The 144,179-nt window shown below is 34.2% G+C and overlaps 4 protein-coding genes, 1 long non-coding RNA gene and 7 pseudogenes across 5 annotated transcripts; 8 read left to right on the top strand and 4 right to left on the bottom strand.

The window, feature by feature from the left end:
- Positions 1 to 26,911: 26,911 nt before the first annotated feature.
- LOC120179688 (hexokinase-1-like) lies at positions 26,912 to 28,393 on the top strand. Its single transcript, XM_039185221.1, has 4 exons — positions 26,912 to 26,917; positions 27,003 to 27,133; positions 27,554 to 27,635; positions 27,710 to 28,393. The coding sequence occupies exons 2-4, from the start codon at positions 27,027 to 27,029 to the stop codon at positions 27,896 to 27,898; spliced, it is 378 nt and encodes a 125-aa protein (XP_039041152.1). The 5' UTR covers positions 26,912 to 26,917; positions 27,003 to 27,026; the 3' UTR covers positions 27,899 to 28,393.
- Positions 28,394 to 47,854: 19,461 nt separating this feature from the next.
- Positions 47,855 to 48,429, top strand: LOC120179701 (annotated as a pseudogene).
- A 476-nt stretch (positions 48,430 to 48,905) lies between these two features.
- Positions 48,906 to 49,556, bottom strand: LOC120179648. The gene has a single exon (XM_039185189.1). It carries the CDS (start codon positions 49,554 to 49,556, stop codon positions 48,906 to 48,908), a length of 651 nt encoding a protein of 216 aa, XP_039041120.1.
- A 162-nt stretch (positions 49,557 to 49,718) lies between these two features.
- Positions 49,719 to 50,619, bottom strand: LOC120179647. The gene is made up of 2 exons (XM_039185188.1): positions 50,616 to 50,619; positions 49,719 to 50,560 (listed from the first exon to the last, which is right to left on the bottom strand). Exons 1-2 carry the CDS (start codon positions 50,617 to 50,619, stop codon positions 49,719 to 49,721), a joined length of 846 nt encoding a protein of 281 aa, XP_039041119.1.
- A 96-nt stretch (positions 50,620 to 50,715) lies between these two features.
- On the top strand, positions 50,716 to 56,889 carry LOC120179702 (annotated as a pseudogene).
- A 17,274-nt stretch (positions 56,890 to 74,163) lies between these two features.
- LOC120179646 lies at positions 74,164 to 89,710 on the top strand (annotated as a pseudogene).
- A 114-nt stretch (positions 89,711 to 89,824) lies between these two features.
- Positions 89,825 to 91,224, top strand: LOC120179645 (annotated as a pseudogene).
- Positions 91,225 to 92,398: 1,174 nt separating this feature from the next.
- LOC120179644 (nuclear transcription factor Y subunit A-3-like) lies at positions 92,399 to 93,895 on the bottom strand. The gene is made up of 5 exons (XM_039185187.1): positions 93,600 to 93,895; positions 93,397 to 93,509; positions 93,236 to 93,307; positions 92,831 to 92,998; positions 92,399 to 92,713 (listed from the first exon to the last, which is right to left on the bottom strand). The coding sequence occupies exons 1-5, from the start codon at positions 93,892 to 93,894 to the stop codon at positions 92,399 to 92,401; spliced, it is 963 nt and encodes a 320-aa protein (XP_039041118.1). The 5' UTR covers position 93,895.
- Positions 93,896 to 100,474: 6,579 nt separating this feature from the next.
- On the bottom strand, positions 100,475 to 102,646 carry LOC120179673 (annotated as a pseudogene).
- A 1,543-nt stretch (positions 102,647 to 104,189) lies between these two features.
- Positions 104,190 to 110,959, top strand: LOC120179690. The gene is made up of 5 exons (XR_005521635.1): positions 104,190 to 104,589; positions 104,713 to 104,788; positions 108,701 to 108,895; positions 109,681 to 109,782; positions 110,665 to 110,959. It is a non-coding gene; the product is annotated as an uncharacterized LOC120179690 (long non-coding RNA).
- A 19,960-nt stretch (positions 110,960 to 130,919) lies between these two features.
- Positions 130,920 to 136,381, top strand: LOC120179716 (annotated as a pseudogene).
- Positions 136,382 to 137,817: 1,436 nt separating this feature from the next.
- On the top strand, positions 137,818 to 138,999 carry LOC120179643 (annotated as a pseudogene).
- Positions 139,000 to 144,179: the final 5,180 nt, after the last annotated feature.

Raw genomic sequence — 144,179 nt, 5'->3', positions numbered from 1 at the left:
AAGCGAATTTATTTTAAATCCATTAATGACGTATCAACTAGTAGAGTATTATAATTGATCCATATAGATCTTTTTGGGCCAACTAGGACTACTAGCTTGGGTGGAAAACAATATGCATTTGTCTTAGTAGATGACTATTCTAGATATACTTGGGTTCTATTCTTAAGTACTAAAGATGAAGCATTAGAAAAATTCATCACATTTTTAAAAATAATCCAAAACGAAAAAGGTTACTCTATCACTATTGTTAGAAGTGATTATGGCACTGAATTTGAAAATATTGGATTTAATGAGTTTTGTAATTCTAATGGTATTAGCCATAATTTTTCAGCACCTAAAACCCCTCAACAAAATGGAGTTGTTGAGAGGAAAAATCGAACTTTAGAAGAAATGGCTAGAACCATGCTTTGTGAAAATAATTTACCAAAATATTTTTCGGTGGAAGCCATAAATACCGCTTGTTATGTTGTAAATCGAGTAATGATTAGGCCAATTTTAAAGAAAACTCCATATGAAATTTTCAAAAATAAAAAGCCTAACATTAGCTATTTTCATCCTTTTGGATGTAAATGTTTTGTTTTAAACAACGGTAAAGAAAACCTTGGCAAATTTGATGCTAAAAGTGATGAAGGAATTTTTCTGGGTTATTCATTAAATTCTAAAGCTTATCGAGTATTTAATAAAAGAACTTTAGTTGTAGAAAAGTTTATACATGTTTTTTTCGATGATAATCTCCTTCCGATGAAGGATTCTTGTGTTAATGATGATGTAGGTATTGTACAAGCAAATGACGTTAGACATGACGTTGGAGAATCATCATCAAAGGAAGAGACGAAAGATGAGGAAACTCATGATCCTCTCAAGAATCCAACCATTGAAGAAAGGGAAGTATCTTATCTAAGAGAGTACAACTATGTCAAGGATGGTGAGATTATATGTGATCCATCAAAAGGAGTAACAACTAGATCCTCTCTTAGAAATATTTGTAATTATGTTGCATTTATTTCGTGCATAAATACTAAGAACATCAAAGAAGCATTAAAAGATGAACATTGGATTATGGCTATGCAAGAAGAATTAAATCAATTTGAGAGAAGTAAAGTATGGACATTAGTTGAAAGGCCTAGTAATAAATCTACTATAGGTACTAGATGAGTATTTAGTAATAAGCTTGATGAAAGTGGTAATATTGTGAGAAACAAGGCTAGACTTGTTGCTCAAGGGTATACTCAAGAAGAGGGCATAGACTATGATGAAACATACACTCCCGTAACTAGGATGGAAGCAATTAGAATGTTATTAGCATTTGCATGTTTTCATGAATTTAAATTATAGCAAATGGATGTTAAAAGTACATTTTTAAATGGTTTTATAAAAGAAGAAGTGTATGTGGAACAACCTCTAGGTTTTGAAGATTTAAAATTTCCGGATCATGTTCTTAAATTGACAAAAGCACTTTATGGTTTAAAACAAGCTCCTAGAGCTTGGTATGAAAGTTTGTCAAACTCTTTAATTGAAAAAGGTTTTTCAAAAGGGAAGGTTGACACTACATTGTTTTTAAAGCATAAAGGTAAAGATTTATTAGTAGTTCAAATTTATGTTGATGATATAATATTTGGTTCTACTAATGATGTTCTTTGCTAAGAATTTTCTAAGCTAATGCAAAGCGAATTCGAAATGAGCATGATAAAGGAGCTCTCATTTTTCTTGGGACTCCAAATCAAGCAAAGAAAAGATGGCATCTTTATCAATCAAGCTAAGTACGTCAAAGATATGCTCAAAAAGTTTGGACTGGAAAATGGCAAGCCTCATGACACTCCAATGAGCTCTTCAACAAAGCTTGACTTAGATGAAGGAGGTAAATGTGTAGATGTTAAATTATATAGGTCAATGATTAGATCTTTACTTTATCTAACTGCAAGCAGACCTGACATTATGTTTAGTGTTTGCTTATGTGCTAGATTTCAATCATGCCCTAAAGAATCACATTTACTAGCTGTTAGGAGAATTTTTAGATACCTTAAGGACACACCTAGTTTAGGACTTTGGTATCCTAGAGACTCTAGCTTTAGCTTGCATGCCTTTTCTGATGCGGATTATGGAAGATGCAAATTAGATAGGAAAAACACCTCCGGTACTTGCCAATTCCTTGGACATATGTTGATTTCTTGGTTTTCAAAGAAACAAAATTGTGTTGCATTATCTACCATTGAAGCCGAATACATTTCAGCTGGTAGTTGTTGTGCACAAGTTTTATGGATGAAACAACAACTTTTTGATTATGGAATTGAATTAGGTACCATTCCTATCAAGTGTGACAATACTAGTGCTATTTGTCTTACTAAAAATCCCATCCAACACTCTAGAACTAAGAATATTGAAATAAGACATCATTTCATTAGAGACCATGTCACTAATAAAGATGTAATTCTAGGATTCGTTGATACTTTGCATCAATTAGCGGATATTTTTACAAAGCCTTTAGACAAGGAAAGATTTTAGACACTTAGGAGAGAATTAGGTTTAACCAACCTATCTTCACTTAGTGCTTAAAATAATTTTAGCACTTTTAAGAATAAATGAGAAATGTTTATAATAATAATTTTTGATTGCATTCTATGCTATTAGTTAGGGGGAGTTTATGTTATTTGGTGAAATTAATTTTATGTTCAAATGTTGTTTAAAGATTAATTTGATTGATTGAACATGATTAATTTTCAATATATGAGTTGTCAATACCACTAGAGCTAATTAATTTAGCATTTTGAGTGTTTAAAACAGATTTTTGACATTTTTGTGCTTCATGCATCGATACACCTAACAGTGCATCGATGCATCCTTGAATGTGCATCGATACACCATGAAGGTGCACCGATGCACGCCTTGAATGTGCATCGATGCACAAGGCCATGCATCGATGCATCCATTGGGTTTTTGGATAAAAACCCTATTTCTTCCTCATTTTCTCAAAACTCTCTTAAAACTCTCTTTTGGCCGCCGCTCCTCTTTCTCTCTTCACTATCAAAATTTCTCCAAATCCTTGGTTTTTTATCAGAATCTTCAAGATTTTTAATTCCTTATCTTGCTTCTATCATCAATTCGTGCAAAACAACATCTCATTCTCATCAATCCGAAATTTTTAAGGTAATATTTCAAAAACCTCTATTTCATTGATTTTTGATCTTAGGACTAGTTTAGGTTAGTTCTAGGTTGAACATTATATCGGGCATCGATTGTTTGATGATTATAAACTAGATTTTACAACAAATTTCATCAAAACTCACAAATTTTCAATAAATTTTTGAATTTTCGAAATTGAAAAAAAAAATCGAAAATCTGAATTTAGATTTTAAATTTGATGTTTTTGATTTAATTATGTTGTCTTCATGAAAAACTATACATATTATAATTTTCAAACGTTGTTTTCTAAATAGTTTTTCAAAAACTATGCCCATTAGAATTTTGTTTAGAGAACCTTGAATTATTGCGGACTCAATTGAGTTTTGGGATTAATTAAATTACATACATATGTTTCAATTTGCAGGATATATTTCTTATTTCGATTCCTAAACCATGTCTAATCCCAAACGCCCTAGAACTTCGTCGAGTCGTTCTCGTTCAAACCAACCTCCTAATCCCGTTCCTCCTCGACCTATATCTCTATTAGGATATTGTTTTAACATGCTGAGCTTCGTAGAGACGAATTGTACTCTAGGTACAGAAATTCTTTTCAAACTTATAGAATCTGGGAAGAGCGTATTCCTTCTCTTCAAGCTATGATAGATATTAACTTTGAATACCTTTCGATTCTTAAAGCTTGGAAGTTTGATAAATTGTTTAAGCTCAAACCTATCGTCTATCAACAATTAGTCCGCATTTTTTATTCCAATGCGGTATGTATTCAAAATGAAACTCAATGTGGAACTATAGCCATTAGATCTTATCTTTTAGGCCAATATATTAATATTGACCCCGAGACTATAGCTTTCAATTTTGGGTTAGATGATGATGGGATATATAATGAGAATGAAATTGTAGATTATCCCTATGTTCCAAACGCTAGTGTTAGTACTCTACGATCTCATCACGACTTCATCTGATGATATCTTGGTGGTTTAGACCATCCGGAGGAAGGTAGTCCACTCTTCGTATTAGGGATTTGTGGTGGATGCACTGTCTCAAGAATAAAATCAAAATCAATCTACCCCACATTATCTTCAGTCAACTAGTTGATGTCATAAACATTGTTCCTTCAAACATGTCGAAACATTAGTTTATAGATATCTTCTTAGTAACCTCTTTATCAAACTTAGTCTAGACGTCTATCTCGACAATCCTATCCCACTCCAAAACCAAATAAATTTTACATCCTTGAAGAAAGCAGATTGGAAACAAGATGAGGTAACTGGTCAATGGGTTTTTAGACCCGGTAAGCAAACTCCGGGAGCTAGTTCCTCACGAGCTGCTCATAGCTCCTTTCGTGCTCCTCCTCCGTCTCCGGCTACTGACGATGATCTTGAATTTCAACAGCTTATGCAAGACATCGATAATCACGTACCCGATGACGAGCATGCACCGAAACTAGCTCCACAAGAAGATCAAATGCCTCCATATTTTCGTTCATTTTTAGAGACATTTGATTTACGGTATGCTTCCATCGAATCCCACTTGACTGCTACTCACGAAGCAGTAAATCAACGCTTAGACACTTTGGAAGCTCGTCAGATGGAGTTTCAAAGGGAGATGCTTGCACGCATGGATGCTCTCTCTCTTGAGATGCAAACCCGATTTCCTCCTCCGCCTCCCGATCATTCTATGGATGACTAGACTTATTTTATTTTGATTGTATTTGGGATTAAAACTTAAAACTTGGATTGTTAAAACATTTTGAATTGTTTAACTATTGTTGGATATTTGAACTGTTTGGTGTGATCTTTATGAGCTTCATGTTTATTAATTTTTGCATTATTGACATCTTAGTTGCATTATGACCAATTTACCATTTCACATTTGATTTGAATATTGATTATGAACACTAATGGCTAACCTCTCTTTTGTTCTTTGATCTTAGAAGCTTAAGCTATATTCAATTAAAATGTTTAATGAATTGGCTATGTTTTTCAAAGCCTTCAGTTTTTGAGTCTTTTTGATTTAACAAAAAGGGGGAGAAATGTTAAGTGTTAAAAGTTTTAAAGGGCAGAAGTGTTATAGTAAGGGGGAGTAATTTAGAGTAATTTCAAAATTGATTTCAAAACTTATTTTCAAAGAAAATATTAAAATTACTCAAGAGTTTTGTTATATCAAAAAGGGAGAGATTGTTGAAAACATTTTGATGTTTCGATATAACAAATTAAGTTAAATTAATTTTAAGATTTTACAAATGATTTTCTAAAAGTATATTCAATTTAATTACTCGAATATCAAGCTATTACTCCAAGTCTTTCAAGATCAATTTTAAACCTTACTAAATGTGTAAATTTGTGTTTTATACTTAAACTATTTTTAAACAAATTTTCACAAAGTATTTTGAACCAAAATCAAGCCTAAAATCAATTTTTCAAAGTGATGCATCGATGCACCAATCCATGCATCGATGCACCATGGAATTAATTGAACATCGAATGCATTTTATGCATCGATGCACATACCATGCATTGATGCACTTAGTGCATTTGATGCATCGATGCACAAGACCATGCATCGATGCACTTAGGCTATTTCAAAATATCGAATGCATTTCATGCATCGATGCACTCTTAGTGCACCGATGCACTAAGGGTCCAACGGTCAAAATATTTGAATTTTATACGGATGCACCGATGCACCATGGGTATGCATCGATGCACTGACGCTCCCAACTGATTTTATTAATTGTTTTCACACTTAAACATCTATATTGACTCCACTAAGCATCCCTAACGTTCAGAATCATTTGAAGGTGTATTTAAACAAGCTTAGAAGCCATTGATCAACAACAAGAAACATCAAGCAACTAGAATCAAGAGAGAATCAAATAGAAAGCATCAAACCTCAAGTTTGAGCATTTCAAGCATATTTTTCATTCAATATTCATTTTGCTTTCAAGAACACTACTTGTACTCAATTTTATGTATTCTTGAGTGTTCTTTTCTTTGTTCTAGAATTGTGCAAACAATCTATCTTGTGAGGATTTCCTTGTAAGTTTGCAAATTTGTATTGTTCTTTTGGGAGAGAGTGTTCTCAAGAATTTGGGGTATAATTCTTGAGGGTTTGTAAGGTTACTCTTTGTCCTCAAAAGAAAGACAAATTAGTGAATTTATGGAAAATCCTTAGTGTGGATAGCTAAGGTAGTGGACGTAGACTTTGGTTGAGAAAGTCGAACCACTCTAAATCGCTGTGCAATCACTTTCAATTTTCTGCAAAAACTTCCACCAAATTTTTAATTGCCAAGTCACCCCCCTCTTGGCCGATTCCGTTAATCGATTAACTCAACATTCCAAATACCCATCTAGTACCTACAGTAGATTTATTACTAGGCATTTCAACTAATGTCCATACTCTACTTCTCTCAAATTGATTTAACTCTTCTTACAAGCCATATTCCAATGTTCATCATTTAATGCTTATTTGATATTCTTAAGCTCTATGCATGAAATAAATGCAACATAATTACATATTTCTAAGAGAAGATCGAGTTGTTACCCCTTTGGATAGATCACCTATTATTTCACCATCCTTGACATAGTTGTATTCCCTTGGGTAAGAGACTTCCCTCTCTTCAATGGTTGAATTCTCGAGAGGATCTTGATTTTCTTCATCTTTTGTTTCTTCCTTTGATGATGGTTCTCCAACGTTATATCCAACGTCATTTATGTTTATAATACCTACATCATCATCTGCACAAGAATCCTTCCTTGGAAAGGGATTATGATCGAAAACATATATAGATTCTTCTACAACTAAAGTTCTTTTATTAAATACTCGATAAGCTTTATAATTTAAGGAATAACCCCAAAAAAATTCCTTCATCACTTTTAGCATCAAATTTGCCAAGATTGTCTTTACCGTTGTTTAAAACAAAACATTTACATCCAAAATGATGAAAATAGCTAATGTTACGCTTTTTATTTTTAAAAAGTTCATATGGAGTTTTCTTCAAAATAGGCCTAATCATTACTCGATTAATAACATAGCAAGCGGTATTTGTGGCTTTCGCCCAACAATATTTTGGCAAATTGTTTTCACAAAGCATGGTTCTAGCCATTTCTTCTAAAGTTTGATTTTTCCTCTCAATAACTCCATTTTGTTGAGGGGTTCTAGGTGCTGAAAAATTATGGCTAATACCATTAGAATTACAAAATTCAGTAAATACAAGATTTTCAAATTCAGTTCCATGATCACTCCTAACATTAGTTATAGAGTAACCTTTTTCATTTTGGATTACTTTTGAAAACGTGATGAATTTTTCTAATGCTTCATCTTTAGTACTTAAGAATAGAACCCAAGTATATCTAGAATAGTCATATACCAATTCAAATGCATATTGTTTTCCACCCAAGCTAGTAGTCCTAGATGGCCCAAAAAGATCTAAATGGATAAATTGTAATACTCTACTAGTGGATACATCATTAATGGATTTAAAATAAATTCGCTTTTGTTTTCCTTTAGCACAAGCATCACAGATTTTATCATTATCAAATTTTAGTTTAGGCAACCCTCAAACTAAATCTCCTTGAATTAATCATTGCAAAACACTCATACTAGCATGTCCTAGTCTCCTATGCCATAACCAACTATCATGCTCATCCTTAGCAACTAGGCATATATTAGTCATATATATAGAATCTAAATGCACCATGTATATGTTTCCTATTCTATGACCAACAAGCATAATCCGATTAGATGCAATGTCAATAACTTTACAACCATTAGTTTCAAACATGACATTGAATCCCTTATTGCATAATTGACTAATACTCAATAAATTATGCTTTAATCCATTCACATATAAAACATTTTTAATTTGTATGGAATAGGTATTACCTATTGTGCTTATACCTTCAATGTGACCTTTTGAATTATCACCAAAAGTCACCTCTCCTCCATTTTTGGCGCTAAGGTCTATGAACTGGGTACCATGAGTTTGAATTTGTTTCCCGTGCCTTGTAGCAATGCTCCTTTCCCTACAAACATAGATTAATTTTTGATTTTTGGTACCCAAATTCTTTTGGGTCCATATTCATTAGTTTCCAAAATCCTAGTCCCCTTAGGTATCCATTTGTGTAGGATATCATTATTTTTAGTAGTAATGAGTTCTTTAGGAACCCATATACTTCTAACGATTTTTCCATTAGAGGTTCTCGGGGACCTCTATGATTGTAGTTTTTAAAACCTTTTCTAACAAAGTTGGATTTTGAACTTTCTCCATTTCCAAAACGTTTTGTTCCAACTTTATCAAAAGAAGCTTTAAGATCATCAATTTTCTTTTGATGATCATCATTGACCTTTGAAAGTAAATTATGCAAATAAGAATTTTTCTTTTCAAACTCTTCTAGTTTGATTTGCAAATCTTTAATTTTACTTTCAAGATCATTGTTGGTCTTGGATATGAGATTATTTTCATTTTTCAATTTTGAAATATCATTTTTATATTTTAAAAATAATTTCTCATAATCCGAAGCCAACCCAATATATTCCTCTAATAGCTCATCAAACGAATAATCTTCAAAATTAAATGAGCTAGAGGTTACATGAGAATCCTCCCCGAATACCATCAAACATCATTTCATGCGTGAGGAGAGAGCCAATAAGCTCATCGAGGGTCAATGATTTTAAGTTCTTAGCCTCGATGATTGCCGTCTTCTTTGATTGCCAAGCTTTTGGAAGAGAGTAAACTAACTTCCCTACAAGCTTCTCATTTGGAATGATTTCTCCATATGATTTGAGACTATTGACAATTGTGGAGAATCTATCTGTCATAGCTTTGACATCTTCATCCGGTTTCATCCTGAAATTTTCATAACTATGAGTTAGAAGACTAATTTTAGATTATTTTACCTCGTTTGTGCCTTCATGAGTGACTTGTAGTTTGTCTCATATCTCCTTGGCGGTTGTACAAGATGAAACTCTCTCGTATTCATCCGGTCCAAGAGCACAAAAGATAATATGGATGGCTTTGGAGTTGAGCTGGAACATTCTTGTCTCTCCTTCACTCCACAATCTTAGATGAGTGGAAGGTTTGATGTATCCATCTTCTATAATATTCCATGCTCCCATGTCACTTGCTTGAATGAAATACATCATCCTATTCTTCAAATAAGCATAATTAGATCCATTGAAGAAAGGAGGCTTGTTGACGGGCAATGAATCAAGATCAAGTCGGAGTTTGAAGTGGAGGCCATTGATGACTTGATTATCGATGTAACTCTTCCCAGATCTACTCAAGAGGCTATTAAACCTTCAAATGAGTCAAGCTCTGATACCAATTGTTGAGTTAATCGATCGACAGAATAGGCCAAGAGGGGGTGAATTGGCAAAAAAAAATTTTGGTGGAAGCTTTTGCAAAAAATTGAAAATATTTATACAACGGTTTAGAGTGGTTTGACATTCTCAACCAAAGTCTACGTCCACTACCTTAGCTATCTACACTAAGGATTTTCCACAAATTCACTAATTTGTCTTTCTTTTGAGGATAAAGAGTAACCTTACAACTCCCTCAAGAATTATACCCCAAATTCTTGAGAACACTCTCTCCCAAAGAGAACAATACAAATTTTGCAAACTTACAAGGAAAGATATTTGCACAATTCTAGAACAAGAAAAGAACACTCAAGAATAAATACAATTGAGTACAAATTGTGTTCTTGAAAGCAAAGATGAATATTGAATGAAATAGGCTTGAAAATGCTCAAACTTGAGGTTTGATGCTTTCTCTTTGATTCTCTCTTTTTGTTTCTTGTTGTTGATCAATGGCTCCAAAGCTTGTTTAAATACTTCTTCAATTGATTCTAAACGTTGGGGATGATTAGTGGAGTCAATAGAGTCGTTTAAGTGTGAAAACAATTAATAAAACTGCTTGGAGCATGGGGGGAATTGATACCTCCTCATAGGGATCGATTCCTGCAGTGTACAATTCAAATATTTCGACCGTTATGAGATGGGGGGAATCGATACCCCCTGGGAGGGAATCGGTACCCTCCAAGTAATCTGTTATTTCTCGGAGCCAAAACCATTCAGGGGGAATCGGTTCCCTCCTTGGGGGGAATCAGTACCCTCTGAGTAAACTGTAATTTTCAGTTTAAGGTTTATTATAAAATTATTTTTGGCTCGATCAAGGCTCGAAATACTTTGCAAAAATTGTATAAATATTAAATCACATTTTTACACTTAAGTAAGGATTGAAATTGACATTTGAAAAACTTGGAGTAATAATTTTGATATTCGAATAATTTAATCAAATATATAATTAAAATTCAATATAAAATCTTAAAATTCATTAACACTTAATTTGTTATATCGAAACATCAAAATGTTTTCAACAAGACTAAATGTTGAGGGATCATATTGCAAACAGACTAAATGTTGGGTGATTATATTGTAAGTTTTAAAAGTTGAGGGACCTAAATGAAAGATTTAGAAAAGTTCAGTGATCATTACTATATTTTACCCTAAATAAAATTCAATTAATAAAGTAAAATACCAAAATACCCTTCTCTCTTCCACATCTCCTTAACCGTAACATCACCCCTTTCCCTAACCCCCAACACAACTCTGTTTCCATTTCTCCATTGAAGGAAACCTTGAACCTCCCACGACTAAATGATGCTCAAATTCCAATCTCTACCAATCACCTCCAAAAGGGAAGTCTCTTATCTCCGACGACTTCCGCAATACCAAAAATTTTTAAGATCTTGAACAACCCCACAACACCAAACTCTTCTTCTTCCAATGAATTAGCTGACCCTATTCCATATGTAATGGGATAAGAGGGAGGTAGGGTAGTAGTCTGCCCCCAACGCCAGGTTGAGAGTAACTTTTATGGAAAACCTCCGTTATGAATTGTCCTCAGTGGGACTCGATCCCACGACCACAAAGTTAAGAACCTTGCACTTTACCAACTGAGCTAGATGGACAATTTCTATACAGTAACCAAAAGTGAAACTTTCCTTTCTCCTTCATATACCATTTGCAGCGGAGGAAGGAAACGGCGGCGGCGCTTTGCTTTTGAAGATGACTGTGATCGAAGTGAAAGGGGTGAAGGAGGGGAAGTCGGTGGGGATCAAATTTGACGCTGACAGCAAGCAATTGCTGACATGGGCGTTCGCAAGGTGTCTCAGCCCGGTGATTTTTACAGTTATTATTATTTTTTTTTTGTATAAATTGAGTGTTGGAAATTGGTAGGGAAAATGATTTCAGGTTGATTTGAAGCTGAAAGTGCGTAGAGGGTCATTGCTGAAGAAGAGTCTGGTAAGGGAAGCCAAGTCTTTCGAAGCAGCTAAGCTAATTCTGGAACTACCAAAACCCATAACCCGATACAGTCGTCTACCTCTGTTGCTAAACTTTGCGCAAAACAATTACCTAAATGTTTCTCGGTTTACGCTGTTCAGAATGGCAAACTTATGTTCCAAAGGGAAGCAATTGAGAAATACGAATAGATCCCAAGGTCGTGCTTCTTCTTTCCTTTTTTTAGTTCTAATTTGTACCTATATCTAATTGTTCGAAATTTGTTGTTTCTCGTACCGATTTCTGCTTTTTCATTTATATATTTGTTTGGTTGAATGGACAATGATTCACCGGATAAGAGCCTTGGTGTCATTGTCGAATAGTGTAAGAACAAATGGAAAACAGAGCTGTGTCTGTGTTGGGGTTAGGGAAAGGATGGTGTGACGGTGAACGAGAGGTTGAGGGAAGAGAGAAGGGGTGATTTTGGTATTTTATTTATTTTACTTTATTAATTATTTTTATTTATTTAGATAAAGAAAGTAAAAATTAAGGAGTGAATAAAACATCTCAAAAAATATTTTATGAGATAATTCAATAGAAATGATATAATTCAAGGGTAATGATGCATTTAAGATTTTAATTAATTAATTAAAAGTCGTGTCTACATCAATATTTACTTAAATAAACGTTTATAAATAACTTTAAAATATTATTTAATTATTGTTATCAATTTTAAGTCTGCAATTAGCAATTATCGAATCAAATATATTTTCTAACATAATTGAAAACATAGTGTATTTTGGTTTTTCTGGATTGACAATTGAAACCACTGGATTACAAGATGACAGGTGTCCTAATAAGTATTTTATATACTTAAGAAACTACAAAAAAAATAGATAATAAACATAGAGTATGAATTAAAAAAAGGGTAAAGTATAGTAATGGTCACCGAATTTTTCTAAAGTTTTCATTTAGGTCCCTTAACTTTTAAAACTTATAATATAATACCCCAACATTTAGTCTGTTTGCAATATGGTCCCTCAAAATTTAGTTTGTTTGAAATATGGTCATTGACGTAATTGTTGGGGGACTATATTGCAAACAAACTAAATATTGGGGGACTGTATTACAAGTTTTAAAAGTTGGGAGACTTAAATGAAAGCTTTAGAAAAGTTCAGTGATCATTATTATACTTTACCTATAAATTAATTATATACATCAACTTTGCTTTTAATGTCCATCTTAAATCTAAACTCTTTCACATTATTGTGCACCAAACTCGTTCCTTCTATTTTATGCCTCCATCTGTATATCAATCAAAATAAAATTCGTTTATTATTTTTCTTATAAAAATTTCGTTAATTAATTTAAGATCAAATATTTTAAATCAAAAAACTGTTTGCATGAATTTCTTATCAATATACAATAATGGCACATGATAAGGTTTTCCTATGGGTGCACGTTAGCAAGGCTAATGAATCCTAAAAACTCGATCGTGTCTCCGGCGTACAATCTTCTAGTCTCGGAGTTTTCTTTCAGTTTCCCCTCAGCTATGTTCGATTTTCTGGTTTCTTCTTTCCTTGGCGACCTTCGATGGATTGGAGAAAGCTTTTTGGTTGCTTTGAGGGTCTCAACTTGGAATTCCATCCGTCTAGGGTTAGCGAAGGGATTACTTCTGTTCATCCTCCTCCTGAAGTTCTTGAAGTTGGGATTAAAGAGTGGAAGCTGTCACTCGTTGGCTAATTCCTCGGCGATGCCCCTAACTTTGCTGCAATGCAACGCATCGTCAATAATCTCTGGAGGAAGGCTCTTGGTGGCAGTAAAGTCCAGGTAAGCTTCGCTGGGGATAACCTTTATGTTTTTTTCCTTTAAGTCTGAATCTATTAGGGATTAGATTCTTGAAAATGGCCCCTGACATATACTGAATAAGCCCCTAATTCTCAAAAGATAGGAACCAAACTTGAATAGATTACAATTTGATTTTCCTGCATCCCCGTCTGGGTTCACCTTTTCAACGTTCCCTTAGAACTCTTCTCTCGATCTGGTCTGAGTTACATTGCTAGTGACATAGGCTCTCCCCTTACTATGGACTCTTTAACTGCTGCTAAATATCATCTGGAATTCACGAAAGTCTGTATCAAGATTGGGGTTAAAGATGTTATTCCCCAATACGTGGAAGTGGTCCTTCAAGATGGTAAAACCACCTCTGTAGTTGTTGAGATACCTTGGCTTCCCTCAAGCTGTAAAAAATATTGTGTATTTGGTCATAACGATAAGAACTGTAATGTTCAGAAAATTCAAGCTCCTACTAAACAACAAATCTGGAAAAAGAAAGAATCTCTTAATCTTTCCCAAATTACAGAACCAGTAGTAGGAGATATTGAATTTTTGTAAGAGTCTGAGCCTACTATTCCTATCTTAGAAGAAGACTCCTCTAAAGCTCCTATTATCTCTGTGTCTGAGCCTACTGTATCGAATATAGAGGTTTCGATTGTCAATACTAACAATTCTGATGTTGTTAGTAATGTTCCTAAAGATGAAATAAATATGTTACAATCTGAATCTATTGTTGCTCCTGCTATGAGTTTAACTTCATCTCAGCCTAAAAAAAGGAGGGGTAGACCAGTCAAAAACAAATCTAAATTATCCCTATTTGTATCAAACAATAGATTTGAGGTTCTAAGTGTAGAGGAAGATTCTTCAATTATTCCTGATAGTCATCAAAGGAAAACTAAGCCAGCTTCTTTAGGAGTTGCAAGAATTGTTAATGAATTGAAGATGAAAAAGAAAGATTCTTTTGTTAAAGCAAAAAATACTGAGGTAAGAGATAGTGGAGGTGCCCTTGATTCCTCCTCTCAATTATTTGTGCCTTCTGGAATATCAGAGGATTGAATTGTCATAAAAAATAATCTTCTATCATCAGAAGAGCTAATTTAAATAAATTTGATGTTCTCTGTCTTCTTGAAACAAGAGTGAAATCTGCCAAATCTCTGACTATTCTCAACAGCAAATTTTCTAATTGGAATACATTTACCAATTATGATTTTGCTCATAATGGACGAATCTGAATCTTAAGTAGAAAATGAATTCACTTCATCTTCTGTCATGCTTCTAAACACTGTTTATCCATTAAAGGTTTTCATTCTGGTTTTCCTTTTATTATTACTACTATATATGGTAGTAATGATGGTAGAGAAAGAAGGCTTCTTTGGCAGCAATTAAGGGATTTAGATAGAAATCTTGGCCATTTATCTTGGGTCATAAGAGGTGATTTTAACATCATCCTGAACTCTAATGAATCTTCTGACTTTGATCTAATGGGTCCTTCTTCTTCCTCTGATATGAATGATTTTCAGGAAACTCTTTCTGACCTTGAACTTTTTGACCATCCCTATTTTGGCCCATCTTTTACATGGAGTAATAAACAAAACAATGCTTTCCTTGCAAGAAAATTGGATAGGGTCCTTGTTAACCAAACTTGGATCAGTTCTTTTCAATCATCCCATGTTGAGTTTCTGACACCTGGCATTTCAGACCAATGCCTTGCTCTTCTCTGGACTCATAAAGAGATGCAAGCCAATAGACCTAATCCCTTTAAGTTTTTTAACTTTTGGACTCTTCACCCAAACTTCCTAACTCTGGTTGAAATATCTTGGCTTTCACCTGTCAAGGGCAATCCTATGTAGATTCTTTTCTCCAAGCTTAAGCGACTCAAAACTCACCTTAAAGCTCTCAATAATTCTTTCTTTAGTGAGCTATCTTCTCGGGTTATTTCTAAAAAAGTTGAACTAAAGCAACAACAACTTAAAACTCTTAAAGGAGAAGCCTGTTATGACTTATAAATACCTTTACATAAGGATCTTATTTTTCCGGAGAATGCTGAAACTATGTTCTTGAAGCAAAAAGCTAAAATTCAGTGGATAAAAAAAGGGGACAAATGTTCTAAATTTTTTCACTCTGTAGTTGCCTTAAAAAATAAAAGAGACACACTGTTGATTGATGACAAAGGGAACAGGCTGGAATCTTTCGATGCCATGTCATATGAGATTATTAATTTTTTCTCTAATCTGCTGGGTCTGACCCAATGGTTAAAAGTATTGATCCAAACTTGCTCAGTGACCTGCTCTATACTTCTATCCCTACTGATCTTGCTGCTGATCTTATCAAAGATATTACCATGAATGAAATTAAAGATGGATTTTTCTCTCAAGGTAATGATAAAGCCCCTGGCCCCGATGGCTAATCCCCTCTCTTTTTTAAACAATCTTGGGCTATCATTGGTGATGAGACCTCTGCTGCCATTAAACATTTTTTCAGGAATCTTTCATCCTTCCAGCTTTCAATGCTACTACTATAGCTTTGATCCCCAAGATTCCTAATCCTAGTAAGCTCAAAGATTTTAGACCAATCTCTTGTTGTACTATTGTTTATAAAGTAATTTCCAAAATTCTGGTCAATAGACTCTCCAAATTAATTCCAAATCTCATCACACTCAATCAAACAACTTTTGTTAAGGGGCAATCCATTATTGATAACACCCTGCTGGCCCAGGAATTAGTGAGAGGGTACAACAGAAAACATTTATCTCCTCGTTCTGCTATGAAAATTGATCTACATAAAGCCTTTGATTCTATTAATTGGGGATTTATCTCTGTTGTTTTAAAGGATATCGGTCTTCTCCTATTTTTATTTCATGGATTGAAACATGCTTCATGACTACTAGCTTTTCAATTTCTTTAAATGGAAGTCTGATTGGGTATTTTAGAGGAGCAAGGGGTGTAAGGCAAGGGAATCCTCTTTCCCCATTCTTATTTCTTCTCTCTATGAATGTTCTTTCAAATCTCTTGAACTTGGCAGCAACAAAAGGTCTGTTTAGTTATCATCCCAAATGTAAGCGCATTGGCCTTACTCATCTCTCATTTGATGATGATTTACTAATCTTCTGCAAGGGCACTGTGGACTCTATCATTGGGGTTAAATCTGTTCTTGATGCTTTTTATGAAATTTCTAGACTGAAATTAAATGCTTTGAAATGTGATCTTTTTCTGCTGGTATTCCTATTTCAACTATTGAGGAACTTAGTCTGATTACTAGATTCAAAATCGACAGGCTGCCAATAAGGTATTTGAGCATTTCTCTGGTTACTAGGAAAATATCTGAAAATGATTGTTCTACCCTTATTTATGCCATCAAATCTCGGTTGCATCTTTGGTCTGGTAAGACCCTGAGTTATAATGGAAGTTTAGAGCTAGTTCGAGCTGTTTTATTTAGTATTACTAATTATTGGTGTATGTAACTTTTCCTCACATTCTCTGTCTTGAAAAAAATTGATCAGTTATGTTCTAGGTTCTTTTGGAAAGGGGCTGATAAACCAGCTGTTGGTGCAAGAGTGAGTTGGAAACAAATCTGTCGGCCCAAAACAGAGGGTGGTCTGAGACTCAAAGATTTGAAAATATGGAACAAAGCTTGCATGATAAGCCTAATCAAGAATATCCTTGCTGGTGAAGGATCTCTGTGGGTTGCATGGTTAAGGAGCTATATGTTCTGTTCCAACGATTTCCGGTATGTTCCTGTTAAATCTAATATGAGCTGGACCTTAAAGAAAATTCTAAAGCTCATGCCTGAAGCTTCCTCTGCTATGCCTTTGGTTTCCAAGAAAGTTAAAGATTTATGGAATGATATTAGGGTGAAGAATCCTAAAATCCATTGGCATTCCCTGCTCTGGTTTCCTCTTCTTATTCCCAAGCATAGTCTCATTGCGTGGATGGCCCTACTTGACAGGCTCCCTACCAAAGAGAGACTACACCAAATGGGGATCGCTAAAGACTGCAAATGCTTATTTTGTGATGTTGGTATAGAAACTAGAAATCATCTATTTTTGGAATATTCAGTTGCCAAGGCACTATGGACTATAATCTTCTCCCTCAATGGTCTTCGGTTTAGACACTCCAATTGGGATGATCTAATCGAATGGGCAGCTGCTACCTGGAAGGGTAAATCCCTCCTTACTTTTATCATGAAAATTTCTTCTGTTGCTTTGATTTACATTATCTGGAAAGAAAGAAATAGAAGGTTTTTCAATCTCATGCTACTACTGTTGAAGCCATGTTTAGTGAGATCAAAGAAATTGTTGGGTTCTAACTTAGGGGCAGGTTTATACATAGATTAGATAATGTTAATATTACTCTTTGTAACCAATGGGGTATAGTCTAATTTTGTGTTGATTGCCTTTTGTTTTATGGGCGATTCTTGTATTTCTGAACATTGATTGTTTTTTGTAGCAATTCTCTGCTCTTTGGGTAATAAAAAATCAAATTATCCAAAAAAATATTTTAAATCAAAATATTACCTTCCAGCAAGAGGAAAGTTATCTGCAGTTCGGCTAATCGGTATTAACCATGGGAGTCTATGACAGTCCCACGATTGTAATAACATCATACATCCACCAATTTCCATCGTACATATATTATTTACAAGTAATGACGCCTTGCACATCTCGCGATACAAGAACACCAATATTACCAATCCCCAACTATACTGACTGGTATTCAAAAAATTACCCAAAAATGGAAGATATTGTATATGAACAAGATTACCGAATTTATCCGGCATTAAGACTCCCCCGATCAACCATAATATATATGCTCAAGTTGCATATATAATGTCTTGCTCAGTACTATAACTACCGAACTTAAACTCATTCGCCAACCATGATAACCTCAAACATGACCCTTATGTAAATGTTTTTTCTGACACTTTCCCAAGGTACGCCCTGCAAATTTAAACACGTCCTGGTCATTTTTTCCCACCACTGTCATTCCATTTATACGGACCTCGACTTGTAAAGTCACATCCTCCAAAGTGATCGTACATTCACCACACAGAAGATGAAATGTATGAGTTTCTGGTCTCCACCGTTCAATTAATGCACTGATCAAACCGAGGACCAACTTATATTATCTTACAAATGTTACTTCGTAAAAGTCAACAATTTGCAAATTATGGACAATAAATTCATTTGGCTTATCACAAATGTTCACTCGACTACGAAGGACTCGTTGTTCGTCATCCTACAATTTATTAATACATGTAATTAGAATTAATTCATCGTTCTCAAATAAAATATATTATTCGATCATAATACTAGTGCTCCCAAATGACTAGAAATGTGTCGATCATCTAATCTCAAAAGAACATTTTGTTATATCATTCTTCAACAAATCTATAAAAAATCAAATATTTTAATTTATAATATTAATCAAAATTAAATAAAATTTAAATAAAAAATATGTTAAATCAAAATAAATAGTCCAATAATTTATATTACTCAATAAAAAAATAATTTAAACTAAACTTATCAAAATACTCAAATACGACTTAATATGTAAAATCAAAATAAATATTATAATAATTCTAATTTAAATTAAAAACATAAATTATACTAAAAATTACACGAAAAATTAAATTTAACTTACCAACTCGAATAAAATTTAATCTGTAAAATCATAATAAATAATCTAATTAATATATATTTACAATAAAAACAAAAAATAAAACAATAAAGTTTAAACTAAACTTACCAAACCACTTAAATACGATTTAATTTGTAAAATAAAAATAATTACTCTAATAATTTATATTACTCAATAAAAATTAATCTAATAATTTAAACTACACTTATCAAGTTTTACTCAAATACAACTTAATATGTAAAATCAAAATAAATAGTCTAATAATTATAATTAAAAACAAAATTACACTAAAATTTAAATTAAACTTACCAAATCACTCGAATACAATTTAATGTGTAAAATCAAAATAAATAATCTAATTAATTTATATTTCAAATAAAAATTAAAAATGAAACAATAAAATTTACATTAAATTTATCAAATCGCTTACCAGACCACTCGAATTCTTTCTTCCTTCGATCGAACTCCTCAGCAAATGCTCTCTTTCTCTCAGCTTTACTCAAATTTCACTCAAATACTCTCCCTCATATTTCACTCATAATCCAACTCCCCCTATTTTATAACATTTCCCGGTGCTCCATTATTGGTCTAATAATGACACCATTATTAGACCCGCTCCCCCGCTCCATGCATGTGCATTCTGCTGATTTCCATGCCATGTAACAACTTTGGTTCAGAGTCAGGGCTGCAGTCGAAATAAAGCTGAAGACGTCGCGTATTCCCGAAGTCTTCTACATGAACTGAAGATGCCAAGTAAGCTTGGAGTCTTCCTATTTTGCCTGAAGACGTCAGGTAAGCATGGAGACTTCGTGGTTGGCTTGAAGACACCAAGTAAGCTTGGACTCTTTGGCTCGGTACTATAGATTTCACCCAGATGGGGAAATAATCTCGAACATGTATTATTTTGGGAATTAAATATTCCAAAATTGATTATTTTAACCATTTTGCCCAATATATAGAGATCTAAACTTTTATTCCTGCAATGACAAGTTATCAAATTATATAAGATAATGAGTAAACTATTCATTTAATATCTAAACTATCAATTTTGGTATGTTTCAGTACCTAAACATTCAATTTTTTAGAATCATACATAATGTTTAGTTTTCATTTCATTTTAGTATCCGCTGTTAAAAAATTAATGTGTTAACTACCTAAGCTATCAATTTTTGTCTGTTTTAGTATCTAATTTTTCAATAAGATCAAATCTTTACTTTAAATTTTGAACATGGTACTAAAATGAAACAAAAGCTAAAGTTTTTAATAGTAGAATTCTAAAATAAACAAAAAATAAACTTTATTATGTTTTTAAAAAATTTAAAGTCTAAGTATTAAAACATATCAAAATTAATAATTTAGGTACTAAATGCATAACTTACTTTAAAATTATTTGTGAAATAATGTATATATGTTTTTAGCAACCCGTAAATAATCCATAATAATATAGAAACTTAATATGTGTCCTCTAAACTTATTTGGTTACATTTATAATACTGAGGTTAGGGTTATAAATTAGATGAGATAAATTGTGAGTTACAAGATTTTAATTTAGTCAAAGCTTGATAAGAATTTGAATTAAATAAATTTAACTCAAATTTTTAACAAATCGAAACAATCTGCTTGATATCTGTCTCAAAAAACTCAAGAGCAACTTGAAAAAAAAATATTATTTTTAAAATTTTTAGATTAAATTATTAATATAGTAACATTTATATGTTGTTTTCTAAATATAATATAAGATTTTTATGTACTTAAGATTTATGTTTGAGTTTGAACTTCAATTAAGTTTAGTCTGAAAGTATTTTGTGTTCAAGTTTTTTCAAACTCGAATTGAACTTTATTTTTTGATTTCGATTTCGATTCAAGTTTTAAAATTTTAAACTCACAAGTTTGTGTATCAAGTCAAGCTTCAATCTTTTATTTCGACTCCAAGTCAAAATTAATAGTTTTGTAGGGACTAAATCCATTATTAGACCCAAATTTTTGCCCACCATTGATCTTGTTGGTCTTGAACCCTAAACGGCTAAACCTCTTCATCTCAAATCACTTTTCACTCTTTGATGTCTGATGCAGAAGAAAAAATGTCGAAGTCTGAAAACCTCACAAGTAGGGGTGTAAACGAGCCGAGTCAAGCTCGAGTAGTGTTGAGCTCGACTCGAAAACTATGAAATGAAGCTCGACTCGAAAACTCGCGAGCTTAAAATTTTCAAGCTCGACTCAAACTCGAAATCCTAAACTGAAGCTCGTGAGCATCTCGAAAAGCTCGAAATGAAGAAAAAAGTTCTTAAACTTAACTCGATTGAAGCCTCAAACTCGAACTCGAACCTGAACCTTAAATACATAAAACTCTTACTGTATTTTTAAAAGAAAATCAATACATAAATGTTAATATTATTAATAATTTATTTTTTAAAAATAAAATCTTAATATATTATGTTTTCGAGCTGCTCACGAGCTTTTCTAGTCGAATATCAAGTAGCTCGTTTTGACTCATTAAGAACTTAAGTCGAGCTCGAGCTCAAGTCCATTCGATCCGAGTATTTATCGAGCCTTGATCGAGTCGATCTCGAGTAGCTCACGATCTGTCTCGTCTCATTTACAGCCCTACTCACAAGACGTTGAGCTCATGAAATCCGATATAGCATCATTTGCTTCCTCTCTCGGCTTGGCTGCAAATTCTTCTCACCCTTATTCGGGCTTCAACGATGTCGATTTTCACAAAGTCGATTCCTGAAGCCTCCAAAAAACCAAAAACTAGAGTTCACAACTTGAAAAGAGAACTATCAATACCCAAACTCTCAAAACTGATAAAAACACGAAAAATAACCAAAGAGCAAAGCTGAGGCCTCAAGTTTTGTCCCTTGAAGACAACAATCAGAGTATCAGGTTTTCTAAAGAGCCTGATAAGTTCAAGAATTTACCAACTCTGTCTTTCGTGAAAGCGAGTTCTTTGAGTGTGTGGTACGAGGATGAATCAGAGTTAGAGAAGAAAATGTTTGGAGATGAGGGGAAGGGGAAAACAGTTGTGGATGTGAGAAACATGGAAGAGTTGAAGAGATTGGTGGAGAAGAAGAGAGAGCTTGGGGAAAGATTGATTTAGCAATATACGAAATATTATGAGTTATCCAAAGGGAAGTTTGGGGATATGAAGATGGTGTTGGCTAGTCAGAGGTCAGAGACAACTGCTTATAAAGTTTTTTCCTTTTCATTTGTGGTTGCAGATGATCCTGTTGCTAAATTTGAAGTCACTTAATGGGATTTTGGGTATGATTTGTTTTCCCTTTTTCTGATGTTAAGTTTTAAGTTTTAGGAGTTGGGAAAGTTGTAATTGATGAACTTATGGTTTTAATGCATTTCATTATAATTGTGGCGTGTTTGACCTATTGGTCATTACTGACTTTATGCTCATTTGATGAACTCTTGGTTGCGTTTACTTGCAAAACTATTACTTTTAAAAACTATTTTTTAATGAGTATGTAGGCTAGCTATATGATTTCATTAAATTTGATTTGTGGCATGGGTTTAGTTTTATATGTTGAATATTGTTTGTTCATAAATATTTTCATGAGTTTCTTTGAGTAATGTACTAATGCTAAAATGTGTTGATATACACAAATATTATTACACGCGTGTTATTTAATTTTCCCTGGATATTACTCCTATTTGCTGATCTGCGATATGTGTTTACTAGATTTGAAGCTAGGAGTGTTCATGTAACATCCCAAATTATGGGTTAGTGACCAATTTGTAAAGTTTCAGAATTTGATGACTAAAGTAGAAGAATGAAATAGTTCAATGATTATTGGATATATATATGATGAAGGTTATTTAGTAATTATTAAAGGAAATAAAGGGTAAAATGGTCATTTGATTATTTAAGGAATTAAAAATGGAATTATATACACGTAGAAAGGGAGAGAATTCTCCAGAGTTCTCTTCTCCTTTCTTCTTCTTCTTCACGTGGAAGCCAAGAGCCAAAGGTAAGTTTCTTTGTTTATAAATGAATTGTTGATTTTAAGGTTGGGTTTTGATTATTAGATGATAACTAAGCTTAAGGAAAGCTTAAATCATCTTAAAAACAAAGGATGGTGGAATTAGGAGAGATTAAAGATTTTGAGTTTTTGAATGAAATCTTGAAATAAAGTTGATAAGTTGAATTTTAAGTTGAATTTGACTTGTCAATAGTTAAATTAAGAGATTTGGAGTAATAGAATTGGATTTGAAACATATTGCAGAATTGATGTAATTATTGAATTACATATGGCAGATAGGATTTTGAGGTTTAAGATGAAATAAATGAATATAGATTGGTTTAAGTAGGTGTACTAGAGTTAAGAATGAAAAAGGGGATGATATATGGAGTGTTTGAGAGGAAATGAAGTAATTTTCGTGCGGAAAAATGATTTCTGGGTTAGGGGGAATCGGTACCCATTTAAAGGGGTACCGATACCCTCTCAAACGACAGAATTCCAGAATGTCCAGGAGGAACCGATACCCCCACAGGAGGGAACCGATTCCCCCTAAAGGAAAATTGTAAATATTGGTTTAATAAGTTCGTTTAAGTTTCTAGTAACAAATTACAAGGTATAGGTATCTAATAATTGTCTTAAAATGTATAATTATGTAGATTCAGAGCCTAAACGAGTTCCAGAATCATTGACAAGTAATATCGATAAAAAGGGAATATAAGAGATTGGAATGGACTAGTGAGGCCAGGTGAGTGCAATTTCATTGTACTTATGTTATCGAATAAGCATTGGCTTGCAATGAGCCAGTGACGGAGTTACTATGGTAATAAGTAACTCTTAAAATGTTATTTGATTTGTGAATTTTATGTATGCATGAGTATATGTGACATGATTTATATGATTCATATGATATGTGATACTGAACTACATGAATATATGAGAATATTATATCAGTTGTGTGACATGTTTGACATGTTATATTATGTGATACATGTTTACATGATCACAAGACATGAGTTATATGAAAGAGAAAGTATATGTGATATATGAAAGTGAATCCTATGTTTATATGAATATGAACTCATATGAGAATGGATATGAACTACTTGATTACATGTATATGTGAAGGAAACCATGAGCTTATATGAATATATGATATGGTTACATGAATATGTAAAAGGATATAAAAGATAATGCCCATATTATGTGTCATGAGAGCTAGGGGTATAGTTGGCATGCCAAGAGTCGAGGGTCTATGTGGTCATTCGGGACATATATGTTTTCTTTGGAACATGTGTGAAGTCTGGTGAGACACATACTTGATCCTTGGCATATGTATATGATTCTTAAGGAATGATATGTGGTCCTTCGGGACATATATGTATTCTTTGGAATATGTGTGAAGTCTGGTGAGACACATACTTGATCCCTAGTATATGTATATGATTCTTAAGGAATGATATGTGGTCCTTATGGACATTATTATATGGCACTACGGTGCAATTCTATGCGGCACTCCGGTGCAATTATATGTGGCACTTCGGTGCAATTATTATATGAGCTGTGGTGACAGCATTAGTGCACAACCTCTATGTACTCGCATATCTTTAGTTCTCACATGAGTATCATGGGCTATTAAATAAATAATATTAATAAAATGATATGATAATATGTTTGTTTCCTTGTGGAATTTCATGGGTGATATTGATTGTACAAATGGTAACTTATAAGACCATATGATGAAAGGAATCAATGATAGTGGTAAAATAAGAAAGAAATGAATATGATAATATAATTGCTTGGGTGTACGTGTTTTATGATAGTATATATATATAGTGTACACGACATGATATGTATATGTGCAATTGGTTATGGTATATGTTATATGATATGGACATAAGAAATCATAGGAACATGAGATAAGAGATATGAATGATAACGACATATATGTATGCATATATTTTATTACATGTAAAAGTATGAGTGGTATATGAAATGATAGTAGTAATTGTTTAGGTATGATTATTAGTTATCATTTACCTTATATGTTTATATGCCTCACTAAGTCTTTGACTTAGCGTGTAAGTGATTTACACATAGGTTACGAGAAGAGTAAAGAGCAATGTGGAGCAAGACAGGTCAGTTCTCCTTACTAAATGTCAGATCAGAAAAGATGTGAATAATATGTATTTTAGTATATAAAGTTCTAGTTGGCATGTTTTCAAAATAATATATTGTTTAAGCTATGAACAGTTTTATAAATGTTTCGAATAGTTATATGTAAATAAATAAGTGAAATATACACGCTCTGATTGGTTTTGTAATAATGAAAATGTCTTTTATGTAAATTAGTCATTTATATGTCATAAAAGTTTTAAATTACTCACTATTTTATAGAAGTACATGTTTTAAAAGGTCAATGTGACACCTTGGATTCGTATCCGGGTCGGATATGGGTTGGGGTGTTACAGTTCATTTTTTAGTTTTAACCGAATTAACTTATCGAACCGAATTAGTTCGGTCTGGGAACGGTTAACATTTTTTCAATATTCGGTTAACCGTTAACTCGGTTCGAAATCGGTTAATTAACTGAAATTATTAAATATGAAATATATTATATATATTAAATACATATTTTAAGCTCAAACTCATTAAGAATTAAGACTCAATTATTTTTTAACCACACTAAACTCATTAAATTATCAATACCTAATTAAAATTTTAACCCAAAAAATGTTATTATATTCATATTAATCTAATTAAATAAAGGGTAAAGTATAGTAATAGTCATTAAACTTTTCTAAAGCTTTCATTTAGGTCCCCAATTTTTAAAACTTGCAATATAGTCCCCCAACATTTAGTCTGTTTGTAATATAATCCCCCAATAGTTACGTCGGGGACCATATTGCAAACAGACTAAATGTTGAGGGACCATATTGTAAACAGACAAAATGTTGGGGATTATATTACAAGTTTTAAAAGTTGAGGGACCTAAATGAAAGCTTTAGAAAAGTTCAGTGACCATTATTATACTTTACCCTTAAATTAATTTATAAAATGTTAAATTATAAAGTACTAAATGTATAATTATAAATTAGTTAAAAATCTAAATGTATTTAATTAAACTACAATATTTATAAAACATTAGTTTTTAGGGTAAATTATATCATTGACTGCCTAACTATTTACCCTTTTTACTTTAACCACCAATTTTTTAATTTTGCCAATCAAGTCACCTAACTATTTAAATCTTGTCAATCAAGCCACTTATTGTTAAATATTAACGGAGGAGATGACACAATAATTAATAAAATTTGTATAATTATACTTATAATCCTCATTACTTACTGATTCTATTAATTTGGTCTTAACTTTTAATTAATTCAATAAATTTAATCCTCAACTAGATGGTGACATGTGTCACTATGTGATTGGATTTTTTTCTTCATATTTTTATTTAATTTAATAAATTTTCCATCCAATCAAATGGTACCACTTGTCACCAATTGAATGAATTGAAAATAAATTAAATCAATTACTACTACTGGTGGGGTTTGAACCCAACACGTGAGGAGAGTAAGCAAACACCCCAACCACTAGGCTACACCATTCAAATGACAAATATATCACGACATAATATATATAGTTAATGGCAATAAAAAAAAGGGAAAATGTCCTAATAAGAACTCCAACATGGAATAATTGAATAATACGAGAGCTTCGTTAAAGGCTTCGTTGAAAAAATATTATAACTAATTAATATGTGAATGTATTTTATTTATATTTTAAATCATTTTAATGAAAAAATAAAAATAAAAATAAATTTTAATAAATTATAATTGAAATATAACGTAGAGCTTCATTGACTTAGAATTTTTCTAATAGTTAAAGGCTTATAGTAGTAAGCATTTTAATTTATGCATTGACTTGTTTATATCCCAATTAGAGTAAAAGTTTTATTTTTTATTATTTACCCATTATATATTTGAAGAAAATTTTAAGTGAAACTTGATTTTATTGAACAAGTCTATTTTAAGCCAATGACATGGAGAACAGGTCACTTTCTTCGGCCAAAGTTTCTATTTCCGACTTGATAATTTTTTTATACTCTAGCTATAATTTTATTCACTACTGTTCACAGATTTTCGAAAAAATTATTTCTGGTATGTATTTGGGAGAGATTGTACGTAGAATTCTGTGCAAGATGGCTGAAGAAGCTGCATTTTTTGGTGATACTGTTCCGGCAAAACTAAAAATTCCATTTATACTAAGGTATGTCGTTGCTACGTTCACCAGTTAGAATTCACTAGGTGCGTAGAAGTACTGCAATTTTTCTATATGTCGTATTTTGCAATGGAGCTTAGATTCATGTAGCTACTAACTATCTCATCCATCCTCAAATGCAAACATGTCATTGGCTGACCGGTAGGCCCTCGTACTTGGGATAATAATAACATGCAGAGCCTTAACCAAACCTAATCTTAATCTGATCTAAATCCGATTTGGTTTAATGATATGTTTGGTTAGTGATTTTTAGGCAGCTTGTATGTATTGGACCACGGTTCTTGTTTATGTGTGTTCAATTTGAATCCATACGATAATCGTTTTTGCAATATTTAGTTTAGCAGTCTTCGACTTTTGGATGAGATGAGAACTCGGAGAATGGTTTATGTTAATCTGTTAATTCTGCAGAACTCCTCACATGTCTGCAATGCATCATGACACATCTCCGGATCTCAAAATTGTTGCGACGAAACTAAAGGATATCTTAGAGGTAAATCATTTTGGTCGCTTTGCTTCACGTTTTTCCGAGCATTTTTGTTATCTTTTGCTTTATTTTAATTTCAGATATCAAACACCTCCCTGAAAATGAGAAAAGTAATTGTTGAGCTGTGCGACATCTTTGCTTCTTGCGGTGCTCGCCTATCCGCTGCCGGAATCGTTGGTATCCTCAAGAAAATTGGGAGAGACACTGTGAAAGACGGCGAAAAGCAGAAGTCGGTGGTAGCTCTAAATGGTGGATTGTATGAACACTAGACTAAATTCCGGACCTGCATGGAGGACACCCTCGTGGAGTTGCTAGGAGAAGAAGTCTCTAGCAATATCGTCATCGAACATTTCAACGATGGCTCCGGCATCGAAGCAGCCATCCTATCAGCGTCTCACTCGCAATACACTGAGGCCGATGAATCTTAAAGATGGCCGAACTTAAGGTATATCAAGGAATCAAACTATTTTGATTTCGTATATGTTCAGCTTTTGCGAGCTACAAGCTCTTTGCATCTTCCATCCCAAGGGTTCGAGCTGCCAAACCCTTAAGTTACGGTCATTCGGAGTGTGTATAATCGGGTAATGGATCGAATTTAATGAGTGCCTGCTTGTAGCCGGAAGCTTCGTCGCTCAGCTCGATCCATTCATGGTGTTGGAGGACCAACACCACGACACCGATGTATAAATTACTCGTCTGCGGTTTGGAGTTTTTGATCTTTGCGCATCGAGAATAAGAAGTAATCTTAAAGATTATGTGACCAATCCTTTGCTTGAATTGTTTGATGAAATGGTGATGAACGTTTAGAATTCGCTGGCCCTCTAAGCTTCATTTTATTTTGTTTTAATGAACTATAAATAAGACGATAGATCTCAGTATCTCACATGACTCAAAATCTGCGCGTTACTAAAAGTGCTTAAGTTGGATTTAGAAATCCAAGTTCGTAATTCACAAAATTGATCGTAATTTAAAAAAGATTTTTTAACTATAGTTTATCCAAAATTCTGAAAGAAAAACTATAGTTTTTTTTATCCCAGTTTCGAAGACATCTGGTTTTGGTGGGTGAGTCTCTCAACGAAGATTTTCTAAGTACACAAATATTCGAATTTAAGATCTTGTTTAAACGATATTAAATTACTTACTACGTGAGCCAACCATGTATTAAATAATCAATCTTTTTTGTATTTTATATTAATGGTTGAATTTGATTTCTTTTATTTTTAATTTTCGGTAAATTACACATTTAATACCTAAGTTATTAGTTTTAGTACCTAAACTTTTAATTTTTTTTAAATCATACTTAACGTTTAGTTTTTAGGGTAAAGCATAGTATTGGTCACTGAACTTTTCTAAAGCTTTCATTTAGGTCTCTTAACTTTTAAAACTTGCAATACAATCACCCAACATTTAGTCTGTTTGCAATATGATCCCCCAACAGTTACGTCGGGGACCATATTGCAAATGGACTAAATGTTGAGGACCATATTGTAAACGGACTAAATTTTGGGGGATTATATTGCAAGTTTTAAATGTTGGGGGACCTAAATTAAAGTTTTAGAAAAGTTCAGTGACCATTACTATACTTTACCCTTAAATAAATTATAAAAAAATTTCGGTTAACTCAGTTAACCATCCGAAATAACCGAACTTTGTTCGGTTCGGTTAATATTTTCAAAAAAAAAGTTCGGTTCGGTTAACGGTTAAAAAAAATTCAATTAATTCGATTAATGGAAATTCGGTTCAGTCGGTGGCTGAATTAATCGTTTGAACACCCCTAATTGAAGCTTTAAAAGAACTTTTTATTTCAAAGTGAGTATTTTCTCTCTTCCCTTCCACCCTTGCATGACTAATCCTCTTTCTTTCTTCTTGAGTTTCTTTTCAATCTCGTACGTTCATGTAGTTCACGTACTACATTAGGATAGAGTGAAAGTTATCAGTAAATATTGGCTAAGGTAGGAGGTTTAAGAGCTTTAAGTGCTAAGATGTGCCCAAGTTTGTTAACTTCCATCTATAGTAGCTGTCCTTTATTAGGCAAGATGATGATTACATTACAGACATGAATCCTTGCTATGCACTTCTAGAAGATATCTAGATTTAGTTAGTTTGTAGATTTTCCAAAAATCTAAGGTGGGAAGTGTATGTTGACATAGTTTGATGGTTTTTGTCAATTGTTACACGCATCGTTTTTTTACAGGTTATTGCCTGATCGAAAGCTGAAAACACTTTTACAACGTCCAGTTAATGATCTTCTAGAGACAAAAGATGGCTTTTCCCTTCTGCTTTTCTTGTATTGGGAAGACTGCGTGAAGCAAAGGTATGTTTGATTTTTTTCTCTTACAACTTGTGGTAGTTGTGTGACATTCAAAAGCTTCCTAAGATGGTTGCTTTGTCAAATTTTAATTAGGATGGTCCTTGGAACTAATTTAGGCATGGCTCCCAATAATTTGACTGACCATGCAAGCAGTAGTTGATTAAGCTTCATTTTTGCTTGTGTGGTTTACCTGTACTTGTTAAAACTGAATATGTAAGGGGGGAAAACTTAACTGCACTTTCAGTCCAGAGCCATCAAAACTAACCCGAACCCAGATAACCCACTGAATTTATCTTAAGTTGAAAACTTATCTAAACCCAATTTGATCCACAATTGAGAACTTGAACCCTACCTACTGAAATCAAGATTTACCTGAATCCCGATTAACAAATTGCATTTTCAAACCATACCATCTTAAGTCTAGCTCAAAACTGAACTAATTTCATTTTCAAAGTCAACAAATTGCAGCAGTGGCTGTAACAAACCTGAATAACTCAAGTGTCAAACTTGAAATGATTTGAAAAAGTAACCCAAAGGTAAAATAACTTGAGTTTTCTTCAAAATTTTCAGGTATGAGCGTTTTATCAATGCAGTCGATGAGGCTTCAAGAGATATGTTGCCTGCTCTGAAAGATAAGACACTAAAGGTTAGTCTTATCTGCTAATCTATGGCACTGCTTGTGATCGTTAGCAGATCTCACTTTTTGCGGAAGATTGAATAAAATGTGTCTTCTGTGTAAATTGTGTAATCATCAAAGTTTTTTTACTTTTCCGTTTAATGCTTTTGTTGGAATTCCTATTTTACATGGTAGCTTAAGCTGACTGGATGCATCTAAATTTAGTTGAACTGGAAATAGATCATAGATCAGTCTAGAGCATCTTGATCTGAATTTTGCGAGGTCAATTTTTTTCAGGGGATGGAATCTCATATCCTAATATGAGTAATTAGAAATGTTTATTCCACTTGCATTCTTGTTTCCATCAGGTTATATTACATGTCTTAACTTTTTTATATCTTGCAGACCATGTATATACTGCTAAAGAGCAAACTAGAGCAAGAGCGTAAGCTGCTATCTTCTCTAGTAAACAAAGTAAGTTGATAATTTTGTCTATACACTGTAACAACTTTTTAAGCTGTGATAATTACTTCTAATCATATTCTGGTTATTACATGTAACACCCATAACACATATACGTCTCGAAATACGAGTTAAGATGCTACATCAACATTACAGACACTCATTGATCATAAACGCTTAAAATTTATTTCATTTTAAAACATTTCTTTATCAACTTTAAAAAAAAACCATTTCATTAATTGTGTATAATCATAAAATAATATTTGAACGTTCAAAACAAATAAATTTTTAAGCAGGAATTAGGCAGTTAGGTGTTGTTTCATAAATTATATAAATATGCCTAAACATTTCTTAATTAGGAAAATCAGTTCTCCCATAATTATATATAAACTATTCATTCATAAATACGAACATAACTATACTAACCAAAAAAAATTATCCTAGTATACTATTACAGACCATTTAAAAACAAATCCGATAAAGCAACGTAATGATATAATATACATGTTACTAATAAGTCAAAGATAAGACATCTTACTGATATTGATATTAGGTATGAATTTTTAAGAAGATGCTCATGAGGCTTCTCACTTCACATTTCTTTCTCTGTCTGAACCTATGCATGAAAATCATCACGCGTTAAGTAAAAACTTGTGAGACAATATCATAGCTAAAGTGATATATAATATAAATTTCATAAAATATTATAACATAAAACTGTAATTTAAAATTAAAACATTAAAACTTTCAAACCGAGCTATTCAAGTTGTTTTCTTCTTGAAAATTGGAAAATCATTATCTCATGATTTTATTGCAGGTTCATTCCAATAACTTTAATGTAGGAGTTCAAGCACTAATGCATCTTGATAAAATATCATCTAAGAATCAGGTTGTCAGTGACCGATTTTAACGGGCCTTGTACTCAAAACTATTACTTCCTGCTGCTATGAATTCGTCCAAGGCAAGTGAAGCTGAGTTTGGTTAATTTTTTCTTCCAATGCAATATGTTTGTGATCTAATGCTGCTGGGGTTTTATAATTGTGGGGGAACACGTTACTTTATGTAAGAAATTTTGGAAATAAATGTATTCCACAAAGCTTCTTCAAAAGGGTTCCTTCGTATACTGTTGGACATTCGGGAATATTGATTGATTTTGTAATTGTGTGGAACAAGATTGTAAAGTTTGTTTGTGATTGTTGCTTCTTCCAACAGTATCGCAATTCAATAGGATTCTATTACTTCTATCCCCCCCCCGAAAAACAAATCTCACATGGCCTGTCTTTTCAGGCAGAATGTTTATCGGACTTCTTCTGAGAGCCATGAAAAGCGACGTCAACTTGAAACGTGTAGCTGCCTTTTCAAAAACGTATATTGCAGATAAGCATTGCACTGCGTTCTCTTTAGCTTTAAGTAGGTGTATATCTACAAACGTTAACTATTTGAATATCTGTTGGTTCTAAAAATGAACCGGGTGTTTTCTGATTTCTGTACTATCTTCAAAATTTAACAATTCAAACATCTGCCAGGTTGCACTTCAACAACCTCCCCAATATGCCTGTGGCTTCCTTTTTCTTATATCAGAAGTTCTCAAAGCAAGGCCACAATTATGGTAATTAACACTGGTTTCATTTAAAAGTGCCATGCACTGAATTTGGTCATATTTACAAGTTTTTTCTCTTGTTCAGGAATACAATGCTCCAGGATGAGTCAGTTGATGATGATCTTGAACATTTTGAAGATGTAATAGAGGAAACTGTCACTGAACCTAGCTTGGCATCAAAGAAAGAAAAAAATAATGCTGATATCCATGGCAGTGAAGCTACCAAGTCTGATAGTGATTCTTCAGAAGATGAAGGTGTTTTGCCATCTTCTTATTCTGATGACAGTATTTCTGAAGATGGGAATGAGTTGATTATTAGAGAGATTCCAAAGGATCTCCGTCTTCAGGAACCCAGAACAAAGTCTGATAAAAATGCATCGAAACCTCCAAAATCCACCAAGTCTTTCTTGCCTAGAGGATATAATCCCAGGCACAGGGAACCTTCTTATAGGTATCCTTCCTGCCATCTTTGTTCAGCTTGTGGTGTTCCATACAGTTACACTGCTTATATCAGAATACGCATGACTGATAAAGTTGTCTTCGTATAAATCGACATCATTATCATTCTGCTTGTTAACAAAGCAAGAGTTTTTCTACGAGTCAAGAGAGGAACTCAAAAACGCAATTTCTTGGTCTATGGACTTTTTTCTTACTAATTCTCATTATACCAATTGCACCGGAATTTTATCTTTGATTTCATTCTTGGTCGGCTTTCAATGATGATTTTGTTCCATGACTGTATGACTATCTCAACAGCAACGCTGATCGTGCGAGCTGGTGGGAGCTGATGGTACTTTCAATGCGTGTTCACCCCCATCATGGCTTCAACCCTTCTCTCTGGGTTCAATATTGTTTATAATGGAAACCCATTGAATGACCTATCGCTTACCACTTTTCTGGACAGGTTCATGGAAAAGAAACCGAAAGCAAGCTCATGGCATGGCGGATCCCAAATTGAGCCTGCTAAAAAGGTTAGCTTTATCTTATCATTCAAAGTCCTTTTTTGCTTTGTGGTTTCTGTCATTAGCTGAAACAGATGTTCCTCCGGAAGATCTAGTATTTCACAAATTTTATATGAACAAAATGAATTCCTTGAAGAAACCAAAGAAGAAGAAGAAAGCTGCAGAGGAAGAAGCTGCTGAAGAATTGTTTGATGTTGGTGGCAATGAAATGGATGACGATTATGTGGATGGTGGTGATGAAAGTGACAACGAAGAGATTGAGAATTTATTGGACTCGACCAATCCTTCCTTAGATGCCAATGGGGACTATGACTATGACGATCTAGACCATGTTGCTGACGAAGATGATGATTTGATAGGTGATGCCAGTGATGTAGAGATGGACTTACCCTTGGATGATGCTGATGGAGAGGATTTTGATGTTGATGCTGGCAGTGATATGATTGATGATGATGGTGATTACCACATCGCTCTTGGGATTCAGACGATCTTAGTGATGATGATGGCGAGTTTCATCAACGAAAAAGGAAACGGAAGTCTGGTAAAAAGACTTCAGCTTCTCCCTTTGCTAGTCTTGAAGACTATGAGCATTTGCTAAACGAGGATAGTCCCTCCGAGAAAGAATTCATAAAAACAAAAAGGACCAAAACCTGGGAAAAAGAAGTCTGAGAAAGAATGCACAAGCCTGAGAAAAAGAAGTCCGAGAAAGAATCCATAAGAACTAAAAAAATCCAAACCTGGGAAAAAGAAGTCAGCCAAGTGACTGCTGCCTGACCCCGCTTATTCCGAATCTCATGGTATAACATTGTGAATGTTTGTTCAATTGCGTGCCGGAGGATTGATCCCTTGGAACTCATACCTTCCTCGTCCATGACATACCTTACACCGAACAGACTAATGAACAACATTCCAACATCCTTTGAGCATCAGAAGTGAAGCCAAAGCCGGTAAATGATTCCAGGTTCCGGTATGCGCTACATCTTCTGGAACAAAGGCAACAGTGAATTGAGGGATAGGTTTACAAAATTTTGTTTTTCCCCTTTACATGCTATAAATTATGTAGTTGTTATCATACGTAAACATGTCTTGAAGGAATTTTTTGGTGTCAAGTGTGCTTTTGTGATTGACGATTGAAATTTTCTTAAAATGCACAGCAAAATGATATTTATCATTTTTTGTCTTTTTACTTTTTTTATTAATTTGAATTTCCAATCTTAATCCCAATGGTAAATGGACAGTAAAATATGTTACTTGCAAAATACAAGGATTAATAGTGAAATTTGACATAATAAATTTACCTACTATTGTTTGGGCGAAATTTTAAATTTTGAAAAGTATATAAGTAATAAGTGACAAAATTATACTGCAAGTATAAAATCTATAATCCATACATAATAAAAGGGCGGAAAAAAATCTGACCCATGTGTTCATGTAAGCGTGACTTATAATCAGTCTTCGAAATCTATTTTGTGTTTTATATCATAATGTTCGGTGGTCACGCACTCTTATCGGATTAAAAACTGGATTGAGTCGAATAATTAAATGAGAGTAGATTTTAATAATGTTTTTTATTCATTAAATTTATTATCATTCAGTGTATCTACTAATTTAAATATGTTATGACAAGTAACTATACTTAATAATAAGAAATGTAATTAATCAATGATTAGTAGTGGCTTGGCACATGACATAAATTCCGTTAAAAATCTACAACGAGACCCTAAATGTTTCTTCCAAACCACATGATCCGAATGTTGAGATGTTGGATGTTAGCCTAGAGAGATTTCTTAGCTACCCGACTGCCTGCCTATACATTACAATCATACCCAACCCTCTATAAATATCATTTCTATTGAATTGCATCATACATCCTCAAACTATGCTTCTCATTTTAATTGGTCCCTAAACTTTTAAATATTCTAATTTCATTCTTAAACTATGACTATCGTTCTAAATTAGTCCTCAGACTTTTGAACATTTTAGTTTCATACCTACACTATATCCTTCATTCTAAATTGGTCCCCAAACATTTCCGGCATTTCAATTTAATCCCATATTATATGTATATACTAATCACATTCCATGTTAATAAAATTGGTAGGTCAAGTTATATTATTATATGTTTGAAAAAAAAGTGCAAGTTAAATTATGGTTTAATTTAATTATATATTTGAATGAATTTGATGATGAAATCGAAAGATTTAAAAGTTTAGGGTCAAATTTTGAATAAGAGTAATTGTTTGAGGATGAGATTGAAATGTTCAAAAGTTTAAGAACAAATTTTGAATGAAGATCATAGTTTGAGGATGAAATTAGAATATTTAAAAGTTTAGGGATCAATTTATAATGATTGTGATAGTTTGGGGACATGTGATGTAATTAACTTTTTTATTTAACGATTAATATATGATTTTTTGATCCACTAGTACCGATCAAGTATTATGGAGATGACTCTCTTAACCCAATTTATTTCATTTTCAAAGTCAATTCGAATCATTAACATTACTTAAAGACCTAGTATTTCTTATCACTAGATTGACTCTCCTAATCTAACTTCTTTCGATTAGATCAATCAATTGTTGGTGGCTAAATAATATCATTAATCCTACATTGTACCATAAATATGTAACACATAAACATAATTTTTTTTAATTAATTTTGTCAAAAACATACAAGTGGACCACATGTGGTTGGTCCGTCTCTAGTTTTGCCAATGCACCCTTTAAAGGGGCCATTCAAACTAAGTCACTTGACTCAAAGAAACTATACCCATTATTATTTCTACAATTTTGTGGGACCAAATTTCCCCTTTCTTTTTATCTACCAAAAAATCTTATAATTGATTCTATTAATGATGAAGACTTCAAACCCTAAGCACAATTATCAAATCTTAAGCAAAAAGATTAAGGGAAGTATTTGACAACCAAAGTTACTAAATGAGAGAGGAAGGCAGCTTTTATTTTGTGGAGGGCTCCATCCACTTTATAGTTTTGGGCATAGTGATATAAAACAATGGGCTAAATTATACTTATAGTTCCTAACTTTTTAGGTAATTGTTTAAAGTTTTAAAACTTTCATTACAGTCACTGAACTTTTAGTTGAAGTTTAAACTATGTTCTAGTATAATTTATAATTTATGTAATAATATATATATATTATTTCAAATTAATAACGGTATATTAAAATTTAAAAAAGCATATAGATCAAAATTAATCGAATTGTAACACATAAATTAATTCTGTAATTTATACGTGATACAAGAGCTAACACATGAAAGGTCCTTATACTTTTTGTAACATCTCAAACTATGGGTTAGTGACTAAATTGTAAAATTTTAGAATTTGGTGATTAAAGAGGAAAAATTGAAAAGTTCAATGATTTATTTGAAAATAATATCTGAATGGTTATTGGTAATTATTAAAAGAATTAAAGGGCAAAATGGTCATTTGACTTGAAAATGATATATAGGCATGTGGGGATAAGGATAAGGATGAGGAGATATTTTCTCCACTTCATCTTATTCTTCTTCTTCATGTACGAGAGAAAAGAGAGAGCCAAGCTTGCAAAGGTAAGTTTTCGAATTAATTGATTATTTTTTTATTTAAAGGTTGTGTTTTGATCATTAGATGATAGCTAAGCTTAAGGAAATCTTAAGTTATCTTAAAATCAAAAGATGAAGTTATGAAAGATTAAAGAAAATAAGTTTTTAAGTGAATTTTTGGAAAATAGTTGATAAGTTGAATTTGAAACTAAATTTGACTTGTCATCAACTTAATTAAGAGACAAGAAGTGATAAAATTGGATTTAGAGCATCTTGAAAATTTGGTATGATTATTGATTTTCATATGAAAGATGAAATTTTAAGGTTAAAGATGTATTGAATGAGTAGAAATTAGTTTAAGTATATGTACTTGAGTTAAGAATAGAAAGGGGAATGAAACATGAAGAATTTTAATGAAAAGTTATGGAATTTTCATATTAAAATCAGTTTATAATTGACAGATGCATCGATACACTATGAATGTGTACCGATGCACTAAGACAAATTTTGAAGGTGCATCCATACATTAAGGAGTGCATCGATGCATGGGAATTTCAAAGTTATTTTGTGTACTGATGCACCCATAGTGCATCGATACACCCCTAAAGGAAAAAAATGGAATTTTGGTTCATTAAACTAGCTTAAGTTATTAACATCAAGTTATAAGGTTTAGGCTTCTGATATTTATCTCGAAAATTATGTTTATGTAGATATTGAGCCTAAACAAGTTCTGGAACAATCAAAGAATTAGGATCGAATCAAAGCAAGGCTAAGGTGAGTGCAATTTAATTGTACTTATGTTATTAATCAAACATTGGCTTGCGATGAGCCAGTGACGGAGTTACAATGGTAAGAAGTAACTCCTAAAAGGTTATATGATCGATGTGATTTTTATGAGTGTATATGTTAAATGATACATGTGAGTACATGATTATGTGATAGTGAACTATGTGAAAGAACCATGAGATACATGAGCTTATATGAATAAGTTTATATATTATTCTTATGTGACATGACCTACATGATTATATGTTATATGCATCATTATACATGAGTTATGTCTGACATGTTATTCTACGAGCTATGTGACATAGGAACATGAAATCATATCAAAAGTGACATGAATTACATGAAAGTAAACTACGTGATTATATGCACATGTGATATGTGACAGAAGAAAAGAACTATGTGATCATAAGAGCAATGATATGAGTATGGGTACGGGTTGGGGTGTTACATTTAATGGTATCAGAGCTACGGTTTAGCCGATTCTAGGCTAAAAATGGAGTCAAAAATGTTTTAAAAAGTATGCATGCCAACACAAATTGAAAAATTTTCTGATCTGATAGTGTAAGTAGTGTACTGTCTTGTAGATAGAGTTAAATTGTTACATTATATTAAAGGTATGATCATGAGAGCTTCCAAAGTGAAGCACAAGGCAATAGACTGAAGGTAATAGCATTCACCTGCCCTGGCCAGGCAGAGAGAAGAGCGAAAACCTCAGGGAGTACCTGTATAAGATTAGAGAATGCTTCATGATGTTGAATGATATTCTGATGTGTTTTCAATTTTATATTTCTTTAACTCATAGAATGAATTTATTGAAATAGTTAAAAGAGTTCAGAGCACCTGAGTTCAAGGGTGAATTTGAGGAAGGTTCTGTTGTTACAGACCTTTGGGATAAATGATATGAAGAAAATGTTAGAAGGTTTTCATTTCTCTAAAGTGGAAAAGTTAAATTGAGTAGTTTCGTTACTACTTGGACAAGTTAGAATACGGTGGAAAAATGTCACCATAGGAATATTAAAAGATCAAGTGATGTGGTTATTATTTGTAAAAGTGTTCAAGAATAAGTACATCGATGACCAGTTTATAAGACAAATGAAGCTAGAATATACGAGCTTGAAGTAAGGGAATTACATGTGCATGTGTATGAATGTAAGTTTAATAAATTTGTTGCTGAGTTGATTTTGATTAAGAATGATACATGTGATTGGTTGTTTAGGGCTTGTGCCTTAAATTAAAAGAGTGTTACGGGTTTTGAATTTTTTCTCATTTCAAGAAATGGTTAATCGCGTTAAAGCTCTAGAGAAATCTCAGAATGAAAGGATTGGAGAATGAAAATCTCAGATGATTAAGAAAATTAGTGCTTCATAGAATTAAGCACCATCAAAGAAATGTAGAGATTCTGGTTTTCAAATTTAAACCAGACATGGATTAGTTGTATTCTCCGCCAGAGAATAAAACCAATCAGTTCAGACGGATTGGAAATTATAGTATTAAAGGAACTTTATCGTTCTGAAATATAATAGTTTGTTTACAGCATGGACAAGATAAAGTGGAGAAGATTGATGTTAATTGGATAATATTAAAAGACCAAGGAATGGTTTAAGAATATGTATATCAACAATAAATTATAAGACAAAGGTAAATGGAATGGTTGAATTCGAACCAAAGGAATTGCTTAAGGATGAGTGAGAGTGAAGGTTTGATAAGTGAAGGAAATAGAGGATGAATTATTTTGACTGGAAAGAATATATATATATATATATGGATAGTTTGATGAAGGTTTACGTTTTGATTGAAAGAAATAAGTTGACTAATAAAGTAGTGTGATAGTGAATGTATTAAAGTTAAAAGATTTGTATGTTTGACGGAAACAAATGATTGATAGAAAAGTTAAAAGGATAAAGAGGGATAAGTATAAATGATATGAAAGGAATGTAAAAAGATAGGGGAAAAAGGAAATGAAAGAATTAAAGTAATGAAGTGAAGTTTATGATATCACGAAAGATTTGTTGAAGAGGTGATATGTGAAAAGGAATAATAGACGTGTAGATAGTATTGTGTATAAGAAAGAGTATGAATATGATAAGATTTTATACTCTAGAAGGAAAAAGTTAACGTTGGCTAACGAGATTAAGAGATAAAAAAATGTATTGGAAGTATAAGACTCTAAGATATTGTCAGGTTAAGATAACCAATTATGAAGTGGATTTGAATACAGTTGTATATTTTGATCATAGTAATGTGATATAGTGAATGAAGTGAGAATTTGTATGGTTGAGTAAAGCTAAGGATTGATAAGAAAAGTTTAAGAATGGATACATCAGTGATTAGTTTATAAGACAAAGAAAGTTATAACGTTTGATTTTGAAACAGAGGAATAATATTGTATTTGAGTAAAAGTATGAGTTTGAAAAATTGAGTAAGATATCGTTGAGGAAAATTTCGATGGAAAAGAAAGTATATGATTTGGGTTGATAAGGGTTGTACCATAATTTTTTAAAAAAAGTTAAGGATTGTGTTCAGAAAATTGAATGTGCATCAGAACAATGTTAAAGGATCTCCACTATTCTAAAGTAGAGAATTTAGATGAAGTAATTTAGTTGTTATGCGGATGAGTTAAAGTATGGTAAACAAATATTATAATGGGAATAATAGAAGATTCATTGAGGTGAATATTGTTTCGGAAGAGTTTAAAGAAATGATACATTAGTGATTATTTTATAAGATAGAAGACGTTGAAATGTTGAGTGTGAACAAAGAAAATTTCATGGTGCATGAGAATGAACGTGGATTTGATAAGTTAAGTAAACTATTGTTGAGATAATTCTGATTGGAAAATGGGTATATGATTAATTAATTAATTAATTAGGGCTTGTGTCCTAGATTGAATAGTTGTTATCGACTAGCCGTAAGTGTAAAGGTGATAGAGTTATAAGATTGAAAAAAAAAATAAAGTGAGTTAATTAAGTTTGATATGGATTTGAATATGGTTATGTATTTAGATCATATAGATATGATGAAGGCAAAGAGAAGAGTATTTACAAGTTTTAAAGGGAGATTTGAGGAAGAAAAATACAAGTATAAAAGATGGTGAAGAATAAGTTTTTGTATAAGTAAAGCTGATTATCAAAGTTATAAAGATGTGATAAAGATCAGTAATGAGTATGTGAACATGAATTAAAAGATATGACCTATGTATAAGGAGATTTGGATTTGTGATGGAATGAAGGACTAAGGAAATTAAATGATGGAGTTTAAAAGCTTAAGTATGACAAGGATTATGATGAGGTATAAAGTATGAGTTAGTATAGAAGTAAAAAAAATGTTCGTAAGACTATATGCAAAATTGTTGGATTTTGGCAAAGGGTATGTATTAATCATCTGTAATGAGGATTTAAGGTTATGTTTCTTGGTCAAGTGGATGTGGACAAAGAGATAAAGAATGATTCATACGTATTAAGGAATTTAAGATGTAGTTGAATACTAATATAATGAAAGTTTGGTAATTAGAGACTTATGAGGAAAGTGAATGATTTGAGATTTTGAGTAATAAGAATTGATGTTACTATCTATATGATAAGGGATATGATATAGATGTATAAAAGAAAAGGTAATGGAATGATTGAAGTAAGTTAGCACCTTTTGTTATAAAAAGGTGATTATTCCTTAGACAAGTATGTGAGATTATATGAATTTTTTTTTGTGTATTGTAGTACATACAAGAATTAAGGAATGGTGTAAAGCGATTAAAAATGATGAAGGAAATCAATTGATTCATAATATTGAGTAGTAAGGATTGGAGTTTTGTCTATATAATGAATGACATTATATGGATTTATAAAAGTAGGATGTATATGAAGAATTTAGTAAGAGAAAAATATAAGTCTGTTAGCAATGAACAGGAAAGATTAAGTAAAGGAAGTAACATGAGAATATTAGAAGATATGTTCTTATCAATGTGGGCAATGAAAATTCGAGGACGAATTTTCTTAAAAGGATGGGAGATTTGTAACATCCCAAACTATAGGCTAGTGACTAAATTGTAAAATTTTAGAATTTGGTGATTAAAGTGGAAAATTGAAAAGTTCAATGATTTATTTGAAAATGATATTTGAATGGTTATTGGTAATTATTAAAAGAATTAAAGGGCAAAATGGTCATTTGACTTGAAAATGATATATAGGCATGTGGGGATAAGGATAAGGATGAGGAGATATTTTCTCCACTTCATCTTCATCTTCTTCTTCTTCATGTACGAGAGAAAGAAAGAGCCAAGCTTACAAAGGTAAGTTTTCGAATTAGTTGATTATTTGTTGATTTAAAGGTTGGGTTTTGATCATTAGATGATAACTAAGCTTAAGGAAAGCTTAAGTTATCTTAAAATCAAAATATGAAGAAGTTATGAAAGATTAAAGAAAATGTGTTTTTGGAAAAGGGTTGATAAGTTGAATTTGAAACTAAATTTGACTTGTCATCAACTTAATTAAGAGATATGAAGTGATAAAATTGAATTTAGAGCATCTTGAAAATTTGGTATGATTATTGATTTCCATATGAAAGATGGAATTTTAAGGTTAAAGATGTATTGAATGAGTAGAAATTAGTTTAAGTATATATACTTGAGTTAAGAATAGAAAAGGGAATGAAACATGAAGAATTTTAATGAAAAGTTATGGAATTTTTGGATTAAATCATTTTATAATTGACAGATGCATCGATACACTATGAATGTGTACCGATGCACTAAGACAAATTTTGAAGGTGCATCGATACATTAAGGAGTGCATCGATGCATGGGAATTTCGAAGCTATTTTGTGTACCGATGCACCCATAGTGCATCGATACACCCCTAAAGGAAAAATAGAATTTTGGTTCATTAAACTAGCTTAAGTTATTAACATCAAGTTATAAGATTTAGGCTTATGATATTCATCTCGAAAATTATGTTTATGTAGATATTAAGCCTAAACAAGTTTCGAAACAATCAAAGAATTAGGATCGAATCAAAGCAAGGCTAAGGTGAGTGCAATTTAATTGTACTTATGTTATTAATCAAACATTGGCTTGCGATGAGCCAGTGACGGAGTTACAATGGTAAGAAGTAACTCCTAAAAGGTTATATGATCGATGTGATTTTTATGAGTGTATATGTTAAATGATACATGTGAGTACATGATTATGTGATAGTGAACTATGTGAAAGAACCATGAGATACATGAGCTTATATGAATAAGTTTATATATTATTCTTATGTGACATGACCTACATGATTATATGTTATATGCATCATTATACATGAGTTATGTCTGACATGTTATTCTACGAGCTATGTGACATAGGAACATGAAATCATATCAAAAGTGACATGAATTACATGAAAGTAAACTACGTGATTATATGCACATGTGATATGTGACAGAAGAAAAGAAATATGTGAACATAAGAGCAATAATATGAATACATGAATTTATGAAGCATTAGAAAAATGCCCATGTTATATGATACGAGAGCTATAGGTATAGTTGGCATGCCAAGATTAGAGGGTCTACGCGGTCCTTCGGGGACAAATTCTACGTGGTCCTTCGGGACGTATATGTATTCTTTGGAGCATGTATGAGGTCTTTTGAGACACCTACTTGATCCTTGGTATATGTATATGATTCTTAAGGAATTCATATGTGGTCCTTATGGATAATCTTATATGGCACTACGGTGCATTTCTATGCGGCACTTCGGTGCAAATTCTACGTGGCACTTCGATGCAATTTATACGAGCTGTGGTGACAACATTTGTGCACAACCTCAATGTACTCGAATACCTTAAGTTCTCAAAAATGTACATGGGCTAATAAAGAGACAATAACAAATACAATACATATGATGTATATGTTTTGGAAATATGAAATATGTTACATGAATTATATGATGTTATGTGTGTTTATGATATACAGAAATGATAAGTATAAAAATCATATGATAAATAGAGATAAGATTATGATGATGATGGTATATGTATATGTATGCATTTATTATATGAAATGTTCTATTTTTTTATATGTTTTATATGCCTCACTAAGTCTATGACTTAGCGTGTGATCGTTTCACACATAGGTTTCGAGAAGAAAAAGATTGATAAAAGTTATGCAAGACAGGTCAGCTCCTCCATTCCAAAGATCAGATAAGAAAAGAATTAAGTAGTATGTATTTTGTAATAATAATAGTGGTTGGCATGTAAATAAAGATTTGAATACGATATGCTCTAATTGGTTTTGTAAAATTATATGATTGAGTTTTGTAATGTTTTAAACGTGTATATGTAAATGGTAATTTTATACGGATGGAAGCTTAAGTTTTTATGAATTTATACGTATTTTTACGAAAGTTACTGTAGCAGTGCATCAATACATTGTAGTAGTGCATCGATACACAATTTATATTCAAAAATTTTCAATGTTCACGGTACTATTCATACCGTATTTTGCTGTTCATAAATACGTTTTTGTCTCAAAATTTTATAACGAGCGTAATTCAACAATATATGATCGTATTTTCTTAATATCAATTCAAATGATTTGATATTTTATACGAATATTGTTTTAAAAAGTCAATGTGACATCTCGAACTCGTATCCGGGTCGGGTCGGGTTGGGGTGTTACACTTTTGAAAAAAAAAATAAGGCGGTCTTTGTATTATTTTTCCTTTAATGTGGCCCTTCAACTCAAAAAATAAACTTAATGTGATCCTTTGACAAACTTTTTTTATCGTTTATCGTTACGGTGCTGACGTGACAGTCTAGGGAGACAGATTGACATGACAGATGGGCTACTTGGTAACTCTAACATGGAAGACAGACTGTCACATCAGTATAATGAACTAGCACACCAATACTGTAACGGTCAACGATGAAAAACATTAGTAAAATGATCACATTAAGTTTATTTTCTGAGTTGAAGAGGATCACATTAAAAGAAAAAAATAATACAAGAATCACATTGATTTTCTTTTCAAAAGGTACAGAGACATCCTATGCATTTTTTCCATAAACAACAAGTATTGATATACCAAGATTGATTTATGTATTTTTTTTATGACAACAGGTACTCATAAAAAGTTGATTTGGTAACGCATATAATTATAAAATACAGAAAAAAACGGAAATTTTGTACAAATTATGACACATAAAGGGAAAGACGAGGTGCTACCAGCTCGAAGCTTTGTTTTATACTACAAATTTTGAAACAGAAAATCCAAATAAATCATAATTAATAAAAAGAAAATTGGGTAATTTGTGTTTGGACATGGAGACTGCTTACCAACCAACAGCTAGGTTTTGTTGCTTTTGATCATGCATGAAACCACTATTTTCCCTACTTTTTTATATTATAAACCTTGCATTATTTTTTTTTCAAATTTTTCTTATTCATTCTCGTTTTAGTATAAATTTTGACATCAAATATGTTGTTTGATAATAATTTTTTATATATGATGTGAGAATTCAAGTTTTTTTAATGTTAAAATATAATAAATTTACTATGACAAAAAGATTAACGTTTCTTAAATAATATTTGATATTTAAATTCTTATAAGTAAAAAATAAATTGAGAAAGTTTATTATTATTTAAAAGATCGATTTAACTCTACTTAATATATAATATATAGTCAATGTGATATTAGAAAAGTGAGGTTTAAGTTTAAGCCAAGTACTAGTTGTTAAAGTATTTGTAATAATATCATGGAAACGTATTGACCAACACAAGTAAAGTTGGCATATATATAAATATTGTAACTATCTGTTCGACATCTAAACTATTAATTTTAGTCCGTTTTAATATTTAAATTTTTAATTTTTTTCAAAATCAGGTCTAACATTTAGTTTTTATTTCATTTTAATACATCGTTAAAAACTTAGCATTAATTTTTTTTTTAAAAGTAAAAGTTTAGGTACTAAAACGGATCAAAATTGATAGTTTAGGTACTAAATGCATTAAATTTTTAACGGCGGAATACTAAAATGAAATCAAAACTAATATTATGTATAGTTTGACAAAAATGAAAATTTAGGTACAAAAACATACTAAAACTGATAATTTAAGTACTAAATACATAATTTACCCGTATAAATAATACCTATCCTTACTATAACATGTTTTAATATATTTATGAGAAAAATAATTATATTAGAAAATTAAATTAATAATATGTATATAAATTCTAGTAATTCAATTATTTTTATATTTTTAATTTATTTTATCTTTTTAATTATTTTTGTGTGTTTTTAATCACATTTGATATAGAATTGAAAAATAAACAAATAATTTATATTTCTCAAACAAAGATGTCTCCACAAAATGGTCAAACAGGGAGCACTATTTCTTTGCATCCCAAATATCTCATTCTTAGCTGGTATATAAAACAGTGGGCCTTAAGCTCATATTTCCAGTGCAATATTATTTCGGTCGAATACCTTAAAAGATCCCTCCACTACATATTTTCCCAGGTTTAATCCCTATTCTTTTAATTTTAACCATTCCTAGTTTACTAGTTTATGAATATGTAGTTTCATTACAGTTGGACAACGATTTTACAGAAAACGTCAAGATGTAGATGTCATATCTTCAACACGTTTCAAAAAAATATAGGATTAATATAAAGATAGATGTCAAAATTATATCTCGAAATATAATTTGGTGTTTAAAGAATTTTTCGCTAAAATAAGTATTTAATATTTTTAACGTTACACTTATAGATGTTTGGATTGTAACAACCGTCAACTTTGATCGTTATTTGACACTTGTCACACGTATAAAATTTTAAAAATTATTTTATTTTAAAAAATTAATATTATAATTAAAAACCAAAAAATTCCTAAATTTTACATTTTTTGTTGTCGGTTGGACACCGTCGATTTGTAACTGTCACCATTGACAACATCAGAACTGTCTCGTCATTGCAATTAAAATTCAATTCTCCATCCACGTGAAACTATACCGTTCGTCATGAAAAACACCACGAAGGATCGTCGAATTTTTAAGTTTTTCGTTTAAATTTTCTGGTGATTTCGACGCCTACAACCATCCATATATTACACAGCCATCACCATTGCGTTTCTTTTCATGTTTCGAATAAAACCCAATCAATGATGATTGTTCGTTGTCGGAGGTGGGGCGATGAGAGGGAGAGGGACAACGATGGGAAGGGGTTGATATTTTTTGAAGAAAAAATATTTTTATTACTAATAAAATTAAATATTTAAAATATAACAATAGACACCTAAATGTGCGTGAGAGAAAATATTAGCCACATAATTTTAACAAAAAATTCTTTAAAAATCAAATCGTATAGTTTAGACACTTATTTTTATATTAAATAAAAAATATATCACACCAAATGATCTAATAGAATTAATGAAAAAAATTATCATAGATTTATAAGTTTTCGTTTACGAATAAAAGTTACTCTAAAAATAATAGATTGGTCATTTTCAAGTGCTTACAATTTACATCAACAAAATAGTGTAGCACATCGATGTTGACTTTGCATCACTTGAGACTGTAATATTTTCTAAAGTTTGAGTTGATCACTCATTAAAGTGGTACATAAAACTTTAAAAATAATAACAATTCTTTTACTATTTGTGCTCGGTTAGATATGTGAACATTAGAGCATTGATATGACCTTTCTCTAGTACGAGAGTTTTGGAAAGGACAATATATATTTAGAAACAAACAAATAATCGAGGGACCTTTATAGAGTTTGACGTATTATTTATCTCTATGAATGCCTGTCAGTCTGCCAATGGCCCCTCTCCATTCTTTATATACGAAGCTTCCTCCATTTTTCCCTGCACTTCAACTCAAACACAAAGCCCCTTTCTCTTCTTCAACAATCTCCTCTTTCTCTCTCTACATTTAAAACATTTTGAATTTTAGAGTTCAGTATATACATGGCGAAAGTTGGGAAACTAACAAAGCTCAAGTCTGCAATAAAAAAGATGGCCGTCTCTAACCAAACTGACCCGCACCAGCAGCGCCATAGCGGCGTCGGATTCCGAAGAGAAATCGAATTTCCCACCCAGTTTATGTCGGCAAGTCGCGGCGGAGATACCTGGTAAGGTCGGAGATCATCTGCCACCCTCTGTTCCAAGAGCTGGTCGATAGGTCCAGCGGCAATGGCGGCGGTGATGACGACAGTGAAGTCGTGGTGTCTTGCGAGGTTGTTTTGTTCGAGCACTTTCTTTGGATGCTCGAGAACGACGGAGCTCAGTTGAGTTCCATGGAAGAGCTGGTCGAGTTCTACACTTGCTAACAAAAAGAATGAAAATAGATGATGCATATTGAATTTGTAAAAAGATGAAGGGCACGAATGCAAAATAATGGGAATTTAAGTAGTGTTAGGAAAAAGGAAATGGCGAAATGCCCTTTCGGGGACGACGAGGTGATTAACCCATAATTTGATTTTAGCTGCGGGAGGGTCAATGTTGCTCATCATCAACTTTCATAAGAATTTGCTTTTATGCTCTGTTTTGATAAATTTCAACATTCCAGTCCATTTTATTATCCATGTTCAGGACTAAATGCTTGTAAGTTGTAAGAATGTCAATGCCATTTGTTTATGACCAAAATTGGTTGAGAAATGGAAATTTGTCTGCTTCCCAATCTTAATTCTTTCTTTTAAATCCGTTATATATATATTTATATTCGATACACACCTATGATAAATTAATCCAAAAATCAGTTCACCTATAATTATTTTATATTCATAAAATGTTAATACGCTAAATATAAATCCTTTAATTTAAGTTTATACATAGTTAGACAAAGTGAAATGAGACCAAATTCTCAATGCTTTATGGTAGCAAACGATATGGCTGCCTCAGTTTTTTTTTTGGATAAATCAATTTTATTATCCAAAGAGCAAATAACTGCTTCAAAAAACCAGCCTGTTCATACAAAAAGAACCGACTACTTACAAGCTATAAACAACAAAACAAAACATCAATACTCTATACCCCATTGATTACAAAGTGTGATATTAACACTGACATTCCTATTAATATTCCTACCCCTTAGTTGGATAGCAACAGACTCTTGAATAGCATGAAATAAGTCATCAAAAGATCTTGAGCGTTCTTGATATATTCTTTTGTTCCTCTCCTCCCAAATAGTGTAAGTAAAAGTAGTCCAAGCTAACTTCATGATAGTAGTGAGCAAGGATTTTCCTTTCCAAGAAGCAGAAGCCCAAGCTAAGTGAATGTCCCATGAACATGATCCTCTACGAATGCCATTGAGATTCAAAACTGCATCCCATAAAGAACTAGCCAAAGCACAATGAAGGAATAAGTGATCTCTAGTTTCCAACAAGTCATTGCAAAACACACATTTATCATCAATGTTGAACCTCATTCGTATCAACCTATCTTTAGTTGGTAGTCTGTCTAAAAAAGCCATCCAAGTAATAATACTATACTTAGAAATATGAAGAGGAAACCATATCAACTTGTGCCAAGTGACATTTTCCTCCTTGTTTCGAATCAGGAGCCAAATGTCCTTGATCGACTGGGCTCCAGAAGCAAGAACAGAAGAAGCTTGAAGCCTCATACTAAGCAATTTTCGAAAGCTCCAGCTTGAGTTAATTCCAACCTCCATATTCCAAAAATCAGAATTTTTGACAACATAGGTTTTAATCCAGGCAATCCATAATGAACCTCACCCGCAAGAATATTCCGGATCAAATGCATAATACATGCTTTATTCCAAGACTTAATGTCTTTAAGTCCTAGACCCCCTTTGGATTTCGAGAGACAAAGTTTATCCCAACTTACTCTTGCACCAGTTGCAGCCTTGTCTGAACCTTTCCAAAAAAAACCGTGAACATAATTGCTCAATTCGGTTAAGAACAGATTGAGGTAGGATTAACTGCCTACACCAAAAATTAGTGATGCTAAGCAGAACAGTTTTAGTTAGCTCTAATCTACTAGCATAGCTCAAGTGTCTTCTAGACCATTTATGAAGACGGTCCCTGATATTATCAATAAGTGTCACACAATCTTTATCCGAAAGTTTTCTAGAAACCAATGGAACACCCAAGTATCTAACAGGCAGACAACCATGGTTGAACCCAATAATTCGCTTGATTTCATCAATTTTTGTAGGGTAGATTCCAGCAGTAAAGAAATCACATTTTTGTGCATTAAGCTTAAGGCCAGAAATTTCATAAAAGTGATCTAAAACACTAATAACCCCCACAACGGGTTCATCATTTTCTTTGTAGAAAATAAGTAAATCGTCTGCAAAGGTAAGATGAGTTAAACCAACTTTTTTGCATCTAGGGTAGAAGCCAAACATACCTCTTTGAGCAGCCTTGTTAAGAATTCTAGATAGGACATTCATGGAAAGGACAAACAGAAGAGGTGAAATAGGATCACCTTGTTTTAATCCTCTGTCACCTTTAAAGAAACTAATTAGACTCCCATTAAAGGAGATGGAGTAACGAGCAGCAGTGAAACAAGCTTCAACCCACTTAATAAAAGTTCTAGGAAGACCAATAACAGTGAGGACATCAGAGATAAAGGCCCAATGCAGAGAATCAAAAGCCTTATGAAGGTCTATTTTCAGTGAACACCTTGGGGATATAGTCTTCCTACCATAGCCTTTAACAAAACCAGTTTGATTAAGTGTAATAATTCCAGGAAGCAGAGTTGTTACACATTCATTTGTATGATTAAGGATGGCCTACAAAAGGTAATTGAAATAACCTTTTCTTTTTTGAAACAACAATTAATTATCATTCTTTTTGCTCATGTTGCGATGTGCAGTATTATGATCTTGTGCCAATTGTAAGTCATTAAACTGACAATGCGTGAATAATTTGTGATAGGCGGGGATGCTGCAGGAATGATGGCGGCTGCTGATGCAACAAAGTAATTATTTTCCTTTTTCTAGCTTTTACATATCATTGTTGGTGTAATTTGTTTGGTTGAATTATCATAAATCCAAACTTGTGATTGTGGATGATTGTGACATTCATATACCGTTTCACTTACATGTTTGCAAATGTTAAGTTGATTTATTTTGAAGCTTGTACATGCTAGAAAATTTCTATGCTTTAGGCATGGAAGGGGCTGTCAACGAGTTAATGATCATATATGGGCACACTGATAATCAATGCATGATTACATGTCTTTTCTAGCACTAGGAAGCTTGGAATTGTTCAAGTAAAGTTTATATAGCACTAAACAGAACTATTAAAATGTTTAAGTTTCACTCAAGATGTGAGCTAGTTTTTTTTTGATAGAATAAGATGTGAGCTAGTTGAATAAAGCTATGGTCAGGAAATGTTATTTTAGATATGCAGAAGGTAAGATATGAATACCTTTTTTGTATTCCGAGAAGTATGAAGGGGGTTTTTAACGAGGCCTCCGATTCTTATAAAAAAAAGATATGCAGAAGGTGGGTTGTATTTGTATCATAGAGACGGAATATTTCTCGGAATGTCTGAAAATTTCAGGCTAAAGAAGCTGTTGTTGCTACAATTGGATCTTCCATTTGCTTCACTACCTATGCTTTCTTATTGATTTGGTTTATTTCCAATTAACAGGATGGAGCTTTTAAGGGCTATTGATGTACGTCTGAATGCAGTTCAACAGGATTTGGCCACAGCTTTTGCACGTGCTTATGCTGCTGGTTTTAACTCTGAAACTGTGTCTGAACTCCAACAGTTTGCGAACTGGTTTGATGCTTTTCGCTTGAAGTAAGAACTCTAGAACTCCTTTTGATTGTGATGCTGTCTGTCTGTTTGTCACCCGTGGTTATTCTTCATTTTAGCATTGGGGCCTGTGGTTTACCAGGCCTTGATTGGGCGAGACATTAGATTTTGCAGTATTTTGTACTGTGTTTCTCTATAAGTGAGAAATGAAGTTGTTTCTTCATTTTGGTTGGGTCTGGTATGGAAACAGTGTGTGTACAAACAATATTTCTTTACGTTTGCTCTCAGATTTTGAGTGACTTCGTTTAATCTGTAAGGATTTTGTTTAGTAAGAAGGAAAATTGTCTTACCAAATGTCTAGCCTAAATATAAGAAAGGAGGTGGATACGTTTAAACATTAGATCAAACAATTTCTCTCGTGGTCTCTTCCTTCCCTACCAATTTGATTATATATTTTAGATATTTTCTTTGTATTTTTTTATTGATAATCTGTTTTCGCTCCCCTAAGATATTATAAGTTCGCCCCCCAACTAAAAATCTTGCGTCCGTCCCTGTTCATATCCCTACAGCCGTGTGTTGGGCATGGAGTCATAGGGATGTAGAGTTTCTAAGTTCCATCAATTTGTACTTACTTTTGTATCATTCTTTTTTTTCCCTATATCAATACCTAGAAAATGTTGGTAATAATTATTTCTCATGCAAGTTCTACTATTTGGGTGCAGTGAGGCTTGCACCAAATTCATGTCACTATGCCAGAGAAGATCAGAACTGATTAGCCAATGGAAGGCAGGCATTGATGATCAAGTGGTCAGAGCATCATGGGAATCTGACATGTCAATTGATGACCCCAATGAAGATCAAGTTGGGTCTCATGTTAATAACAGGCCCCAGCAGCCTTCGAAAAATAAGCACCAAGAACAACTACAACCAAACACTATGCTGAACCAGCACCACATAGACAAATCAAAGCCAGCCGCATGTCATCAACCAAAGCTCTTAAGTACTACACAACAATGTTCTCAAAATGAAAACAAGGAAGAAGAAAAGAAAGAGGGGCCAAAGGAGTCATTGCCTAGTCAAATCAGTCAACCTGCTAGGCGGCTTAGTGTGCAGGATAGAATCAGTCTCTTCGAGAACAAACAGAAGCAGAGCTCAAGTTCTGGAGGCAAACCCATTGCTGTTGACAAATCTGTAGAACTGAGAAGACTTTCATCCGATGTATCAACTGCGCCTGCAGTTCCTGAAAAGGCCGTGTTGAGAAGATGGAGCGCTGCTAGTGACACGAGCATTGACTTGGGTAATGACAAGGATGGTAATACAGATAGCCCTTTGTGCACGCCTTCCTCATCTTTTGTGTCTCAAGGTAACAACTCCTTGTTTCAAGGTTTAACTGAGGATAAGGAACGAAAAGATGAGAAGGATTTGAGTGACAAGGTAAGTTCAGTTAAAGTTGAACCTAAGAGTGTGCAAGCACAGCTAGCTAATAATCTTTTGGGGAAGGAAGGCGATGCGGGGTTGAAGGGGCGAATGAATTGGAAGGCTCCATCAGGATCACAGAACAGCCACTATCAGTCTTTTAGAGGTAAGTTAGAACAGATTGAGTTGGGTGCTCAAGTGGTTTCTCAGGAGAAGGTTAAGGGTTCTTTAAGGACAGAGGGAAGGTTCAGAGGTTCAGTCTCAGATTGTTCCTGGTCGGACGGTAATTGTGGGGGTTAAAAACCAACACGCTTCTCAGTTCCCAAATGCAGTATTTGCAGATGCTGTGGGGGATGATACTCCTGAGGGTGAATTAAAGAATAAAGTGGAGGCCCAAGGTAAAGATCAATCAGTATCACAATCACGTTTTAGGGGTCAAGGCCACTCTCGAACATTATCAGGGCAGTTTGCAGGTGGTGTCAGACTAAAAACTAAGGAGGCTCAGCAAAAAGGCAGTGAAGGTGATCAGTTTGCTCCTCAACAACAGTGGAGATCTTTTAATGGGGAAGTTGAGGTAGTGGGAAAGAAAGACTTGGCATCATCTGAGAAGCAAATAAGCAAAGTTGATAATTCTGAAGTCCATGAATTGAAGTTCAAGAATCAGGTTCCAGTAGCTTCTGAACCGAGCAAGAAGCCACAGGGTAGGAAGGATGAAGGTGGTTCTGTTTATTCAAATAAAAAGTCGGTTTTTAGTAAGACGGATTCTCAGAGTGAAGAGAGTGTAAGTGCCCCGATGGTGCCGGTAGATCAAACTCAGAGGATAAGGCAGTCAAGGGGAAACCAAGAGCTGAATGATGAGTTAAAAATGAAGGCAAATGAACTTGAAAAGCTTTTTGCAGAGCACAAACTTCGAGTTCCTTCTGATCAATTCAGTTCTGCTCGGAGAAGCAAGCCTGCGGATGCACAGATTGAACTGGAACCAAACTTAGAGTACAAAAAACCAGCAACCATAGATGACAAAAAGATGGCTGACAAAAACTTGATTCCTGAACCAATAGGTAGTTTGAGTAATATGGCTAACTTTTGTACTCCTCCCACAAAGATGGTAGATAACCAGGATATTTCTGTTAGCTTAAGGCGGAGTTTCTCCAGTATCACCTTTTCAGATGACTCTAGAGGAAAATTTTATGAGAAGTACATGCAAAAGAGAGATGCAAAGCTGAGGGAAGAATGGGGTTCAAAACGAGCTGAGAAGGAAGCCAAATTGAAGGCTATGCATGATAGCCTTGAGCAAAGTATAGCTGAGATGAAGGCCAAATTTTCTGGTTCTGTGTCTAGTGCTCGTCGGCGAGCAGAGAAAGTGAGGTCATTTGATTTTCGGTCACAGAGGGAGCAGGTATCTCCTATTGCATTTAGGTTTTCGGGAAATAAATGCCAAAATTCGTAACTGGTAGAACTTATCCTTCTTTTTAAATTTCCCCCCCTCAAGTTATGTGAATTTGAAAACTTGTGATTGAATTATTTATTACTAATTTTGATAAAGTTATGCATTTGGCAGCATTCAATAAGTTCCATTCAAAGTGAAGACCATCTTTCTGAGTTTCCTGATCAGAAGTACTCTGAACATGATAGAACACATAATGAGATATCTTTTGTCGATGGATCTTCTAGAAGCTTAAACAATAAGAAGCATATTCCAAATAGCAATCTGCCTTTGTCAACTCCTCGCACCACAGCAGCTGCAGTTCCACGCTCTGCTGCCAAAGTTTCAATTCCCAGTTCCAGAAGGCGGAGAGTGACATCCGAAAATCCTCTTGCACAATCAGTTCCAAACTTTTCTGATCTTAGAAAAGAAAACACAAAGCCCTCTTCTGGAGCTAGCAAGACAACTAGCTACTCCCAAGTGAGAAATTATGCTCGGAGCAAGAGTACCAATGAAGAGCTTGCACTTGGCAAGTATGACCAGCATCGGCGTTCTCAGTCCCTTAGAAAAGCTGTACTGGTCCTGTAGAATATTCTGATTTGGCTGCCTTAAACTTGGACGGCGTTGTTTTGGCACCTTTGAAATTTTATACAGAGCAGATGGGTCAGAGCTTAAATGACAAAATTTTGAAGAATGCGGAAGCACAGCCTTTTCTCAGTAATCTTAATGGTATAGGTCCTGGTGCTGGAGTAGATATTGCAAAGCTAAAAGCATCAGAGGCATCTGAGGTACCAAAAGATGAAGAGTCTGATGATGAACTAGCATTTGAAGCAGATGATTCCATGGATATGGCAAAAGAAGATGAAGAGAACGAACTTGAAACTAGAGCAGTTGACGATTTTGATGACATGGAAATCAGAACGGCAAGACTGAGCCAGGAATCTGACAAGTCGGGTGATTCCAGAGCAGAGAATGATGATTCCTTGAGGTCTCTATCTCAGGTTGATCCTACATCAGTTGCCGTGCTGCCTGCTGCAATACCCACCACTTTCCATCCTGCAGCATCCTTCCAAGATTCACCGGGCGAAAGTCCCGTGTCATGGAATTCCCGCATGCATCATCCATTTTCATATCCCCATGAGACTTCAGATATTGACGCTCCAATAGATTCCCCCATTGGGAGCCCTGCATCTTGGAATTCTCACTTGCTTGTTCAAACAGAGATGGATGCAGCTCGAATGAGGAAGAAATGGAGAAGTGCTCAGAAACCTTTTCACGTTGCTAACGTAACCCATAATCAGTCACGTAGGGATGTGACAAAAGGGTTCAAAAAGTTGTTAAAATTTGGACGGAAAAGCCGAGGGACATACAATTTCGTTGACTGGATCTCAGCTACAACTTCTGAAGGAGACGATGACATAGAGGATGGAAGAGATCCTGCCAATTGACCATCAGAAGTCTTGAGGAAGTCGAGAATGGGATTTTCGCAAGGCCACCCTTCTGATGATGGCTTCAATGAAAGCGAATTCAATGATCAGGGTAACTCCTATTGTTTCCGTTGCATGTTAATTACCTTATTCTTAGCATATTCATTGATTTTTTTTCCATATCTGTTAACTAATATGAACTTTCATTGATTGCATGCATGGTTTAATATTATTCTATATTGGTTTACATATGATGCATGCAAACATTTTAAATTTATTTTTGGCTTGCTTATTGAACTTGATGATGCATATTTCTTTTCTTTGTTATAACTCCGTTTCTTTTGTTGTATATATGAACCTGATTTGAAAGTATATTCATTGATGGTCCATTGCAGTTCAATCGCCAAGTACTTCTATTCCATCACCACCCGCCAACTTCAAATTAAGGGAAGATCATGTCAGGAAGCTCCATAAAAGGTGACTCATTGTGCATTTTAATATACTTATCTGATGCTTCTTTTTGGATAGTAATTCATGAAGGCTTCTATTGAACAAAAGTTGCCTTCACATAGATTGTCGGCTTGACCGATCACTTTTCATTTCTAAGGTTGGCTCTATGTGATGCCAGACAATGTCTTGTCAAAAGCAAAATACTGCATCTTGAACCGTGTTCTACATGAAAACTGCAAATGTGGATAGATAATTAAGTTCGTATGAAATGAAGTTAATACCGTTGATCATCTCAAAACTTCTTTTCTTGAGCAATATTCTAGAACTTACTAATCCTCGATTTACATATTGGAGAATCTGTCATGAATATTCAGAAGAAACTTAGTTCGTTATCGTGTTGTATTTGAGGTTTTTATTTGTAATGGTAATTTTGCAGCACCACATTCATTCTTTTCGCTCTCCACATTTCGAAGCAAAGGGAGTGATTCGAAGCCTAGATGAAGTTTGTCTGAGGAAAGTCCAGGACAAGTGCTCAAAATCATCTTTAAGCAATAGGGTCAAAAGAAACACATAAGGTACAAATGCTTGGGGTAGTCACGGCACACTGAACAGTATCACGTCAAAAAAAAGGGGACATGTAAATCTTCAATCGATAGTCTTGTGATCAAACAAGAAATCGCCAATTGGCTTTAAAGTCACATTGATTTTGGTAATCCAGAGCCATTCTTTTTGTCCATTTCATTTGCTCTTGCCTTGTGATGGAATATATGTATATCAAAAGTTGAACTATGTCTTGAAACCAAAGTTGTTGAAAATACGATGTAACAGAAAAAAAAAACTACCTTCAATTGACACCATTCCCCCTCTTGGTTCTGTTTTCCAAGATGAAAGTAAATTGTTGATTTATTTTTGTAGTATGTTGGTGGCATGCAAAGCTATATATGGTTGTATGAATCAGGTTCTCATATTCTACCATGGGATACAGTAATTTTTAGACCCTGAACTTGGTAACCTTTTTTAACTTGGTTCCTGTATTTTTTTTGTCCACATTAGTCCATGAACAATATATTCTCAGTCTCACTTCAACAAATTGGGGGATTAATGTGAAAATTAATGGACCAAGTTGTGAAAAGATATCAAGTTTAGAGACTAAAAGCTAATCTATCCACATAGTTGTCAAGTTGTCAAGTTACAAAAGCAGTTGCAGATGCCTTTGCAAGCTCTGTTTTGCAAGTGTAGCAGAGTTTTTCATCAGTGGAACCATAAACCATACAACAAATTTTGAAATATAATATGATATTGAAAATAACAAATGTATGTTTTTGTAATCATTCAACAGATAACAACGGGATAGAATCAATGGTCAAGACTTTATATTAAACCTTCCCTTCTTCAGCTTGGCCGGTCATGTATTTGCAGCTCTCAGAATTTTGAGATAATTAATATAATCTTGGACATTGTTTGACTATTTTCTTTTGTTTTTTTTAAAAAAGAAATTAGTATGGTCAACCATTCATTGTTATTTATCTTCGAGGTACTTTGATGACAAATGGAGAAGCCTCGTTGCTTTGCATTAGTTTCATTACATATGGAAGATCGTTACACTGTTTACTGTATACTTCGTATTTACATTGTCAGTGAGATAATCCGAGTTCAAGCCTTGAAGTGGAATATTAAGAACAACATAAATCCTAAAAGAATAATGATTTAGTCTTAAACATGAACAATAGCTTAATCTCTTTTATGGCTGATTCTTCTTTCGAAATCGACTTTTCTTCCTTAAAACTACCACCCGCCTGCTTCACACCATGCGTCAAGTACTTCCACACCAGACCACTTTGTCCGAGTGCCCCACACCACTCCACAGAGGCTCTACCATCGTCCTCCTGCGACACCTTTTTCCATGGACAATGATATGTCATGGCAAAGTGAAGTTTCATGGCAGTTCGAGCCTTCCGGTTGGCACGGAAGTCTTAATTTAGGTGCAGCCCTTAGTCCTTGGGCGGCAACGAGTGTATCGTCATCAAATAGTCCGGCATTTGGTCGTCACTTGGCTAGTGAATATTATCTTTCTCACACTTCTGGAGGGCTTAGAAGCTTTTTGAATCCAAGCTACGAGCTTTCCGGTTATGGAGCTGTGCCTTCAGGGAGGCTTGAGCTTCAAAGCTATGTTGCTAGAGATGAGGACAATTCATCGTCTATCCGTTTCCGAGATCATAGCAGGTCTCATCACAATATTTCGAGGCCGGCTACTAAAGAAGGAAGCGGAAGAAATAGTCATAGCCCTTTGATTGATGAGGATGACCTTAGCTCTATAGATTATGACACTCAAGATGTTGAGAGACGATTAGGCCTTTTACGAACCGATCCTAATGTGCGTGCCGGCATTGGTTCCGATTGGCCTTCGGTTTCCTAGGCTTATGCGGATACTGATCAGGTTGATGAGTCGCTTGGAGGGCATCATTGTATTCATAGATTATCACATCAGGGTGATCATCAGCATGGAAGGAACCATCACATGAGGCACAGGGTTGATAATGATCTTGACCTAGTAATGCAGCACGAGTTTGGTGGTCACGATGCTCGAAAATCAGCTAGCCATCATTTTCACGATACCAATGACCTTAGCCTTTTGATGGACTTGAGTGAAGATAGTATTACAGATCATGGTTGTCGTAACCGTTTTTCGTCCGAGCACGAATTTTTTTATACTTGACGGGAAAAATAATGTGAATAAAATAATTTGGGAGTCGTCATCGGCCTTTTGGGTTAGGTAGGTCGAATACCTAAAAATTATCTTTTAAAAGAGTTTTTAAGAAAACATCAGTTAAAAGATGAACTGATCTGCGTTTATAACCAAAAAATCATTCTTTTTATTAATAAAAAAGGATTCGTGGTCGGTTACGTTTAGGGAAGGATTAGCACCCCTACAACGCCCAAAATTGGTACTTTTTAATTATAAATTGTCTCTAATAATAGAATTTTAAAAATTCAAATATATTTAATTTATAATTATGTTATTTCAAATTTTATTACTATATATTTTAAGAAAATATATTAATTTAAATATATTTATAAAATATTTATTTATTTAGAAATATCAGAAAAGGACTTCTAGGTGCCTTAAGACAGCTCTTTTCTTCGATATTAATAAATAAATGACTAAAACATTTTCTTAAGATAATAAAAATTTATTTTAATATAGTAAGATATTTATTTATTCAAAAATATCAGAAAAGGGCTTCTAGGTACCTTAAGACAGCTCTTTTCTTGGATAAAAATAAATATTGAAATTTTAATAATTTAAATAAAACTAAATTATAATTTTTATAATGTATAATTATTTAAAATACCAGAATAGGACATCCAGTTGTTTTAAAACTGCCATTTTCTTTGATATTGAAAATAAATATACATTATTATTTAATATATATATATATATATATTTATTTATTTATGTGACTAATATGAAAATAATAATAATATAAAAGTAATAACAAATTAATATTATAAATAAATAATATTTAAAATAGATTTAAAAGTAATAATATTAAATTACAAAATATATAAAAACAATCAGATTCAAAATGAAAATAAACAAAATATTGGTGACTAAAAAAGTAAAATATCAAAATTAAAGGGAATAATTCGAATTAATAAAAAACTTAATGCTAATAATGTAATTTAACCTTATTTAATTAATTCAGGTTAAATTATAAAAATTATGAAGGACTAAATAAGGCATTTAACCTAAATATATGTATAATACAGGTAAGGACTAAATTAAAATAAAATAAAATTATAAGACTAAACTAAAATAATCAAAAATCAATTTCAGTGACTAAATTGTAATGATTACAAACTTGGAGCAATGCGGACAGGGTTTACCCTCTTCTCAAAACGCACCGTTTCATCATGAAACGACGCCGTTTTGTATCGGGTATAAAATACCCCAAACGGCTGGCCCTTCGGGCCAGCTCTCATTTCTCTTCTCTCTCTAGCTGAGAAAGAAGAAAATTCTCTCCCTTCTCTCTATTATTTCCCTCACCGGAGGGAACACGGTCTCCGATCGGAAGCCGCACTCCGACGCCGAACACCGCCGCCGGCCACAGTCAACGGTGGTCGAAATTTTTTTAAAATACCATAGGATATAAATCTCACCGTTCTAAGGCCGAATCCGGCATCTATTTTCCCCAAAAGTCCCTGGAATTTCCTAGATCTAAGAAAATACCTTAGGTATTTTCGATACTTCAGCGATGTTTGGTGTTCTCCGGTGGTTCTGCTTCCTCCGTAAGGGTTTCTCCTCTCTTTTCTCTCGATTTTTTTTTCTGGTTGCTTCGTTGTTGTTGACTGGGATCTTTGGTATATTTTTTTTGCTCTTGTTTCTGTTTTTCTCCGGTTCTTTTTTCTTCTCTCGTTTTGCAGGATCAGGTGGCTTTTATAGCCACCACGGAGCCATGCTCGGACCGGTCCAGAGGGGGAAGTTCGGTGAGTCACCGAGCTATGTGGTGACTCACCCCATAGCCGCGACGTGTGGGGGGCAGCTGGCTTCTGGAGGCTTCTTGCGAGGCGGCGGCTTCGTGGCTGTAGCGGGTTCGAGCATCTGGCAGCTGACCGTCGGTAATGGTCTCTGGCAGCTGGAGAGACGGCTGCGGCGCTAGGGTTAGAAACCCTAGCTGAAACCCTAAATGTTTAGGGTTTCATTTTAGTCTGGGCCGGTTGATTGGGCCTTCGATTTGGGCTTGTAATAATAATAAATAATAATAATAATAAATAATAATTTTAATAATAATTTAAGAAAAATGAAAAATTGATGTTTACAGCTGCCCCTCTTTGCTCATTCTTGTTTTAACAAGAATAGAGCAAAGATGAAAAACAATAATTTTTCATTTGACTTCTTTTGAGTAAAACTGAAATGTTGAAAACATCATTCCAGAGGTCTTAAAACATCATGCACTGCAGGACTTACAGATGACCCTAAGGCTTTGAAAACATCAAAAAGCTCCCGAAGGCTTTTTGGAAACATCATGCACTGCAGGACTTACAGATGTAGGAAATAGTTTAATAAGTAAAAAAACTAAGGAAATCGTTTTCTTACTTTTCAACAATTTCATTTTAGAAAAAGATAAAATGAGAAACTATGGAAATCGTTTTCTCATTATTTTTTCAAAATAACAATATCAAAAAGCTCCCGAAGGCTTTTTAGAAACATCATGCACTGCAGGACTTACAGATGTGGGAAATAGTTTACTAAGTAAAAAAACTAAGGAAATCGTTTTCTTACTTTTCAGCAATTTCATTTTTAGAAAAGATTGAATGAGAAACTATGGAAATCGTTTTCTCATTATTTTTCAAAATAACATGTTGATTGGGTAAAATGCCCCAATCTCAAGATAATGCTCATTTTTGTGGATTGCATCCATCTCTTCTTTAAATGTTTGCATGATTCATGTATTTGTGGTTTTGAATACCTTTTTTGTGTAAGGTATTTTTTACCATGAATCTTCTTGTTCTTCCGAAGATCTGTAAAACTTCATGTTTGAATGCACTCAGATGTATCAATGTAATGCATTTTCTATTGTGTAAATTATATTCTTATGAATGCATGAATGTTGATGCAATCTTCATTTGACTTCAAAGTGGTGAACTTGGTCTTCCTTCAATTCATCATTTATTGCCAGGGTTACCTCTGGATATCAATGTAGAAACTTATGCTATCAAGCTTTCATTTCTGCAGAATCATCTGATCAACTTGTATCTTGGCGTCTTCTTAACTTCATTTAAGTCTTAGAAGAAATGTTTCCTTTGTGGAACTCTTGTTGTAGTCAAAATTATGACCCTGATGCCCCATTTTGTCTTGGATAAAACCAACTTTATTTGCTTGGACTTATGTATAAATCCCATAAAGCTTTCATCTTTGAAAAGAGAATCTATCATCTTTAAAAAGAGAATCTCATCTTTGACTCTTGAAATACATCATAAGGAGAATTTATCTCAATTCCTTTCATGTCCCCATATTTAAATCAGATCTCGAATAAGGCAACTTGGACCATATCATGTCGAGATGCTTAACAACAACCTGTAGTTCAACCTTAGTTGGTACCACTAGTTTCTTGTTGTTAAAATTTCAGCTCTCCTTCTGTGGAAAGAAATTTTCATCATATCTCACTTTTAATCTTGGGGTTGAAGAAGACAGACTTCATCTTGGATCAATAACTGGAAACCATATGATCACAACATTGGTTCAGTATCAGAATAGCAGGTTTGTAAAACATTTGACAGTGCATTCATCTTTTCCTGTGGTTTCTGTCGAGATGTAAAACACTTGACAACACATTCATCCTTTTCTGTGGCTTCTGCTCAGATGTTCGTAAAGCATTTGACAACACATTCATCCTTTTCTGTGGCTTCTGCTCAGATTTCTCAATTATTGAAGCTCTTTGCCTAGTGTTCAAAGTTTTTGTATGATATCACAAGATCACTTGAGAACAAAACTCAGTGGGGATACAAGTGAGATGTTGGTAAGACCAAAAAGTTGGTCAAATTCACGATATATGCTAGTGTCGAGTTGAATAAAAGATACCAACTGATCTCGATATCATCTCAGGCAAGGGCAAGTGTGATATTGATCACGTTTTCTTCTGTAATGAGCGTTGTAGGAATTAGAAACACATCAGCTATAGGGGCCATATACAGAAAGAGGTTCATGAAATTCTTGCCGCTAGGGATGAAACACCCATGATAAAACCAAAATAGATGAAAACTCAGTTCACCCTGGCTAGCAATGATGATCCCAATAACAACGGGAATAACAGTAATAAGTGAGAGTCGAGTCTCCCTTTTCAATGTCATCAAGTAAGCACCAACTGATGTGAAAAACAACTTCATAATCTCAACATTATGGTTGAAACTAACTGCCAGGAATCTCAAAGAAATATTTCCAATCATCACCAACACACGGAATGCAAAATTCAAAGTCTAGATCTTGAGGAACTGAATCCTGGATCGAACGGTCTGCATGGGGACCAAATTTATCCATGCAACCATGGTGTAGCTTAATAAAGAACACATTGTCATGTGACACATGGTTAAAAAGGTTAGGTATTTGAAACCATACTTGCTGAGTAGATATTTGTTCAACAACAGGACCCTAATGCAACTGCCTGATGAACGAAGCAATTATGTATGGTTAGCTCAACTGTTACTGTTTCACCATTTTCATTCTTCATATCTTTATGTCTTATTGGAAATATTTGTTCAAGTCAATGATCTTGACACATGATGATATGGGCCTTCAGCATGCCCCAACAATTGCTGATACAGATGTTAAAAGTGTGCTCAACATTACTTATTGTTGAGATGAGCCTCCAAGAATGCTCTAATATTCTATTTCTGGTTGAAATGGGCCCTCAAGATGTCCCTCTAGATCTGTCTGATTCACTCTCAATGTCTGTTTGACTGAAATGTCATGATCTCCACAAGGTCCAATTTTGACAATGAACTGTTGTAGGTACTTGTGGCTTTATTCGTGCTCCAAATCTGTTTATCTTGAATACTCTCATTCTGGTGTCACTAAACAGCAGTGTTATCAGGTAACTGGAGGAATTCTCTTCATGTTATCACAAACTTAAGATGTATTCAATCATTCTGACAGAAACGTCTGAGATATGTGTCTTCTGAATGAGGTGACCATTTTCTGTATCTGGCGGGATTTTGTCAGACAGAGTAGTAAAAAATAGCTTGGTAATCCGTTCCAGGCTGACATAGTGGCTTATCATCTTTCAGTGAAGGCTATTTCTGGAATATATTTTTTTGTGGGAGAGAAACCAATTTATGCAAACAATAATCTGATGCAATAGCAAGATTACATATACAGTGGTACAGGTTTATCAAAAATCCACACCCATGCAACATGTTGATTCTGATAACAACTCATCTGATTATGAAGCGATCTTTCAGGATGATTTCACAGATATTTGATAGTTCTTCTGATACCGAGAAAATCCTGAATTCTGATTATGATGAGGAGAATAAACTATTATACTTGACGAAAATGGGATACTCAGAGGCTAAGACTTCAATAACCATGGAGAAATGTGGTCCAGATTCATCGATTGCAGAATTGACAGATTTTATATGTGCTGATCAAATAGCTAAGGCTGCTGACGCACTTCTTTCAGTAGAAGATAGGAATTCATTATGCAATGACCCCAATTACAAGCAAAGGCAAAACTTGGGCTATGATTTTTGAAAAGGAAGCAGCAGAGGAAGCTTGAAAAGAAACTTCTTAATGAAGATGATCATGCAGTTCATCTTTCAATTCCAATGATTGGTTCTGGGGTTTCTACCGAACCAGATCAGATAACTCAAAGAACATTTCCAGAAGATGCTATTGGGTCTCCTTATTTCTACTATGAGCAAATTCATCTTTCAAATCCGATGATTGGTTTTGGGGTTCATACCAAACCAGATCAGATAACTCAAAGAACAATTCCATAAGATGCTATTGGGTCTTATTATTTCTACTATGAGCAAATTCATCTTTCAAATCCAATGATTGGTTTTGAGGTTCATACCAAACCAGATCAGATAACTCAAAGAACACTTCCAGAAGATGCTATTAGGGCTCCTTATTTCTACTACGAGAACATGGCACTTGCTCCAGTTAATGTTTGGACTGGAATATCACAGTACTTATTCGATGTAGAGCCAGAATTTGTAGATTCGAGGCATTTTAATACTGCTACACTGAAAAGGGGCTATATTCATAATCTGCCAATTGAGAACATATTTCCTCTTATGTTGTTTTCTCCACGCACCATACATGATTCTTTTCTATTGACAATAAAGTGGTGACCTTCCTGGGATAAAGTTGAACTGTTTACAAACATGTACAGGAAGTGCCAAATCGACAGAAATGATCTGTAAGGCTCTTGAAACTTATGACGATGAGTCACCTTCGAGTGTCTAAAAGTATGTTCTTGACGAGTGCCGAAAATGGAATCTGGTATGGGTTGGAAGGAATAAAATTGTTCCACTTGAACCTGATGATGTGGAAATACTTCTAGGTTTCCCTAAAAACCATACACGAGGAGCTGCTAGAGATATGTTCTCCGGTGATATCCATGTCCTGTCTTTTTTCTGGGATCAGTGATGCAGAGGTTGCCTTCTACTGTCTTGGCATATATTTGAAAACAGATGTGCAAGAACTGAATGATGATCGGTTAGAGCAATTGATGAGTAGATTTTTCGAATTCGACCTTGTTGTCAGTGGCATCCAGCGTAACAACCTTACTGGAAGAAATAAACATCATCAGGATGAACTAAAAGATTTTTGTTGGTGCATTTTCTTGCAATGACTGCTATGACCACTGTCTCTTCTTTTACTCCAATATATCCCACTCTTTTCGAATCATGGAACGGTTTAGTTGACAGTAAAACTGGTCATCTTCAACTTTTGGAATCCTGTAACCAATGTTCCTATATAAAAGGCCTATAAGGGTAGATTCTGTTCCAATTTCTTATTCTGTACCATAAGTCCTCAAATTCAAATTCAGCAATCTTTTGAAGGACATAATGAATATCATATTGATAAAGAAAGTGATCGACATAGAAGAAGTAGTAATGATGTATCAAGACTTGAGCCAGCATCACGGTATAACCAGAGTGCAGGTAATGAATTGTTCATGGCTCTATGATGTAATCTTCTAGAGAACATGAATTGATAGTTGGGGAAAATAATATGTCTGGTGATGCTTATCGCCCTCAGCATGAGATAAACGATAATCTTTCTTGATGAACTGCTAATAATGTCATAAGAGAGTGTCACAAGTTCAATTCTCCAGACTTTTTGGCTTCTTGGACCACTTGCCTTCAAAAATGTGAAGTGTTTCATCATTCTGGTATTTCTTTCTACAATAGAGGTAGATTAGGCAACAATTACTTCAAGGACCTTCCTCATTTGAGACTGTCCTGTTTGAAAATGTTTTTTTTCTCCTTTCTTTATTGAAGAATGAAAGAATTTTGCAAAGTATTAGCCCTTTCAGGTTCACAATATAATCAAATCATAAACAATAAGTTTAATGAATATCCAATAAATCAACTAAACTTTTAAATCATTCAAAAATCATAGTCTTATGGCAAGTGTCAAAATTATTGACTGATTTGAGGTGTAGGTTGATTTTAGTAAAGTAGGTTCTTTCAAGTTGGTTCAGTACGTCGCTTCAGCTTCCACTAACTTGAAGAAAAGGTTGTTATACTCATCTTGTAAAGATGGTTCTCGTTTCCAAAATCTCAGGAACGTCTTTGGGATGTGCGGTGCTTCATTTAAGAGCTTAAAATCGTCTCTTATGTCGTTATTGCACCATTCAATATTCGAGCCTCCTTTTCAGGTTTTCAACACGAATCCTCCTTTGGTTTCAAGATGTTATTTAAAAATTTACATCTTGAACCCCCCCTTTTATCATTTTTTATATCATGCATTAAAGATTTTAAAAACCAATTTTTGCAAATAAAAATCAATCTTTAGAGGCGGAATGAATTCTGAAGATAGTCTCTCTTAATTGGATGCCTTCAATTTTGCTTTGCTTGACTTGGATCTGCTTTGTTGGGGATTTTTCTATCATCTAGATCCCTCTAGACTGCCAAATTTTGGATTCATTTCCATTTTTTTCATATCTTCAGCATTTCTTGCTCTTCTTGTTTGTACTTGATCAACCTTGTAACTTGAGGCTCCATGAATCACCTATCTTGATTCAATTTCTCCATTTTTCCTTTTTTTTCTTTTTCTTTTTTCTCATTTTTCCTTTTTCATCTTTTTTTTTCTTCTTCCTTTGCTGGATGAGTAAAAGACTTCAATTTCTTTGAGCGTCTCCTTTTCCTTTTGTCCTTTTTCTCTCAAGCATAATATCTATTGATAGAATCCAAGTTTATTTGGTTTTTCAGAACTTTCCCATCCATTTTTGCCAAGATCAACGCTTCTCGAGAAAAGGCCCCTTTTTTACAACATAGGTCCCTTCCCAATTAGGCATTCATTTCCCATAGAAATTTTTATGTAAAGGCAATATTAGATCACACTCTTAGAACTCTCTCGGATGTACTTTCTGTTCATGACCTTTCATCATCCATTTGTTATGCATTTGCTCATGGTAAATAGCTTTCAATTGATTCTCATCAATAAGGTTTAATTGATCAAATAGAGCTTGGATACATTCAGTCTTCTCCAATTTTTCCTACTTTAGGATACAAAATGATGGGATCTCAAGTTCAATTGGTAATACTACTTCCATCCCATAGACTAAACAATAAGGTGTTGCCCCAGTAGATGTTCGCACAGTAATTCAATATGCATATAAGGCAAAAGGTAGCTTATCGTGCCAATCCTTGTAAGCTTCAGTGGTCTTTGTAATGATTCTCTTAAGGTTCTTATTTGCTCTTGCAAATGTCCCATTCATCTTTGGGTGATATGACACTGAGTTGGCGTGCTTGATCTGTGCGCGAAGTTTAGTCATCTCATGCATAGAAGTCCTTGTAAAAAGAGATATCTCCAGGGGGATGAATATTCAAGATTAATTTTACTTACATGAAAAATGTAATTAATGCATGATATATTTATTTCAATCAATCACTTTCCCCTTCTTCTTTGAGTATGCCCTAATCACTCGAAATTATCATCAATGAGTTGGTCCATGATACCTCATCTCGTCTCTTCTTGCAGTAAAATTCACGGATAATTGAAAGTTTGGTTCTTTTGAGGTCTTTTGGTTTATGATGGTTTTGTGTTTGGAAGGATAAATGTGTGACTCTTAAAGTCATGTATATGGTGGAAGGTAGTATCATCAATTAACCCTACCCGAAAAGGTAAACATATGTAGTAGGTGTCTCAAAAACAGGTGGAGACATTACTTCAGAGTCTTAGATAAATGTAGTGTCAGGATTTGGTTTTGGTAAGGGTCGAGTAATTGGCGTTGAATGAGATATGGAAGATATAATTTTACCACTTGCCAATAGATCTATAACTCTTGAAAAATTAAAAGAATATTTAATCTACTTGATACTCAATAATCTTAAGGTTAAAACTTGATTCATTGCTCATAACCATAAAAACAATACACATTTATTTATTGCACAAAAGGTGGAGAAAGGAACAAAAAAAAAGTTCAAACAAGATGCTGAAAATAGAAAGTACTACAGTGGTAGATAAAACTTCCACTTGTTTATGCATCATGCTTCATTACTTCTCTAATGTTGGGTATGTAAGGATCAGGGTCATTGTCCTCATTTGCCCCCCATTTATTGATCATTTCTTGTGTCAAGACTCCCTTGTCAACAAGCATCTCTATTTCTTTCAACAGTGGCCTACAATTGCCAATAGAATGCCCAGATACCCCTAAGTGGAAATTACAAACACTATCTTGATCATAGCTATGAGCAGAAGGGTTTGATGTCACTTTAGTTGGTCTTGGTGTGATGTATTGACCTTTAACCAAATGAGGATACAAATCTAAAATGGAAGTTTGGAACACTTCCAAAGTTTTTCTTGATCGCATGACTTTCTTTGGTCGATCCGAACAGTTATTTGCTCTTTTTCTTTTGCAGTTGCGGGGATTCTGGATGCGACATACACATCATCAGCTTTTGTTTTCTGATCAGTCGGGCTCTTGGATGACTTTTGAGTTTTCTTCACTGATTATATTCTCAATTAAATCTTCACTTGTCATAAGATTCTTGAATTCCTTCATCGGATTTGTTTGCATTAACTCGCAGAAAGGAGCGGGAATGGAATCCCGAAACATATGTGATATCTCTTCTTCTAACATGGGAGGTTGAACTTGTGCTGCCACTCCTCTCCATGTTAGGGCATATTCTTGAAATCTTTCATTGGTTTTCTTCTTTACTCTTCTAAGATCCATACGTGTTAGAGCTAAGCCTTTAACATACCGATATTGTCCCAAAAATGCATTAGCTAGACCTATCCATCTCTTGATCTGTTCTTGGGTCAACTGATTGTACCAGACTACTGTTGGGCCAACAAGACTATCATGGAAAGAGTGAATTAATAGATCATCAGAACTCAAATATCCTTCCATTTTTCTGCAAAACATTCTCAAATGGATTAAGGGACAACTGGTGCCATCATATTTCTCAAAATCATGCATTTTGAATTCATGGGGAATAATCAAATCTGGAACCAAGCTGAGCTCTCTTGCTTCTAATTCTTTGTGGTGGGCACTAACATCTTTCATGTTTCTGATTGCTTTCTTTGTCCTCTTGACTCTCTCCTCATATTGTGGATAATTAATGAGGCTATTCTTTGGGTTTGAGTGGGATACCCCAGGGTATGTTATCTTTCTCGACTCTTCAATCTGATGGCACGATTTCTCTTTAGCAGTTATCTCTTCTTTATCATATTCCATTCCCTGAATAATTTGATCTGATCCATCTGGTACTGAATCTGACGCTTCTTTCCTTGTACCCCGAGGTAACCCTATCAATTGTTCTGGCCACTGGTCTTGTAGTCCCTTATAAGATTGCTCCATTGTTTTCATGATGATAGTAAAGTAATATGAATGAATGGTCTTGGTTTTTACTGTTACAGAGCCTTTCATGAATTATTTACATGTTTTTATAATTAAAGTACATAAAAAATGTGAAAAATGCATAAATGGAAAAATAAGAATGCAAAATGTGCAATTAAAAGGCAAACATAAAAGTATGAATGCAAAATGAAAAATGCAAAGATGGAAAATGAAAATGCATATATGAAAAGGTGTTACTCAAGAGTGATCATCTTAGAACAAATTTCATTGAACACAAAAGTCTCCGTGCATTAAACAAAACTTTTACATATAGGTGACAACTTTCAGTCCTAACTTCAATAAAACTTTACATATAGGGAATAACTTTCTTATTTTCTTCTCTAAAACCAAGTTAGTTTATCAGCTTATGAGCCATATTGCTTGTCTGGACTGCAGCTTCTTCCATGACATTCTGGTGTTCTTTCATCTCCTGTGTCAATTCTCGGAGTTGCTCATTTTCCCTTGTGAGATAACCTTTGTGTTCAAAAAGTTTTTGGACAAGATCTTCATGTATGTTGCAACTCTTTTTCAGTTTGGTGACCCCTGTTATTCAATCTTCTGAGGTGTTTCCTATGCCATCATTTCGAAAAGTTTGATTGATCTTCTGGAAATCTTCCTGCATGGTTTCCATTTTGGTGCTCAATTTATTGTTTTCCATCTTTAAATGACGTATTTGAGCCTCGAACCTCAGTAAATCTTCTTCTTTCTGGGCGCTCCTATTGATACCCTTACCTTTGAAGACTTTTGGTATTAATCTAGCAGAACCTTTGGTTATCAAACTAGGTCGATCATTTACCATAAATTGTAAGGTTCCATGATCCAAAAGACTTTGGACTCGACGTTTGAAGGCAAGACAATTCTTGATGGTATGTCCTTGAGCTCCGGCATGATATTCACAATGAACATTGATGTCATACCAATTTGGATACGGAGGTTGGAATGTTTTTATGTAATATGGAGCCACTTCTCGTGCTTCAAGTAACTTTTCATACAACTCTTTATATGATATAGATATAGCATCAACATGAGAACCACCTTTTGTCTTGGATTGAACATGAGTTTTAGATATCGGGAGCATACTAAACTTCGATGATTTCAGGTTACATGATTTCTTCTCTTCTCTAAGAGCTTTTACAATTGTCATCATTTCTTTGGTATCTCTAAATGACTTGTGAATACGGATGATGATTGTCTGTAACTTCTCCAATTGATTAGGATCATAAGTCCCTTGCATATTTGAGATTGCAGGATTATGTTCATTAAGTTTTCTCTCTTTATGTGCAGGAATCTCTTCTCTTTTGGCCAAAACAGATATTCTATCCATCATCTTGGACATCTGCTCTCTTATTTCTCGTATCTCTTTTTGCTCCTTAATGGACACATGATCTCTAGGTGCATAGCTTTCTTCTATCCTCGGAGTTCCCTCGGGATGTCTTTTCTTGGCCGCATCATATTTTGTTTGATCATAGAACTTTTTGTCCATTTATGATTTCTTTCCAATATGATGAACAACCTTTCAAGTAAACACCTTTTGGTTATACCATGATCATGCAATGTAAACAAAAGGAATCAATATGAACAGATTAGAGCAATGTAACATGCATGAAAAAAATAAGAAAAAATAGAATAGCCAGTACCAACTAATGGAAAAAATCTATCTATCAAGGTATAAATCTTAACCTCATGCTTTCTAGTTCCATACTTTGTTTGGAAAATTTATCCTAACCGCATAATTTCTAGTTCTCATGCATTTATTCAGGAAAAAGAAAAGGAAATAAAATAAATTAAAAGCTAGAGCTTATTTCTCCTTTGTGTATACTATGAACAGAGGTTCAGTATTGTATTAGATCAGAAGAATTTCTAGGGTTCATTATATGCAGGGTTTTTAGTTCTAGAAGTAAAGGTACTCGAACTGTCCTTGTTGATGCCCCCTTGGGCTATCAAACCCTCAATCCTAGTCCATTACAGACTTTAGTGGATCGAGTTCAATTCGAGGGGACACATTTCTCTATGCCTGACACGGAGAATAAATTCTCACGAAAACATAGAGCATATGAACCCCGAAAGTTACTTGCTAGGTCTGACACGGAGAATAAATTCTCACGAAAACGTCGTTTTCACTCCCACTTAAAAGGGACAAACTCAATTATAGAGCTTTATGTTATGCAATGCAAGTGTTGTGTGTGAGGAGAAATATTTAAACCTCTGACAGAAAAATAAATAATGAAAATACTTGCAAATAAAATGAAATAATATATATAAATACTATAAAAATAATAAGTATATATAAAAAATTTGAAAAGAAAGAATTATAAATTAAATATATGAATTTTTAATTTATTAGAGACAATTTATAATTGATTTTAAAAGTTTGAACATCCCCAGCGGAGTTGCCAAGCTGTCGTAACCGTTTTTCGTCCGGGCACGATTTTTTTTATACTTGACGGGAAAAATAATGTGAATAATAAATAATTTGGGAGTCGCCATCGGCCTTTTGGGTTAGGTAGGTCGAATACCTAAAAATTATCTTTTAAAAGAGTTTTTAAGAAAACATCAATTAAAAGATGAACTGATCTGCGTTTATAACCAAAAATTCGTTCTTTTTATTAATAAAAAGGGATTCGTGGTCGGTTACGTTTAGGGAATGATTAGCACCCCTACAACGCCCAAAATTGGTACTTTTTAATTATAAATTGTCTCTAATAATAGAATTTTAAAAATTCAAATATATTTAATTTATAATTATGTTATTTCAAATTTTATTACTATAATTTTTAAGAAAATATATTAATTTAAATATATTTATAAAAATATTTATTTATTTATAAATATCAGAAAAGACTTCTAGGTGCCTTAAGATAGATCTTTTCTTCGATATTAATAAATAAATGACTAAAACATTTTCTTAAGATAATAAAAATTTATTTTAATATAGTAAGATATTTATTTATTCAAAAATATCAGAAAATGGCTTCTAGGTACCTTAAGACAGCTCCTTTCTTGGATAAAAATAAATATTAAATTTAAATAATTTAAATAAAACTAAATTATAATTTTTATAATGTTTAATTATTTAAAATACCAGAATAGGACATCCAGTTATTTTAAAACTGCCATTTTCTTTGATATTGAAAATAAATATACATTATTATTTAATATATATATATATATATATTTATTTATGTGACTAATATGAAAATAATAATAATATAAAAGTAATAACAAATTAATATTATAAATAAATAATATTTAAAATAGATTTAAAAGTAATAATATTAAATTGCAAAATATATAAAAACAATCAGATTCAAAATGAAAAGAAACAAAATATTGGTGACTAAAAAAGTAAAATATCAAAATTAAAGGGCATGATTCGAATTAATAAAAAACTTCTCATTTCTCTTCTCTCTCTAGCTGAGAGAGAAGAAAATTCTCTCCCTTCTCTCTATTATTTCCCTCACCGGAGGGAACACGGTCTCCGACCGGCAGTCGCACTCCGACGCCGAACACCGCCGCCGGCCACCGTCAACGGTGGCCAGAAATTTTTTAAAATACCATAGGATATAAATCTCACCGTTTTAAGGCCGAATCCGGCATCTATTTTCCCCAATAGTCCCTGGAATTTCCTAGATCTAAGAAAATACCTTAGGTATTTTCGGTACTTCGGCGATGTTTGGTTTTCTCAGGTGGTTTTGCTTCCTCGGTAAGGGTTTCTCCTCTCTTTTCTCTCGGATTTTTTTTCTGGTTGCTTCGTTGTTGTTGACTGGGATCTTTGGTATATTTTTTTTACTCTTGTTTCTGTTTTTCTCCGGTTCTTTTTTCTTCTCTCGTTTTGCAGGATCAGGTGGCTTTTATAGCCACCACGGAGCCATGCTCAGACCGGTCCAGAGGGGAAAGTTCGGTGAGTCACCGAGCTATGTGGTGACTCACTCCATAGCCGCGACGTGTGGGGGGGCAGCTGGCTTCTAGAGGCTTCTGGCGAGGCGACGGCTTCGTGGCTGTAGCGGGTTCGAGCATCTGGCAGCTGACCGTCGACAATGGTCTCTGGCAGCTGGAGAGGCGGCTGCGGCACTAGGGTTAGAAACCCTAGCTGAAATCCTAAATGTTTAGGGTTTTATTTTGGTCTGGGCCGGTTGATTGGGCCTTCGATTTGGGGTTGTAATTAATAATAAATAATAATAATAATAATTTAAGAAAAATGAAAAATTGATGTTTACAATGGTCATGGTCACGATCACAGTCGTGGATTATCATATCACAATGTTCATAGCGATCTTGATGGCCATCATCAAATGAGACACAAGTTGGTAGGTCTTGACCATAACTTGCAATCAGCAAGCCATCAATTCAGTGGCGATAGTAAGTACGATGACTTCAATCAGATACCGAATTTCGATGACGACGATGAGGAGGAAGAGGATGTAGAACCACCAAGGCCAGTTGGTTTGTTGAGTTTGTTCATGTATTCAACAAATTGGGATATAGTACTTGTGATTGTGGGTTGTTTGGGAGCCTTAATCAATGGGGGTTCACTGCCTTGGTTTTCTTTTCTTTTTGGTAAGTTTGAAAATAAGATTCCAAAGGAATCGAAAGGTGACAAAACACAGATGATGAAGGATGTCGAGATGGTAAGAATTGAAACAAGAAATCTTATGTTTTTTATACCCAAATATTGGTTGATATTAGAAACAATAATGTTGTCTTTATCCTGCTTAAATCTCTTTAGATATCTCAATTTATATCTCTCAATTTATATCTCTCTTAGCAGCAATAGTGGTGGTTGGAGCATACTTAGGTAATGAAAACATAGATTTTTTGAACTTTGTAGCTTCCATAAGTTCTAGAAATGCTTTCTTTTTCAACAAATGGCAGAAATTACCTACTGGAGGCTGGTCGGGGAGCATTCGGCTCAACGAATTAGAACAAAGTACTTGAGAGCAGTCTTGAGATAGGACATCAGCTTTTTCGACACCGAAGTTGGCACATGTGACATTATGCATGGTATTTCGAGTGATGTAGCTAAAATCCAGGAAGTTATGGGAGAGAAGGTAACCTAAAGAGTTTGGACATTTCGCTTCTTACACTGCCAACTAGCACTGAACCTGATATGATTGCTCAAAACTTGGAACTATGTTATGCAGATGGCACATTTCATTCACCATGTATTCACCTTCATATGCGGCTATACAGTCAGGTTTATAGCAGTATGGAAAGTGACACCGTAGTTTTTTCTGTTACCCAGTCATGATGTCTTGTGGTATCGTTTACAAGGCGATTTATGGCGGTCTCTCAGCAAAGGAAGAGGTAAAAAACATCACACAAGTTACAAGAAATGTTTACAGTGTCAACTCATTGGTCTTATTTTGTTTAGGTTCGTATTTTGGAGCTACAGGTTTCTTACAGGAAAGCTGGTACATTGCAGAGCAAGCAATTAGTTCAATCAGAACTGTATTTTCTTTTGTTGCTGACGAAAATTTGGCTGCAAGATATGGTGAATTATTGTCAAATTCGGCGCCTCTCGAGGCGAAGATCGGGTTCGCCAAGGGTGCAGGAATCGGTGTTATTTATTTGGTTACATATTCAACATTGGCATTGGCCTTTTGGTATGGTTCGATCTTGTTGCTCGAAATGAGATCTCCGGTGGTGATGCCATGGCTTGCTTCTTTGGTGTCAATGTAGGAGTAAGGTATAGACCAAGACCTCTCTTCCATTTGAGTGCAACTTCTAATGCTTATTGCAAAAATGAAATCACTAAGTTGTTTGATCTCTTGTTTCAGGGCTTGGCATTGTCAGTGGCATATTTTGCTCAATTCACTCAAGGCACCGTAGCGGCTACTCGAGTATTCGATATTATAGATAGGGTTCTGGAGATAGACCCTTATAATCCCGAGGGAAGAATGTTTCCTAGTGTTCGAGGAAAGATCGAGTTTCCATCTCGTCACGATGCTACGATTCTTAGTTCTCTCGATTTAGTTATCCGATTCCGATCGAAAAAAACTCTAGCACTAGTTGGAGCAAGTGGAGGTGGCCAGTCCACCATCTTTGCTCTCATCAAGAGGTTCTATGATCCTGAAAAAGGTAGGCTTGTTAATCGTCTCGTTTTGATAGTTTCATCCAGCATAACTATGTGATGTTTAGATGTTAATCTGGTTTGAGTCTAACTGGTAGAAACCATAACCTTGGACTGCTATGATTTAAGACACTAAAAGTGGCTAAGAAGGAAAATTGGCATGGTCGGGCAAGAACCGGTTCTCTTTGCCACCACGATCAGAGTTTTAAAAACGGTCCGCGACCGCGATTTCAGCCGTGATATAGCGGTTTCGCTGCCGTCCGAGTTACCTGCGACGGCCGCAATAGCGTCCGAGACGGCCGCAATAGCACCCGCGACGGCCGCAATCACAGTAAATCTGAAATAACTGAAAATGCGACCGCGACCGCGATTTGAAACCCTGACCACGATATTGGAAAATATGATGATGGGTAAGGAAAATGCCACCAAGAAAGAAGCTGTTGCAGCTTTTGTTACTGCCAATGCCCATGGTTTCATACATGATCTTCAACAAGGATTTGATACTCAGGTCGACAACCGATATCATACTTCGAACATTCATATTAATGAACTTGTTCAATGCACATGTTCTGATTTTCCAGCCTCGAAAACGGATTCGCAGTTTGGAGCAAAGAGAACTCAGTTATCAGGTGGTCAAAAGTAAAGGATCGCTATAGCTCGTGCGTTGATTAAAAATCCTAGAATCCTTCTCTTAGATGAGCCTACCAGTGCCCTGGATGCCTAAGGCGAGGCGGTTGCCCAACAAGCAATTGACAAGATTTCGAAGGGGAGAACAACAGTGGTCATTGCTCAAGGCTAGCAACGATAAGAAACACTGACACCATTTTTGTTCTCAATAACGGATCGGTTGTTGAGGCTGGTAGCCATCACCAGTTAATGAAAAGCAATAACAACAACAACAACAACAAAACCCTATTCCCAAATATAATTGGGGTAAGGGGGAGGTAGGGTAGTTGGCTGCCCCCAATGCCAGGTTGAGAGCAGCTTCCGTGGAAGACCTCCGGCAGTTATAAAATTTAAAAATAAAGATAAAATGTAGTGCATGTATAAATAAATATATAAATACATAGATTAACAGTCTTTATATGCAGTCTTCATATGCGCGTCTGTAATGGGAAGTTATCCCTGCAAATGAATCCCTGCGTAAAAATCTCTGTATATAGATAGAAACGTTAGACCCGACAAAATTTAAAAAGATGAAACCATGACGAGAATGATACACAATAGTCAACGATAACAAGCAACGAGAAGGAATAAAGTCAAAATGAGTTAAAACCTAAACTAAGGCAACACTACTCCGCTACACTAGTTCTAAGCCTTCATAAATTCCAATGACAAGACGATAAAAAAAAATAGAAGTCATGGAAATTACTACAAAATCATTAAAAGAATACAGAGATGATACACCCTATGGATGTGACATGCACTACTCGACTACCCTGATCTTAAGTCTCCATACTTTCCTATCAGAGGTCATGTAATCGGTAAGGGCTAAATCCTTCAAATAAGATCTCAAGCAGTCTTCCCACTTCTTCCTTGGTAGTCATCTCCTTCTGGCACCGTCGACTGTAATCGAATCTGCTCTCCTGACTGTATCTGACGGTTGTCACCTAAGGACATGCCCAAACCATCGTAGTCTTCCATCCCTCAATTTTTCGAATACAGGCGCCACCCCCAAGGACATCCTAATAGCAGAGTTTGGTGTCATGTCCCACATAGTCCTACCACATGTCCATCGAAGCATTCTCATTTTTGTGGCCTCCATCCTCCTTACGTGATCTTTCTTGATTGCCCAACATTCTGATCCATACAACAGCGCTGGTCTTATTGCCATTCTATAAAATTTTCCCTTAAGTTTTAGAGGCACCTTCTTGTCACACAAAACTCCAGTAGCAGCCCTCCACTTTAGCCATCCCGCCTTTATACGGTGTGTAACGTCATCATCCACACCCCCATCTTTATGTATCATAGACCCTAGGTACTTGAAACAATCCTTTGAGGGGAGAATGTGTCCTTCAATGCATACTTCTACATCTTCATCATTTTGGTTCCCACTGAAGTTTGAACATAAATACTCTGTCTTTTCAATATTGATCCTTAGACCTTTTTCTTCCAAAGCAGTCTTCCAGGTAGCCAGTCTACTATTCAGCTCATTTTTTGTTTCAGCAACTAGGACAATGTCATCAGTGAAAAGCATACACCATGGAACACCGTCTGGTGTCGCACAATAGATGTCATCTATAATCAAGGCGAAGATGTAAGGGCTAAGAGCCGACCCTTGGTGGAGTCCGATTTCCACCGGGAAAGCCTCGGTGTCGCCAATTGTAGTCCTGACGTATGTATTAGATCTACAGTACATATCACGAATCGCTCAGATATAAACAGTTGGGATCCGTCTCATTTCCAAAGTCTTCCAGATCGTATCGCAGGGAACGCTATCATACGCCTTCTCAAGGTCAATGAATGCCATGTGAAGATCTCTATTTTTTCCCTGTATTTCGAGAAATCGGCCTTTAAAGCATTGAGATTGCCGTATGAGTACTGTAAACACTAATATTTTCATTTTATTTTTATTTTTATTATTATTATATATTATTATTATTATTAAAAAAATAATTAAAAGCCCAAAATCCCGGAGGCCCAACCCGTTTACAGCTGGCCCAATAGAAACCCTAAACCTATTCAGGGTTTCTACTAGGGTTTCATCAAGCTTCCAGCCGCCCCACGTCTACACATTGTCTCCGCCTCCTCTGCCAGGTGCCTCGTTCAACCGTTGCCGACGTTCCACACTGCCACGATGCCATTCTTGCCGAGGATTCCAGAAGCCAGCTGCCCCCCACATCGATGCCCTGTGGTGAGTCACCACTATAGTTTGGTGACTCATCGATAAACCCCTCTGTGACCGGTCTGAAGGCAGCTCGGTGGTGGCCTATAAATATGGCCACCGAACCTACAAAGAGAGAGATAGGAGAGCAATCACAGAGCAGACGAATAACGAGAAGAACGGGAACCACGAATATCAACGACATCAAACAACAACCACAAAAATAAAACCCAAAAAAAGAGAGAAAATCTTACCACGGAGGAGAGCAAACGTCGTCTGAAGCAACCAAAACCCGAAGGTATTATCGTAGATCTACTCCGATTAGGAGCTTTTTAGGAATAAGGTTGAATTCGGTCTTGGGGTGTTTAGGGCTTCATTTTGGTGTAAGTTTATAGTTCCGGCAACCACTGGTGTTGGCGACGGCCTAAGACAACCGGTCGTCGACAGGTTTCCCTCCGGTGAGGGAAACCTAAGAGAAGCGAGAGATATGATATATCTCTCTTTTTAGAGAGAGAAGAAGAAATGAGAAAATGAGAGAATGGCCTTAAGGCCGTCCATTTTAGGGCATTTATACCCCTTCCCAAACGCCGCGTTTTGGGGAGGGGTATATGCATAATTTCATAATGGGTAAACTATACCCGCAACCATTACAGATTTGTATATTTTCATTTTAGTCACTAAATCAAATTAATGAGCATTTTAATTCGGTTTCTTAATTTTATTTACTTTATAATTTAGTCCCTGACATAAATATATATATATATATATATAAGGTAAAATAACATATTTAGTCCATTAATTTTATTAATTTTCATTTTAGTCCCGAATAATTAATTAGGGTAAATTACAGTTTTAATCACTATCTCTTATAATGTTTCGAATTAGTATCTTTAATTTCAATATTTTATATTTTAATTTTATTTATTTTAATCACTATTTATTGTAATTTATTTTTATTATCTTTTCAATTTCAATATGTTTAAATTGTTACTTTAATTATTATTTTATTATTATTTTCATATTAGTCATATAAATAAATATATATATATATATATTTGTTTAATAATATTTATTTATTTTTAAATATTAAGAAAGGACAGTCTTAATGTAACTAGATGTCCTATTCTGTTATTTTAAATAAATAAATATTATAAAAATTATATATATTTAAATTAGTTTTATTTAAATTATTTTTTTAGGAATATTTATTACATTTTATTAATATTTATTTATTTTTTTAATATTAAGAAATGGATTGTGTTAAAGCAACTAGAGGTCCTTTTTTGATATTTTTAAATGAATAAATATCATATTTATAATAACTTAAATATATATATATATATATATTTACTTTACTTTTATATTTTATTATATTTTATTAGAATTATCTTAATAAATTTGCAATAAGAGAATCATAAATTAAATTTATGTTCGAATTCTTAAATTCTATTATTAAAGACAATTTATAATCGACAAGGACCAATTTTGGGCGTTGTGGTGTTAATCCTTCCCCAAACGTAATCGACCACGAATCATTTTTTATTATTAAAAATAATGAATTTTTGGTTAAACTCAGACCAGTTTATCTTTTAACTGATGTTTTCTTAAAAACTCTTTTAAAAGATGATTTTTAGGTATTCGACCTACCTGACCCAAAAGGTCGATGGCGACTCCCAATATATTTCATTAAAAATTATTTATTTATTCATTTTATTTTTCCCGCCAAGTAAAAATTTCGTGCCAGGACAAAAACCGGTTACGACAAGTACGGTATTTCAAAATCGAAGTACTTAAAGTCTATCCAAGTGGTTAATCAAGTTGATGAGGAAATACAACAAAATCAAAAGCCTAGTGAATATTGGATTTTGAAGATATGGTCTCTATAACGACCAGAGCTCATCACACTTTACTCGGTTTTCTTTCGGTATCAATGCAGCTGCTATTCTCTCCATTTTCCCCTTGATTTTAGGCATAGCTCTTCAAGCTTACTTTGATGACACACCACAAGAGTTGAAGAAAGAAGTTAACAAGCTCGCCTTAGCTCTTGTTGGCCTAGGCTTTGCTTCTATAATTGCCTTGATAGGATAACAAGGTTTCTGTGGTTGGGCTAGAACAAAACTGACACTAAGGGTGAGAGATCTCTTATTCCGTTCGATACTAAAACAAGAACCAGGATGGTTTGATTTTGAGGACAATTCCACGGGATCCTTGTCTCAAGACTCTTAATTGACTGTCTCAGCTTTTGATCGGTCACCGGGATCGGTACTCTGTCTTGTTGATGGGTGTGAGTGCAGCTGCAGTGGGTCTTGGAATTTCGTTTTACCTTGAATGGAGGTTAGCTCTCGTGGATGTTGCGGTTACTTCTTTCACTCTCGATGCAAGCTACGTGAATTTGATTATAAACATTGGACCAAGGTTAGATAACAAAGCATATGACAAAGCCAACAGCATCGCTTCTGGTGTGATTTCGAATTTAAGGACGGTGGCAACATTTTCTTCACAAGAAGAGAGTTGAATCCTTTGATAGAGCTTTATCCGAGCCTAGAAAATAATCAGTGAAAAGGTCAAAACTTCTAGGCCTCACACTTGGTTTATCTCAAGGTGCCATGTATTGTGTATACACTTTTACACTTTGGTATGGTGCCTACCTTATGAAACATGGCCATACCGGTTTCGGTGATGTATATACAATCTTTCTCATTCTCGTGTTAAGCTCATTTTCAGTCGGACAACTAGCAGGCCTTGCACCAGACGCCTCCAGGGAAGCGACAGCAATACGTGTTGGATATATGAACTGCAAAACTACACCGTTAGCACTGACTGGAAATATAAACAGTAATTGAAAGGAACAAATTCGTAAACCGTGTCGTGGTAAAAACCACTGCCTTAGAAACAAATTTGCCCCGATGTGTGTAACCACTGCAGTAGTGGACCATCCCCCATGGTTAACACGGTCCCTCCGAATTCCGTACACCCAAAACCGGAGTGGACTGCTGGTGGTATTGCTCTTCTGATTGGAAATCACTCAGAGAGAACTGTAGAAAACACTTTTGTAAGTGAATTGTGAATGTTTTAGAGTGAGTTGAGAAGCTAATATAGCTATCTATTTATAGGCTAGAAATAGGGTTAATATCATCCATAAAATTTCAGGATTAAATATCTTCTTTTGTAACAGCTAAAACGTCTAGATGAACCTGACTCAAAAATAGTCCAGGTTCATTGCATCATTATTCAGCTGTTATAACTCCTGAAATTATATCATGTAACCCTTGGAATTAAATCAAATAACTCCTGTAACTCCTGATATTAACAGCTTGTCTCCTCTGTACAAAGCTGAAATCAGTCCAAATACATTTTAACGTTTTTGATTTAATTTAGGAAAAAGCTGTTTAATTTCTGATAACTCATAAAGCAGTTGTTATCATTTGAAATTTAAACAGTCCTCAACACCTATAAATATCAGTTGAAATCTTTCACATTTTCTATTTGTTTCTTTCAAAGAGAAATTCCTCAAGAATTTTCTCTAAAAATATAGTATCCGCGTGGATGTGTCGAAGACACGTATTACCACGACCACGACCACGAGCCGAGCCGTACCGAGACGAGACGGACGGCGGCGGCGGTGGTGCGCAAGAGTCCCATTGTACTCTATCACTCAATAAGAAAGTGGGAAAGCCAAGCCTTAAATACCATTCCCAATAGTGTTTCCAATACTATGTGGGATTGAGCATTACCAACATTCCCCCACTAATGCGAAAGAAATCTTCTGAAACTCGAAAACAAACTTTCCAGAAGAGCAATAACGAGATTAGTTGCTTAAGCACTAGTGAACGTATCTGGAACTAGTACATAGTGATGATGAGCAATCCTTCTCTTAGATAAGTGAAACTAGTCTGGAACTTTCTAAGATGGGGGTAAACTCATAACACACAACTAACCCCTTCATCCACCTGAGTCTTCGATGTGTAAGATATATATATACAAAGTATATATTTGGCCATCTTACCTCAGGATTCTAGTAAGTGTGCTAGAAAAATGGCCCAACATTTTTCATAGAATGCGGCTAACCCTTCTCACTTACATAGGTTATTTCATCAAGTTTATCTCAACATAAACCACCCTTTAAAAAGAGATATGAAATAATTAAGAGCTTTTATAATAGCTCAACCTCACAAAGGGTATGGTGACTTTCTTCAAGTTCATTATTAATGAGCCACCCAAACTCTGGGCTAAGAAGTCATTAAGAATAAATATTCAACCTCATTTATCGTTAAATTCAGTAAGTCCTTCTCACTAGAACCATCCAAATACTTGGATTTGAATTTATTAAGAGTTTAACAAACTCAACCTTTCTGTAGGTAAGTTCATCATTTCCTACCCACTCACTATGGGTTATGAACTTATTAAGAATAGATATTCAGCCAAAATCGGCAAATTCATCAAGTCTTTCTCACTAAGACCACCCAAAGCCTGGGCTATGAATTTATTAAGAACAATTAAGCTCATTCTGGGCATGCACATTATTCATCATAGGGATAGGCAGTAGGAATGTGCACTATGAGTCTTTCCATGGTTTCATTTGACCACATGGAACTTAGATAACTAAGTTGGGTATCCACCATGAATTCCTCAATTAATGGGCTTTAGACCCATCTCCCTCGACGAATCTAGGACCAGCTTCCGACTTAACCCTTTGGTAAGTGGATCTGCTAGGTTCCTTTCCGACTTCACATACTCTAAAGAGAGAACTCCATTCTTTATTAAATGTCTCACTGACTCATGTCTTATACGAATGTGTCTTTTCTTACCATTGTAAGCTTGGTTCTTAACCACACATATCGCAGCTTGTGAATCACACAATAATGAAACTGGAGGAGTCGGTCTTCCCCATAACGGAATATCTGCTAACAAACTTCTGAGCCACTCGGCTTCTTGCCCAGCTAGGTCAAGAGCTATAAACTCTGACTCCATAGTAAAACGAGCAATACAAGTCTGCTTTGATGATTTCCACGAGATTGCTGCTCCACCCAAAGTAAAAACATACCCGCTTGTAGAGTTTACCTCATCATTATCAGAAACCCAATTGGCATCACAATATCTTTCCAGTACCGCAGGAAAGCCAACAAACTCAAGTTTCCAATCCAAAGTACCCTTAAGATACTTCCGTAAGCGTTTAAGAGCAATCCAGTGCTCACAACTCGGATTATGAGTATATCTACTCAGTCTACTCACAGCATAAGCAATATCAGGCCGAGTATAGTTCATTAAGAACATTAAGCTTCCGATTAAAAAGCATATTCAGTTTTGGAAACGCTACTTCCTTTATTCTTAAGTAGATGTATGCTAGGGTCATAAGGAGTTCAAATAGGGACGACATCAAAATTGTCAAATTTCTTTAGCACTTTCTCTATATAATGTGCTTGACATAAAGAAAATCCCTTCTCGGTTTTGGTAACTTTGACTCCTAAGATTACATCTATTTCTCCCAAATATGTCATCTCAAACTTAGTAGACAAGAAATTTTTAACTTTGTTAATGGACTCAATGTTAGAACTGAAAATCAACATGTCATTAACATAAAGACTTATGATAACACATTCAGTGTCAAACATCTTCGAATACACACAAGCATCCGAACCATTCACAACAAAACCAAAACTAAGAATAGTTTTATGAAATTTCTCATACCACTGTTTAGGAGCCTGCTTAAGTCCATAGAGTGACTTTTTGAGTCTACAGACTTTGCCTTCTATACCAGGTGCTTCAATACCTAGTGGCTGCTCCATGTAAATCTCCTCATCTAGATCTCCATTCAAGAAAGTAGTCTTAACATCCATTTGATGTACCTGCAACTTATGAATAGAGGCTAGTGCAAATAATACACGAATCGTTGAGATTTTTGTAACGGGAGAATATGTATCAAAGTAGTCTAAACCAAACCTTTGAGTGAACCCTTTGACGACTAACCTTGCCTTGTACCGCTGATTCAAACCATCTGGCCTTAGTTTCTTCCGGAAGACCCATTTGTTGGAGATTGGTTTGAATCCCTTAAGCAAGTCAACTAATTCCCAAGTATGATTAGACATTATCGATTCTAGTTCATCATTAACAGCGCTTTTCCAAAAACTAGCATCGATAGATCTTATAGCTTCTTCAAAAGTTTTAGGATCCTCATCTAACAGAAAAATTTGAGCTATAGGATCTGAAATGGAGTCTAAATCATTTATCTCAGAAATAAAGGAAGTAATAAAGTCTGGTCCAAAAGAGGTTTCAACTCTTTGCCTTTTACTTCTTCTAGGCTCGAAATCAATTTGTTCAGAAGACCTAACAGGATTACTAGAAGAAGTGGATGAAATATATTCTATTTGTGTTTCAATATTCATTCTTGGTTCCTTTAAAGGAAAAGTATTTTCAAAGGAAATAGCATTACTTGACTCACAAATAGAATAATCTTGTAAAAGCATGAATCTGTATGCAGCACTATTCGTAGCATACCATATAAACACTGCATCAACAGTTTTAGGTCCGATGGTGGACTTCTTAAAGTCTGGCAAACCCACTTTGGCCAGACACCCCCACACTTTCAGATATTGTAAATTAAGAGCGTATCCTTTCCACAATTCATATGGGGTAGAATCTAATTTCTTATGAGGAACTCGGTTCAAGATATGAGTTACCGATAGAATGGCTTCCCCCACATGTTATCAGATAACCCTGAACTTATTAGTAAAAAATTCATCATCTCTTTTAAAGTTCTATTGTTCCTTTCGGCTATATCATTCTGTTGAGGAAAATAGGGGGCTGAAGTTTCATGAATTATGTTATTCTTTTCACAAATATCTTTTAAGAAATTAGATCCATATTCACCACCTCTATCAGATCTAACCCGTTTGATTCTCCTATCTAACTGATTTTCAACTTCTGCCTTATAAATAAGAAAGAAGTTTTCAGCTTCATCTTTAGTCCTTAGGAGATAAGCTTTTGTATATCTTGAATAATCATCTATAAAAGTTATGTAGTAATGTTTTCCTCCTTTACTTTCAGTGTTTTAAAATCTGCTAGATCAGTATGAATAAGTTCTAACAGCTCAGTCTTTCTATTAGAAACAATCTTAAAGTGAGGTCTAGTATGCTTAGCTTCTACACAAATTTCACATTTGTTAAAGCTAGTTGTGTCTAGTTTAGGCAGAACATTCATATTTATCAATTTCTTTAAAGCATGAATATTTACGTGTCCTAATCTAGCATGCCACATATCAATGGATTCAACAATATAAGCAGAAGTTGTAGCTTTATTTTTATTAAATTGAGTTTCTATGACAAATAAACCATTGCTTAAAAACCCTTTCCCCACATAATCACCATTTCGGGAAAGTACAAGTTTAATTGCCTCAAAAACTAACTTAATGTCTGCCTTATTCAGTAGCCTACCACTTATCAAATTTCTACGCAAGGCAAGTACATACAGAACATTATTTAAAGCCATAGTTTTACCAGAGGTCAGCTTGAGTAAAATCTTGCCTTTACCTAGCACTTCAGAGCTGCTAGAGTTCCCCATGTACACACGTTCACCTTCGTTCCCATCCTCGAATTCGGTGAAAAACTCATTCCTTGCGCAAAAATGCTTTGAAGCGCCAGTGTCAACAACCCATTCCGAACTGTTTTTCACCAGATTGACTTCTTAGACCACCACAACAATGATCTCAGCATCTTCTTCTACAACGTGCATATGTGCTTGTTGTCATTCTGGCGATCTGAGCGGTGTTGGCATTGGTAAGCTTTGTGGCCGGGTAAACCGCAGACATAACACTTGAGTGTCTTTCCTTCAGGTTTGGCCTTTCCTAACTTTTTGAAGTTGGTAGCCTTATGAGGTTTCGTCTTCTTATCTTGATGCGGTTGCTAAGGCATCATCATTGAGGACCACATCTACATCATTATCGGCAGCTAGGGTTGGCGGCATGGTAGGTGGTGGCTTGAGCAGCACGTAGTCAAGATCAAGCTGCTCGAAGAATATCAGGATTCTTTAGGACCACCTTCTATAATTCTTTCCATCAAGTGTATCGAGCTTGGAAAGATCGAGTATCAGTTTTCTCAAAGGTGTTGACATGATTGCAGTATATAGAATTCGTTTCTAAATCGTTGGATATATGAACTGCCAAAACTACACCGTTAGCACTGACTAGAAATATAAACAGTAATTAAAAGGAACAGATTCGTAAACATATGTCCTCAATAATTTTCTCTAAAAAGATAGTATCCGCGCAGATGTGTTGAAGACACATATTACCACGACCACTGTAACATCCTCAATCCGTATCCAACCCGGATACGAGTCAGAGATATTATATTGACTTTTGAAACACAACTCTTACAAATAATAGCAAAATACTTGAACTTATATTAAGAAAAATACAATAATATACATATATTAATACAAGTTTATCAAAATACTCAGAGCATACACAACTTAACCCTTTAGTTACATGCCAACATTCCTTTTCATAACAAAATGACCTACTGATTAAGTTGCTTCTGATCTGATAGTTGCAGGAGTAATGTTGTCCAGCTGCTTAACCTCGATCGTCTACTTTATCGGATCCTACGTGTGAAACACTCACACGCTAAGTCATCGACTTAGTGAGGCGATATAATAATAATATCAATAAATATAAAGTAATTGCCAAATTGGGATGGATTGCAATGATAAGATGTATGTAAAAAATGCAATAACCAGAACCATGTTTCTTACACATATACTTATCAAATTCACATTAATAAGTTCACCTTAGTAAGTTCATTAGCCCATGGTACCATACAGAGAACCTAAGGTATGTGAGTATTGTGAGGTTGTGCACTATGTTGTCACCACAGCTCATATAATTACACCGAAGTGCCACGTAGAATTGCACCAGAGTGCCGCGTAGAATTGCACCGTAGTACCATATAATAATGTCCATAAGGACCACATATCATTCATTAAGAATCATATACATATACTAGGGATCAAGTATGTGTCTCACCAGACTTCACACATGTTCCAAAGAATACATATATGTCCCGAAGGACCACATATCATTCCTTAAGAATCATATACATATGCCAAGGATCAAGTATGTGTCTCACCAGACTTCACACATGTTCCAAAGAATACATATATGTCCTGAAGGACCACATAGACCCTCTACACTTGGCATGCCAACTATACCTATAGTTCTCATTTACATAACATGGACTTTCACAATTTATCTTATTTGTATCACGTAGACATATTATTTTCATACATTTATCACATAACTCATATAACTTTTTCTTGCATATTCATGTCCCATAATGCATATGGTATGGATTCATGTCATATATCATAATATGAAATACTATCATGTATCAAAATATTGAATCTAGACTTATCACAAGTCTAGAACTAAATAAAATACATATTCATGCTATGCATATGCACTCACCTAGATTTCTTTGTCTTTCCATCGATTGATCCTACTTGTTGATGGTTCCGGAACTCGTTTAGGCTCGATATCTACATAGTAATTCATTGATACTTATCAGTATACTAATTAATATATTCTAAACTATCATTTCTTAGGCTAAAAGAAAAGCCATTTCCATCTTTTAATGGAGGTATGCATTGATGCACTACACCATGCATCGATGCATAAATCCTATTCGATGTTTGTATTTAATGGGGTGCATCGATGCACTCCTTATGCATCGATGCATCGATGGCATTCGATGTTTTCTTTTAAATTAATGCATCGATGCACTTCATGTGCATCGATGCACCTTAAACAATTTCTGGGATTTATCATTGATGCATCGGTGCACAATGAATGTGCATCGATGCACATTGCCCAGAATTGTCATTTTAGCACGAAAATCTCTTCTTAGTCTACTTAACACTTTATATTTCCCCTCTCTTTTAATATCCTTAACTTGCATACTCTTACTTAAACTAATTATTATCCATTCCATACTTTTGAAACTTAAAAATCCAATTCTCCATGTAGAATTTAAGAATCTAACCCAAATTCCAACATAATCTAATTTGAATTCTAACACCTCATACTTCTTAGTTAGCTTTATGACAAGTCAAATCCCACTTCTAATTCTTATTAGGAACTATAATCCAAGATTTCACTTTTCTACTTCCTTTCTTTGATTCTTCATATTCTCCTCATCTTATGGTTTTAAGATAATCTAAGCTTTCCTTAAGCTTAGTTATCAACTAAGGATCAATAAAAAACCTTAAATTCATCAAGAATTTAATCAACAAGAAAACTCACCTTTAGCTTGGTCTCTCGATGGAGAAGAAGAAGTGAAGAAGAAGAGAAATCTAGAAACTTTTGTTCTATTCATTTGCCTTCCATGTGGATTTAAATATCCTCATCTAATATTTAATTATTTCCCCTATTAAAAGACTCTTTTACCCCTTTAGTTCATCCTTCTTTGTTAATTGATCCTACACAAAACATTCCCATTAAATCTTTCAACTATTCAATTTATCTACTTTGGTCACTGAATTTTATAATTTCACAGTTTGATCACTAACCCAGTATGGAGGATGTTACAACCACGACCACGACCACGAGACGAGACGAGACGGACGGACGACGGTGCGCGAGAGTCCCCCTTGTTCTCTTTCACTCAACAAGGAAGTGGGAATTCCATACTATAAATACTCATTCCCAATAGTGTTTCCAATACTATGTGGGATTGATCATTACCAACATTAGTTACAGCTCGGTCAGTTCTTTTACGTCGAGTGAGTCGAATCCGGGACCCCGGTTCCCATCCTTGCTGGTGTCAAGCCAATTCCTGGAAGGAACCCTTTCATTAGCAATCCCAAGGATCTGATGCAGATGTTGGTTCCATCGGAGAGTCTGGTGTCCATAGATAACGAAGGAAATAGTATCGGTTCGAAGGCGAAGGAGCCGGTGGACGCGAGAGAGAGGAGAGTCCGAGAAAGAAAATCATTATCAAAGAGGAAAAATCAAGTGTTGCATCGAGATACATGCAGGGCGTTCTGCCATCGAATCTGAAAGCAAGTGCACCAGATTCAAATTCGAATAGCAATGTAAAAAGCATTGAGGATGAGAACGGTGGTGCAGGTAAAAAGGCAAAAAGCAAGCAACAGGAGCCTAAAGGTCAGGTAAGATTCTTGTTCGACATACGTAAGGAAAGTAATGCATATACTACGTACCAAGTACCAATTTGTGATAATATCGAGTTTTAGCATTACAGACATAACCGTCAAGTCCGTCTCGTGGAAGGCCGGAGGTGCCGGTTTCGAAGCCTGAGGTTATTGCATCCAACACAATAGTGCTTCCAAAGAGCGCATCTTTAAAACGTTCTTCAAGTAAACATGAACAAACGAACTCGAATTGTTCGCAGAACAACAAAGAAAATAGTACTTTAGCCGAAACAGGTTCATGGAACTCTCTGCCTGCAAGTCTGTTGAAGCCAGGAAAGGTATATATATATATATATATATATAAACCAAAACTGAAAGATTTTTACGTTTAAATCTTCAATGCAGTTCTTATTTCTCACATGTTAACAATCATTTCTCACAAGGGAATGCTTAGAAGAAGAAATCTAACTTCTTTGGTTGCAGCAGAGTCTCAAAGGGAAGCATCCATGGCAGCCAATCTTGTCAAATGTCTTAGGTAAGCACAATTTTTTGGGACTCGAAATTCTCTTAAAAGAATCAAGATTTGAATGCCTAGATGTATGTAACAATGATTCATGTCTTGTTTCAGCATGTTTTCCGATCTATGCTCTGCCGCCTCACCAGAGAACTCTCATATGTCACTCGCCAAGTTCTTCACTCTACAACAGCTAATCGACCAACCGAGTGTGACAACACATAAAGATAAACACCCTCAATCATCTAATCTTCCATCTATGATAGACACAGAAAAGTCTAACAAAAAGAAGGATCTCATCCATGAAAAATGATCATTAAAGTCCACCAAGTCTTCAGTACAGTTGAGTGGAGCCTAGAAGCTCGAATGGGCCAAAGGGGATGTCAAAGACATAAAAGAACTGAGGGAAACCTTGGTGCATGAATCCAGAGCTTGGTTTTTGAAATTCCTAAAGGTGGCATTGGATGTTGGATTCCGGATCGGTTCCGAGGAAAAGAAAGGGAAAACTGGCTCGGGGCGGTTGGCGGAACATGACAACCACGTTGCTGTCACACTGTCACAACTCAAACATGCGAATGAATGGTTGGGGAAAGTATGAAACAGTTTGAGCTCAGATAACAATGGAACGATGGAAACTGTTGAAAGGTTGAATCAAAAGGTTTATACATGTTTGCTTAGCCATGTTGGCTCAGCAGCCTCGGCTCTCGAGAATCGACCTTGATCGCGGTCGATTCTCGGTAGAAGGGTACGACTTTACAACGTTTTAGTCACCTGTGGTTTGTAATAACTTAATAGTTTGGGACGTTTATTTAAGTTCTGGTTTGATTTATAGTCACATTTAAGTGGCTAAATATTAAATGAACAGTGACATGATTTGGTATAGTAAAATTTTAGTCTTTAAAATTTATATATTTTATCAATTTGATCATACTATAAAACAAATGATAATTTTTTCTTCTTCTATTTCCATTATATTATTGGTTAAAGTACACAAATGGTCCCCCAACTAAGAGACACTGCTTTGTTAACTCCTCTAACTATTAAAAGTTACAAAATGATCCTCTAACTATCGTGTGTTGCTTTGTTGAGTAATTCGAGTATTAAAGTTACAAAATAGTCATTCAGCTATTCATATGTTCCAAACTTGTCATTTTCCATCAGAAAATTGATAGTCGGCTGAGATATGATAATTGTTTGAAATTCTGAGATCAAATTTTATTATATTCCAATTAGTATGTTAACGTTCAACTTATATTAACATTAAATTTTAACAAAAAAAGAGAAATTTATAACATATGAATAGTCGGGTGACTATTTTGTAACTTTTAATAGTCAGATTACTCAACAAAAATAATGTCCTATAGTTGGAGGATCACTTTATAACTCGGCAAAGTAACCTCTTATAGTCAGAGACTATTTGTATACTTTACCTTAAATTTTTTATTTCTTTATATATAGTAAAGAATGACCAATGAAGATTAGCACCAAGGCACAAAATTCATAATGATGCAAGAGAATTCTTAAGCATATTGTAAATTGAAAACAGCAATCCAAATATGAAGAAATAAAACATCATGCAGTCTATTTCAGCTATTTCATTTCCAACATGCTTGCAGAAATGGCATATCTTGGAATTGAAAAGGCATGATCTAATTGTTAGCCATGCATTTTTATCCTGTGTTTTAAACACCACCAACAACCACCAATTCACCAAGTTTCTTCGGAACGAAACATAAACGGTAAAAAACACAGCATGTTTAGGAGTTCTCGGCAAGAGATAACCAATCCATGTCCATGGTTTTGAAACAGTCTATGATGAAAGGAGAAAGTAAACTAGAACAACAAAGTAAACAGAGCCAAGGATGACTTCCCATGGGAACAAAGCAGACGCTTTTTATTCGCAAGACTACTCAGACGAGTACTTGTTAACTCGTCTATCTTCAGAGATGACGATGGACGTTTCCACCACCTTGCATATTGACAGCAAGACCGGGCATGGGTCCACAAACGTGAGAAGGATGTGCGGAAAACCTGAAATCCAGATGCTGGAACATTTCATCATTGTTGGAGGTAGTTGAACCAGTATCTTTGTAGTTTTTCAGCTGATGAACTTCGGATTGGGAGATGTACATGTCTAGACTGTTGCTTGTAGGAATACCGTTTGATTCCTGGAGTTTCTTTGTGTTGAGAAATCGGCCACTGCTTCCTCTAGCTCGTTTTAAAGCATGAAGATGTCGGGATTCATGCAGATATGGCTGCAAACATTTATAAAAAGAACTTCTCAGTTAATATCTTTGTTAGCCAAATAATGACACTATAATCATATGTGAAGTTGCAATTCCCATGCAGCAAGAAGGAAAAACTTGAGGCACCTTTCGAGCTTTGATGAGTTTGTTCTGAGCCTCAAGTTTTGCACGATTCTGTCTTCGCCTCAGAATAGCCTGATATTGCTTTGCGTTAACATAGATAGGTCCATCTTGTGTAAGCTCCAAAGGCAGTGGAACACGAGCAGGCAGTACACCCATCGTACGAGGTTGAATCTGCCAGCAATACAATGACAAATATCTCACAAATGGATAACAAATAAGACATATCTTTTGTCTCGTCAAACATAACAAAGGTATAATTGAATCCTGAATAAATCATTTATGGTGTTAAACAAGATTTCAAAAGGAACTAGCCCCTTTTCCATGAACCAGTGTCATGCTAGAGTGAAGTGCTCACCATCAAATAGACAAATGCAATATGGGGACGTAAAAAAATCAAAATGACTTTACCATAGCTTGTGGGGCATAAGGAGAAGCCACACTGCTGAAATACGGATCAGCATAAGGGAGCGGAATATGAGCCTGCAGAACAAAAAATCGACATCCAAGACTATGATAAATCTAGAATGCATAGCAACCAAATCACATGAGTAGTTTAACCAATAACTTACAATTGATTTGATATAGTCAACTTGTGAAGGAGCGAGCCCATATTCCTGAGCTCTCATAGAGAAGGCTAATTTAGCATGACCTCCATCAAGCTTCCTGTGAGCTTTGCTACCTCCTGAGCAGATGTAAAAACAGATAATCAGATTTTCAAAGATCAATCATTATCCCACACTCATACTTGGGGGTATCGGGCAAATATAGAGACCTGATGATGCTGAAATTAAACTTTGCTCGTTAAGAGTACTATCACCAGCACTAGCCACTTCAGGATAAGATTGACAAGTCGATTGAGTTGATGATGAGTCCTGGTCCTGGAACTGAAAACTTAGCTGCCTGGTGTTGTTTAAGTATCGAGGCAGAACTCCCATCTTCAGGATTAAACTTTCGGACATATTTGATTGCTGGACATGAGATCCAGTTGAGTTTTCCCAAGATGGGCACCCAACAACATATGTGCACGTCGAGTGAGAACTGACAGCAGAATCCTTTTTGTTTTGCATTGCTGTAACTACTGGTCCGAAATATCTAGACTTAAGAGTAAGCTCAAAAGGATTTTTGAAAGTGTTGAGAAGATATCTTTGCCGCTATTTATAGTCAGCTCGTATACATCAGTGACCTAGTATAGAACCATAACGCTTCTTTCACGAGGTATTCAAAAGTTTATTAAACCAACTTAATGTCAGATTTCAACAGATAAGGAAGAACTGGAACAAGTATGGAAAGCAGTTTAACCTTTAAAGCAACCACTCTGTACTGCTAAACTTAGATATAAAATATTTATTGGTGGAACAGAAGGTTCACTAGGACAACCGTGCACATTCATAGACCATTAGAGTCATAAAGAATTATATAAAAGACAATTACTTCCAGGGAAATAATTATTATACAAATAAAGAAAACTCCACATGTTACACACACCCCATTGTAGTTCATCATCTGATAATTGATTAGACAAGGAGTTTAGAACAAATCTTGTTTTGATGATATTGCCTCACTGAGCATGGAAAATATCATGCAAAATCAAGATAAAAAATGATTTCTCATTTTCACTTCATATCAGATTTTTCTAAAGAAAAAGAATTCCGATATTGCATTAATATCTAATATGTATTAGAATTTTAGAAAATTATCGGAAAAAACCCTTCAAGTTGTCAATCTAAAACTGGAGGGGTGCAATTATATTCCTATTGTCAGCCCAAATCAGATGGATTTGAGCCACTTTTGATTTATATTTTGGATTTGAATCAACATGTTGCAACAAACAAGGGGATTTTAGATTCGAGTCTTCGTGATGTGACAAACAAAGGAATTTTAGATTCGAATCTCCATGTTGAGACAAACAGAGGCACGAGTGATATATCAATATCTGTACATGTATGCACTTTAGCGAGAGCTACGTGGATTACTACTAACTAGTAATCCTTTTTGCTATTGCCGACTAAATCAGACAATAATCAACTTTTAAAATGAAAAGAGATGAAGGAAACCATTACATTTTCAAACATATATTCTCAGTTATGATAAAGAAACAGCAGGTGCTAACAGTGAAATGCATGATCCAAAAACACCAAATATTACCAATAACTTACCCCTATGACCATAAGGGCAGAGAAGTTAAATGGATTCTTGCTCAAATAAGCTCAACAAAATCTCAAACACAAAAGTTTTTCCATGCATGCAAATCTATACAAGTGCATTCCAACCCACCATCCCAGGATCAAAATACAACCAAATTCACGGCCTTATAACTTTATAGACACAACAATAAGATTTCTAAGCATATATAGAAAGATACATAGATAAGAAGTACTAGATATACAAAGTACAAGAATCCCAGGACAACTAAAAACAAAGAAAGGAAAAGGAAGAAAAGTGATATACCTTTGGGATTTTGATGAAATGGAAGAGACACAACACTATCGAGCATTGTTCTATTCCATCTACAAAGCGTGAACTCTGTGCATGTCACCCTTTTCCTCCCTTCCAAACAAACTAAATAGAAAATCGTGTCCTGCTTCACAAAAAACGTTCACTTGTTAGTTTTGGATCTTTTTGCTTTTATATAAAACCCAAAAAAAAAAGCAAACATCCGCTTGGATAACATTGTTTGTAATCTTGTGAAAACCCCATTTTGAAAAGTAGAATGAAAAAGGAGTGATTTTTTCAATTTCGGGAACTTACCAGTCACCACCGTTAGCTCTCCCCCACCACCAGCGTCTCTTCAGCTACTTCAAAATAGCAGTTCTCATTGTTGCTTTTTCAGGTTTGGTTTTAAATATTTTTTTGGCGTGTTCTGCCAAGTATAATAAATTGCTGGATAAACTACGAAGTAGTCACCAAACATTTTGTCCGCTTGTGTTTTGGTTGTCAAACTTTTAAACATTGCTATAACATCATTGAATTTTTAATTCACTTCCATTATAGTCACGGCCGTAAGAGATACTGATGTGGTCTTCTCCAACAATAATCTTAAAATTTGAAATTAAAAAATGTACTTTTGACTCAACACAATATTATTTGCAACTCATTTTATCTTCTCACGATCAAACAATAGATAAAATTTGAAATAACATTACAATAAAAACTTGAATTCGAGGAGACTTTTAGAGCTCCTTAACATGGGAACTTGAATTCGAAGAGACTTTTAGTGTTGCTCGGAGCTTGTTGAATAATGAATACAACCAAGTCTTGCAAATGAAATTAAGAAAATGAGACAAAATTGTTCTTGGACGATTTTAATGTTCAAATGGTTGGAAAAAAATAGCTACAACACTTAATTATATAGATCCAAATACTCAATTTTTCATAAAACTTATATGAAATTGAAGAGCATATGTCAGTTGTATGACAATACATCAAATTATCTATATTTCATCGAATGTTGCATCCATATTATTATTTTTTAAGATAATCATTTATTTATTTGTAGAGTTAAGAGTTGCAAAACTCTAAAATCAAATTAATCACTGTAAGGAAATCAAATTAAAGATTCAATAATTGTATTATAAGTTTTAAAAATATAGTGACTAAAATATAATTTCTCTAAAAATTTAATGACTATTTTTGTAGGTTACCCTAAATTGCTTTCTGTAGTGTAATCTTCTCTCAGCAACGCAATAACTGTTGCATATATCATTTTCAGCAGCAACTTTGTCACGCGCAAGCAGGCCGCGTGCAGCTCTACTTCCATCCCTTTTTCACCGAGAACAATTAGTTTTGGTAAATAGAACTTAAAATATATGCTCATTTATCGAAATTTATAATTTTAAAAATAAAGTACAAATTTGATATATATATATATATATACCTCATTATTTATCAAAATAATATTTTTTGTTAAAATTATAAAATGATATTTTTGATTGGGTATATTTTTACGTAGCACTCAAAATTATGTTTTCGTTTACGTGGCACAATAATAAAAGGACGAGGTTGATTAAGCACATATTTATTGGATTTTCAGTAATACAGTCAAGCTAATATTGTTAAAGAAAATTAAACAAATTTATTTAAAGAAAATACATGTGATGCATATCGACGAAACGTGTTAATATTTAATCACTCAATAAAAATTAATTTAAATAATTAAAAAAAATCAATATCCAATCATGGTGTAACCTTGTTCGGAATAAATGACAGCAATGGCATTAGAATCAACAATACCCTTTGTTGGAGCGACACTAGAATAGAAAGAAACAAAAGAGTTCAACGCTCAAGAGGAAACCCATAAATGAGCTCAACGGATACGAACGAGAATGTATTTATATTTTTTTTATTTAATTTTAATCGAATAAACGAACACGAACAATTAAATGAATGAAATTTTGTTCGTGTTCGTTAATTAAAGAATGCAACTCATTCATGTTCGTGTTCGTTAATTAAAGAATGCAACTCATTCATGTTCGTTCATTAAAATGATAAACGAATACAAATGAACAAACACAAAAGAACAAACATAAAATTAATCAGCTTTATATTTGAGAAGAGTTTTTTTTCTAAATAATTTTAGGGTTTATATTTTCCTTAATTGATTTGGATATTTTTTATTTAGGTTTAAAATTAATTAGACTTTAAAATGTTAATGGATTTAAAGTTAAAATTTATTAGATCTTAATATTTTGAACGATTTTAGAGATTAAGTTGAATATAAATGAACAGACATAAACGAATGAACATAAACAAACAAATGAATAGGCAAGTTTTATTCTTTTCAGGCAGAGCAGAGCACTCTCATCAGCAAACTTACGGCTTAATTTGTATTGTTGCATTTCCTGCATAAATCAAGTTCAGTTTCTATGAGAATTCCAACATGTGGAATCTTCTACATTACAAATGAAACATCTAATATAGTCTTCCATTTAAAATATTCACAATTTGGTCCTCCTAGCTAGTATACCATATCCCCGCTTTGCACCATAAAGTACGGCTCCATTATATATTTTGACCCCTGAACGTCAAAAAAATTATTTTTGGACCAATGTAAACACACACCATGTGACATCCTCCTTCCCTCATACTTCTTCTTCCATGGTGGCCAGGCCTTGTTGGGAAGTTCCATGCGATTGAAGGGCTTCTAGGAGGACTTTAACAAAAAGTCATTAAAGGATGTGGGCAGACCACAGCCAAGGTTTTAATCCAATCCCATGGCTAGATTTGGAGATTGAAGTGTGAGTATCCCAATCTTGAACGTGGATGCTGCTGTCAAAGGTGATTGGAAGGCTAGCGATTTAGGTGGGATTCTAAGAGACGAGTCTGACACAATGCTAGGATGTTTTCAAGAAGTTGCTGGTCCAGGTCCTTCTTTAATGGAATTAAAGGTCATTAAACATGATTTAATTTTCTTTGAATCTTCTAGCTGGTGCTCTAAGAGACTGTTGATTATTGAGAGTGATAGTAAGTTATCTCTGGACTGGATTAAGAATTTGGATAAATGTCAAGTTTGTATGTTTCAATTTCTAAAGAAATTACGGAAAATATAAGGAACTTGGAGGGCATTATTCGTTGGATAGCTAGGCCAACAAACTTAGAGGCAGAAGTTTTAGCAAAGTCTAGAATTGGCTAAGTTAGGGAGTTTTGGTTGGGTTTTATTTTTTTTTCTTGTTTTTTGGTTTTATCTATTGTATGGGGGTAAGTTTGGTTGTAATCATATGCATTGTATTACTCTTTTATTAATAAAATTTGAGGCACTTTTTTCGTTCTTCCGTTGATTTCTAGAACACCTTATGGTGTTTTAGTAATCATGAAGGGAGGTTTTTAAAGAGGCCTCCATTTCTTATAAAAAAAATGCAAAATAACAAAACAATGTATTTTCAATTTCGTAGGATATTAAGCATACACCTTGATAGAAAGTATACTCACCAACAGGATTTGACAATTGCAAATCAGATGGCTGCATTAAAATGAACAAGAATTCAACAGAAAATATGCATGTTAGAAGCAAATAGACTAGAACAAGAAGCACTAGAATAAGGAATTCCGATGGAGATATAAATCAATTATGGCAGTTGAAGCAACGGAATGAGGAGGTTCATATTCATTAAAATTGCTTATCTATGGAATTCAGAAGTTTAACTTACGGATTGCCTTTCGGTGAACTTTTGGCATCATTGCTTCCTCTGTATTCCCCAAGCAAATCGTCTTGGATCCTACATTATAAGCATTTCAATCAGAAAATATGAAAAATAGACACCTATTTGATGTCCGGGTTGCAGATATTTATAGTAATTACTTCTAATACTGCCTTACAACATGGAACCAAAACAGAGCCAGCAAATACATATAATTTTGGCGTGTCTAAAGGAAAAATTATAACACCTGCTTCAGATCCCAGCTGTCTAGCACCGATGGTTCCTATGGAAGGTCTATCCTAGAAATCACAAAATAGGAGTAAATGAAAGCATATTCACACATTGGATGATACAATTACCTTTAATAATATCTTTATACCAGACATGCAACAACAATTTAGCAGTGTACTGACAAAAAACTTTCACAAGCTTCCAAAAGCAAAATTGAAATAACCATCAAATTGCAGATGGAGAATAAGGGCGCTATGATGAAATATAAGTTGTGAAAAGAAACTTTCAGAATAATGACATTGTTCAGTCACAAAATCTACTGTAGAAAGTCTAATGTAGAGGAAACTCAAGTAACAAACTCCATATCAGGAGAGTCCATCTCAAAATGTCGTCCCAAGTGGTACATGCTCTCTCCCAGCATGCATGACAAATATGTTTCGTATCAACAACAAATCTAAAGTCCTTGAGCCCTCAACTCCTCATCAAATGATCAGTGCTCCTTTAGTATTCAAATTCCATAAACATTTTCACATCCTTGCATGCTCAATCTCCCATTGTTGTCAACAAGCAAATTAAGTCACTTTGTCTAGGCTATAAATAAAGAATACAATAAAGGAATATGAAATGCATGTGTAACTTATCCAGTAATGTCACTTATGATCCACTTCATCAATAGTTAACTTTCTTCATCAAGAAATTCAAATTTTGTTATTTTGTTTACCCTCTTTTGGTGTATTGGCAGTCACAAACCCTATTAAACAACCATTTCCACCTACACTTTTCCCTTCCAAGGAAAAGAATACATTCTTGCACCGAAAGTGCAATCTAATTACAAATATCTTATACCATGGAACAGAATAACTACTCATTCTGATGTTTCTTAATACACATACAATCAACACGTCATGACACTCATAAGCACAGATATATAATTCAGCACCAAACTCCTTCAAAGAAGACCGCAAGATTTCAGATAAAGAAAGACCTTACACTTGCATAGAAAATATATTTTGTAACATGCAAAGCCCCGACTTTATATGCAAATCATTAAGAATTTACTTCTAAGTGCATTGTGCTTTCAAATTTACTGATCTCTCTGAGAGACCATGTAAGCCAAGGTCAAATTGCAATCTTGTGTGTGTAAATGGGTCATTCGGTGATCAGCTTCGGTGCAGTAGGGGGGTCATTCACTCCAGGCCAGAGCCCCAATCGGAGCTGAAACACTGCCCTCACTAGGGCTCACTGCAGGGGAGAAGAAAAGGCCACTGCTCTAGGAATATGGCAAACAAAGCCTCTCAATCATAAGTTACCAGATTTATTTTTAAAAGAAAATATACAGTATAAGAATGGTTAAAATTTTGGATACAACTATTCACAATATAAATTTGCATTAACAAACAAATAACTAGAATATCTCAAATTCCAAAGGTCAAAAACTACCACTAAGGAAGACCTTGATGGAATTTGAACTCCAATAGTGCCGTGCAAACTGGTCAAATCTGCAGGCCTTCTACTGCAAGAATCAGAAGAACCTCCAAAAGTCTGAATATTGTGAGAATCCAACATAACGTCCTCTTCTTCGTAACACTATCATCGAACCCTCTACCCCTTTGGACTGAAGAAAATCTCATCTCCTCGTCAATATCAAAATTATCATGAAGATCAAAGCCTCTCTCCTGGCAGAAATTCAATATGCAAATCATGAGAAATTTGAGGGAATTTAATGAAGGGAAAAAATAAAATAAGAGGCAAACAATTGATATTACGAAAAGTTACCTCTGCAAAATGAAGATCCTGGGTCTCCCTCATTCTCTCTTGCTATTCTCATGGCTTCCCTCGCATACTCTCTCATTTGAGGACCTCTTTCGAGCTTTGTTGTGTAATGTTCCTCATTGAAATTACTTTTACACCAAATAAGTTTTGGTTGGCTTCAAACTGATCCCAGTTCCTAATTAATGCAATTATGTATGTGTGTGTACATCGATAATTATTAGTATCACGAAATAGAATATTGCAAATATTAAGTGAAACACGCACACACATGATTATCAAAATGTGAATATTTGCTGCAAGATTTAAACAGAAACTCCATAGCAACTAATCTTTCAGAAACAAATATTAATCTAGAAGCTACACAGCAGCTCCATGTTTTTTCTTGACACCTTGATTCTCTCCAATACTAACTAAACTCATTAAGCAACATTTCCCAGACTAGAGTAATATCAAATCTTGAAATTCCTAAAATCTTTCCTCCAAGCTATTTATTGAAGGAAAATAAGGCAAGACAATAAAAAAAAGGAACCGAGTTTGGTATATAGAAACAGAGATTGCAGTAGATATAAGAAAAATACGTTGGATGCAAGTGCCTAAAATAATAAGACGACGGAAAAATAAAACAATCATATGACATTTTCAAAAGAGAGAACATTATTGCAACCTATTCCATGGGCTGTCAAAAACATATTCTAGTTCAGGCACCGTGGATCATCTTCACCAGGAACCCAGGGCTCTAAAACCCTCCCCACCTCAACATGATGGGACTGTGATATCGCAGAATCTATCAAAAGTTCCTCATGTTTTTCGTGCTGAAGTCCATTTTTTGAACAACAAAATTAATGTAGAAGGTAAAATAAATAAAATAGGCCACATTCTGTGTTAACCAAGTTTTGATTTTCAAGTACCATTAACAAATATCTAACTGAAATAAACTATATAAAGCTTTTGAAAGCCTCACAAATTACTTGACATTTCATCTGTCACTAGCAATTGGGCCAGATATGGGGATGTAAAGAAGAGAATCAGAAAAAACTTCGCTATAACTTGCACAAGTTCTTTGGCAGGTACAATTAAAATCTTTGAGGGTGCCTTGCTAACAAACTGTGTTATAGGTTTGTTCGCCTCGCAAAGTACCATCTTTTATCAAGTGAGTCATTTTCAGGATGATTCCTGAAAAGGCAAGGAGTGGAAATGGATGTTAAGAAGCAAAAACATTTTATTCCAAAGTTCAATTACAGATGCATGATTACATCTAAAAAACCAAAATCAAATAATTGATCATACCAAAATCGTTTTCTGCATCAGTTGCATGAAAAATTCGATTGTAAACTGATCCATTTTTCACATGGACTTGAACCGGATACCCAATAAGACACATTGTCAGATAAACTAACAGATAACGGGAAGAACATTCATAACCTCCGGTCCTCCCACAAGCCAGATCACCTATACCAAGTAGTATTAGGTGAATATAATTAAATAGAAAGAAAATATGATTACAGAATGATGACCTGAAGTTTGTGTTCTTCCTTGATTGGATTTCGTGGACTGCACCTTGTTCTCCACCCTGTCCCCAACCTCTCTACCACCTCTTCCATGGCCAAATCCATTAGCAGAAGATCTTGGCGACATAGCTTGTTGCATATTCATCTTCGAAGAAGGAAAAAAGTAAAAATAATTTTTTTACAGTATAATTCGAACTTTCAAGATTTAATTCTAAAATACCAGCACTTATGATATCAAAACCAATTGGTGATAACAATAATTAAGTGGGCTTAGAAACCAGTGAATCATATAACCTAAATATTATGCCAATAACAGAACATATCTCTTCTTTCTTGTGTAGGTCCATGAAAAGCATGCATGCATGTGTTTGAATAAAAAATGAAAAAGCAAGGTGGCAACAACACCAATGCTAAATTTTTTTGGCTCTCTTTCAATCTTATTGACCATAAAACATTTTTTCCTTTAACCCACAGTGGACCAAGATTTAACAATACACCAATATATTGTCTTTAAATTGTTAATCCAAAACTTTTAACCCAGTAATGTAACTTAAACCTCTTGGGATAAACAGTAATTCAATCCCATCTTCAACAAATCACTTGTTATTTATGTATAAATATCTCCATTTATTCAAAATACATACGAGGCATATAATGCTCTTCTAAATGATGTTACCAACAATATATACACTCATCTCACGCTACATGTTAACACCAATTGCAGGAGGTCAGAAAGCTCTCATGACAAGAATGACAACAGTTGCTAGAGCATGAACTCTTTATTTTCTAGCCAATAAAAGCTTAGCTTGCTTGAACAAAACTCAAATGAAACAACTGATCGCTAATCTTTAGTTAGAAGTTCACAGATTGCATTGGCCTTATCAAATAAATACGGCATGGTAACAGCAAATTGAACTTAATCACAGATATATTTGGAATTTATGTGGAATGACTAGAATAAATAAATTACCTTACAAAATAAGCCCAATCCAGACTTCTAGTTCATAAGAAATTAACTAGTCATTTTAAAAAAAAATCTTAATGTTCTGAAATACTTGATAGCTGACTAAATAGGGAACAATTTTAGCTACCCTTTTCCCTATGAACCAGCATACAGATAGCCGAACATTATTCTTTGAATTGAGAAGACCAACCTCAAAACCAAACAACCAGGCCACAAATGCAAACGTATAAAGATCAAGTCTACTACAATGTCTCGAATAAGAAATCAAAGCAAAGCAAATCCAAATAAGATATAAGCATCAATCAACGAGTCAAAAAATACATGCAATTTACGTAATTGGAAAATGAAATTTGCATCTCTAGAACCCTAAATGAAAATTCATATATGTCACAAACTAGTGATGGAAAATGATAGAAGAGAAGATTTTAGAAGAGAAGAAAGATTGAAGAAGAAGAAATTCATTCAAATTGATCATCATATGTTTTCTGTTACAATATTGATGCATATATATTCTATTACAATATTAATAGTCAAGTATTTGTTTACATCTGTCAATAATCTTGTCTGGTAGCATAACAGACTAGTCCTTGGCTGGATTTCTTCTAACAACATTCTCAGTGGGCTCCGTAAATGGGTTGTTTCCTGGTCTAGTGAATTCTTCAGCTACATTATCTATATGGGCTTCTTTCTCGGGCTGCTCCATATGTTTATCCTTAACATTCATCTCAGGTAAGCATTTAACCCCACCTTCCTTTTCCCCGATTCTTTTCTTTTTTCCCTCAATTCGTTCCTCTCTCAATCCCTAGCTTCTGGCAGTTCATTCCTTTCTCAATCCCTAATTTCTGATTTTTCAATTTTCCCAATTCAGTGAGCCCCAACTCCAATTCCTCCCCAAATATTCTCCCTATTTCTCATTTGGCCATGTCAATACCTCCCCCTTCAGAAGATCTTTGTCCACAAGGATCAAAATATGGAAATTAGGCTCGTAAAATAGTGTAGTCTTCCCACCTTGCCTCTTCCATCCCCAAATTCATCCATTGAATCAGGAGCTGTGTAACTGCCTGATAATTTCTTTTCATTATCCGTTTGTTTAACACCGCAGATGGGTATACCTTCAAATGACATCAACGTTCATCTCAGGCGGATCGAGAGGTAATCGTCTGCTCACCCACTTTCTTTTTTAAAAGACTTACATGGAAAACAGGGTGTATTTTTGAATGGTCAGACAATTTGAGTTTATAAGCCACTGGTCCCACTCGTTGAATCACTGTGTAGGGACAAAAAAACAAGCAACAAGTTTTAAGTTCTTGCGAAGTTCTAGGGATGTTTATTGGTATGGCTGAAGTTTAAGGTAAACACGATCCCCCACCTAAAACTCTTTATTTTTGTGCTTTTTATCTGCATAAACTTTCATTCGCACCAGAGCCTTCTGTAGCTGATCTTGTAAAAGTTTGTTCATAGCATTTCTCTTATCTAACAACTCATGTACTGTTTGGACCACAGACTGACCACCCCAAGATAGAACTTGAGGTTTATACCCATATATAGCCTCGAAAGGGGATATACCCAGAGTAGTGTGAAAGTTGGTGTTGTACCACCACTCTGCTTGTGGTAACCAGTCAACCCATGTAGTAGGTTTAAGAAAACACATGCTCCTTAGATATTGTTCCACATACTGATTTACTCATTTTGTTTGACCATTGTTTCAAGATGATAGATAGTTCTAAAGTGAGTTTCAGTGCCCACTTGCTTCATAAATTCTTTCAAAAAAATACTTGTAAATTACTTGTCCCTGTCTGACACAAAGACTTGGGATGACCATGTAATTTGTATACTTGAGCCAAATAAAGCTTGGCCAATTCAGCTGCTGTATAGATATGTTTTAAAGAAATGAAATTAGCATATTTTGTAAATCTGTCCACAATCATCCATATGCAATTAAATTTCTTTGAAAGTGGCAATCCTTCAATTAAATCCATAGAAATCATCTCCCAAGCCTGATGGGGAATTGATAGTGGTTGTAGGAGACCAGCCTTGTGAGAATGTTCAATTTTTGTCGTTTGGTACACTTCACACTGACTAATAAATTCCTTGATCTATTTTTTTAATATGGACCAGTAAAAATAAAGTTGAACTCTATAATTTGTAGCTTGTATTCCAGAATGCCCTCATAAAGGGGATGTATACAAAAGGGACAAAATTTGGTGTCTCAATCCTTTAGTACCGCCCATATAAACCTTCTTGTTGAACCTCAAAACTCCCTGAGTAAAAGTCCACTGGCTCTGTGTACCTGTGCTGACACTCACTACTGTAATTTTATCATTTGCAAAGTCATCCTCTATATAACTCTTTTCAAGGTCTTGTACCCATTGTGGAACAATAGCTGTGACAGTTAACTATTGTAATTCAGCTTCAGATTTTCTGGACAAGGCATAAGCATTCAAATTATTTCTTCATTTTCTGTAAAGGATTTTATAATCTAATCCCAGAAGTTTAGTAAGTCCCTTATTTTGAATGGAAGTAGTTAATCTTTGCTCCATGAGGTGTTTAAGTGCCTCATGATCAGTCTTAATGACAAATGGAACCCCTTCAAAGTAGTGTCACCATTTAGCTACGGCCATAAGAATAACTAGGTACTCTCTTTCATACACAGATAGATCAGTGTGTTTAGGACTTAGAGCCTTACTCAAATAAGCTAATGGGTATCCATCTTGAGACAAAACAACCCATATACCCATAGAACTTGCATATGTTTCCAAGCAGAATGGTTTGCTAAAATCTGGCAAAGCAAGAATATGTACTTGGCACATGGCTGATTTCATAGTTTCAAAAGCTTCCTTAGAAGCAAGTGTCCAAGTGAAATTATTCTTTTTTAACATGCCAGTCAGTGGTCTGCTGATCATCCCATAGTATCTTATAAATTTCCTGTAATAGCCTGTGAGACCTAGAAATCCTCGAAGATACTTCAAATTGGTAGGTAATTTCCAATCTTTCACAACTGCAATCTTTTTTGAGTTAGTAGTTATACCCAGAGCTGAAATTATATGGCACAAATATTCCAACTAAGTTTGCCCAAAAAACAGATGTTTCTCTTAGTAAATAACTGATGCTTCCTCAAAATGTTCAAAACTATCTTTAGATGTGCTTTATGATCTTCCACAGACTTGCTATAAATAAGAATGTCATCAAAAAACACCAGAACAAATTTCCTTAAATATGGTCCAAAGACTTCATTCATAAGTGTTTGAAAGGTAGCTGGAGCATTTGTCAATCCAAATGGAATGACTTTGAACTCAAAGTGGCCATGGTAAGTTCGAAAAAGCAGTTTTCTCAATATCACCAGGTTTTATTCAAATCTTCCAATAACCAGATATGAGGTTGATTTTAGAAAAATGCTGAGAACCAACTAATACATCCAAAAGATCCTCTACCACCGAAATTGGAAATTTGTTTTTGATAGTCATTGAATTTAACTATCTATAATCAACATAAAGACTCCATGAACCATCTTTCTTTTTAACCAACAAGCATGGAGAGGCAAAAGGACTCTTGCTTGTTTGTATAATGGAAAAGGCTATCTTCTCCTTGATTTTTCTTTCAACTTCTGCCTTTTGATGATAGGGAAAATTGTATGGGCGTAGGTTAACAGGTTAACCACCTTCTTTAAGAATAATGGCATGATGTTGGCATCTCTCAGGTGGCATACCTTCGGTTCAGCAAAAACATCTGTATAATTTTGTAGTATAGGTTGTAATTATGCTGGAATAAAAAATTGGTCCTCTTCAGAAATCATTAAATATAATTCACCAGTAAAATCCACATCTTTAGAAACCATTCTCTGCAATCATAAAGTAACTTAACAGTTGGCAGCCTTTTTCTCCTTGTAATAGGATTTTTTTGGCCATCATTCTTAAATGTCAATGTCAATTCATTAAAATCCATCAAAATTGGACTGTACTTATGCATCCATTCAACTCCTAAAACCATGTCACTACCTCCTAGTTCTAATACTCACTTGTAAGAGTATTGTAAAGTTTCTCCCCATTTGCTACAGTGATTGAAAGGGGTTTAGTTGAAAGAACCTCTACCCCTTCTTTAGCCCAACTAGTAGTTACAAAACTACTGGTGCTACCATTGTCAATCAAGATATTTAATGGTCACCATTTTACAGTACCCTGAATGTGTAAAGTAGCAAAGATAGCCTGGCCAGTTAAAACATTAATAAAAATCTCCAAGTTTTTTTCTCCTTGAATTTGAACAGAAGATTTTGATAATTCTTCCTGTTGATCAATCTCCTTATCACATTTTCCAAAACTTTCTCTTCTTCCGTACAATTTAATTGTTTCATTTTACATTGGTGTCCCGGAGTAAACTTCTCTCCACATTTAAAACAAAGGTTGTTAGCCCTCCTATAATCCATGAGAGTCTGTTTAGTATTGGCATGAGGAGTATTATACTTTGACTGATTTAATGTAAAAGGATCCTCATCAGAGAATTCTGGTTAGAATTATAGAAATTCCTAACAGGAGGTTTAAACATTTTACTTTCAATTTCTAGAGCAAGTTCATGAAGTTTAGTTTGTTTAAATGTGGCCACCAAGGACTTAGGTTTATGTGCTCGAATTTGTGTTTCAATCCATCCTTTAATCCATAGATGAAGCTAGAAATGAATTATTCTTCCCCAAGGTAAGGATTTTGTTGTATGATAAAAGGCATCAGTTCATCAAAACGTTCTTGATATTCTTCCACAGTACCTATCTGAAGTAATTTGTTAAATTCATCCATAACATCAATAAATTTTCTACTGCCAAACCTATGACACAAATCAGCCTCAAACTCAAGCCAAATTACCTTATATTTGTGCATAAGATACCCATCAAACCATGTTTCAGCTTTCCCAATCAAATACATAGAAGTTATTTCAACTTGTTGAAGTTCAGGGATAGCAAAAATTCTGAAATACTTTTGACATTTTTGTAGCCAACTCATAGGATTTGAACCATCAAAGAACTGAAGTTCAATCCTCGGTCTAGAAAATGAAATAGAAGCCCCAACATTAGCAGGAACATCACTGGAATGCTCACCTGATTCATCTCCAGTAGTACCCAGTCGCAAAGATTGAGTAGTTGGCATGGTATGTTCATATGGCTTAGCAATAGGCTTAGATGTCAAAATTCCTGGTTCTCCGGGTTTAAAAGAATATCTTTCATGTTCATTAATCATAGTAACTTCAAAAGGTTTCTTACCTACTGATTTTTATGCAGGTAAATCAGCTTTATTTTTGCTACTTGTTGGAGTTAGTTGATCATCTTCCTTTGTGGTTTTGGCTATCATCTAAAGAATCCGCTGAAGATAACCTCTATTCTCCGTAGATTGAGCTTCCAATGTAGATAAACGTTCATCCCAGTTGTCTCTTTGAGCTGTCCACCACCTTGGTACTTCTTCTGGCGCAACCTCAGGTATAATTTTTGTTGTATCGGTCAGATTGGTTTCAACCATTTTTGTAGTTTTTTTAGGTATTCCAAAAAAATCGCTTTCGATCAAAAGAATTGGCTTTGGATACCAAATGTCACAAACTAGTGATGAAAATTTATAGAAAATTCAGCAAAAATCATGAAAGGGCTGGAAATGATGTAGGAAGTATTCTAAAAGCTTTAAAAAAATTGGGGACCATTCTATAATTTTTGAAATGTTGGGGGACTAATTTGATAATTTTGGAAAAGTTGTGAATGATTGTGTAATTGCCTAATAGTTGATGTACTATGCTGGAAATTTCTGTTTTGGAATTGAAGTGAGTGTTTAAATGTGAAATATGATAATTTTTGGAAGTTTGGTGTCTTAAACGAAATATTCAAATAGTTTGGAGTACTTATCGGTAATTATACCTTTTATATGTACTTGGGTGGTAATTATTTCAATGCTGAAATTTTGGTACTAAAACTTTGAGTGGTAAAATGGTAGAGGACCATTTTATATAAGTTGTAAAAGTTGGTGTCAAAATTAAAAAGGATTAATAAGTCTTAAAATATTTGTTAGTGAATAAGTTTCAAGTATGAATATGGATTAAATGGAATTTGAATGGTCTTGGAAGTGTTAAGGTCAACATTTATGTTGTGACAAGGGAATTGTATTGAATAAGCATTGGGAAATTTGTTAAGAATTTATTTTCCAAAGTATGCCTATGTTAGTAAGATTCTAACATTTGGTTTGAATTTGTGTATATTTGGTAATGATGTCCATTTAGAGATTGGGTGCTTGAAATCAAGATCAAATATTATTAAAGCTAATGAGAAACTTAAGGATGAAATGAAAAATCCCAATGAAGGTTGCGAGCTAAGGACACCGGGTGAGTGCAAATTTAATTTGTACTTATGTTATCAAACAAACATTGGCTTGCGATAAGCCAGTGACGGAGTTACTTTGGTAAGAAGTGACTACTAAAATGTTATTTGATTTGTGATATATGCATATATGTGCATTTGGTGAGCTAATAGAATTAGTGAACAAGTTGAAAATCAAATTGGTGAAATCTGATTAGAATTTATGTTTTGGACAATAAATTTAGAAAATCACTATAAATTCTAAAATAATGATTAAAGGATTATTTTTATAACTTTGGACTAATATACCAGTCTAATTTTATTTATAACAAGCAGAAATTGATTTCGGGGTGTCTACAAAAAGATATGAATTTTTAACCGTGGAAATGTCAGAAAAACGGGGCAGCAGATTCTGCAAAAAACAAATTTTGTCAGTCAACTTTGAAAATTTACCATAAATTGTACAAAATGAACTAGAAGGATTTCTTTATATGCATAGATTCATATTTGAGTCTAGTTTCCATTGGTATAATCAAAATAATTTTCAAAGGTGTATATTAATACAAATAATATTTCTTTAAAGGTAGTACAATCTGCCAGGATATGAAATTATGCCAAATTTCGGGATTTACACAAATTAGAAACAAAGGATCCAGTTAAAGCTTAGTTTGACTTATATTTTGACTTGCATATAATGTAAAAATGAGTGTAATTCATGCATAACATGATACATGGATGTTTTATACATCATTGGGTAAGATTTGCGATAAGTCTACCTTGTTTATGTTGACATGATATCTATGTCATTTATCATGTATTTGACATATTCTAAATATGTCAAAGGTTGAATATAAAATGCATCGATCATTGTTTTTTACATATGATATTTATTATGAATGATATTTCAGGTATGAACTGCCCAATGTTAAATTATGATAATATACTTTGCCATGGATGGATCAGATACAATAGAATATTTGCCCAAGTAAGTCGTTGAGGGACAGGGTATAGTTGGCATGCCATAAGTCCAGCAGCAAGTTGCATATTCAGGATTGCACTAAAGTATTAGTGCATATGGCGGGCACGACTTTATGTGTCATATTCGAGATTGTACTTAAGGATACTTAATACATATGGTGGACACGACCTTATGTGTCATATTCGGCTTAACACTACGATGTTTATTTATATTGACTCGTGTACCCAGGGTCCTCAGGGTTTAAATTGGGCTATGGTTTATTGGTTAATAAATGGTAAGCATGCAAATAAGCTTAAGAGCTTATAGGATAAATGGTAAGTATATTGGTAAGAAACTTGATATCCGGTTATATCATTTTTAATATATGGTAACATGGTTGGAATGTAGGTAAAGTGATCATATGACATTAAATATGTTCATTCATTTAAATTTATTTGTTGCATTACTTTAAATATTATGATTGCCTCACTAAGTGTATAACTTAGCGTGTGATGATTTTCAAGCGTAGGAAAAAGGAAGAAAATGAGTAAGGAGTTGAGCTTGGCATCAATCACCAAGGGAATATTTACAGGTAACAATGATGACATCATACTGTGTTATAAAAGTCTTAGTTGGCATGTATACAAGAATGAAATGTTTGAAATTTCTTAATATAGTTAGTATTAAATATAATTAATAGTATGAATAAATATTATGATATTAAACAATGTTTTTTAAAAAATAAATTAATTTGGGTTTTAAATTAAACTTGGTGGAGAGTCGTATTTCTTTTATGAAATAGAATAGAACTGTCTATCACTGCTTGAAACTAGTTATATTTGAATGAAACAAAATTTTACTCAAGTTAAATAAAGAAATGTTTTGAATCTTTGATGTGACATCTAAAACTCGTATTGGTTCGCGTATACGGGTTATGGGTGTTACAAATATAATTATGGAGCTTCATAATATCACATTAATTCAAGTCTTTAGAAGTATAATCTTGATCGAAAGTGAGTGTTATGTTTTTTAAAGATATTGTTATATTTATAGAACTTGGCAGATGAATCTTGGTATAAGTGATTGGAATTCAAGAATTTGATTTTGTAAGGCTAAGTTCAAATCCTACCATCGTCACTTTTGGCGACCAATCTGTAAATTCCTATGTAAATCTCTATTGGATCTTAGTATGCCCTGACCTTGAACTGGAGGAACAACCTAAGTAAAAAAAATAGTTATAGAAGTTGTAAAATATGTGTATAAAACATACTTATCAAAAGAAAGATATAGTTGTTGATCAATTAGAGGCACTAGTAGCCAATTATTCTATTTATGAGTGTGAATAAAATGAGTTTGAAGGAACAAACTTTTATGTTTATTTATTTTTAAAGTGTTAATGTTCAATTAATGTTCGTTTAAAATTTCAATATCATATTTCATGTTCATTTAATTATATTTCAAATATATTCATGTTTGTTCGTTTAATGGTGGTGAACAGGTCCATTCAACATTTGTTTAATGTTCAACGTTGAACACTAGGTTTAATCTTTTTATTTGCGAGCTAAAGAAAAATAGTCAAATTACAACATTAGTTCTTAAGTTTTTTAGACATCAAAATTTACTTTATATTCGATATAGTCTATATCTTTACTAACATTTAAAATCTAAATATTAAAAGGAGAAGGAGAATCTTCATAAACGAGTCAATAAATAAGTTTGTTTGTTAACATAAATGAATTGAACATACATTTGTTAATGTTTGTTCGTTTTTTAAATGAACATAAAAATTTTATTCATTTTTATTTATTTAACTTAATAAAGTAACATAAATGAATGTTATATGAATAATTCACGAATAATTTGTCGAACACTCTGTAGACACCCGTTTTGTCCAAGATTTTTATTGTTTTTATTTTTATTGTAAATATAATTATTAAATATTAATTTAATTTATTATTTTGTTATTTTGTAGGCTATTACAAATAACCAATTTGGGTCCATGCAAGCCCAAGATCATTACAAGACCTATTGTTCCCTCGCCCAAATCAATTGAAAGCTCATCTTTAGCCCAAATATCTTCAGCATCTTTTTCCATCCAGTACATGACAGTAGCATCACATCAAGCCAACAACCGAGCTACATCTGTCTTAACCACCTTGACAGCTCACATTTCCAACACCAATGGTCTTGAGCCTTATCACAAGCAAAATAACAGACGTTTCCATGCTTATCTCCTGGAAGAAAAATGGTTATGGGGAGGGGTTAGCATAAAAAGGAAAATAATTGGAACATTTCGGGGGAGGGAAGCAAAGAAAAATCGAGAGGAGGAGGCCATTATCTTTCGTGAGAGAGTATTTTTTATCAAGGAAAAGAGAGAAACAATTTGTAAAAGGGACTGGGTGGTCTTCTTCTACCATATTTGAAAAAGAAAAAGATGTATTTGGCTCCCAATAGTCAATAAACAAGCAGTGTAAGCAAAGGGTTTTGCTCCCTTTGTTTTTGGTGAATTAACAGTAAGTAATAGCAATTTATTGAGGTATTCGATTTTATTGTTGATTTCCAGTGTGTGAGTGTGTTGTTTCGAAATAAAAAAATGGGGATACTCTTTTCATTTTTTTTAGTAAAGCAATACCAATACAAGTTTTTTTAAAGGTTTTTTATTTTATTTCTAGCAACCATTTTTTATTTTTTCCTTGATTTGAAATACATAATAAAGAGGGGTGGGGTTCGATTTGTTTACCCGAGAAGTTCGGGTTTCCTTACGGGAGTCTACCATACTTAGGTGAGGTTACCGTCATCGACGAACGACGGTTTGCATGTTGGTTTAGTTGCTGGAATTCAAGGAATGGAAGGGTCGGCCTCCCTTAGTAGCCATTCAAGAGCTTAAGGAGTGAGATAAAAAAAACAACATATAGATGTTAAGAGTGGTCCAAAGTATATAAGGAAGTTAAGAAGAAAGGTTTATCTTACCTGTGTTGCCTTTCTTCTCGGCGGATTAAGAGCTAGTCGTCGGGGTCGGTTCTCAACAATCAAGTGTCTTTAGGTTGCATAGGGGGTTTCATTTTTGGTATTTTGTTTCTGGAATTTATAGCATAGAAGAGAAGGGCTTTGGGTTATTCGATGGTCTAAGGTTGGTTCAACGCTGATTCACGGTGGTTTTATTCATTTTGGGTCTCTATTGAGTGTGGAAAGAAAGAGTGGAGAAGAGAGGGCTTTTAAATGGATTATGTTGGTCGTTTGGGTTTTGTGTGGTCATGATAGGTGGTGACCGAAGTAAGGGAGGCCACCGGCATACGGTGACCGGTGTGAAGAGCTTTGGAGCTCTCAGTGAAAAAGAAGAGAGGTCAAGAGGCGGCTGCGTGGGTTTGGAGAGAATATGAGTAAAAGATTGAAATTATAATTAGGTTTGGTTTTTGATTTTGTTTTAAATTAGTGAAATTAGCTTTATATTAGAGTTTATTGGTAATTTTGCTTTAGGTCCATGTAAATTAGACTCTTATTTAGATCTTAGACACTAGATTTAGGTTGATTTGATTTTTATGGGCCTTTAGGTGCTATTTCTCCTTTTTATTTTGTTTAGAACTGGCTAAATCATGTTTTAAATCCCCATAAATTTGCCTTGTTTTTTTATTTAGGTCACTGTCATAATTTCGATCTCTCATGCTTAATTTAGTTTCACTTTCAATATAGTCATTATGTCAGAATTTGCTGAATTCATTTAAATTGGGTCCTCGAATTTTGTTGTTGTTTTTTATTTAGTCCTTATATTTAGATTTTAGATATTTAGTCTTAATTTAGATTATTTTATTTTATTTTTTAGATTAATTCATTAAATTTAAATTTATTTTAAATTAGTCCATTGTTAGGTTTGTTTTCTTTAATTAGGTGTTTATATTTATTTCTCTTGATGATATGTTTACATAGGTATGAGTATGCAAATAATTCATTAGTAAATTGCATGACATCTTTTTTATAACAATTGTATATTATCTTCATATGCATAACTCGATATAATTACATAATTGGATTAAGGGTAATATCCTTTTAATTTAATATTGTTAGAATGGCTTGTCTTAACTCACTAGAGAGTCGTTTTCGACGATTTTAAATTAAAAGTGTATCCCATTATTGACACTTAAAAAAATGGTTTGTCATCTTAAAACTTGGGATTGAAAGAAAAAAATATTCAGTTATTTAACTTTTTCGAGAAAATGTTGTTAGAACTTATCTAAGATATGGTCTCGATATTTTTAAATAATTGAATATTCTTCATCTTTCTAATAAGGCTGAGTAATTTTAATTTAATCTATTTTGATGCATGTGAGTATTATAATGGAATTATAATATTTCTTTATTTCGATTGAAGTAAGAATTAATTACCTCAGGTTATGAGGGATTTATTTCTTATCAATATGAAATAATTTAATATTATTATATTTCATGGTAAAATTCATATTTTGGTTGTTTTATGGGATCAAAAATTAAATTAAATTAGAATTTGTAATTTTCTTTGCAAAGACATTAATTAATCGATTAGGTACCAATTTAGGGCGCTGTAGGGGTGCTAATCCTTCTCCACGCATAACAGACTCCTGAACTCGATTTTTGTTAACGCATACCTCAACTTGACGTTGTAATTTAAATTATTTTTTATTTAAAATGACAAAAAGTTTTTGGGTACCCAATCACACCCTAATCAAATATTGGTGGCGACTCCTCGAACCGTACGTTTTTATTTTAAAAAGGAATCCCAAATTTTTTGAAACAAGAGGTTTTTTAAAATCATATTACTTTTTAATTAAAAATTAATCAATTAAAAGGTAAATTAAAATTTGGTGTGGTTTTCAAATCTCATTTCTCACTTTTTAAGAGAAAAAATTGTTTCGATAGCTTGGTGATTCCGCTGGGAACATTTTTTAGAGAGTCAGGTCGATAGTCAATTAGTTAATTGTCTTTGCAGATGAAAGTTATAAATTCATTCTAATTTGGTTTTTGATCCCTTGTTTGGTTTTAAATAAGTTTTGTTTTCATTCTAATTTGTAATTTGATTAACAAATAAATAGTTGTAGTAACGTGTGATTTACTTGTTTAAGCTTTCTGGCCTTTACTTTAGTTTGTTGTTTTTTTGGATCGAAGCAGAGGATTATGAGTTCCCCCCACTATCGCTATAATCTTTCGATATTTAAAGCCTTCTAATTGTGCTCTGTCCCTTTAGGTAGAGGCGAACGCTACGCTTGTGTGAGAAAAATTATTTTTCCCGTATGGGCTTTAGCAAGTAACCTCTGGGTACATATGCCTCATGTTTATGAGTGAAACATTGAGTTTCCTCGCATGGACATGGGGAAATACATCATCTCGAATTGAATTTGATTCGTTTAAGCCTATAATGGGTGAAGATTGTGGGTTTGCCAAACCCAAAGGGGCACCAACAAAGGATAATTCGAGGACCCTGTTAGTGATACCAAAACTCTGCCTGTCTTATACTGAATCTATGTCTGCGGTTCTTCAAAAGTCACAACGTGGAAACTCATTCTAACATTTTCCTCAAATTTATTTATTTTTGCAAGAATTATGAGAACTAGAAAAGTATGTGGTTAGGTTTTATATTTTTGTACGAAACATATGAACTAGAAAAAATAAGGTTAGGACGTTTTGTGAATAACAAAGCATGTGGGTAGATATTATGTTGGGTAGGATATACTAAAGCATGATTGAGTAGCCAACATGTGAGGGTAGGTTTTAATTAATGATTACGATACTTATTATCTTGTTGTTTATCTTATGTACACTAACCATTTTTTTCTATGTCTATTTTATTTTGATTTCATTGCATTTTCTTTTCATGTCATCCAAAGGTGTTAATTTGCAAGTGATTGGCCAATAAGAAGGATGGTCATAATGAGACAAGAAATTCTTAGCATGTAGTCAAAATCGGGAGATCTAAAGATGTTCAAATGATCCATGAAGAAGGACATCCGATGAATGAAGAAATCTGAAGCTGATTGAAGACTTCCTTTAAAGGTGCAAAGGCCAAGATGCTCCCTCAGGAGATAGATACAGTCATACTAAGGACAAGAAGACCCTTCATAAAGACATGAAGACCACTTCGCACTAGAAGTAAAAATGGAGATTTCAAGATTCAATTTAAGGACATCAGGCATCGTCAAATGTGATAAAGTACACCGATAACTTTGGGTGCAATGTTAGATTTCAAGAAGAGTACAGCTCAAGAAAATGAAGAAATGAAGAATCACAAGTGTATTTTGACTACATTATGTAATGAAATCTTGTTGTCTAAATGAATGTTGTTCTATGGTGGTCACTTTTGGAATTAACACCTTTTGCATTTGCATTTGGCATCCACATTTGTATTCGCACTGCTTTAATTTAAGCATTTTTACATGCATCAATCATGAAAACATGAGAGTAACTCTTGAATGATACTATGAGAGAAGATCTGAAAGCAAATTAAAGTTACACAGGTGTGTTTATGAAAAGATAGAAAATAATGAATGAGATATTAGCGTATGTTAGCAGGATCGAGAAAATTCAATAGCAACTCGTAAAGACCCAACAGAGATGATTGATCAAGCAAAAAGGTTTCGGAATGAATCAAGAGAACAAATAACCAAATTAATGGACATGGTAAATGTTGTGATCCATGGAGAGAAGCCACTAGAGGATCCCATTGTAAAGGATTTGGATGGGATTATGAATGCTAGTGTTGAAACTGAAATAACAGTAGCAAGTGATCGAGGACCTGTTAAGGAGCTGAATATTTCAAGCTATCTCCAATATCAAATGTGGTTATAGAGGGTTCCAATGGACTAACATTGAATGAAGAGCTAATGAGGGATAAAGTTTCCCTTGTGAGAGATAAGCTTTACTCAAAGATAAGGGGCATAAAAGAGGACCAAATGTTGATCAAGAAAGCTAAGAATGATCAATCTCTCATGATTAATATTCTAACCCTTTATAATTATCCAGGCAAAATAATCAAGTTCTATCTATAAAGCCACCACTAAGTATTTTCTCGTCATAGGGATTGGATGAGAAGAAAAAGAAAGTGCAGGGTTTTCAGTTCCCTCCGTTTCATTTTTCGCTTAAAAATTATATTAAAAATGCTCACAGTTGGATTGATTATATCGGGATATGTCCAGCCACAGTGGCCCCCGAATAAGAAGTGGACCTAATAAGATTCCTTGGATAAACCAGAATGGAACCCTAGATTGTTCAGTTAAGGTTCCTAGCAACCTTGAGGGTAAATTCCAGGATCCTTTAGAGCAAGCAATTAAAAGGTGCAAGATAGAAAAGAAAGGGGTTAAGGTTAAATGCTCGAAAATCGTTGCTTCAACAGAGATTAATACAGTCAAATCCTATGAAGAACACAGGGTGCAAGAGGATGAAAAAGAAATCCAAGCAAAAGGGCTTCCATGGATGAAATCCGGGACTGGCCCATAGGTTTAAGAATGAATTGGGCAGATGCAACCTTGAAGACACCTCAAACACCTATATCAGATTTCCCGAGGGTAAGTGGGGCTTTGGGCAACTTAGAGGACCTGGCAAATATTACGCCAATCATAGTTGTAATATGCGTTGCGTTCAGAATCCGACCAAAACTATCATCAACAAGGAGAATCGTTTTGGATTTAAATTCGAGCCCAATTTCTAGCCAGGTAAAGAAAAACTAAAGAATAACAAAGAAGTGAGATTTTATCAAGAAGCTGCTCAGGAGGAAGAAGAAATTTGTGCACTTGAAGGTACATCAAAATAAGCCATGACAAGTGAAATGATCGAGAAATGGGGAGTGAATACGGATGAATACCCTAATCCAATTAGACAGTCAACATTCTAGGAATAATGAGGCATCCTAATTAGGACGAGATTATTTCATCCATCATGAAGATTTATTCCATTTGTAACATTTTGTTTGAATTTGTTTTTCATCATTTCTCATTTTTTTGTAAGGATATTAAGTGAATTTATGCTACTTTAAAGATGGTGAACATTGAATTGAATTTGCAACTTGAAATTCTTTGAATATCAACTGGGTTAAAAAACTCTTTAAATAATCAGAGTTATAGATCTTTGACAAAGTAACAAGATTAAAAACTGGAAAAACAAGGACCCTAGACCTTACCCCAGAAGATAGACTTGAACAACATACCCTTCTCTTGCGGAGATCGATATAGCCTTCTCCACTTATAAGGGAATGAACAAAAGGCTTGATATTCAGGTATGCATAGGAGCGGACAACATGGGGCATCTTTTGTGTATGACATTACAAAACTAACTAGTTTAATGACATTCAATAATGATGATGATATTTAGAGATGAAATAGTCGAGTAGATGAATCTAGTTTAGGTCAGTTGCATGGAAATTGAATTCTAAGGATGAGATTTTTTGAATTTCAACAACACCTAGACTATAACAGGTTCTTCTTGACAAACTTAAGAAATTGAATCCGTATACCCAGTTTATAATATTATATGTATACAATAAAGCTTGAGTTGTCCCTCTAGAGCAATTGGTTAAACGCCCCGACTTTATGGATAAGATTCAACTAGCCTGATAAAGGTGATTATATTATATGTACAATAAAGCTTGAACTGTCCCTTTAAAGCAATTGGTTAAACGTCCCGATTTTATGGATAAGATTCAGCTAGCCTGATAAAGGAAATTATAATAAAGTTGAATTCAGCTAGCCAAACAATGGCAAATTAAATCAAATTTAATTAAATAAGGTGTTTTGGTAAAGATGGACTAAGGGAGTTAAGGAACACTTGTTATAGTCAACTTCACACGAGCATTCAGAATTTCATTTTTAGATCGATATTTCTGCACTGCCTTTGTTAGAGGAGTCTACGAAGCTTGAACAAATGGAAGATTTGAGAGAACCAAAATAGAAGTGCTCTAGAAAGTTTAGTAATTGATTATGCTAGTTGCGTCATTTTGTCCATATTCGATTAAAATACGAAGCCAAGAAAGAGGGGTATGTCACAATGTTCACAAGGACCAAGAAAGAAATGAAATTTTGTTGGTCGAAACCTTAGAAAATAGTAAACCAACCTGAAGTCAACCCATCAATTTTGACACTTGTCAAAGAGCTATAACTTTGAAAATATTAAAAGAATTGTTGATTCTTTTGATATTCTGTGAACTCATGTTTATGATTTGATTTGATTGTGAGTCTAAATTAAGGGGCAATGTTTTGTAAAATTCTTTCATTATTTGATCCCTAAAATAAGAGAAAGGGGAAAAACATTTTCAAACATGACAGTCTCAAATGTTAAAAGTCATTGAAGTTGGTGAGGCTCATTTTGCCTCTATTGAAAAAGAATACACGATGTCAGAATAATGAAGAATTTCACATTCTTGAAAGCATATAGCCCGAGAGATTAGAAGAACTGAAGGATAGAACTTGTAACACTTCCTTGGGATATTGTCAGTGACTAGTCAAGAATAAGATGATCCCCTTATTCGGAAGGAGCACATATCTCAGCTCATTTAAAAAATGCAAGACATTTTTGTTAGAAGAATTGATCATTACTTAAATGTCCATAATGTTCATGGCATCATGAAGAGAAGCCTTCAAGCTACTCAACAATACTGTTGTTTAGTGAAATCAGATTGAGACTAATCAAGATTAAAATATTTGGCATGAAGGGAGCTATGAGTACCCACTTTGGGGCATGACCAAAAACTCATATCATGTTGAGATGACAAGATTCAGACCAAGAAGACATTGAGAATGAATCTTAAAACTTGAAATGTTGGGGCATTTTGAAGGTTTTTACTGGTATAAAATAATGGTGGGGCACTATTGAAGGCTGTTTCAGCTATAAGTATCAACGGGAGGCATCTTTGAAAGCCCATATTATCCTATAGAAAGATCATTGAATTGAGAAAAGAGTTTCAATGAAACAGAAAGTTATGAAGAATGAAAATGGTGAAACAGTGACAAACAAGTTTACCATATATGATCATTTTGTCCATCATACAATTGCATTATTCTGGTGATTTCACATGCATTAATGTTGGTGAACCAAAATATACCACTGAGTTTTGGTATCCCTGTAATACCATACAAAAGCTCTGAACACTATGCAAAGAGTTTATCTGGTTGAAAATATGAACAAAGCCACATGAAAGATGAATGTGTTGTCAAATGTTTTACAAACCAGCAAATATGGTGATGAATCAATGTTGTGATCGTGTGTTATTTCCATTACTCAAGATGAAGGTTGTCTTCTACAATCCCAAGGTTAAAAATGAGAAATGGTGAAGATTTATTTTCATGGAATGAGCGATGGAATTTTAAACAACAAGAAACTAGTGGAACCCACTAAGGTTGAATGATGGCTGTTGTTAAACCTCTCAACATGATATGATATACACAAGCCTTATTTGATATTTGATTAGATGTGGCGATATGAAAAATCAAGATAGATCTTCCTAGTGATATGTTTCAAGAGTCAAATCAGAATAAAAGCTGCTCTCCCATTGATCTTTATGGAGTTTGGCATAGTCATATGCATAGTCTCCAAAAATGGGGCAAACAGTCATATTTCTGACCATAGCAAGAATTTGAGAGAGAAAACACTTTTTCCTAAATGAAGAAAAAAATCAAAGACTACAAGATGATTGGGTAGATCTTCAAAAAATGCAAGTTGGAAATTATAAGTTGTTACGATGATTATGAGTAAACCCTGGAAAAAGTGATTAAGTGGAAGAAGACCGAGTTCCCCACTTTGGAGTTAAAGAAAATTGAATCAACATTTAAGCATTCATAAGAACATCATTTGCATAAAAGAAAATTCATTACATTTAGTTGAGATTGGGGCAAGTCAAAAAGATTCGAAAGCAAACTATTTAGTTGAAAAATGATGGAACATATTTAAGGTGAAGTCAACCATTTAGTGATGTTGTTCTTGACTTTCTTGTAGAAAGAAGTTAAATTTTTAAGTGATGTTATTCTCAACTTGGCTTTTTCACGAGAGTAGTCAACCTTTCAGTATCCAAAGGAGAGAGATGTTTAGATGACAATTGAGCCAAAATAGATTCACATATCCAGTGGCTGCGAGACAAGTTCCCACAATAGAGATGGATTTTCATAAATTTTCTCAATTTCTAAATTTTTTAGTATAATATTTTCAAGCATACATTAATTATTGGTAATGTTTGATTTTCAGGTTCGACCTTCGAAGAAAATAAATATTAAGCCTTCACGGAAGAGTAGTGAAGCAAATCAATATTAAGCCTTCACGGAAGAGTAGTGAAGCAAGTCAATATTAAGCCTTCACGGAAGAGTGGTGAAGCAAATCAATATTAAGCCTTCACGGAAAAGTAATGAAGCAAGTCAATATTAAGCCTTCACGGAAGAGTAGTGAAGCAAATCAATCTTAAGCCTTAACAGAAGAGCAGTGAAGCAAGTCATCAGTAAGCCCTCGGGCATGATGATTAAATCCTTTAGGTTATATCAAGCTTTCGAGCATGATGATTAAATCCTTCGGGTCATCTGTCAGACTTTAGAGCAAGATGATAAGTCCTTTGGGCCATTTTTAAGCCTTCACGGAAGAGTAGTGAAGCAAATCCAGATCGAGTCAGATCTCCCCTAAATGAATAGTGGAATAGACACATTTTTCAAAGTTGATCTGTCTACCCGAAGAAGAAATCTAGATAGAGTCTGATCTCCCTGAAAGAATAGGGAGCATATATGTTTGTTGAAGATTGTTTGAGTTATATACTCCTTGAAAGAATAGAGAGCGGACACGTTTATTGAAGATTGTTCGAGTCCTATACTCCCTGAAAAAATAGAGAGCGGACACGTTTTTTGAAGATTGTTTGAGTTTTATACTCTCTGAAAGAATAGGGAGTGAACACGTTTACTGAAGATTGTTCGAGTCATGTACTCCCTGAAAGAATAGGGAGCAGACACGTTTGCTGAAGATTGTTCGAGTCCTATACTTCCTGAAAGAATAGGGAATATAAATGTTTGTCGAAGATTGTTCGAGTCCTATACTATCTGAAAGAATAGGGAGCGGATACGTTTGCTGAAGATTGTTCGAGTCATATACTCCCTGAAAAATAGGGAGTGAACCCGTTTGTCGAAGATTGTTTGAGTCCTATACTTTGAAAGAATAGGGAGCAGACATGTTTTCCGAAGATTTTTCAAGTCTGGTTTATCCTGAAGTTGTAGTGGAACGAATTTCCCATGGAAAAACTGGTTGCCTTGGGACAAAACTAGTGTCTTTAGTCTTTGTCCTACTTTTATGGTACAACAGTGGACAAAGAGGGGCAGTTGTAGATACCCGTTTTATCCGTGATTTTTTTGTTTTTATTTTTATTGTTAATATAATTATTAAATATTAATTTAATTTATTATTTTGTTATTTTGTAGGATATTACAAATAACAAATTTGGGCCCATGCAAGCCCAAGATCATTACAAGACCTATTGTTCCCTGACCCAAATCAATTGAAAGCCCATCTCTAGCCCAAATATCTTCATCATCTTCTTTCCATCCAGCACACAGCAGTAGCATCACAGCAAGCCAACAACCGAGCTACATCTGTCCTAACCACCTTGACAACTCACATTTCCAGCACAAATGGTCTTGAGCCTTGTCACGAGCAAAATAACAAATTTCCATGCTTATCTCCTTGAAGAAAAACGGTTATGGGGAGGGGGTTAGCATAAAAATGAAAATAATGGTAACATTTCGAAGGGGGGCAACAAGGAAAAACCGAAAGTAGAGACCATTATCTTTCACGAGAGAGCATTTTTCATCAAGGAAAAAGAGAGAAACAAATTGTAAACAGGGACTGGAAGGTCTTCTTCACCATATTTGAAAAAGAAAAAGATGTATTTGGCTCCCAATAGTTAATAAACAAGTAGTGTAAGCAAATGGTTTTGCTCACTTTGTTTTTGGTGAATTAATAGAAAGCAATGGCAATTTCTTGAGGTATTTGATTTCATTGTTGATTTCCAGTGTGTGGTGTTTGGGTGGGTGTGTTAGTGTGTTGTTTTGAAATAAAAAAAATGGGGATACTCCTTTCGTTTTTTTCCAGTAAAGCAATACCAATACAAGTTTTTTAAAGGTTTTTATTTTATTTCCAGCAACCATTTTATTTTTTATTTTTTCCTTAATTCAAAATACAAAATAAATAGGGGTGGGATTCGATTTGTTTACCTGTGACATTCGGGTTCCCTTACGGGAGTCTACCACGCTTAGGTGAGGTTACTGTCACCGATGAACGATGGTTTGCATGTTGGTTTAGTTGCTGGAATTCAAGGAATGAAGGGTCAGTCTCTCTTAGTAGCCATTCGAGAGCTTAAGGAGTGAGATAAAAAAAACAACATATAGATGTTAAGAGTGGTCCAAAGTATATAAGGAAGTTAAGAAGAAAGGTTTATTTTATATGTGTTGCCTTTTCTTCTCACCAGATTAAGAGCTAGTCGTCCGGGTCGGTTCTCGGCAATCAAGTGTCTTTAGGTTGTATAGGGGTTTTATTTTTGGTATTTTTTTTCTGGAATTTATAGCATAGAAGAGAGGGGCTTTGGATTATTCGATGGTATGAGGTTGGTTCAACGCCGATTCACGGCAGTTTTATTCATTTTGGGTCTCGGTCGAGAGTGGAAAGAAAAAGTGAAAGAAAGATGGCTTTTAGATGGATTATGTTGGTCGTTTGGGTTTTGTGTGGTCATGATAGTGGTAATCGGAGTAAGGGAGGCCACCGACATACAGTGACCGGCGTGAAGAGCTTTGGAGCTCTCAGAGAAAAAGAAGAGAGGTCAAGAGGCGGCTGCGTGGGTTTGGAGAGAAGATGAATAAAGGGATTGAAATTATAATTAGGTTTGGTTTTAGATTTTGTTTTAAATTAGTGAAATTAGCTTTATATTAGAGTTTAGGGGTAATTTTTCTTTAGGTCCCTATAAATTAGGTGCTTATATACATCTTGGACACTAGATTTAGGTTGATTTGATTTTTTATGGGCCTTTAGGTGCTATTTTCCCTTTTTATTTTGTTTAGAACTTGTTTAGGTTTAGAACTGGGTAAATCATGTTTTAAATCCCCATAAATTTTCTTTTTTTCTATTTAGGTCATTGTCATAATTTCAATCTCTCATGCTTAATTTATTTTCACTTTCAATATAGTCACTGTACAGAATTTGCTGAATTCATTTAAATTGGGTCCTCAAATTTTGTTTTTTTTATTTAGTCCTTATATTTAGATTTTAGATATTTTAGTCTTAATTTAGATTATTTTATTTTTTAGATTAATTTATTAAATTTTAATTTAGTCCATTGTTAGGTTTGTTTTCTTAAATTAGGTGTTTATATTTATTTCGCATAATGATATGTTTACATAGGTATGAGTATGCAAATAATTCATTAGTAAATTGCATTGAATCTTTTGTTATAAGAATTGTGTGTTATCTTCATGTGCATAACTCGACATAATTACATAATTGGATTAAGGGTAATACCCTTTTAATTTAAAATTGTTAGAATGACTTGTCTTAACTCACTAGAGAGTCGTTTTCGACGATTTTAAATTAAAAGTGTATCCCATTATTGACACTTAAAAAAAATGGTTCATCGCCTTAAAACTTGGGAATGAAAGAAAAAGAAATATTCAGTTATTTAAATTTTTCGAGAAAATGTTGTTATAATTTATCTAAGATATGGTCTCTATATTTTTAAATAATTGAATATTCTTCATCTTTCTAATAAGGATGGGCAATTTTAATTTAATCTATTTTGATGCATGTGAATATTATAATGGAATTATAATATTTCTTTATTTCGATTGAAGTAAGAATTAATTACCTCAGGTTATGAGGGATTTATTTCTTCTCAATATAAAATAATCTAATATTATTATATTTCATGGTAAAATTCATATTTTGGTTGTTTTATGGGATCAAAAATAAAATAAAATAAAATTTGAATTTGTAATTTTCTTTGCAAAGACATTAATTAATCGATTAGGTACCGATTTAGGGTACTGTAGACCTGTAAATGAACTGAACGTTCAGCAAACCGTTCATGAACGGTGCGGCGGGAAGTTTGTTTATGTGCGTTTATTTATTAAATGAACGAACATGAACAAGATTTTGTGTTCGTTTAATTAAATGAACGAACATGAACATAGGTCTCGTTCGTTCATTTACGTTCGTGAACGTTCGGTTATGTTCGTTTATCTGCGCTCATTTATGTTTAACCCAATATTCTTAAATCAATTTTGGTAACCAATTTATATGTATCTTAAAAATATTAATTAATCTGATATTCTGATGATCAACTCTATAATTAACCCAATTTTACGTCGTTACCCATAAGCAATTAAGCAGTAATACAAAAAAAACTCTAAATCTAAAAAGCAATATTTTCTCAACTCTTCTCCAGCCCGTCACTCAGTCGTTATTGATTCTCCACTCTCCCCACTCTCCACAATTTTCATTTCTGCAACGATTCGACAGAGCTTCATCTCTTTTCCTTCATCTTGGCATCTTGAACGTGATTTCATAAGGTAAATAATTTGAAATTTTTTTTGGTCTGTTAATTTTTGGTGTGAATTTATGGATTTTTTATGGGTTTCAACGTTTTTTGACATGTTAAATCAAGGTTACATCTTTACTCTCTCTCATGCTTGGATTTGTTTTCCTTTCTTTATTTTTAACTATCCTTGTTAGATCAGATGCATTCAATTTCAAAGAGCTTTGTCAATCTTGTTGAGTTCGCTTGAATAGATCGATTGCTCTATGAATCACAATTAAGGCAGAATGTAGTTCTTGCTTTAGTTTCATGTTTTTATATCTTTTATATTTGCATTGTACCGGTTTCTGGTTGAGGTTCGTTGTCTCCCTATTCAAAAGGGACTTTTATTCCTGTTATCTGCTCTACTTCACTACTGAGGTACTTCTAAAAGTAGTGTTAGCTCCTTATTCAGTCGGTATGGTAAAGGTATTAAAACTGGCACATCTAAAAATGACCAACATATTAGAAGTGTCGATACTTTTACATTTTCAAGTCAGAATTGGACACTTATTTGGAGGAAGGAGTTTTAATTGGTGAGCCTGGTGTATATTTTGATGCCTTGGATGGTGGAAGGAGAACAATCTTAAATTTAGCATTTTGTCAAAAATGGCTGTTGATATATTGACAATTCCGATCACTACTGTTGCTTCTGAATCTGCTTTCAGTGCTGGTGGGAGGGTTATTGATCCGCATATATCCTCTTTAGGAACTAAGATGGTAGATATGCTTGTTTGTGGAGCTGATTGGTATCGTCAATACTATGGGTTGGAGAAAAATAAAAACAATGTATTTTTATGTTTTAAGTTTTATTGAATTTGGTTTTACAATGACTAATATATTTTTGGTTTTTTGATTTGTTGTAGCAAAACGAAGATATATACATGTCGAGCTTCCTTGAAAATGAGGATGAATGAATTGGTATAACCTCGCTAATTTAGTATACTTTTCATCTTTTGTTATAACTCCTTTAATTTAATATAATTTTATTTGTTTGATTATGATTAGGATGGATGATGAATTAACGACTGATCATGAATGCAAGTTGAATATGTTACGAATATTATTGAAGTTGTTTGGATTTCAAGAAGATTATTTTGTTGAACAAATTAACTTTAAGACTTTATTATGTTCATATAGCTTATTTATGATTTATGTATGTTTTTGCATTGTCGACTATTTTTCATGAAAGAACAATAGTTTGTAGGGTCTCCAACGTTTATGTTCGTGTTCATTTATGTTCGTGTTCGTTTATTTTCTTGTTCGTTTATTTATTAAATGAACGAACATGAACAAGTTATATTCCTTAATAAACGAACATGAACAAAAAAAAATTGTTCGTTTATGTTCGTGTTCGTTTATGTTCGTTTATTTATTAAATGAATGAACATGAACATACCTCCGTTCGTGTGCGTTCGGTTCGTTTACAGGCCTAGGGTACTGTGGGGTGCTAATCCTTCCCCACGCGTAACCGACTCTCGAACTCGGTTTTTAGTAACGCATACCTCAACTTGATGTTTTAATTTAAATTATTTTTTATTTAAAATGATAAAATGTTTTTTGGTGCCCAATTACACCCTAATCAAATATTGGTGGCGACTCCTCAAACCGTACGTTTTTATTTTAAAAAGGAAACCCAATTTTTTCAAAACGGGAGATTTTTTAAAATCACATTACTTTTTAATTAAAAATTAATTAATTAAAAGGTAAATTAAAAATTGGTGTGATTTTCAAAATCTCACTTCTCACTTTTTAAGAGAAAAAATCGTTTCGACACACTTATTTATTTACACTCTTAATTTTACTAAGAATACTAGTATTATGAACTCTCTTATGTAATTTTTAAACTAATTTAGATGATGCTAAAGGGTCAAAAACCTCTCAACTAGGGATGGGTACGAGACCCAAAAAATAATATAAAAGTACTTTATTTTGAATGGATAATTGTAAGAATACTCCTTTTTATATTATTTTTTTCAATTAAGTCCCTATTTATTAAGTAAAATTAATAATTTTATATTATTTTGGGTTGGATCGGAGTCGAAGTCGAATTTTTCTCAAAAGTTGAGTCGGGTTTCGGGTTAGGTGGAATTACTCTAAACTCAAATCGGGTCTGATTTTGGGTGGATATATAAAACTTTCGGACCGAGTCAGATTGGCTGGAAACCCGACTAAATGCCCATCCTTACTCTCAACTTCTAAAAATGTGATTTATTATAATTATTTTATTTTTTATCAAAAATAAAAAGCTTAAATAGTTTTTATATATTTAAACAATTTTAATCTACTTGATAAAAACAAACTAGTTGGTTAATAAGTAAATAAACAAAAGTATTATCTTTTTTTAAAATGATTTTTTAAATTTAATATACAAATGCATGGAATCATTCTAAAATTATATTTTTAACAAAAAATATTATATGCGAATAGATAATATTATTAAATCAAATGACCGCATTTTGGTAACGGCGATGGCGTCATCATTCTAAAACTCTGTGACGGCGGCATTGATGGGGTCATAAAACTAGGTGACAGTGGCGGCGGTAGCATCGGGTAAGGGAACGGCGATGACGGCATCATATATGGCTGCGGAAGGTAAGTCGATGTAGACGGTGGCTGTTGTGAAGGTCCTGCTGGTGCAGCTGAGGATGAACCGAAATACCTGCTCTCCGTCCATGAGTCTGGGGACGATGGTGTTATGTCGGTGAACGTCTCTGTCGACGTCGCTGAAAGGTCTGCCCTCGTGCATCCTCGGAAAGTAGAAACAATTTCTCGTTACTGTTGAACCACTCGTAATAATCGTTAGCAACCATCAAGAAGTCAGTAAAAATGAGCTCTCTACGGGGAAGGCGCCGATGTCGATCCTCCCACAACACGACCCACTCGTGATGCCTCACCAGCCAATCTGTATCGGTCTTGCCGCATCTATCTGTGCTATACAACTCGTCCATATTGCGAGGTGCTTCCGGAATTTGTTGAAAACAACCAAATTGTCGAAGCACGCGATCAGTGGAGTGCCACTCGACGATCGCATAACATATCAAATGGACCATCGCCATCCAAACATCTAATGCGCCCCTCAACTCAGGTGGATCACCATCCTCACATCATCATTAGAATATGACACTCATTCAAACTAAAACAAATATATATAATTTTTATCAAAATAATAATCTAATTATACAACTATAATCTAAAAACGATTTTTAAACATTAAAAGGCATACATGTGCGCCAACATTCTGATCGATTAGCACCCTCATTTTTCTAAATCATCTGATAGCTCCTGATGGTTTTTTTCTATCAGTAGACCACCTATTCATGGAAAAAAATTATTATACATTGTATAAAATGATTAATATACGAAATTAGTTTTATAATTACCTGAATAGTAGTGGAAATACGAATGGGTTCTTGATAACGGGACATAAAAAGGGCAATCGATACCACACCCAAGACTGCAGCAGCAGGAGACATCCGTCGATAGCATTTTTTCTATAGTCAATCGCGCGACACATCTCCCTATACAGGAAAGCCAAAACTGCCGAGCCCCAACTGAGTGATCCGGCCAGATGAAAGTCGCCAAGATGTCGCAACCACATACAATAAACTTGGTTGCGCGATTTGTCCAGCATCAGCAACCCTCCTATCAGCTGTAGTATGCATGCCCGTGCATACATTTTAACTTCATCATCAGAGGCGTCCTCGCTCAACTCCCGAAAATTGGTATCTAACCAATTTAACGGTATTCGACCACCGTTAAAACTTTCTGGGACACATTCTAGATAGTCCCGACACAAAGCAGTCCATGAACCGTGTGTGACCGAATCCAGCCTCTACTAAATACGGCATGACACTGTCAAGTATCACTAACTTAAGGTTCCTAATAAAATGATCTAATATACGGTCTCTCTCCTAAAATATAAATAATTACAAAAATTAATTTTTAAACTAATAATCATTCATTAAATAAATAAATAAATTATTACTATTAATTTAAATTAAATTAAAACATTAAAATGTTATCGTATTAGTAAATGTCGAGATATATGATTTTCATCCAAGCGAAGCAGACCGCCTTCTATTTTATATCTGTAAAAAAATTAATTAAATACAATATTAAATAATTTAAATACTTAAATAAATTAAATATAAAATATAATAAAATATACCTTAAACAGATAATATAAAAGTATTTGAAGAAATTTAGAGAAGTTGAGAGGATTTGGTGTGATGAAAGTAATTGGGGATTGTGGTATTTATATGAAGGGATGGGGTGTGAACGGTCGGGATAGGTAGGTAATTAAACTTGTGGCGCGTTTTTCTGACACGTGTCAGATTTGTAGGTAAGGCGTGGCGTCTGCACCGCGCTTTACACACGTATATCCAATCAGTCTAAGATACTTTTTAGGGATGCGTCTTACCTCACATGATGTCAGATCAACCTAAAATACATTACAGAAAACGAGTCTTGCTACAAAAGGTGTTAAATCAAAAAAATAATATGAAGGACAGAAAATTAAATGAAAAAAATGATATATCTGGAAAAACGCCCAAATTCGAAGAAACCCTCTTTATAATCTGAATAGAGTTTGGATTATCAAACTGGGTTTTATTTGTTATATAAGCTAGTACGGAAGCTGTGAAAGTCTTTTTTTTGGGGGGGGGGGAGTATTCTGAAACAGATAGATGGTAAGTGGGCCAAGAACCGAAGGTCTCTCAGCGCGAGTGAGCAAGACGATACAGTCAATCAAGGAAATAGTCGGTAATCACTCTGATGATGAGATCTACGTTGCATTGAAAGAGGCCAACATGGATCCTAATGAAACTGCCCAAATGTTGCTTCATCAAGGTTGCCCTTTTTGTTTCATTCTTCTGTTTTTTTGCATTTCTTTTGAGTGTTTTGAAAAATGGGTTTTGTTTGCTTTTGTAGTTGGTGCATAGACTTTGAGGTCAAGATTAGCATAGTTCTTGTTGCGTTTACCTTTGGGCTTTGTTTTAGGGTTTTATCGCGTTTTAGGGAATTGAGTTGTTTTCTTTGTGTTGTTTTGGTATGCGAAAGTTGATTATTGTTTTAAGCAGGGTTTAAGGCAATTGTTTCAGGATGTTTTAGCGTGCTTGGATGTTGTTTTCTTGCTTTTTCGGTGATACTTCTTTTTGTCTTTTGCTTTGAGTTGGTGGTATTGCGACTACATTTTCTGAGTTAAATATTTGAATTAATTCATCTTTTTTTTATATCAGGTGTTTCATTCTTCAAATTGAGTTTTGAGTCGACTGATAAACAATCTATAGGTTCTTTCTTGAACTTTGTTTGGTTGCTCAGTCATTGGGGGTAGGGGCAATACAGTGTTAAATTTTATTAGTGTAATTAAGGATCCTAATCTAGGTTTATCAAGGCTGGTTGAATCCAGTGGACAAAGAGCAAACAGAAGTACCATGTTGTGGTAATTTCTGTACTGTTTTACAATCTATTACAAGTGATTTCAATGCTTGGCAAGTAAGAAGCTTATCCTTGTGTACATCATGTAAATGGCACTGTGATCCTCATTGAATATCAGAACTGGACTGTTTGTATGATTTATCCTTTTTTTCCCTCACCTCACTTACCAATATTAATAGGGGAGTGCAGTGTTTTCTGTCATCTAATTGGTAAATTGGTAAACAGAAGCTGTTATTCTCGAGCTTTGCATGAGGTCTAAAAAATGATAATATCTTTTTGCATGAGCTTTGTAGATTGACTCTTTTGTTTAGGTGAGATTTCAAATTTATTTTTATAGATGTTTCATCTTTACATCTAGTCTGATTGTTTCTTCTCAGATACATTTCATGTAGTAAGGAGAAAAAAAGATCGGAAGAAAGAGGTATGATCTTGTATATCATCTCAATATCATTTTTGGCAAAATTTTCTGTGTTAATTTGCCTCTATTAGCAAGAGAGCTATGTTTTCTGATGACTCAAATCGTAGCTTTGGCTGTCTCCGAATTTGATGGCTGCTTCTTTCTTTTTTTTTTAATTCTTAGTTGTTCAATATCATTATGGTATTAATTTATATATGATATTACATATGATTGATTTTATATCCTTAGAGATTGAGACAACCTTGAATATTACTTGTTGCATCTTGAAATGCAAATCACTAGAGGGTTATTGTACAAAGTTGTTCTGAAATGATGTTTCATTATGATAGATCATCGAGCACGAAGGTTCTATGGATTCTAGAAAATTTTCTGAGAATGTTGGTCAAAAGATGATATTTCGTACATATCCGAAACGTGGTCCTCGAAGTGGAGGTTATATCGAGTTACTTTGCCTGGCAATGCAGGAGTCAACCGAGAGTTTCGTGTTGTGAAAGACAACAGAGTTAATCAAAATGCAAATAAAGATACGGAACCTCCTTTGCCACAATGTTCAACTTCTTTAAATGAGCAGGTGCCCGTGAGTGTTGCTGATAAGGGGTATGATTATTTATTTCTTTTTGCTTGTTCCACTTTAATCTTGATTTATTCTCTCGTTCCTTTTGCATGTATTTATTGATATTATATTTCTTGTGGAATAGTGCACACTGAGTATTCTCCTTTTATTACCATTCTGCAGTTCAATTGGAACTCCAAACAATCAGAGATCCTTTAGTTCTCAAAGGTCATTTCAAACTTCTAGTGCACCATCCAGTTCGCATGTCAGGCATGTTCGAGATGCAAATTCTGGTGGTGTTTCTAGGAAAGAAATATCAGAGGCAAAGCAAATTTTTAATCCTAATGCTGCTTTGCGGTCGCAGGCAGTGAAGTCCGATAACTTTCAAGCACGTTCAAGCACTCAATCATTGAGCAGCTCAGTTGTTGGGGTTTATTCGTCATCTACAGATCCCGTTCATGTGCCTTCTCCAGATTCCAGATCATCTGGTGCTGTTGGAGCTATCAAGCGTGAAGTTGGGGTTGTCGGTGTTCGCCGTCATCCTCCTGAAGATGCCAGCAAAGATTCTTCTGAAGCAAATACTCTTGCAAATTCACTTGTAGGGAGGGACCCTTCATCAGAGGCATTTCGACCTTTTCCTGCAATTTCCAGAGCAGATCGGGAGGTCCGGGATACTCACAGTGGTGCAGCTGAATCTTCCATGTCTGGTATTTCTGGCAGCAGGTCATTTGTGAGAAATCCATATGCGGGCAGACAACATCAACAGGTTTTAGTTCATCAAAAAGGTACGGTTTCTTCTTTTTAAGCTTCTTGAAAGTCCGAGGAACATCTATGTATGTCAAAGTATCCAAGATACAAGAGAAAATAAACCAACGATAATTTATTCTAGTTTTGTGCATCTCCTTTGACATAGTTTGGTTTTGCTTTAAACTGTTGTTTTAGCAAATATGGCTGTCTGTAGGTTGGCTATTATAGCACTTAATTTGAATTTATTTCTGAAGTTTATGAGAATTTATCACTTATATTTGGTGCAGCTAACCAACATAACAAAGAGTGGAAACCAAAATCAAGCCAAAAGTCAAGTGTTAATAATCCCGGGGTTATTGGAACACCTAAGAAATCTAATGCACCTCCAGCTGATGATGCCAAGGACTTGGATTCTGAAACAGCTAAACTACAAGAGAAGTTATCTCAAGTTAACATCTACGAAAATGAAAATGTCATCATAGCCCAGCACATCCGTGTCCCCGATAATGATCGCCACCGACTTACTTTTGGCAGCTTTGGAGTGGAAAATGATTCTTCAAGTAATTTAATCCCTGGTTTTCATGCCTCTGGTGTTGCAGGAGACTCAAACGGGGAATCTGCTGCAAGGTTTTCCCTTTCTCCCAAATAGTTGCTTAAAATTGTCTAGAATTCAAATGTCTAGACCCAGTTTCTGATGTTCTACTTGTATTTGCTCTAAGCAGTTTGCCTGTGTCTTCTCCCGATACTTCTAGTGATGACACTGTTGGCAAGTCCATTAACATTTTAGATGATCAACTTGGAAATTCTGGTTCTGACTCTCCAGCCTCTAGTACTGCATCTGAGCATCAATTGTCTGATAAGAGAGATGCTCCAAGCCCCCAGAATCTGGACAGTTACGCCGATATTGGAATGGTCCAGGATGATAGTCAATCCTATGCTCATTCAGAGGCACAACGCAGCAAGATCCTCCCGAATTACCCGGTTTTTCGGTAAGCATAACCTTTTAAACCGTGATTAGTGTCATATCCCGAATGGGTATTTATGAAATTTACTTGTTGCTGAAACTGATATAAAGTAACTTTGATTTCTGGAATAACTAGCCTTTTCTTCATTTTTCCTTGCAACGGAACGTTCTAATATGGTGTTGGCTTGATAGCAGGCATATGATCCCCAAACTGGTTATGATTTACCTTATTTTAGTCCTTCAATATATGAAACTGCAAGAGGACAAGGTCTACTATCTCCTCGGGAGGTTAGTGCCTGTAACATGCACATTTAAGTAGGAGTATTCATTCCTGAAAAGGCCTTTTGTTTTTATCACTTTTTTTTTTTGATAGGAATTGAAGGCCTCATTAAAAACCTCCTTCTTGATTAGAGAGACTTAAAGAGAAGCTCCTTAATCAGCGGAAGGAGGAAAAGAGTGCCTTAGGATTTCATTGAACATAAGAACACCAAAATACATCCAGATATCGACCCCGTACATAAAACAAAACACCCCCATAGCAGCAACAGTAGCTCAACCTAATATCAACCACAACAGCCTCTAAAGGACTAACCCAACTAAAAGCCTAACTCTTGACTCGGAGAGCACCAGAAAACAGAACTCCTAAAAAAGAGACAAAAAATGACAGCTGGCTCAAACCATAGTATCCAAAAAAAACACAAACATCCAGGAGCTTCCATCCACACGAAGAGAAACTATAGACTCTGGCTCCAAAGCTGGAAAAATGGAATCATATTCTGGCTCCCAGAACAGACAAATCTCCCTCACTTGAATTGATGAAAGTTTTTAATGGTAATTAGGCCTTAAGCATGCATGCCACCAACACCCTCGCGTCAACAATACCAACGATGCAGCAGCAACAACCTCAAGTAGCGCAGATGTATCCTCAAGTTCAGATGCCCCATTTTGCTAATCTTATGCCATATCGTCAGTTTGTCTCCCCGATTTATCTTCCACAGATGGTGATGCCAGGTTATTCCAGTAATCCTGCTTTCCCACATCCATCAAATGGCAGCAGCTACTTGCTTATGCAGGGGGGCAGTATTCCATATTGGTGCAAACAGTGTCAAGTATGGGATTCAACAGTTCAAACCAGTTCCTGCAGGCAATCCTACTGGGTTTGGAAATTTTACCAGTCCTGGGTATGCAATCAATGCTCCTGGCGTAGTTGGGAATGCAACAGGTCTTGAGGATTCATCTCGGACCAAATATAAAGACGTAAATATCTATGTTCAAAATCAGCAGGTAAATAATTGTTCTTCACTCTAATGACATCAGAGTATGAGCCACCGATAAGCTACTATTTGAGGCTTTAGTTTTGACTTCATGATATAGTTTTGGTTATGTGATGCACCTCGAATTTTCTGTAATTCTTCAAAAGTTTCTGTGGCGTAATAAAACGTTCCTTTGTCCTTTCTCTATATGTCTATAAATATATCTCGCTTGGTTAGTTCAGTTGTCATTGGCACTTTTTGCTAACTGCATTGTTATTTGACAGGCTGATACACCAGATTTCTGGATGCAAAACCCAAGGGAGCTACAAAACATGCAGCCTTCCGCATACTACAATGTGCCACAAACACCGCATGGTTATATGCCATCTCCCACAGGCCATGCTTCCTTTAATGCCGCTGCTGCTGCTGCACAATCTTCTCACATGCAATTCTCTGGGTTGTACCTTCCTCCTCCACAACCTGCTGCAATGGCGAACCCGCATCATCTAAACCCCGCAATGGGGGCTAATGTTGGTTTTGGCATTGCTCCAGCTGCTCCCGATGCTCAAGTAGGTGCTTACCAACAGCCTCAATTGGGTCATCTTAACTGGACATCAAACTTCTGAATGGTATCAAGCTAACCCTTTCACTTGTAAGGGAGTAGTGAAGTAGCTATAGATATGTTCTAAAATTTCTTTGTGCAATAACCCACAATCTTGTTAATTCAATGCTTAACGGTGTTTAATCTCTTCGAACATCTCTTAAATTGCTTGAAGCCGTTAACTTATTACAGCCCTTTGTAGTCATTCACCTAAGCCTTCTCTTATGATTTTCATAATTCATTAAATCAAGTGGTAAATCCATTATATTTGCCTTTGTTTCATTCATCCTCTTGCTTATTATTACTAATTATTATTACTATTAGTAATAGGAAGTATTATTACTGAAAGGGTTATGTATTTGCATCATACTGGTCAGAGTTGTTTTAAAATTGAATGGAGAACTTGATCTAGACCTATCAATTGGGTGAGTCGGATCGATTTTGAAATGAGTTGGTCCAAGTTTTAGATGTTTTGGGTCATTTAATGTTCGGATTTTTCACGAGATAACTAAGGGGTCACAGTAAACACTGAATGTAACTTAATTGTTATGAAAATATACATAATATTTTAATCTGTTATGAGGTACCTATATAAAAGAAACTGAATTAAATCCTTGTGTCAGTGCCAAAGTGGTGAAGTGTATTAGAGTTTCCCATTATCTTAAAACAATACATGGTAGCATAGATAGGCACTCCTAAGGGAAAGAGATTGTGCATGGCTCAGTCCAATATTTTTTTGCCACTAGCTAGGCAAACGCCAATTTGTTATTATTTTACACCTATTCATCTGTTTGCATTCCATGTCTTGTATCATATATGAATCTATGGTCTATGTTTTTATATAGAGAAAGCTATAATAGGTTCACATCGTGAAATATTTTAAAGATTCATACATTTTAAAGATAGTTGGGTGAGTGAATGAAAATAGACCGATAAAATTAATGACAGAAAATAAAAAGATATTTATAAGATAAAAACTAAAAAATAATCTAAATTGTCTATTTCTCGTTATAAAATTATCGTGTGTTAAATTTAAAAATTTACGATGATAATATGTATGTGCATATAGTATAAAATATGGGTAAATTATGTGTTTAGTACTTAAATTTCAGTTTTGATATGTTTTTTTCAAATTTTTTTAAAATCACACCTAAAGTTTAGTTTTTTTTAATACGTAAATAGTAGTATATTATTTTGAAAAAATTGAAAGTTTAGGTATTAAAACGGATTAAAATTGATAGTTTAGTATTAAATGTGTAGTTTACCCTAAAAATATCAGTCCTACCACTCTTACAAATCAGCTTCTTTGTTCATCAGGCGTGGCTTTTGGCTTTCATTACTCTTTCTTTTTCTCTCTCTCTCTCTCTCTCTCTCTCTATGGATGCAATGGCACCAAGATTAATCCATGAATAAAAAATGTCTCTTTCTTCTTTTCCAAATTCTCCAATATCTCTTTGTTTGTTTGACATAAATAATCATGTTTGTTGCTGCTGCCATTAATCTGTCTTTCACTCCTCTTTTCACCCATTACTCATCGAACCAGACAATAAAGGCCAAGCAACATAATTCAATTATTCCCCACTGTTCCATTCTCTGCTGTTCTTTTCTATAAAAATGCCAAGACAAGATCGTTACCAAAGCAGGAGAGAAAACCCATCTTTCTCTCCTCGCTTCTCGACGCCATCAACCGTTCGATCGATGGGTCGAACGGTGATAGTCGAGACGAAGAGCTGATTTTCCGAAGAGACAAGACATTCATGAGGAAGAAGAAGCAAAGTGGTAGTTCGTTGAGACAATGTGAACTGAATAACAGCGTTCACCGTACTTGCATGATCGAGAAATGGATGCAAAAGAAACAAGTTAGCGGCGGCGGAGGATGTGAAATTAAGGCCTTTGGGATGGATCCAATGTTGTTGAACTCGAGCTCGAATCATCAGATTCTAGCTGCGGCGGCGGATTTTCGTCATCGGAGTCGGATTCTTTCTACAGTGCAAAATCAAGATCGTCTTCGTCTCATTGTCACCGGCCGAAACACCAAGTGCTCGGAAAATATATCCATGGCGGCGTTTCAGCACAGAAGGAACCAAAGCATCATGAAAGTAATGGTTTCATAAGATCGAAGTCCAAGGCCATGAAGATTTACAGTGACCTGAAAACAGTTAAGCAACCGATATCTCCGGGTGGTAAACTCGCAAGCTTCATCAACTCGTTGTTCACTTCGCCGAAGAAGACGAAGAATCCGAAGAATTCAATGTCGGAACAACAGACACCAACAAGTTCCTCGGCTTCCTCGAGATCCTATTCCTGTCTACCGACGACAAAAACCACATCTTCAAAAGGAAATGCCGGGACAGTGACGAAGAGATCGGTTCGGTTTTGTCCGGTTAGTGTCATTCTCGACGAGGACTCCAGGCCATGTGGGGAACTCAAAATCCGCCATGAAAATAAGCTTCAAACGTCCATGAGAAAACCACTCATGAACAAAGAGATCGAGTACCGCATCATCGAAGAAAATTGTAGGGTTGCCGAAGCTGCAAGGGAGCTTTTAAACAGTTACCGGAAGCAGAAGAACGAAGAGTTCTATATAATAAACATCGACGAAGACAACGACGACGATGATGCAGCTAGTTATGCAAGCTCGGATCTGTTTGAATTGGATAACCTTTATGCAATTGGAAACGAAAGGTATTTAGAAGAATTGCCTGTGTATGAAACAACCCATTTTGATACTAATCGGGCCATGGCTAAAGGTTTGATTCTGTAATATCTAAACAATTTGTATTACTTCCATCAATTCTCAATTCTTTGCTTTAGTTTGATCATTTTTCCATTCGAATTTCATATACAGGAACAATGGTTAAATTAGGATTTTAGTCTTTCTATTATATTAAAATTTAAGATTTCGTCTTCTATTTTAATTTAATCATTAATTTTTGTAAGTTCATTAGTTAATTCAAATAATTAATATCGTTAAAATAATAATGTGAGACCTTTTATTTTTTTTAAAAGACCCATTCTAACCCATCGCACATATATGATTTGTTTTGTTGAAAGGAATGTTTTTAAGAAAAAATACACTAATATTTTAATTATAATAATTAAGAATATTAACTATTTAGATCAACTAATAAAAATATAAAAGTAACAAGATTAAATTATGTTAAATTAAAATAGAGATTAAATTTTAAAATTTAAACATAGTTAAAGGACCAAAACGAATTTGACCTATTAATAATTAAAAGAGAACTGGTGAGAAAATTTAAATGGGATGAATAGCTGAGGCAGAATTTCTAATCTCATCATCAAAATAAAGAAAGCTTTGTTCCCTGTCAAATGTGTGGGTCCGCCATTGCTTCAACATAAACATTAGTACTCTTGGTTATTAGTCAAACAAGAAATGCATCTACATTTTAACTTTTATTTTTTTTCTTGGTATGCAAAAAATCAAATATATATTAACAATTACATGTTTTGAAATATTAGAATTTACTTTTAGAGTAAAGTATTATTTTATTAAGTCTTTCAACTATTAAAAGTTATAAAATATTCATTTGATTATAAAATGTTACTTTGTTGAGTCCATCGATTATTAAAAGTTAAAACATGGTCACCTAACTATTCTTTATGTTCTAAATCTATCATTTTCCGTTAAAAAATTGACGATTGTCTAACATGGACGTTAACATGATGATTGGGATATGATAGTCGTTTGAGATTCTGGGATCATATTTTATCATCTCAAAGTCAATAAGTTAACGTTCACTTCAGAATACGGTCAACTTTTTAACGAAAAATGATGAGTTTGGAACATAATGAATACTCAAGTGACTATTTTGTAACTTTTAATAGTCGAATGACTTAATAAAGCAGTACTCTATAGTTTGGGGACCATTTGTGTACTTCACTCTTAATTATTCTCATTGAACACTACATTATTCTCAGTGAACAGCGGAGTTCTCACTTTTTCACTCCGTTGTTCCTTAATTGTGTTTGCGATTGATCCATTTACTCGATCCTGGTAGTTCTCTGTTGCTAAATTTCGCAGCCTGGCGACTCTCCAACTGGCTATTATTAAAATAAACGACGGTAAGGCGGCCGGAAAAAAAATCAATTAGATAGTTAAGAACTTGATCTGACATGTTGCATTCTACTCGAATGTAAGAGAAATTCAAATGTTATAACTAGCATGAAAGTCGATCTATTACGACCGGAAATCAATCAAAATAAAAAAAAAGTTTTATATTCTAACTAAAATATTCTAACTAGCATGATCCGATAGTTTACGATATAGATAGATAGATAGATATTTAAGAAAATAATATTATAAAAAATATTAATAGATATCGGTAGTTGTCCGGTCGTACCCAAACAAAATATTCCAGAGGAAAATGCACCTAAGATCAAATATTTCGAGCCGGCTTCCGTGGAAAATTCAGACTTTATTTTTGATGATGCGATTACATAAAAACATAAACTTTGAGGCTCAATAGCTAAATACATGGCAATTGAATCATGAGCCGAGATCATAAAGAGCATACTGCGAGTAGGAAGTGGAATTAATACAATGAATTCAAAAGCATCAAACCTCTCTCGTTCGAAAGAATCGAAACACATCGAAATGGTACCAGCCGTACTTAATAATAGAAGGATTTGGCAGAAATATGTAAAATTGTCCCTCCTAAAAAGATTATTCCAGAATAAATGGGCAATAGTTAGGAGAGGTGCACCAGCGGCGAGCAGAAGCAAGGTTATTAGATAACTCAGGAAAGCCCGGCCAGAACCACACGTGCAAGTTTCCCTGCATTCACTTCAGAATACAGTCAACTTTTTAACGAAAAATGATGAGTTTGGAACATAATGAATACTCAAGTGACTATTTTGTAACTTTTAATAGTCGAATGACTTAATAAAGCAATACTCTATAGTTGGGGGACCATTTGTGTACTTCACTCTTAATTTTAATAATGGAAATTAAATTTTTGACATTTTTAAAATGGGAATGGAAAGAATTTAAAAGATGTCTAAATGGTAGAAGATAATATATTCTTTATAAACACGAACCAAGCCAAGTGATCTCAGTGGCTAAGAAATTATCGTTATTCTTGGAGGTCTTGAGTTCAAACATCATATATACCAGGAGTGTGAATGCCAAATGATTAAAAGTCTCTGAACATATACTGTCACATATTCACTACATGTTAATCGGAAAAAAAATATAAATAAAAAGTATAAAGAGTAATCTCAGTGTTAAAAATGATATGTTCCTTTAGATGATCATAATCGAGTAGATTACTTTGAAAATGGGAATGAAAAAATTGGAGGGGAGAGGGATATATAAATGGTCCCATAGAAGGATGACAAAAGATCTAATCTTTGATCCTCAAAGTTGTTAATGTCAAATTTGGCTGCCATCCATGTTATAAGGGCAAAATGGTTGAAAATGATATCCACCATTAACCTATTACTATACTATATGCCCATTAAAAGTTTAAATTTGATAAATAAAATTCTTTTAGAAAATGCCAAACTATGGTTTTTGGAAACGTTAATTTGATATTATTCGATTCAGAATAACTTTAGATCAGATTCATACACGATGTGATTTAAATTAAAATAAATTTGAATCGAAAAATAATGTATCATATTTAGAGTAAAGTACGTTAAAAGTCATTAAACTATACACAAATGATTGTTTTGGTCATTGAACTTTTTAATTACAAAATATTCATTGATTTTATTAAATTATTACAAATACAATGTTATAAAAAAATAATAAGATTTAATGAATATTTTATAAAAGAAATTATAAATTTAATGACTATTTGTAATCAATATCTCATGCTCTCAATCTTGTTAGGAAATAGGAATGATATGCTCACTCGTTACATTTTAAGCAACAAAATAAAATTATGTCAAATTAAAAAAATTTAATATACGCGAGAGGGATTAAAATCATAATTTTCTTTTTTTGTTGTTGTAAAATCTTGAAAATAATGAGCTTAAATAAGGGACGGAGTTGATATTTTAGTTCAGAATTAAACAAAAGCAAATGGGTATCTGGTGGTAATAACAAATGATCATCTCTCCAAAGTATTCAAAAGGAATAGATACACTTAAGAGGACCACTAAATCTTAACAGTGCTTGGACATGAGGACATCCTAATTAAGTTATCATGGCATGTACTTAATTAATTAATCAGTTGGTATACTTTTAGAGTTGGCAAAGACTAAAGGAATAGACACACTTATGAATTAATTTAAGTAACAAAAGTTTCTAACGACAGCTACATGTTTCATGACTCACTTGGGTTGCACCTTTATTCGATTAATCACATAAACCCTAAATCATGTATAGCTAACCAATTTTCGAACAGGATCGAGTCGAGTCGAATCCACCAATAATTAATTTTAATCATTGGTTCGACAATCTTTATAGCTGTCAATACAAAAAAGTAACATATGCTGGGTCAAGAAAATATGTAATAACTCGTCTTTAATTTATGTGCAATTCCTTAATTACCGTTTGTTTCTAACAATGGTAGGACTCGTGTGGGCTTCAAACTCGATATGAGATCGCTTTCAAGGTTCGAATTTTAAGGATATAATATATCTTATCATTACATCGATACTTATGATTAAATGATATATTTTTAAAATTGGTTATATTGTGAAATTAAAAAAAAAACGATTGTATTTCACAATTTGAACGTATCGCTTCCATTCAAATAATGATACTATGCCAATGGCTAGTAGACATATATAAAAATATATTCTTTAATAATAAGTATCAATTTAATGATACTATAACATTAGGTTTAAAAATATTTTACCAGGAGAATATACGTTTATTTCAAAAATCAAAGTCGTCATCGATCATTTTAAGTTAAATAAGACTGAATAATCATATTTTTTATATATAAAAAGGATTAAGAGTCTTACTGTGATTATCCATTTGAACTTAATATGAATTATTAACTCCTTAATCGTTTAAAATACCCTCATAGAGTGATGATACAAGAATTTTAAAAATAATCTTTGATATGATTCAAGCACCACAATTGATGATATACAATTGTGACTTCGTGTTTGTAAGAAATATGAGAAATTAAAAAGTGGGGTAATAATTTTTAGAGGAATTGTGAAATATGAAAGAGACATAAACGCGCTAATTATACTTAAAAATTTTTCACCCCATTGAGTTTTGAAGAGGAAAAAATAACTTTAATAAAAATTTTCATTGATATGGAAAATCGAGAAAAAGATTTTGTGATGGTGGGAATTTGGAAAGGCCAAAATTAAATAGATTCAATTGGATTTTTTCTTTAATTCTGGGAAAGAAATATTGAATTAGAGTTTTATGAGAAGTTGAACAGATAATTAATAGTAATATAAAAATTTCATTACGACATTTGAAACTTTAATAAACTCACGGATCTCATTATTTTATTTTACAATTTTTAAATTTAGAGAAAATAACCTCAGTGACCAAAAATGCCTTATAATATATGAATTTAACCAATTTTTTTTGGATTTGCCAAAATGACCAACAAATTCGCAACGCGATCTCAAATTCGCAATGTGAATTCCAATTTCGCAACCCAGTTTCCAATTTCGCAACACGAATATGTAAATCGCGTTGAGATTTTCAAAATTCGCAACGCGATAGTCAAATTCGCAACGCGAAAGTCAAATGTTTTTACGCGAAACACAATATTAATTTCGCAACACAAATGTAAACAATATTATCGCAAATCATCTCTAACCTAAAACCCTAAAGCACAACTCAATCCCATCTCCATCTCTCACTCTCTACGGCGACATCCGTCCCCATCTCCGACGAAATCCGTCCCCATTTCTGACGAAATCCATCCCCATTTCTGACGAAATCCATCCCCATTTCCGACGAAATCCATCTATCTCCATCTCTCAGATCAACCCTCACAACCATT

The sequence above is a fragment of the Hibiscus syriacus genome, unplaced genomic scaffold, assembly GCF_006381635.1.
Source record: "Hibiscus syriacus cultivar Baekdansim isolate YM2019G1 unplaced genomic scaffold, ASM638163v2 tig00112443_pilon, whole genome shotgun sequence".
NCBI lineage: Eukaryota > Viridiplantae > Streptophyta > Magnoliopsida > Malvales > Malvaceae > Hibiscus > Hibiscus syriacus.
This window is presented reverse-complemented; position numbering and strand designations above follow the sequence as displayed.

Coding starts and splice junctions, on each gene's coding strand:
- LOC120179688 (XM_039185221.1), top strand. CDS start 27,027: ATGTATTTGGGAGAGATTGTACGTAGAATTCTGTGCAAGATGGCTGAA. Junction 27,134..27,553: donor AAAATTCCATTTATACTAAG/GTATGTCGTTGC, acceptor TTAATTCTGCAG/AACTCCTCACATGTCTGCAA. Junction 27,636..27,709: donor AACTAAAGGATATCTTAGAG/GTAAATCATTTT, acceptor TTTTAATTTCAG/ATATCAAACACCTCCCTGAA.
- LOC120179648 (XM_039185189.1), bottom strand. CDS start 49,556: ATGGAGGTTGGAATTAACTCAAGCTGGAGCTTTCGAAAATTGCTTAGT.
- LOC120179644 (XM_039185187.1), bottom strand. CDS start 93,894: ATGCAAAACAAAAAGGATTCTGCTGTCAGTTCTCACTCGACGTGCACA. Junction 93,308..93,396: donor TTGACTATATCAAATCAATT/GTAAGTTATTGG, acceptor TTTGTTCTGCAG/GCTCATATTCCGCTCCCTTA. Junction 92,999..93,235: donor CTTATGCCCCACAAGCTATG/GTAAAGTCATTT, acceptor TATTGCTGGCAG/ATTCAACCTCGTACGATGGG.